Raw genomic sequence first — 144179 nt, forward strand, 5'->3', positions numbered from 1 at the left:
ATACTGTCGGGGAAAGCTATCAAAGAGGCCGTAGCGAAGAGCAGTGCGGCTTTCGACAGGTAGAGGGCTCCGGTCAGATGTGGCTTCCTTGGGAATGCCCTTCCGACTCCAAGTTAGCCCATAACCTTCTGTGCTGCTCATCTGGGTACCACAAACTTGACCTTAACGCCCAGAAAGACCCGGGCAAATCTGTTGAGGCCGTCAAGGCATCCCTACACCTAGGCCCTCGGACAGACGACACACCCAACCGAGAAACATTGCCTAACTGAAGCAGTGAATGAGAAAAGTCTCAGAAGAGGTGTGGTGCGTTTCGTTGGCCTAGTGGTCTAAGGCAGCCCCTCCCGCATCCCCGGGTGACAATAGACCTCTTCCCTCTACCCTAGACTCACTCATCCCCATCCATCCCCACCCATTCCCACTCCCACTCCCGCCCCAGTCCCAGTTTGGGGCCAAGCAAACTCTAGGGCTTTAAAAGCCGTCAGAAGCCGAGGAGGACGATGATTGGAGGTTTATTCTAACGGGATGAGCTCATCCGTAGCCAATGGCCAGCAGGCACCCGCCTAGACGCCCCACCCCCTCCCCAGGCACCTGCAGAAGGGTGGTAGGCACGGATCCTTGCGGAGGTGAAGGGACAGCATTAGCCCAGAGGCCCGGAGCTGGCACGCGGACAGGTATAGTGTTTGCTCTGCTCTTCAGTCGTCCTCCCAGGCGAGGAGGAGCCTTCCCCTCCCTGCCTCAGCCCGACCTCCTTGGACGTTCCCCGGATTGATGCACCTTGTGCGCCCCGGGACGTGCTAGCTTGTAATCTTAGGCATGCGGCTCGGAGAGCTGGCTGGACCCGAAAACCTGCAGCCCTGCGCAGCAGGCGTTAGTCACCCCGGGCTCAGGCCTCGAAGATACCTGTCCCGCTAGCCTGGCAGAGCAGGAAGGCCGCCTTTCTCCATCCTTGGCCTCATCCTGGCCAAGGCACAGGTTCAGGCTCCTTGAAGATGTGTTTGCGCCCCACCTCCCCCTTTATCCCGTATGATAAAAACTCCCCCTAGTCATTCTCCAGGTACCCGAGACAGCAGAGTTGGCTGCCGGGATGCTGTGAGGGACAGAGATCATGCTGCTGGCTGCTTTTTCTCTGCCCCTTCCAGTCCGGCAGCTGCTTGGGCCACTGGTGTCACACGCTGCTTAGGGAGGGGTTGGTGTCAGGTCCTTGGGAGGGCGCGCTGGCCCCCTGGTCCTCCGAGAGTCAGGAGAAAAAAGCCAGCGACTCACCCTGGCAGTCACTGAATTCCACGTTAACTGTCACTCAGTCATCTTATCTGCTCATGGGCTTTGAGCTCTGTACTCCCTGCTCGGTGCTTGAAGGATGAGGGGACTCCTCACTAACCCACTCCTGACCTCCGGGGCAAGGCTAACAAAAAGCCTAGACATGTGTTTTGTCTAGGGGAAAGATCCCACTGAGCCGAAGCCCAAGGCTGGATGAAATTCCACATGGAAAGCAGGGAGGGGTGGGGGAGAAGTGAAGTGGGGGACCAGTGGGAGAAGAAGTTTTGCGCCAGTGTTTGCCTTCGGTATGCTTCCTGTGTGCCAGACACTGAGTTTGCTCTGCGGCTGCCCCTTGAAGGCGGGTGTGGACCACAGGCATCCCCAGCTCTCAGGGCTCCACACAGCATCCCGGGGAAGGACTTGAGGAACTGAATCTGAATGGAAAGGAAAAGAAAGGGCCCAGCTTTGTTATTCTATCATGGCCACCCCTGAGGTAGGACTCGACTCAAGGAAGGGACCTGGAAGCTCGACTCCCTCCAGCCTCTGTATGCGGATACCAGGCTCTCCGATGTTTAGTGGAGTACGCTGGAATCCAGGTAGGGGTGTGACTCCCAGCAAGTGCCTCCCTAATGCATTTGCTTCTTGCAGGTCACAGCTGCAGGGCCGCTATGAGCCTGGTAGCCTGTGAATGTCCACATGGCCCAGGTCCGGAGCCAGAGCCCTGTTCGCGAGCTCGTTCCCAGGCCTGCCTGTATCTGGAACAGATCCGTAACCGGGTAGCTGCGGGGTCGCCTGACGTGACCAAGCGGGACTACCTGGTAGATGCAGCCACTCAGATCCACCTGGCCCTGGAGCGAGATGTCAGCGAGGATTACGAGGCTGCCTTCAACCACTACCAGAACGGTGTGGACGTGCTGCTCCGCGGCGTACACGGTGAGGTCGGGGATGCGCCGGGACAGAGGTGGGCAGGGAAGGACCAGTGAAGGGTCCTTTGTCTGTCCATACTTGGGGTGTGGGGCACTGTACTAACCCTGCCAGGCCTCCATGAAGGGCAATAATGAGGACTTGAATTTATTAAGGCATTCTACATAGCAGGCACCACTAGGCTTTACCTATAGTAACTCATTTGAGTTTCACGTTAATAGACTTTTTAATTGCATGTAGTTACAAATATACAGGAAATATTATTACCATCATTATCTGAGATAGGTCTTTCACTATTACCCAGGCTGATTTTCCTATCTCAGCCTCCTGACTGCTCAGACTACAAGTGTGTGCGACTCTGGGCAAGAACTAATTTTCATACTGAATTTTCCAGATGAAGAAATTGAGACACGGAGTGGTCAAAGAGCTTGCCCAAGGGTCCGCACAGGCTCCACAGCTACCAAGGGGTACATGGGGAGTTGGATTGTTTCAGCTCCTGTGGCTGTGTCCTTGGCCCGCTGCACTTGGCTGGCCATGGAGCTGGGCTGGGCAGTGGCCCTCTGGAAGCTTGCACTCCAGATGACAGGAGAGGGCTCACAGTCAAGTGCATATGTGATGATAGTCCTGGGTGAGGACAGTGTGGAGGGGAAGAGGAAAACTGAGGTCAGTTGGGCCTAGCATGAGACATTTTCTAGACGTGAGGACCAATGGGGCTGTTGAGGGACCGTATGTGTGCTGTCCAGTGGAGGGGATGGCAAGTGTTCCGAAGAGGGGGAGGGGGTCCAGGCTTATGAGGGAGAGGGGAGGGCTGATCAGGGCAGATTGAGACTTTTCCATACTGAGGCCAGTGTGAGATGCTAGGGCCTTGTGGCCAGGCTATGGTAACCAGGGTCACTCCAACTCTCCGTTGAGGAGACCCTACCATGCCTGGGCTGCAGGAGTGCCTGGCGAATGCCTCTGCCATCTGGTCTTGTCTCCATCCTGGCCTTTTCCACGACGGGCAGAGATAGAGGAAGCACTGTATTCTGGAAGCTTCTCTCTCCTATTCTGAAGGGAAAGGACATGCAAATCTCCACCTCGTTCCTTCCCAGGATATGAGAACAGCTAGTGAGGCGGTGGATAGCGGCTATAAAGAGCAGTTGGCAGCCGCTGCTCTTGCCCCAGAGCAGGAGCCAGGGGATGAACCAGCTAAAAGTGTCTAGGAAATAGGAGCCATTGGCTGTGATAGGCAGAGACAGTTAACAGGAGCTGGCATCTCAGCCCAGCAGTAAAGCCCAGGACACAGGGCAGGGGTGTAGTCCTGGTGACCATAGATGGTGACCCCACCCCCCACAGTTGACCCTAACAAAGAGAGACGTGAAGCTGTAAAGTTGAAAATTGCCAAGTACCTACGGAGGGCAGAGGAGATTTTCAACTGCCACCTGCAGCGGACACTGGGCAGCGGAGCCAGCCCCGACACGGTGAGGAGGCCCTCCCTGGATCCCTAGGGAAGAGAAGGAGGATTGGGGGAGAGACAGCTGCTTCCCACCCCTGTTCCCTTCCTGCTTCAGGGAGGAGTGGGTAGTGGAGGGTGTGAGTTCAAGTGTGAGCCAAGGGTGCCCTCCCATCCTTCCTCTCTCTCCCACACCCTCGCACCTCATCCAGCCTCACAGAGCACTTGGCATGCGTGACACAGATGCCCACCCCAGTTTGTGTGTGACTCTATGCCACTCCCACATGTACACTCAGTGCCTCTGGATTCGATTTCTGTTGAGTAGGCACACCATAAGTATTAGGAATGCACGTGTGCGCACACACATGCACACACACACGAATAACTATTCATTTGGTGCTCTTTCTGCTATTAACTCATTGACCAAACGCATTCTCCAGGCCACAGACCTGCACACTCCTCGGCTCACTGCGTCCTGAAGCTTTTCCTTTCACAAAAGTTGTCCAAACTTTGAGGTTGAGACCCGGATGTTCCCACCCCAAACCCTGAGAGCATCTGCCTTTTATAGACCAGGCTTTTGAAAAGGGGCTTCTATGTCCCCAAGAAATACTCATAGCATGACCGGATAGGGGCTGAGAAAAAAGTCATCCTGAGTGCCTTGAGCCAGTGTGCCCTTGAGTCAAGAGCACTCCTCTGCTCAGTCTGTCCCTGGGAGGCAGGCTCTTCCTGGGTTCCAAGTCCTACCCAATGAAGTGCTCTCCTGGCATCCAGATGCATCAGCCCACAGCCAAAGCTGAGGCATCTACAGCTGAGGCCTTATCTCCTTCCTCCGCAGGGCTTCAGCAGCCTGAGGCTCCGGCCCATCCGCACACTCAGCTCTGCTCTGGAGCAGCTGAGAGGATGCAGGGTGGTTGGGATCATTGAGAAGGTGAGCAATCACTGAGTGTGGGAAGGAAAGATGTGTGCAATCAGGAGTGGAGGGGGAGGGAGAGGCAGGATGGATGGAGGGTGGGGTAGGAGGGAGGGTGGGGTAGGAGGGAGGATGGGGTAGGATGTAAGATAGGGTAGGGTGGAAAGTGTAGCAAGTTTTGTTGGACTATCTTTGGATTACCCACCCCCAAATAATGACACAGGCTTATTAATTAGGAAAGCTTGGCTTTAGCTTAGGCTCATTCCCAACTAGCTCTTATCACATTCTGCCGTGTGTGTGTGTGTGTGTGTGTGTGTGTGTGTGTGTGTGTGTGTGAACCTCTCTTCCATTCTGTATGTTCAGCTTGCTCTGCATCTTGCCATTGTCTCATGCATGCCTAGATTCATCTCCTGAGTTCCTCTCTGCCTGGAAGTCCCGCCTATTCTCTTCTGCATAGCTATTGGCCAGTCAGGTCTTTATTAAACCAATCGCTGCAGCACATCTGCACAGAGCGTAAACAAAAATTCTGCAATGGGAAGGCATCTGCAGCAACTGTCTGCATCCTGAGGGTGGTATGCGGGGCTCAGAGGGGACGACAGCCGAATCCAGTGGTTCCTCCTTTCTCCCAAAATACACCGGCCAGGTTCTAGAGAGGAAACCGAGGCTGAGAAGAGGCAGCAGTCTGCTTCTCTCTACCTTTCAGCTAGAGACCATGGGAGGGGCTATGCCCAGGGCCTCTTCAGTGCTCACCGCCCTGATCACCCCCATTTCCCAGAATCCTCCACGTTACATTCACTCTGCTGGGGGGGAGGACTGTAGCCCCCGAGTATCCCTGACACCCGCCGCCGCTGAGCACTTGCTGTGCCGACAGGTCCCTCTCCCAGCCTGTCCAGTGGGCACATTCACCTCTGAAGTGCGAGGTAGCTTGTATTGTCCAGGGCCTCGGCAGCCCCACTCTTTCTCCTCTGCTTGGGGCTCCTGCCCTCACCCGATCCCATCTTGCACCACTTTCCTTTTCCTTAATTCAGGGTGGATGAGAAGACAAGCCAGGATGGCCCAACCCCTGCTAAAATGGAGAAATCTGAGGGACAAGGAGGTCCTCTCGGGGCTGAGCCTGTATCAGATTGCCCTCTGCCTCTAGCCTAGGGCTCTCTAAATAGTTCTTTCCCAAACTGGCCATTTATGGGAGCCATCTGGTGAGTTTCTCAAATATGTAGATGTCAGGACTCCATCCCAAACCTATGGAATCAGAATGTCTAGGGTTGAACCCAAGAATGGATAGTTTAAAACACTGGGCAAGTTTGGGGGCTCTGGGAGCCCACAGAGAAGGGAGCAGCGCTGTGTGATGCTCTGCCTAACAGGGGGGCAGCGTGCTGCCCTGGGGGGGGAGGGCCTGGGTTTGGCCAGTGAGCAGGAGACAAGCCCTCTCGCAGCTCTGAGAACTGCTTTCCTCATTAGTAAAGTAGGGTGGGGATTTCTACCCCAAAGGGGTGATCTGGGAAGGAAATGAAACCATTTTTGGGAAAGGCCTGGCACCTACTAAGACATTTATGCGGGGTTGATGGCTGTGAGTGCAAGCCACAAGAGTGGGAGGTCCTAGTTCCCATCTCTAGGCCCTTGCTCCAGATGCTTCTCCCGGGTCCCTGGAACAGGCCCCAGGCCCAGTGAGGTCCAGCCGCTTTCCCATCTGTCCAAGTCTCCCCTCCCATTGAACTGCCCAGTGGCCACAGCCTGACCTTGGCTAAGCACAGCTGCTCTCACAGACAGACCTACACCATTTCTCTGAGTGAGATGCCAGTTATGAAGACAGGGTCCAAACTAAGTAAGTTTTGGAAACAGTGAATTGAAGTTACACCACTTGGACTTCAATTTTAGGCATTCGCAGAGCCTTCGGGGTGCACATGGATAGGAGTCCCCAAGGGAATCTGTGCCTCAGAATGCTCTGATTTGCTCAACCCTGGGACATCGCGTGTGCAAAGCGTTTTAAACATCAGTGCCAAGGCCTGTGCAGGGGAAGTATGCATTCAGATCTTTAGGTTGCTTCTTTCAGATACTCAAGTGGTGAATGCCAGCTCCCTCCTGGGGTCTTTCTTCCTCACCTGGGCTATGCCCACACCAAGGACAGTTATTTCCCCCAAATTAGGGAAGATGTGAGGGCCATTGATCCAGTTCCACAGCTCTTCCCAGACAGATGCAGGGGGCAGAGCCTGGCCAGTGCCTGCCAGTGGCAGCCCTCGGGCTCAGGAAGAGAGCCAAGGACAATCCCGCATCTCTTAAAGGTGTTGGCTGTGAAAGGGAGGGAAGCAATTTGGGAGTGGTGAAGTGAGCACATCAGGGACTAGGTGGGCAGCCAGGATGCTCAGGAGCTGCAGCAGGGATTGTCCCCTCCTCTGGACCTCCTCAGAGAGCCATGCTCTGAACCGGGCATGGGGAAGAAAAGTCTCCTGAGGTGTTTTTTTATTTGGCTCAGATACATATGTTTTTTGTTTATTTGTTTGTTTTTTGGTTTCTTTGAGATAGGGTTTGTCTGTGTGACAACCCTGGCTGTCCCGGAACTCCCTTTGTAGACCAGGCTGGCCTTGAACTCACAGAGATCTGCCTGCCTCTGAGTGTTGGGATTAAAGGCGTGCACCCCATGCCCAGCATGTTTTTTGTTTTTTAATTGTTATCAATATTTTCAAATGTGTAGATTGCATATAAACGTCCACATTTCAAGCTTCTCCTGGAGAAAAAGATCAGATCGGAGATGTGGGGCTCACACTCCCGTGTAGTACTAGGGAGCCAGGGAGGAGCTGCCCACGTCAGGGCCCTGGCCTTGTCCACTCTCTGTTCTAGCTTTGCTTGAGCATCTTTGAGTTTAAGAATCTGTCTGAGATGGGCATGATATCTTTAATCCTAGCACTGGGAGAGGCAGAAGCAGGTGGACCTCTGTGACTTCAAGGCCAGCCTGGTCTACATAACAAGTTCTAGGTCAGTCAGGGCTTATAATAAAAAGACCTTGTCTCAGGGCTGGAGAGATGGCTCATCAGGTAAGAGCACTGGCTGCTCTTCCAGAGGTCCAGGTTCAATTACCACATGGCAACAAGCAAAATACACATGCAATGCAAATTTAAAAAAGAATAAATAAATTATATTAAAACGACCTCTGCCTCAAAAGAAAACAAGAGCACCTTTGAAGCTTTGGGGCCTGTTAGCTTCATGAGAGGTTCCACCGAAGATTTAGATCCCTTGTGTGTCTTTAAAGAAAGGCCTCACTGTGTTCCAGCAACGCTGTATCACCATGCCCCCAGAATTCCATCTGCCTTCCTTCTTTTCTTCCTGCGTGTGGTGTATATGCATGTGTGCTCATACGTGTGTCCATGAACACACACAGGATAGTCTGCTGTCCTCTCTCCTATATTCCCCTGGGGCCTCGCACTGAACGGGCTGGTGGCCAGCATGCCCCAGTGACCTTTAGTCTATGCCCCCCCTAACAGTGCTGCTTCTTGCATGGCTGCTGAAGACCTGAACCCAGGTTTCATACCTTCACAGTAAACACTCTTGCTCACTTAGCCATTTCTCTAGCCCCTTGGGAGTGTGTGTGTGTGTGTGTGTGTGTGTGTGTGTAGTGACCACAACTGCCTTCCTCCTTCCCAGTTATAAGGCTAGCATCCCATTTGTGGATTAGTTAAAATCCAGTCTCTGTGTCTCAGCTCTATGGCTCCAGCGCACAGAAAGCTCTGCTTGGCAGTGCTGTATTTTAGTAATTGTCCCCACTTTTGAGAAAGAGTCTCATGTAGCCCAGTATGGCCTCAAACTTGCTATGTTGCCAAGGATGACCTTGAACTGATTTTCCTGCCTCCGCATCCTAAGTACTGGGATGGCAGGTGTATCCCAGTTTATATGACACTGAGGATCAAACCCAGGGTTTCATGTTTGCTGGACAAGCACTCTACCAACCAAACAACACCCCCAGTCATTAATAATTATCTTAAGGAAACAAAGCGAAGTTTGTCGGGTGCTGGGTATTCTGTCCCCCGAGCTGCTTATCAGAGGAAGGGGATTTTTTTTTTTCATTTGTTTGGTTTTATCGATGGGGAAATGCCTGCTCTGCTGGGAAGACACAGAAAGAGAAGGGGCTCAAAACAAGAAAGAAAGTAGGTAGAGGAAAGAAAAGAAATTAATTCACCACCATACCTAACTTCAAGATAATTGCTGTTAACTTTTAAGTCTAATTCCTTCTGTAAAATGGGCTTAAGGTGTTTTAAATACGGAAGTTTATGGCTCCCATCCTTGGCTGGGTTTCAGGCTGTAAATCAGAGGACTTGACTAAGAAGGAGGTGGCGGGGAATCCCACTTGGGGAATCATTAGGGGTGCCAGTACTTGTGGGAAACTTTTCTTAAATGACCCCAGCGTTTACTGCCTCTCCAAATATTGCACAAGTTTGGTCAGGGAGCCAAGGCCCGCCTGAGTTATAACGGTCTCTAGGCACGAGAGGGAGACCTCTTGTGGTCCAAAGCGATACTGCTGCCCTGATGTGGGAAGGAGGTGGTGCTGTTCACACAGCCCCTGCTTTCTCTTTACTAATGATGAGTAACAAAGGCCCAGCGTGGCAGGCACTTATTCATTTTAGGATCAGCTGTTTGTATTCAAATTCTGATGCTACCACTTCTTAGCAGGAGGGTTGTGAGTCATTTCACTTCTCAGAACCCCAATTTCATCAATAAAGTGGCTCACCCCCAGCTGGTCAGGAGAACACAATTAAATAAGCACAGAATAAACGCATTATAGCCAATGCTTCTTTCTTCTACAATGACATGGATAATGACCATGAATTTATACTTGGATTCTCTGCTTTTATCGACAAACAGAATGATGCTAAAGTATGAACTGCCGTGATCCCATTTTTAGGGCACTTAGGGAAATGGCTCAATTGATGGAATAATTCCTGTGAAAACATACGGACCTGAGTTTGATTCCCAGAAATCACATCAAAAAAGCTGGGCATGGTGGGGCACTTGTCTGTAACCCCAACGCAGAGGAGGTAGACAGGCAGATCCCTGGAGCTTGCTAGTTAGCCAAGCTAGCTGAATAGGTGAGCTCCAAGCTCAGTGAGAGGCTCTGCCTCAAAAGATAAGAGAGAGAGGGGCTGGAGAGATGATGCAGAGGTTAAGAGCACTGCCTGTTCTTTCAGAGATCCTGAGTTCAATTCCCAGCAACCACATTGTGGTCCACAACCATCTGTAATGAGATTTGGTGTCCTCTTCTGGCATGTAGGCACACATGCAGATAGAACACTGTATACATAATAATAATAATAATAAAAACCCAAGATGGGGCCTGGAGAGATGACTCAGTGATTAAGAGCTCTTCCAGAGGACCTAAGTTCAAGTCCTACCACCCACATGGCAGCTCATAACTGTCTGTAACGCCAGTTCCAGGGAACCCGACACCCATGGCAAAACATCAATGCACATAAAATAAAATCTAAACAAAATTAAGAGAAAAAAAAACCAAGATGGAGAACAATTAAGTAACACACCCAGAATCATCAACTCTGGCCTACACACACACACACACACACACACACACACCACAAGAACAAGGTGTGGCTTGGCAGGTGTATCATATTCTCATAGCTTTCATTGACCAGGGTTAATAAACCAGTGATATAGCAAAGGTGGGTTTATAGTTCCTCTTTGATCAGTTTATTTGAAAGTCAGTTAGTTTATTTGCCCAAGCTCTAAAACTGGGGCCCTGGGCCAGGGGATCTAAGAGCTCTCGACTAGCATGGATGAGGTTCTAGGTTCAACCCCCTAGTACAGTAAAGAAACAATCCAGGGTTCTTTCCCCTCCTCCATCCCTAGGCTACAGCTTCCACCACTGTCTAGCAGTGTGGGCCCAGCTTCCCTCTCTGGCCAGCTTGTCTGGTCAAGTAGTCACATCAGAGTGCTGTCTGGCTGTCCTCGTCCTGGCAGAATCTGCCTTCTTGCTCTACCACAGCCATTGGCCACTCCCTCCCTCTCCTGCAGCTGGGTCCACCCTTGCCGGCCCAGGAGATGATTCAAGGGCACAACTCCAAACAAGGCTCAGTGCTGAGTGGACCACTGCCTGTCCACAGAACCACCCTGAGGAGACAGCTACTGCTAAAGGGCAGCCTCAGGTGGCTGGTGCACAGTCACGCTTGATTTATTTAAAGGAAGTGAAGCAAGGCAGAGAGGTTCCTGGTCTGTAGAGCCTGCTTCCTTCAGTCTACCCGATCTGGAACCGCGTTCTCAAGAGCCTCAGCTCCTTCGCTTGCTTGGGGTTTTGTTTGTTTGTTTTTCAAAACAGGGTTTCTCTGTGTAGCCCTAGCTGTCCCCAGAATTCTCTCTGTAGACTAGACTGATCTCAAACTTAACAGAGATCCTCCGGCCTCTGCCTCCAAGTGTTGGGATTAAAGGTGGGTGCCACCGCCACCCGACTGGTTTGGGTTTGAGACAAGGGCTCACTGTGTAGCCTTGGCTGGCCTTGGATTCACAGAGATCTGCACATTGCTGCCTTTTTCAGTCTCTGCTAGGGTTAAAGGTATGGACCACCATGCCTAGCCTAGCTTCACTTGTAAGCAAAGCTCGGGAGAACTGACTAGCCATTAGGTCCTTCAGCCTTGCCACCTTTAATCCCTGCCAGGATGCTGGACTCTGGCCAAAGCCTACAGTGGAGGATTGACTTGGTCTGAACTTGGGCCACACAGGGCCTATAGTGTGGGTAGTTGGGGTTGAGTGTCCTAATGAGGGTTCTGGCCCACACAACAGAGGGTGGTACTTATACCACTTGCCGTCATACATGAAGTACCTACTTCATCCTTCCATTTTGCAGAACTGTGGGGTCCTTGAGTTGGACAGGATGGTCCTTGCCCTTGTGGAGCTCACAACCAGGGGGGCCAGGGGGCTAATGTGAGAAAGCTCCCCTGAGGATAAGCCCAGAAATCACTCAAGATAGGGTAGGCATCCCAGACGCTGAAGGAAAAATCACCAGAGATCTAAGAAACTTTGGGCATAGCAAGGGTTGGTCACTAGGACAGAATGGATGTCAGCCTCAGGACATGGAAAGCCCAAGGATCAACAATGCCTTGACCAGTGCCTCCTTTGGCAGGTGCAGTTGGTCCAGGACCCAGCAACGGGAGGAACCTTCGTTCTGAAGGCAGGTGTTGCCCAGCTGCTGCCACGTGGCAACTCCTCTTGGAACTGTCGCAGAGCTCTTGAGACCACTGCCCACCCTTTCCCCAGAAGGCACAGATGAGGCCCATGGTCCCTCCAAAGCCAAGGCTGCTTGTTCTTCTGGGCACTGCCCAAGGCTTTGCCTCCATACTATCTCATCCTCAGACATCAGACTCCGTGGGGCTATGGGGGCCAGGGCTGGGCCAGGGACTGGGAGAAGCAGTTGTTGCTCTGCCTGGCTTCCGATCCAGATCCTAGTGTCCTGAAGTGGACGCACCCTGTCCCCTCCCCAGAGTCTTCCCAGATGCCACGTGGTGAGCCGGGAGAGGCTGACCATCATCCCACATGGCGTCCCCTACATGACGAAACTGCTGCGCTACTTTGTGAGCGAGGACTCTATCTTCTTGCACCTGGAGCATGTGCAAGGTGAGGGGACCTGTGGGCCCCGCCAATTCCCGAGCATTGGGGCATTCCTGCTTCCCACACCCCAGAAAAGGATGCTGAGCCCCGAGGAAGAGTGCCGCTTGCTCCGGATGTGTGGCACAGACAGGGAACCCAGTCTTTCTGAAGGCTGAGGGGAGGGCCAGGCTGTTGTGAACCTGTGTGTGGTGCTGAGAGAGCAGGGGACGTCCTGCGGAGGATGTCCCCACCCTAGGCAGGGGACGAGGGCATTTATTCAGCTGCCATGGTGTTACCATTTCCTTTAGTCTTGGCTCTTTGCACTTTCCCAGTCACTGCCCGTCCCCAGTGGCCACAGAGCGGCTGGGAACTAAAGCTGTCAAGACAGGAACTGAGCTGTGTGACTGCTATTTAGTGACTTTAAAATGTGCGGCACATCCTCGGGTCATGGTGCAGTTGCTGTAAATCCATGCTTGGCTCTTTACCCTTTGGTGACACCACTCTCCCTAAAGCGAAAGAGAAAGTCTAAACACTGGTGCTCAAGCTGGTGCTATACTCGGGCCAAGTTCACCAGCAATCGGGGTTGTGGGCTGTGAAACCGAGCCCCCTGGAAGTGGGTCACAGCAGGGGAGCGGGTGTCCTATGTCACAAGGTGGAAGAACAGGGAGATGAGAAACAGGAGCATGCTGACATGGGGGTGGTTGGGCCTGGACCTAGTGTCCACACTTCTCCCTCCCTGTTTGGCACAGGAGGCAGGCTGTGGTCACATCTACTTTCCCAGGCCCACTTTAAATATTCTGGGCTCAAGTCTGGCTCTGCTCAGGAGAAGTCTAAAGTCCAGCTCAACACCCGCCTCTGCCTCGTGACCCCAGCAAAGCTCCTACCAGACCACACTTCGGGGCAGGAAAGAATCCCAACAGAGCCTCCACGGACTTCTCAGAGCCTTCCCCCAGTCAAGGGGATCCCATCCCTCCAGCCTCATGAAGAGGCTGACAGTGAACCTTCGGCCAGGACCGGTCCTTTCTGCTTTTCGGACCTCACAGAAGCTCCATGTGGCCACTCACGCAGCCAAGTCAGGCGAGCTGGCCAGAGTTCGAACACTGCACCCAGCCGGAGGCTCCACTGGTTACGGGAAGGGGCTGACCGGGTGCTAGGGGTCTACGGCCGAGGCAGAGGCCAGAACCCCCCATTGGCAAACAGGGCCAGCCTAGGGTGTGGACGAGCGGTCTGGAGCTCGAGGGAGGAGAAGGTGAGGCAGTGGGCAGCCGAGATGCTCGTGGCCTTGGAGGCACTCCATGAGCAGGGGGTGCTGTGCCGGGACCTTAACCCACAGAACCTGCTTCTGGATCAGGCAGGTAGGAGCCCTAGCCCCCCTGCTCCAAGTTCACTCCTCGGGAGGGAGCCCAGAGTCAACAGGACCCCCAAGGTTTTAAGGGCTACATGTCGTCCCTCCCCATGCCCCTTCCTCATCTGGCCCCTTATGAGAACCCGAGCCTGGGGTTGCCATTCCAGAAACACTCCCCAGGCCCTTAGGGAGACTGCACTTGGGATGACCTTTAACCCCTAACATGACTGTATTGGGGGAAGCCTTGGGACCGCTTAGGGATTCCAGCTGCTCAGTGATGCTACTTTCAACCTTTGCCCCCCCCCCATTCCTCCCTACACACCCCGGACAAGGTCACATCCGACTCACGTATTTTGGCCAGTGGTCAGAAGTGGAGCCCCGGTGTAGCCAGGAGGCTGCAGATGGCCTGTACAGTGCTCCAGGCAAGAAGGGAGTTGGGGGAGGCTTCTAGATCTTGGGTGCTTTTGTGGGGGTTAAAGACAGGGGAAGGGCAGCGGGTACCAGAATGTCACCAGAAAGGGCCATCTTACGTGTTCTTGTTCTCGCAGAGGTCGGGGGGATTTCTGAGCTGACGGAAGCCTGTGACTGGTGGAGCTATGGGTCACTTCTGTATGAACTGCTCACGGGAACGGTGAGTAGCTGGGCAGGGTATAGAGCCCTGCTGGGGACCACAGATGAAAGGCCGAGCAAAGGCTTCTTAGCCAGCCAGGGTCTAAACAGAGGCCACCTGGTTCTCCGTGCCTGACTTTTGGGCTGGACGTCCTTCTACCCACCAGACCACTAATAGAGGGAGTCACTCTCACCAGGCCGACAGAGCACACGAGGGACTATTGTTAAGAAGACAGTCAATTTCTATGAATTACATGAGCTGGGATAGCCAGAGGTTTAGGGAAGAGCATGCCTGACTTGAGGGTTGGAGAAGCTGCAACCCCTCCCCGGAAGGTTTCTGGATCATGTCCTAAATCTCCTCCTATTGTTCACCCCACTCACCCTCCAAGGCTGTGATCCCTAGACCTGGAAGGTGGGAGAAGGTTCTCACATCCCAGCCAGCTTGGTCAAGCCAGCCCACTCGCAGGCTGGGGAGCTGGCTCAGTGGGAAAAGTGCCAGCCGCTCCAGGATGAAGGCTCGAGTTTAGTTCCCCAGCAACCTGTGAAAGTCAAGTAGAGTCCAGTGAGAGAGAGAGCAATAGAGGAAAGACTTCCATCTCCAGCCTCTCGTCTCCACATGCACACAGCAGAGAGAGAGAGAGAGAGAGAGCCCACTTGATAAGACTTTTTGCCCTCTTTACTTCTCTCAGATGGGCCCAGAACTCTATCTAGGGCCTGTTAGGTTGGGGACAAGCGAGAGGACAGACTACATTTGAGCAGGAAACAGTTTGCGTGACCCCAACAAACTACTGTGTGACCCAGAGCCCTGACCTGCTTGTTCCCCCTGCTCAGGGGCTCTGAGCACCCTTTAGACAAATACCCTAGGCCCCACGTGGCTCCCCCGCCTCTCTTCTTGATGCTCATCCTTACCTCGTGTACTTCTGCTTCTCTCCACATTACTGCCTTGCTTTCAGTGGCGCGAGCCAGGTCTGCCATCTCATGTGTGGCTCGTGGAACCTTTTTTTCTGTAAGGAAAGAAGTTCTAGGGCTGTTCCCAATAGTGTCCACCCTAAAGACAATGGAGAGAATGCTTCCAACAAGCTGCGGGTTCAAACCCCAATGCTAACCCAAGTCCCCTTTCCCGAACCAGTTTCTTGTCTTTAGTGTCAAGGGTCTAGCTCTGTGTCTGGATCATCAGTAGATTCTAGCAAAAGGCAACTATCAACATCATCTTAGCCCTGCAATGTGCCATGGGAGTGGGCTAAGTCCTGGCTGCCACTAGGGTGTAAGCTTCCCCAAAGTGGCCTCTTCAGTGCCTCTCCTTGTGTCCCCCTCCTCTCCAGGCCCTGTCCCAGAGCCACCCCTCAGGATTCCAGGCCCACACCCAACTTCAGCTGCCCGAGTGGCTCAGTCACCCAGCAGCCTCTCTGCTGACTGAGGTGAGGTATTGGCTGGCTCATTGGTATGTGGGCGGCGGCGGGGGGGTTGGGGGTATGGGAGGAATCACCTGTCTAATGTAAGCTGGAAAACACTAGGGCAATAGGGCAATAAATGCCCACACATGCCTGTGCCAGCTACCACCAGCATCATGGGAAGGAGAATGAGCACCCTGAGAGTTGATGATAGGAGTTCCAGGAGGTGGGTGCCTATCTCCACGATGGGGAAAGGAGGCAGAGCGCTGATTCTTTCCCCACAGCTGTTGCAGTTCGATCCCCAGCGGCGCCTAGGTGCTGGAGGTGGTGGTGCCAGCAAACTCAAGTCCCACCCCTTTTTCAGTACTATCCAATGGAGCCGACTAGTGGGGTAAGGAGTGGGTAAGTGGACAAAGACGATGGCCTAGTTCTTGATTGTCTGCCACCTGGCTGGCCCTTCATCAGTGGACCTCAGGGGATGAAGGTGGGGCAGTAGCTGCTTTACCTGCTCAGAACCTGCTTGGGCCTCAGACCGGTGACTGCTTCTGTCCTAAAGAAGTCAGCCCCTGTAACTGTTGGGAGAGGTGGTGAGGTGCACCCTGCTGAGCGACCTACACCCATCAGCAACAGATGCCTGTTGGACACACATCTTGCACCGTTGGCTGGGACCTCTCATGTTAAAGGCTGCCTTCCGTTGCTCTAGCTCCAAACGTCTCAACACCTGCCGAGCCGACTGACACACTTGGTGACACGGACATGTTGTACACCAACCACTTAAGACATCTCAGGACACTGATCCTATGGCTCAGTAGACCCAATCCAAGACTGTCCTGGGTCCATTTTCGCAGGCTGCTTCTACCAGATGTTTGTTCCCACAGGGGTTGGGGCACTCAGAAGTAGGTTATTCTGTAGGGTTAAGTGGGGAGAGGTGGGGAAGTATGACCCACTGACTTTAGAGAATCAACTAAGGGGAAGAGATGTCATGTCAGTACAAGTGGGTAAGAATGCACTTTTAGCACTCAGACTGAGTTTGCAAACAGAATAAAGAGCTTTATTCTCTGGCTGGCTCTCGTGTGTCAGAAGGGTCTGCCCCACAGGTCGTCGGCAGTCTTTTCTCAGGCTGGTTGTTTCCACTCTGCATTTTAGTATGAAGTTTATTCAATCCACTGTCCGCTTTTAGAACGAGACACCACAGAACATATGGACTGATTTTACCCAATGCTTTAAATCCAGTACTGCTGGTTTCTGAAGAACTAGGTAAGTGGGTATCTGCAGACAGTCCTTTCCCTAGGTTTGAGAACCCAGTCTCTGAGGTGTAGCAGATGCAACAAAATTTCACTTGACCAATCTCCAGATCCCTCCAGTGTTACAACACAGGTAGCATCTGGTATAGGTCACCCATCGGGTAACTCACCAAACACTTGTGTGTGTGTGTGTGGGGGGGGTGGCAACACAAGGAGTCACCCAATATTCCTGGTGCTGAGTCTGGAGCAGAGGACAAGGAAAGTGCAGCTGCTCCATGGCTGGAATCTCAGCAGCCCCTGGGGCTGGTCCACTCTAATAAAGCCTTCTCTTTTGCTGGCATCTTTGCCTCATTGCTGCAGTCAAAGTGGTCTGCACGGAAGCAGCCCCTGCTCTTCCAGAACTGGCTCAGGAAAGGGAAGAGATGCCCTAAAAGACCATGGTGCCTGAGGAAAACACTACCTTAATCTCCGCAGTGAACCCATGGAAGCTCCTCCTGAGAAAACAGAGGTTCTGGAGAGGTTAACTTAGCACCGACCACTAGAGCTGGCTCACAGGTGTAGGTTGCTGTGGGAGACCATGCAAACCAACTTCTGCCACTGCTTTATGAAGTACAAGCCACTTCGTTTGAACACCAAGGTCCCAGCTCTGACAGCAGCTACTCCAGAAGTTGCTGGAAACATCGCATCTGGTAGCATGTCTAGCGCTGCACCTGACACACCACAACTCACTGAACCACCTACCAGCTTCCTCTTCCTGCCACAGGAGGGCCTCACTGAAGGCAGGATCAACAGACCGGATTCTGTGTGAAGGCTGGGAGGGTTGAAGTCTACCCTCCATCATACCCATTATCCCTTGTGGACACCCTAAAGTGACCAACCCTGTCCTGTCCCTCACATACTACTGCTCCTAGGCGACCTCTCTGTTTATTCTAACCACAAACATCTTGGTACACATGTGACAACTAAGTTCAAGTGAAATTAGAAGTGTTCATGTCTCTCCACTCCATCTCAGAAATAACACAAGTCCCTCAAAGGGGCAACTGTTCCCCGGTGTTTTAAAGGGCTTCACATAGGTAGGAGCTACGACATCTCTTCAAGAGTTGGCTTGTCACAACTGTCGGGCTCCCCGAAAGGAACCCAGGGTACTAAGTGGTTTGTGGGTACCCCTGGCTGACAGTTAAATTAGCATAGCCCTAACATGTCTAAAGTATGGGATGGGGGCCTCACACACTGTGGCTGCCAAGCAGTGGCTGTACAACCTCAAGGACCAAAAGGAGCACAGATGCTGGAACCCTGTTTGAGAACATTTGCCCTTTAATTTTCATTCAAAATCAGCCTCTTTAAATATTTTAGTTACAAGTTCTGGATAGTGAAGATGTAGTAGCAGACGCCGCAGGCACTCAATACTGGCCTCTCCCCCTCCCCCCAGCTTGTCCTGGATGACAGAAAAAAGGGCATTTAACACTATGGCTCCGTGTCAACTGTCAGCAGCCTCAGGCCTCAGTGCAGAGGACACAAGGCCTAGGAGCTTCCTTCCATACCTAGTCACTTGCAGTTTCCCATGCTTCAAGAAATTTCAGTGATTGTGTCGGCACCCAAAGGGCAGTACCTTGGAGATGACATCAGCCCTTCCATCACTCTGGACTGACTCCTGAGGCTGGATCCCACCACAGTCCACCCTCCCCTGTATCTGTGTCCTGCTAGGGGTGCCAAGACCTTGCTCCCTGCAAGCCACACCCAGAAAGGGAGAGAACAGCCCCTTCCCATCACATGCTGATTCCTCCTTGAATTTGAGAACTCTAACCAACCTGATCTGGTCAGAGCCAGTCCCTTCACCAGGCTCTTCCCTCACTCACCGCCATGATGTACTAAAAAGCTGCTCTAAATGCGAAGTGTCCTAGAATGACCCCAGAACTCTGGGAAGGGTTGGTATGAGCATAATTGTATGTGATTACGCCAAAATGAATCTTCCCAGTGTGAGCTTACAATGAAGCCTGTGAGGCAAGTCAGGGTTCTACTCCCATCTGGGATTATAAAAGGTAACCTCAGGGGACTCCGCACCACGTTGCCTATCCCCAAAGCCCCCGGCCTGGGCTTCCTGGAGAGGTAGAGAGGCACCATGAAGCCACTGACAGCTCAGAACTGTGGTGCATTTAAGCAAAGCAGTGCCTTTGCCTATGTCCGATACCTCCACACAGGTGGCAGCAGCTGAGAATATGCACAGCTGGGACAGAGGCTCAGAGCCTGGGAGGCAGAGCACCCCCCTAGGCATTTCTGGAGCACTTTCCAAAGACAAACTTGGTCACATGGTCCCTGGTGGCATCCCTGTAGTATACTGTTCCTGGGGAGAGACAAAACCATCTTTGCGGAGGGCTGGAAGAAAGGCGGGATATCAATGGGCATCCATTAGGGCTCTCACTCTCTCTCAAAAGAACACAGAGAGGGAGAGAAAGAGTCTAGAAGGAACATGAAGAAAAGGCCTGTGAAAGCTGGTTATATAGTGCCCTGGCTTCCTTGCTTGAGGCCAACAGTATGGTGCCTGCCTGTCGTCAGGCGAACTCTGGGACTGATGAGGGGACAGGGAGAAGACTGTTTTCAGTTCCTGCATGATCGATAGGTAGGGGGCGTGGCTTCCTCCTAAAGGTCTAGGAGGAGGACTCTTGGATCTTCTACTGCTGCCTTGATTTTTCGGAGGAAGGTCACAGCCTCTCTGCCATCAATCAACCGGTGGTCATAGGTCAGGGCTACATACATCATAGGTCGCACTTCCACCTACAGAGAGGAGAGCAACAGGTTTGTATCCAGATCAGAGAAAGCTCCACTGAGGAAGGGGTGAGAGAACAAAGCCCATACTAGCATTTCCAGTTCCAAGTCTTCCCTACAGTGATGTCTGGGGTAATGTGGGTTTATTCTGAAGACCAAGCTAATCTTCAGTGCAAACCTCTGGAACTCGGAAGCAAGGTCCAAACAAGAAAGCAGGTCCTCAAACCACCTTAAAAGAAATATGCAACGCCACATTCTACCGGCTAATTTGGTCCCTAAAGAAAGGTTTTCCCTTCAGTTGTGACTGCCAAGAGAGATAGTCTGAAAATACAATCTTTTCTTTTTGTTTGTTGCTTTCTGTTTTTTGAGACAGAGTTTCTCAGTAGCCACGTAGTCCTCAAACTAGCTTTTGTAAGACCAGGCTTGGCCTCGAACTCAGAGATCCGCCTGCCTCTGCCTCATGAGTGCTGGGATTAAAGGGTGCATCCAGCGGTTACAATCTTTGTTATTGTTTTTCCAGACAAGGTTTCTCTGCACACATCTCCACCCCCACCACCATCCTTGAACTCCCTCAGTGACCTGGCTGGCCTTGAATTCAGAGACAGCCTCTGCCTCCTGAATGCTGGGATTTAAAGGCCGGCTGAAATTACAATCTTTATCACTATGATTTTTTTAGTGATGTGGAACCAGCGCTAGGCCCTGAGTACGCTAGGCAAGCGTCCCACTCCTGAGAAATATCCCCAACCTTTCGAAGTTACAATTTAAAGAGGAAAAATGTATGTATGCTATTTTTTGTTTGTTTGTTGGTGTTGTTTTTTGCAACTGGTCACATGTAACACAGGCTGTTCTCAAACTCACTGTAAAATTAAGGATGACACTCAATCTTGGGTCTCTGGCTCTACTTCCCGAATGCTGTAACTACAAGCATGTACTATCACACCTGGTGTATCAAACCAGGGGCTCTGAACACACTGGACAAACACTTACCACTAGTTTATACTCATAGTCTGAGGGGGAAAATTAACCTTCTGAGTTCAAATTTCCTGCTATCTGCCAGGTGTGGTGGCACATACCTTTAACCCCAGAACTCAGGAGGTAGAGGCAAGATCTCTCAATTCAAGGCCAGCCTGGTCTACACGGAGAGTTCCAGGACGGATAGGGTTACACAGAGAAACCCTGTCTTGAAAATCCATAAATAAAACAAGAATCTTTTATGTATAAAGTTAGGCGTGTAACTGTTTTGCAGAAAGAAGACCCATGGTTTTTGGACCCACACACGTTCCAGACACAGTAGTCTCAGAAATCTCTTTATTTTTAAACTAACTTATCTTCCAATGGCTAACTCAAGCTCTTTGGCCTCAATCCTTGACCTCCCAGAAAACTAAGTTTCTCACACAATTCTATAGCTCAGACTGCAGTGCACTGTGCTGTTTCCCAGGGTCTCCCAGTCTATCCACCCCTGACTCCCTGGGGGACTCTGGCAATGAAGCATGTCAACAAGTTCTAGAGGCCTGGGTGGAGAAGTTAGCTCAGTAGTTCTCAGGCTTTGACATCAGAACCGTCTACATGTCTGCTTCTGTAGTTAATTAGCTTTTCCAAAAAAATTTATTTTAATGTATATGAGCATTGTCTACATGCATGCATGTGTACCATGTGCATGTCTGGTACCTGAAGAGGACAGAAAAGAATGCCTGATCCCTCAGAACTGGAATAACTGATGGCTAACGCTGAAAACTGAACCCAGGTTATCTGCCAAGAGCAGCAAATTCTCTTAACTGCTGATTCATCTCTCTAGCCCAGCGCTTGCTTTTTTAACAAATTCCCAGATGACGCTGACATCCACAGATCAGATTGAGAAGTAGTGCCTTAGCTATCATTTAGTAATTAAAGAAATGGAACTTAAGCCTGAAATTACACTGAATGCTTTAAAATAAGGATTTGGTTAAAGAATTTTTAAAAAAATCGAAGATAATGGTTCTTACCTTGCCTCCCACAGCCACAGGTCTGTCAAAGATGCCATGCATGCCCAGAATGGCAGACTGAGGGGGGTTGATAATGGGCGTTCCAAACAGTGACCCAAAAACTCCTCCATTGCTAATGGTAAAAGTACCACCATCCATATCTTCAATGGCAAGTTCATTCTTTCTGGCCTAAAAACAAGTTTCATAATTGAAACATTAAGTCAGCCGGGCGGTGGTGGCGCACGCCTTTAATCCCAGCACTCGGGAGGCAGAGGCAGGCGGATCTCTGTGAGTTCGAGACCAGCCTGGTCTACAAGAGCTAGTTCCAGGACAGGCTTCAAAGCTACAGAGAAACCCTGTCTCGAAAAACCGAAAAAAAAAAAAAAAAAAAAAAAAAAAAAAAAAAAGAAACATTAAGTCAAACCAGATTTCTTCACTCCAAAAAAGTAAACTTAGAAAACTCTTATCTGAGCTCAGTAGTACAAACTCTAGCCAACAAGACAGGTATTCAGCTAAGGGGGCTATGAGAAGAAGCAGGATTCTACAGCCAACATTTCTTCCCAGCAGATCTGACTGCTGAAGTTTCTATCACCTGAGCATGGAAGGCTCTGGCAGGTGCCTCTCCTGCACTCACACGGCCACGGCTTTTCTAGGTGGCTCTGCATCCTTTGATCCCAGATGCCTGAGCAATGACGCCTGTGCAGGCTGTGCCCCCTCAACTGCCCAGCAGCACACCCACATACTCTGCCTACCGTACCTTGTCTCCTAGTTCACTGATGGTCCGTTCAATATCTGCATAGTTCATAGTTTCCACATTCCTAATGACAGGAACCACGAGACCCTGGAATGAAAAGTTGTTTTAGTTGCAAAATAACAATATTCTTTATAGTTATAATTTCCTTGGTTTAATCCACAGGTCTCCCTAACCATAATACCCTAAACTCACTAGAATTAAAAAGACTCACATGAAGATAAAGGAATGTGTTATGATGTAAAAAAAAAAATTACTTTTACTAATGATCCCTTATAGAATTGTAGAAATGACCCCTTCCATGTGTTCTGATATAAGTAAGGTGAGATCTGTAGTGGTTTGAGTGAGAATGGGCCCCATGGGACATATATCTGAATACTTGGTCTAAAGTTGGTGGAACTGTTTAGGAAGATTAAGAGGTGTGTCACTGTAGGCAGGCTTTGAGATTTCAAAAGTCGTGCTGTTCCCAGTTACCTAGCTCTCTCTGCTTTGCTGACTGTGTCTCAGCATGCTGAGCTCTCAGCTACTGCTCCAGCAGCATGTCTGCTGCTACACTCCCTGTCACGATGGCAGTGGACTCTGACCCCTTTGAAACTGAAGCCCACCCCAATGAACTCTTTCTTTTCTAAGTTGCCTTGGTCGTGCCATTATCATAGCAATAGAGAAATAACTAAGACACGATCTAAGCAAGCACTCCCAATTCTTACCCCAACATACCCTTGGAGTAGCAACAGCAACACTGATGTCAATATAATCTCTATACACCACTTCTTTGGTTGCATCATCAATCACTATGAAAGAGAAACACATGTTACATACAACCCTTTTGGCCAAGACTAATGAGTTAACAGAGTGAAAATTTTTAGTAGCCAACGCAGTGTGGATTGACGAATCAACAAGAAAATAACTACATTACAAGCAACTGGCACTGTCCTTGCTCCCATCCCAATTTATGACACTATTTCCCAAGCTCTGAATGAGCCTGCACTAGGAGCACAGCTCACAGAAGATTCCCACAGTGAATGCACATTTTCTATCTAGGCAAGCCTTCTCTGAGCAAAGAATAACTAGTTATTGAGTGCTCTGTAGAAAGGCAAAGGAAGGTAGAAGATGCTGCCCAATTCACTTCCTCAGCAAGACAAGGGAATCCTCTCTCTAGAGATCCAGGTAGATGTAGAGGTGGTCTGGCTTTTAAATACGCCATCTTGAAATAGCAAGCCACCTGCTGAAAATTGTAGCTACATAAGTGATAGATATAAAGTGATAGCTTTATAAGTGATAGCTAATAAAATCAGGGCTTGGAACTCTTCCAAAGAGTCTACACTGTATTGTCAGAGCGCATGGGAAATGGATGAGAATGCTGAGACGCCTGCAATCGAAGACAGCCTCTGACTTAGCTAGAGCACAGAACTCAAAGAGGGGAGACTAGGGATTTTATGCTGAAGACTCCAAAAGTGTCAATGTCCCCTTTCCTGTCTTCCAAGGAACACAGAAGTGCCTCAACAGGAAAGTACTGTGAGCTAGATCAACGCTTCAATGATGAGAGTGAAAGGGAAAGAAAAAGCACCAAGCCCACGCTTCCCAATGAGGCCCCTAACGCGAGATCAAAGGTCATCCTCCAGGGTGAGCCTATGCTAAATGTGGAAGTCAAGCCCCAAGTCAAGGGCCCACGTGGTGGTGAGAAGCAGCAGCCTGGAAAGCTAGGCTGACCCCGAGCCGCCTGCTGCCAGAGTGACTGCCAAGCAACGCAGTAGGGGGAACCTCTCTGCCCACTTGGCGGGGAGATAGTAATCATGAGAGTATTTGGAAAAAGAGAATGGGAAAATTCACTTAGGGAAGGCAGTTATGTTTCCACAGTTGTGAAACAAGAAGCCTTGATCAAGACCCCTAAATGTGACAGCAGGTTTGTATTCACAAACAGCTCTAAAGACCTCTGCCACACTGCTCTTAAGAAACTCACCTGCATTTACAACCGGCTGCTCCTGCAAGGCAAAGGCTGAGGCCTTTACAAATGCCGACATGAAGCCAAGTTTGAGGTTATGTTTCTTCAAGAAAGCATCTTTGTGCCGAGCTCTCATCTCTTGGATGTTACTGTAAATACATCATACAAAAAAAGCCCAATGCAGCTCTGGTGTGTGCGTCATGTGCACACATGTGCACACTGCCAGAGGCTGAGTCTAAGACCTCTGAGTCACGCTGGCAAGCGCTGTACTCCTGAGCTATGCCCCTCACCCTTTTAAAATTTGAAGACTGGTGTCATGAAATTGCACAGACTAGCCTTAAACATGCAATTCTCCTGAGTCAATCATCTGAGGAGCTGGCTATACTACCTACCAGGGTGGCTAAAGCCCAATTTTGGACTTTCTTAGGTTTTTTTTCCCATATGTACAACTGGATGAGCTTTTCCCTTAGTCTGTACTATCTAAGTTCAAGTTTTGAAACATTCACTAGCAGTCAATGTAATAACCTGCTCTATCACAAAAACATTGACCTAGAAGAATCAGTGCCAACCTATCTTTAAGGGGATCCTTTCTTGTTCTGGAAGTCACAGATTTCATGTCAGATACATGAACAAAAGAGCACAGCAAATATCAGTGTCCCTTCCCTGAATGAAAAAGTAGCTGGCTACACTAAAGTCAATTATCCACACTGGACACAATTAAGTTTATTAAAAAAAAAAAAAAAACTCTTAAAAAACAATATTACTTTTGTTAGAATTATATTAAATAAACAAAAAACTAAAGCTGCTTATTTTGTGATACTTCTACCTAATTGGCAGAAAAAGAAAAAAGCTACCCATGAAGTATGGGCTCCGTGCAAGTCCAAGCAATTTTAACTACACACGGAAGGGTAAACCCAATCCTCTTTCAGGCTGTGCATAGCCAGCAGACTATTTCCTGAGTTAGCAGTTCTAGTTACTTGTTCATGAAACGGTTACTAAGACCCATCACATGTGAGGGCTTGGCTGGGCACCAAGAAAGGCTCAGTGCCTGCCCCTAAGATTAGTTTGACTGACTGTGGTTTCCTTGGTATTTAGAAAGTGGCTCCGTGTGGGCTGTGGCCTGTCTTTCAGATTCAGTAGCAGGGCTTGTCTCTGAGAAGACTGCAATTTGAACATCCTCTGGTCTATCAAGCAGGGTTTTCCTTTTTTTCTTTTTCTTTTTATTAGTTTGTTTTCCACACAAGCACTACAGAGTTACTGAGAAACATCTCTCCTATCATTTCCCCAAAGGAACTGATTATAGGAATGATATTCTGTGATGGAAATTGAATTTAACTTTATCTCAGGCCCAAATGCTCAGTTCTCCCTTTCCCCCTGTAATGGCTTAATTCAACATTAACAGGAAAGAGAAGACGTGGTACAGTTTTAACTGCCCACTTCAGACCTTTCGTTTTTGAAAAAAAGAAAAATTTCCTGGGGGACTGATTGGGTTTAAATGTTTTTTTTTCCTGAGTCTAACCTCATTTAGTGCTAGGATTACCACCCTAAAGACATTACTGGTTCCCAAGACGCAAGGCAGCAAAAGCGGGAAAAGAGGAGTGATAAGTGTCTCTGCTCTCAGACCTGCCTGAATGCCATTTTCTGGTCATTAAGGAGTTTCTATTTCAGAGCTCTGTCCTTGGAGGCAGAGCTGGGACAATGGAGGAAGGAGCAAGTCTCAGAAAAGCCTCCTCTGGGTTAGCTGATAGGCACAAGACCCAAAGGGCACTCAATCTAAACCAGATTACTGGCCACAGGGAGGCCTCATGCCACTGCTAAGTGACACTAGATTAGCCACTGAAAGGAGATCCAGCTATTAAACTTACTTGTAATCACGGATGTTGGGCCAACTACATTTTTAGGGACATAAATATTTACATGCTTGTCTTAAGAAACTGGGTAAAATTTCAAAGTCCAATTTAATTTGTGTACAATTTGCCCCTAATGCAGGAAACATAAGCTGCAGCCTTGGTGATTCATTACTGAAAGTCCTTCTATACTGTGGATGGTCCAGAAAATGACATGCCGTATCCAGAAAGCTTCCTAGTAGAACAATGACTCTATTGAGATTAAGCAGACTCCGTCAATAAACCAAGAAAACAAATTTCCTCACCGAAAAGTACATGGGAGAGACTTAATACTCACAGAAAAGGAGATGGGTGCCTAGGAGATTTGATGATCTTTTGATTTAATGAATTCTTACACTGACATTCAAAACCTAGGGAAATATGGATCTAACCATCATTCTTCTTTATATACTGTTCATGGCGGTAATGCCCTTTCTGTTTCTTGTACTTTCCTGACTGTGTCAGGATTCAGACTGTTAAACTACCTGGAATGATTTTCTCTGTAACACTACTTAGCATTTTGGTTTTGGTTTTCTTTTTGTTTTTATTGAAACAGGGTCTCATATAGTATAGGTTGGTTTTGACCTCTATGTAGCTGAGAATAACCTCAAACTACTGATGCTCCTGCCTCCAACCCCCAAGCACCAGGATTACATAAGTGCACCACTATACCTGGTTTAAATGCTTGTCATTCTTGATAGCTCATCAAACTCCTTCCTCCTGCAAACCTTCCCTGACCCTACCTTTGCTAATGCTACCCTTATCAAGAACAAACCCACTCTCTTCTCCACTTCATACTCATTTTTATCTTTCTGATGCTTTTTTTCTATATTTTCTTTAGTGTTCACCAAAATGGAACAGTAAGCTTCAGAGAGCTTTTATACTCATCTGCAAATCCCCCTGAACTTCACACTTTACTCTGTATATGATAAACACTTAAAATGCTTGTAAAATAAAACTATTTTCTCTTCTCCACAAAATTTTGAACAAGTTTTGTATTGCACAAACAAGTAAATCACCAATTAGCTCATTACAGGAATGGGTGTAGTAAACTAAGGTTTATATTTTAGAAACATAATTATTTGGGGGCTGGGCAGGATACCTCAGTTCCCAGGCAAGCACAAGGAGTTTGAACTCCAAAACACACATGAAAACCAACCAACCAACCTGGGTGTAGTGACACACACTGGAAATCCCCTGGGGCCCGCTGGCCAACCAGCAGAGCCTATTTAACAGACTCTTAGCAAGTAGAAGCCCTGCCTCAATAAACAAGGCAGATTACTCTCTGGAACAACACTAAGCTGAGATTTGGCTTTTATATGCACACATGCATACCCACCCACATTCATATTCCCTCTCTCCCCAACTTAGTTCCAATTCCATGATCAAAACTGGGAAGAGTGAGAGGTGGTAGTAGCCGCCCTTTGGCCTGCTTGATTCTGAGTTGTTTGGGAAACATACAAGAAACAGTCTCCAACAGTCCCCGATAGAAAGAAGCAGAATGTGGTGTCCTGGCTCTGGGCATGATGTGAAGGGTTTCCCATTCCAGAGAGTAGTATGTCTGGAAGTGGGCCACCACAGCAGTAGGCCATGGTGAACCATGAACATCATCCTCAGCTACAAAGAGTGTAATCCTAGCCTGGGTAACATGAGAACCTGTCTCAAAAACAACCAAAAAATAAAAACAGGTTGGGCATGATGGCACACATCTTTAATCCCTATATTATGGAGGCCCAGGCAGGCAAATCTCCTGTGTGTTCAAGGTCAGCCTAGTCTACATAGTTATTTCTAGACCAGCCAGGGCTACAAAGTGAGACTTTGTCTCAAAAACAAAACAGGGTTGGAGCAATTATCAACAGTGCTGCTCTTCCAGAAGACCCAAGCTTAGTTTCTGGCACTCATGTCAAGGGGCTCCCAACCCCCTGTAGTTTAAGGGATCCAATGCTCTTTTCTGCCCTCTGTGGGCACTCCCACACACATACATACACAGAAGTAAAAATAAATATAAAAACCTAAATAAAAAAATAATTACTTTAGGCTCATTTATCAGAAATCATAATAGTTCAGGCATGAAAGTTCAAAAGGAGAAGCTTTTTACGTTGCAGAAGAGGGAGACATAGCATCAGAAAAGTAAATTAGCAAATGAAACTAGTAGGTCATGTTGCATAAGTCAACAATGAGCAAAGCTGAAAAATACCTCTCCCTGTCCAGGCTAGTTTTGGAATCAGCAGTGGGTAAGGAATGGGGTACGTCCAAGTACTCTAACAGAAACACAGACTAGAAGTCTAGAGATCCCACCTCATGTCAACCTCATTAAAGGTGGTCAGCATTGCACACGTATTCTGGGCTTCCTTCAGACGCTGAGCAATGCGCTGCCGCATCCGGTTCATTTTCTCCTGAAAGAATAAGTGGAACAAGTGTTGACAACCTGACTACAATCTCACCCCCCAGGCAGTGACAACTCAGCATGCCAGAGACGGATGGCAAGCACCACAGCTTTGTTTTGAGATGGGTCTCACTACTTAATCCTGGCTAGCTGGGAATTCTCTATGTAGACCAAGTGGCTAGAAACCCTCCTGCCTCTGCCACCCAAGTACTGAAGTACTGGGATTAATGGCATATGCCACAATGCTAGGCCCAATCATTACTGCTTAAACTACAGGCTTCCCTTTTCCTGAATGGTCTCAAATCAAGAACACAGAAACAGAGATCAAAGTATTCACTCAGATGAGCCTGAAATTTGACCAAGAACAGAGGCTCAGGAAATAGTGTGATTTAAAAACCAAAACCAATTTATAAAAGGAAGACTGTGGTGTAGACCAGCGAACTTAAGAGTCATTACAGAAAGGGCAACTTCTGTTGATAAAGGTTTGCGTGAGAATAGTTACTTGGGGAACGGAAACTCAAAAAACAACAAATTGTTGAGGCTATGGTATTTTTAGGAAGTATTCTCAAGCAAAAACCCCCACTTTTGACCATACTTCCTTGAGGTTTTGTCTGCTCTGACAGCTTACTGTTACAATGCAACAATCTGGCCCACTGCCCCCCACCCGGAAGTTTAAGAACACAGCTATCAGCAGACTGCCTCTGTGGAGTGCACATCACTGTGGGAAGGAGAAAGTATGCTCCAAAGCTGCTGTTCTCCACAGATAGTTTACTCATCGGAAGCTTTTCAGACAGCACAACACAGGAGAGAACCCACTTGACAAGTGTTCAGAAGACATTATGTTTTAGTCATGCCATCTGAGAACTTGAAAAGTAACTTTCCACACCCTCAAAGCTGAGGGAAGGAGGCACCAGCTCTTTAGAGACGAGCACCACACTCGCTCTCAGCAGCCCTCCGCCACTTCCCTGGAAGTCTTCAGAGGCTTACCCGATGTTCCGACCGCACACCTTTAGCAGCTCCTGGCTCAGCCAGGGGAGGGGCAGCAGTGGGTTTTATTGCAGAAACTGAAAATGAAGAGAGGGTACAGCTACCTTAGACATGGAAAGCAATACTCTCACGGCATATTATCACGACCGTCAAGATACTGAGGGTTATCAGCATCATCCCAAACTCACAGATAAACAATCTGCTCATAGAGGCATTGAGACTAATGTCAGATGGTTAGTAAATAGAAAGCTGGGAGGCAAACCCAGTTCTTAGAAATCTAGGCCTTTCTACAAAGCAGTCAACGTGTTTAGAGCATGGACAGCCTCAGACTGTACCTGCGAGGGAAGGTGGTACTAGAAGAAGCACTCTCCGGCCGGGCAGTGGTGGTGCACACCTTTAATCCCAGCACTCGGGAGGCAGAGACAGGCGGATCTCTGTGAGTTCGAGGCTAGCCTAGTCTACAAGAACTAGTTCTAGGGCAGCTCCAAAGCTACAGAGAAACCCTGTCTCAAAAAAAGAAAGAAAGAAAAAAAGAGGCACTCTCTCCTATAGAAACTATGAGGATTAATCTTGACTCAATTTGGCAGGACTTAGAACCACTCAGGAGATAAAACCCTGGGTGTGTCCACGCGGGTTTCCAGAGAAATCGACGTTCTCATTTTCAGAGTGGGAAGACTCACTCTGAATGTGGATAGCACTATAACTTGGGCTGGGGTCTGGGAGTGATTTTTTTTTTCAAAGAAGACATTTGGTAAGTGGATGGAGCAGTGTTCATCTTTCTTGCTTCCTGGCTGTAAAGACTTTGGGACCACCTCACACAGACACCATACCTTCCCTGACACGATGGACTCTCTCTCGTCCTCAAAACAAGCTCAAATCAATCAATCTTTCTTTTTTTTTTTTTTTTTTTTTAAAAGATTTATTTATTTATTATGTATACAACATTCCTTCCATGTATGCCTGCAGGTCAGAATAGGGCACCAGATCTCATTATAGATGGCTCTGAGCCACCATGTGGTTGCTGGGAATTGAACTCAGGACCTTTGGAAGAGCAGTCAGTGCTCTTAACCTCTGAGCCATCTCTCCAGCCCCTCAATCAATCTTTCTTAAGTCGTTTTTCATGAGGTGGTTGTTACAGCAATGAGATAATTAGCTAACATAGGGTCTTACCTGGTTTGCTAGAAGGAAGTTGTGAGGGTGGGGGCACCGGTGGCATCTGAGTGGGTATAGCTGCTACAGAGGGAGGGGAGACTGCCGGTGCTTGCGGCTCTGCTTTTGGGGCTGCAGCAGGAGCTTCCGCTGGTTTGGCCTTAGCAGGAGCAGCTGGATTAAAAAAAAGAGAGAGAGAGATGCCATTGGGACTGTCTGAAAGGGAAAGCAACTAAACTACAGATACTAAGGAGGATTTAGAGACAAAGGTCTGTTTCCAATCCTTTAGGTTTGCTACGGGCAAAACACCAAGAGATATACACACTAATATAAGCCCCTACTCTCTATTCTCAGGCTTCCCTAAATGTTCTACTGGATCAATTAAGCTGCCTTCCTGATTTCACAAATATTAATATCTATTTTCAAATCCTGTAAATACTTTCAAAACACCTACTTACTAAGTCCAAAGAAATAAAATTTTTAGTACAATGGGTTCTCAACCTTCCTAATGCTGTGACCCCTTAAGACAGTTCTTCCTGTCATGGTGACCCCAACCATAAAATTATTATTATTGTTGTTGTTTTTGGTTTTTCGAGACAGGGTTTCTCAATGTAGCTTTGGAGCCTGTCTTGGCATTAGCTCTTATAGACGAGGCTGGCCTCGAACTCACAAAGATCTGCATGCCTCTGCCTCCCGAGTGCTGGGATTAAAAGTGTGTGCCGCCACCACCACCTGGCTTAGAAAATTATTTTTGCTACTTCATCACTGTAGTTTTGCTAGTTTTATGAATCATAATGTAAATAACTGATATGCAAATGGTTTTAGGTGACCCTTGTGAAAAGGTCATGTGACCCCACCCCCCAAAAAAGGATTACAACCCACAGGTTGAAAACCACTGTTTTATGTCACAGTCTAGGCAACTGAAAAAATGTTAAAATGGACATATAAATGTGACATACTTCGAATTATAGCAATGCTGATATATTCATCTTGTTTTAACATAACACACAGAAGGAATACTCTTATTCATTGAAAATAAAAAAGGTTACAGAAACAGTGTTTTTCTATATGAGCTCTGGCTGTCCTGGAACTTGTTTTGTAGACCAGGCTAGACTCAAATTCACAGAGATTCACCTGCCTTCGCTTCCTGATTTCTGAGATTAAAGGCATGTGCCACCATCAGACCTAGACTTATTTTTTAACTGGGTGTATGCATGCATCGCATGAGGTATGTGCATGTAAAATGCAGGTGTCCAGAGAGGCTCACTGGAACCCACAGAGCTGGTGTTCCAGACATCTATGAGCAGCTATTTAAACACTGAGAAGTGAACTTGTGTCCTCTGTAAGAGCAGTATGTACTCTGAACTACTGAGTCAACCCTCTAGCCTCTGAACTCTTTAATCTTAAGTGAACATTTGATAAAAGTTTTATTTTGGGGCCTGGAGATATAGTTCAGGAGTTCATAGTACACACTGCTCTTGCAGAGGACCTGAATTCAGTTCCCAGCATGCATGTGGGATGGGTCATAACTGTGTGCAACTCTAGTTCCAGGGGATCAATGCCTATTCCTGAACTCTGAGGGTATCTGCACTTACATCTGCACATTCATTCACAGTCTCCCTCTCCATCTACACATGCACACGTGTGCGCGCACACACACACGCATGCACAAGTAAAAGATTAGACAGTTCAAAGCATTTCAACCAGAATAACTCTTAACAGGAAGCAATTAGATGCTCAAGTAATAAATCTACAATTTTAATATGGACATTATATTTAGTTTTGTAGTTAAATTAGAAGAAGTTTATTTTAAAACTAAAAATAAATGATAAAGCTGGGTTTGGCAGCAAACACCTGTTATCCCAGCACTTGGGAGACAAAGACAGGCAGATCTCTGTGAAACTGAGGGCACCCTGATCTAGCCAGACAGGGCTACAGAGTAAGATCTCGTCTCATCCCCGCCCCCCCCAAACAACAACAACAACAACAACAAAAAAAAAACACGACACAGTTCAGACTGGAGAGCTGGCTCAGTGGTAAAGCACTCGCTCTATTAACTAAGTGAGGATCTGAGCTCAGTTCCCCAAAAACCAACGTAAAGCTGGGTGCAGTGGGTACATCTTCAATCCCCGTCCTCCTATGGCAGGACAACAGGTGGATAAGTCTTGGAAACTCTCCAGCCAGAAAACCTGGCCTGTGAGGAAGAGAACAAGAGACTTTGTCTCAAACAAGTCGGAAAGCAAGGACCAACACCCAAGACTTGTCCTCTGACCCCACTAACACATACACACATACCTGCATTCACACACATGAGCACACACACAGAGGGGAGGATGGCTTAATCCAACAGACTCATTCTTCCTAACTACTTTACATTTTTTCCTCACTTTGCACTTAATCCTGGCCTTACCAACCTCAATAGTCCAATTCGTCATCTTTCTGTTTGACTATTTTAGCAGCTAAATGCTACAACTACAAAAATCTATACCACACCTGTTACCAAGTCTGAGGACCTGAGTTTGATTCCTAGTGCCCACATGGCAGGAAGAGAAAACTGACTCTTAAGTTATCCTCCAACCTGCACACGCATGCCTTTGCATGTACACTCCCAGTCACAGATACAAACATACAAACACACACAAGCCTTTGGGCCCAGCACTTGGGAGGCAGAGACAGGTTGATCTCTGTGAATTAGCCTGGTCTACAGAGCTAGTTCTAGGACAACCAAGGCTACATAAAGCAACCCTGTCTCAAAAAAAAAAAAAAAATTAAAAGAGGAAAATTACACTGAATAGTCTATAACAGACAACATAAAACAGTAATTCTCAATTTTTTGTTTGTTTGGTTTTTCAAGACAGGGTTTCTCTGTGTAACAGCCTTAGCTGTCCTAGAACTCACTCTGTAGACCACACTGGCCACAGAGATCTGCTGCCTCCCGAGAGTTGGGGATAAAGGTGAGTACCACCACTGCCTAGCTGTAATTTTTCACTTTTAAATAGAGGTTCTCAGGGTTGACTATACATTAAAATCACTTGGGAAAACACTAAAAGCAAAAACAAACAAACAAACAAAAAAACCAATGTATTATATCTGGCACTCAAAGCCTTTCCATTTGTATTTTTCAGGTCAGTGTGGAGAAAATCACTATCTTTATACTCTTCACTTCTATTAGTTAAGAAAGGGTTCAATCTGAGAAATAAGAGCAGAGTATTATGGGCTATTGTTTTATATTACCCTTGTTCTAAAACTTGACAATTTAAGTTCACCACATAGCAACAGGATATCTCCTATCTCTCAATTAAAAGTGGAACCAGAATGCCAGTGTGGGCCACAATGAAGTTGCTACCACGGGAAAATACTGGAGACCTTGACCACCAGGAGAACTTCTTTACCACCAGTTTTCCTGAGTGTGAAAAGAGGAGTTCCTCCTTCAACTTTGCCCCCATCAGGTACTAAAAGAGCTTCAATGATGCCATTTGCTGGTGATGGAACCTGCACAGAAGTCTGGAAAAGAGAGACAGGTTCTACATTTGTATCAGCATTAATCAATTGTGTAATCACTAACAGGATGAGTCATAAGAGTTGCAACATGTTACATCTGGATGTTACATCTCCTCTGCACACGGAAACACCTAAGGCCACATTTTCAGAGTTAGAGAATGACAAGTCATTGCTACTGTGACAATTCACCCCTCTGACCTTTCTTAGAAACATTAAAACAAATGTTAGTTAGTATGTTTCCAAGTGATACAAGGAAAAACACTGAAAGCAGGCCAGGAACCACAAAGAAAACAATGAAATCTATCAAATGATGAATACTATACATAGTACATACAGAATAATCAAAGCTAAACTTTAATAAATCTTTTTTTCCATGATTCCCTCAAGAAATTTTTACAAGTGAGGTTAGAGCTACTTAAAATTGATCTTTGAACAGTAAGTTCCTATCTCTTTCCTTAGACTACCATGAAAACGTCACTGATTTAGAATAAGCCCACCTTGTCAGTTTCAATCTCACAAACCACTTCATCTTCTGCAACTGTATCTCCAACAGCTGAAAGACAATCAAAGGGTATCTCCTCTTAGCCAGGAGCCTCTGTACTCTTTCAACCTAATGTGTTAAAGGCCTTTCCTACAAGACTGGGAGGAAGTAGGCACGTAGGTAAAGAAAGGGTGGAGTCACAGGTCCCACAGGCTGTGGTTCAGGTAAGAGAGACCTTAGAAGTTTTTAACTCACAACAGAAGGAACGAAATCGTACCTTTCTCCCACCTGACATCTCCCTCTGTAACTGATTCTGCAAAAGCTGGGGTTTGAACTGTAATCACATCATTCTCTAGGAAAAAAACAAATTGGGAAAATCATGAGTGTTCCATTTTGTCTTTTTAATGATTTTCTTTAATAAGCTCAGTCAGTCGTTGCTCTTTCCAGTAAAAGTCCATTCACAAGAAACCAGGTACTTACTGCACACAGCCGTGGTTTGGAAGAAGCGAAAACTGAAGACACTACTGCTGTTAATGCTACAAGAGAAACACAAATGTTAGCTCATTCAGACTGTGAACCACTAGTATCTTGTCCAGTCCAGGCTCCACAGATCACCTCTTTAAACTGATGAATCTTGACCAGATTCCCACGCAGGGGAGCTTGTCAAAGCACACACGCCAGGTCAGACCTGGAGAGACTCTGACTTACCAGGTAGGACCCCAAAGACATGACCTAGGTGCCATAAGAGTACTCTGTACTGTAACGAAATGTCACTTTTCAAAAAAAAATCTTGGTTCTTTACAAACTAACCAAATGATTTACCTTCCTGACTAGATTCCTTTATCCAAATCTAAGACACATGGCACGTCCTCAGCAGTGCCAGGTGTGCCAAATACAAAGGTGTTTCTATCCTCAGGGTCACAGATTTAGATCAGATTAGGCAGCAAGATGATAATAAACCCAGAAACAAGCAAAGTTTTTAGGCAACCACCAACTCCCCCACAAAAAATAACCTAAAAAAAAAAAAAAAAGAGAAAGGAAGGAAGGAAAAAACAAAAGCAAAAGTCCACCTACATGGCATTTCCTTTAGCATGCTCTTGCTAAGAGGCAGCACACCTGCCCATCCTGGACTCACTGCAAAGAACTTCCAACCAGGCCTCTTTAGACTTGGGGTAGTACAAGCTGGAAAGAGCTATCACCTGTGTGCACACTCATTAACAGTTACTTCTGGGGGGTGAAAGATACACAGATACACATGGCTACTAAGGTTATCTGACAGCCAGCAGTTATTTCTACATTTTGAGAGAATGAGTAAACTGATGGGAACTTCTGCTTTTTACACAAGGATTTTAAAGGACAGTCTCAACAGGTATCTTTTTTTCCCCCTCTTTTTCTGAGATAGGGCCTCACTATGTAGCCTGGATGTTCTGTAACTCATTCTGTAAACCAAGCTGGTCTCAAATCAGAGATCCACCTGCCTCTGCCTCCAGAGTGATGTGGGAGTGTCATATATCAATCTGTTGATTTTATTGGTTAAGTAATAAAGAAACTGCTTGGCCCTCATAGGTTAAAACATAGGTGGGTGGAGTAAACAGAACAGAATGCTGGGAGGAAGAGGAAGTGAGCTCAAACTCAACAGCTCTGCTCTTTGGAGCAGACGCCATGCTTGCCTCTCCTCAGCAGATGCGATGAAGCTCCGACCCAGGATGGATGTAGGCTAGAATCTTCCCGGTAAGCACACCTTGGGGTGCTACACAAATGAATAGAAATGGGTCAAGCAGTGTTTAAAAGAATACAGTTTGTGTGTCGTTATTTTGGGGCATAAGCTAGCTAGACAGCCATGAGCCGGGCTGTGGGAAGAGGCCCACAGCCCCTACTACACCAGAGTGCTGGAATTAAAGGTGTGTGCCACTACACCTCAACAGGTATCTTTACAATACGTAAGTAAAATGGACTTAATTGCCGTTTGGCCTTTTTACTTTGATGTCGAGATGACTTTATAAAGTACATATGTAGCACCAAGGGGAACAACACAAAAACTGTAATGTACAGAACACGGAGTGCCGTGTATAAAGTTTGTACAGATACATAACTGTGTAACAAAAGCACATGTTCATGGGCAAAGACTAACAGCTAACGTGGACAGGCAGGGACTGCTCTGGCAGACACCTAGGACACTGGTACTCTGGCTACCTCTTGGAAGAGGTGTTCAATGTGCTAGAGGACAAGGATAAAAAATACCTGACAGCTTTTTTCCTTTTTTTTTTTTTTTGCCTTTTGAAACACGTAATAACCTATTAGATAAAAATAAAGTAAAAAGTTGTACGTTAAATGATCTTTCAAGGAGGTGAGGTTGCTCAGGGGAAAAGATTCCGTCAGGCCTGATGGTTGAGTTTGGTCCCCCTGGGACCTGCATAGTAGAAAGAGAGAACCAATGTCTGCAAGCTGGTCCCTGACCTCCACATCAGTGCCATGGTGTGCTCCCTTCACCCCGCCACACGAATGAGTGTAATAAAGAAAAGCAGATAAGCATAGAAGAAAGACAATATGCAACACAAAGGTATTATTGGGGGACATAATTAAGAGTGTCTCAACTGGAAGTTTAGATATTTTTCACAAGTAACATTCAAATAGCTATGTGATATATTCATTACATAAATCACGATTACTCCTGATTACCCCAATTTTATTTAAACCACACAAGTAATACATTTCAACTTCCTCTAAGTCACTTTCTTAAATTATGAAAGCATTACTTACTCACTGCAGAATATTAGAAACAGGAAAAAGAGCTCTATAATGGAATTACACAACAATCAAAAAATGGAATTCTGTAAATCTCTCTTATTTAACATGTCATTGTTGGAACATGTTAAAATACTAAGCATAACCCCTGGTTGTTTCTCATTTTTGAGAGGTATTTGAGTATGTAAATTTTTCAGTATAGATTCCTAGAAATGCAATTTCAGAGCCAGGCATGGTGGGGCATTTCTTTAACCCCAGCACTTGGAGGATCTGAGTTTGAGGTTAGTCTGGCCCACAAAACTATTCAAGATAGCCAGAGACACAAAGAAACCCTGGCTGCAAAACACAAGTTTCAGGAGTTTTATACTTATAATAGCACGTTAATGAAGCAGTTTTGGAATAATTTGTGATGCATAATAAGAAAGTTCTCAGGTCAGCTCTTCATGCACCCTGTAAACAAGGCAGCTCCACAGTTCTTCAATAGGTTACTAGAAAGTAGCCTCCCAGCACCCTAAAACAACTTGGAATGCAAAGTAACTCAAAACAACATTCACAAGTACAAGTTAATCTTGACCACACGTGGTGGCCCTCCTCCAAACTCTCCATTATGCAACAATAGCATTCCTACAAACCAGTCAAAAGTCCTAGGCTTAACTGGTCTTTTGCATTTAAATAAGTAACTATGCTACCAACAAAATGCTCTCAATTTTTACAACTGTGACCTCCAGCCCCTCAGCTGAATTTATATCCAACTAGAATCTTTTAGTTCTCTTTGACACCCATTCCCATTAAAAAAAAAAAAAAGTTCCAAGTTAACACTCATTATATTTAATTATCCAAGAAGTTCCGGGATACTCTTGGTCTAACACCTAACCACTGAACTGATGACAAATGTAGATTATAATAAAAATGACCATGACCATCAAGGCTGGGTCTAAGGGTTCAATATAATGACCTCAATTATAGGACTGGAGGTCTGTAAAGACATGTTTAAATTCAGAATCCGTGTCTAAGTAAATCAATCATGGCCACATATCTATAGTACCCAGTGATACTTACACCATCTTCCTGCTTTCAGGGTAACCTGGTCCCTGACATAAGGAGACCCCTGCAAAGAAAAACAAAACAAAAAAAAAACCCTCTTAATCAAGAACTCTTACTATACATAGTATATTAAATGGAGCTATTCATCCCACATACCCTAGACGGAGTGGACCAACTTCAGGCAACGACATAATCTTTATCATATGGAATCATGCTTATTAAACATTCTATCTGTCTGCCTGGCAGAGAATAGGTGTGGAAGATTAAGAGCAGGTATGCATCTGAAGAGGAAGACAGCCCTAGAAGTTGTATAATCGACCTGCCTTTGTCTCTAGCCCCCAGGTTGTCAAAGACAATTAAAACTTGAAAGTAAGACACACAATGGCTTACCCCGCGACTTCACAGGACCTAATATGAGGTGGGGAGCTGCTCTGGGATTTATGGATTAGGCTAGAATGTTTGCTGACTGACCCCTAGCAGCAAAGACTAGGCAGCTTTAGGCCTAGGGTCTCCAGCTTGTCTCTAACTGAGCAAATCATCTCTCTCCTTGTCAGCTCTTTCCTCCTAAGTCTTCCAGCCTGGTCACTCTAACAAAAGATGAGTCTTGAGTTCTAATTCAAAAAGAATAACTTCCCCTTTCTTTTCTGGACAGTGGTCAATGACCCAAGCTTGCTTTCCTTGGCACTCTGGGTTCCCACTGTCTCTGTGAAGACTGTGCTGTCTATAGTTGCTGCCCACAACGTCCACTGCTGAACACGCCTGCTTTCCTAGACCCTAAATCAAAAGGTCTAGGTATTTCCTCCTCATGGCAGTTGCCAGATCTACAGCTTACTGACCTGCTGCTTTTCTCTCAAATTCTAACAATTCTGAGGGAGGGAGGGAGGGAGGGAGGGAGGGAGGGAGGGAGGGAGGGAGGGAGGGAGGGAGGGAGGGAGGGAGGGAGGGAGGTGTCTACCTACCAAACCAACTGTCCTTATCATAAATTCATTTCCCCAATATCTACTAAGCACAGTTATTTCTTCTGAAGATATTATTTCTCATGTTTTCTTTGCTGCTATTTGTGTCTATTAACAACCCTTTCTACACTGTGGGTGCAGAAGGTGTGAACTGCGAGACAGCTGGTCCTTATGCACACTCCCTAGCAAACATTCCCAGAGTCAGGTCAGTCGGTCATCTCTGCAGTACACATTCTAAACAGTGTCTGTCTTGGAGCTAGAGCACAGCTGGCCACACAGATGCTTGGAAACTGGAGTTCAGTGCTAAGCTTATCCTATAATAAGTTTATAAAGAAGTTTCATACAATGACCTCTTCATACTCACAGCAACACCCTGAAGCAGAATGGCCATCGGCCATTATTCTTATTTTGTATGCAGCTAGGTTGGTGACTAGCCTAACCAGAATGCCTGAGTCAAGATGCCAACCCCTAAGCACAAGGCTTTTCCTTTTCCTGACAGATTAAAAAAGGAGAAAATACTTGTGACGTCTCTCAGCACTCCCAGTTGAAAAGGAAGGCTATTACTGTGAATGCACTATGAACTGTGCTAATGCCTTATGTCTTCCTGACATGGGCTTAAAGTCCAAGCACCTTACCGTCCACCTAGCCTGCTCTGTATTTCCAGCTTACCACTTCTATACCAAGGCAAAACTCTTCCTGCTTGGAAACCTTTGCACAAGTAACTCCCTACCTGGAACACCATTTCCCTAGCTAACTCATGCATTCTTTAAGTCTCATCTTAAATGACAATTCTCTGGAGAGGCCTTCACCAACACTCCCTTCTCCTAACTTCCCAAGCTGGATTGTATCATGCTATCCTCATACAACATCCTGTATTTCTTAGTAACCACAGTGCTATTTTGTCCTAATGTGTACATAAATGTGTATTCGCTCCATCTATCCAGTTAGCCCATGAAATTCTTGCAGACAGAGACCATCCGTATCCCTATCACCTAGCACAGCAGCTGGCAGAGTAAGCACTCTAGTCTGCTGACAAGGCAGTTTGGTAAGAGTTTTGCCCGGCATGCACAAAGAAAGCCTCGGTTCTGTGTAAAATCAGGCATGGTGGAGCAATCCTGTGATTCCAGCACTTGGAAAGTTAAATGTCATCCTGAGACTGTTTACCCAGTTTGAGTTGAGCCTGGCCTACACAGATCCTGTCATTCAGACTGACAGACAGACAGTCATACTCTGTTGAGTACACCAGTAAATAAGAACAACTCTTATTCATTCAGTAAAGTAGTTTGGACTGAGGGGGGGGGGTGACCTTGGCCTAAAACTCTAACCCCTTGAAAAATGCTTTTGTAAAATAAAGACACTAAATCTCATTTGGTTATGATTAACCCAAAGTTGCACAGAAGGCATTCAGAACAATGTTTGGCACAGGAAAGCCTACAGTAAGACTGAATCTTTCAACGAATAATTTGTCAGAGTCAGATGTGGTAGGCACAAGATTGTAGTCCCAGCTCTCAGGGTCAGATTCCAAGAGGAAGCTCAAAGTCAGCCTGGTATACATAGTGAGCTCTAAGTCAGCCAGTGCTAGACAGCAAGACCTTGTCTCTCAAAGGGGGGGAGGGAGAGAAAGAGGGAAAAATAAATGTTTGCCAGGCATATGACAAAAAGTCAGCTACGTAAGATTGTTAGTAACGTTCTCTCTCACTCCCCTCTACCAACAACAAAACCATCCTCAACAAGAACCTGCACACAGCTGTGAGAATGAAAATCAAACTTTGTGGGGCCGGAGAGATGGTTTAGAGGTTAAGAACCTGGACTGCTCTTGCAGAGAACCCAGGTTCGGTTCCCAGTACCCCCACCAGGCATTTCACAACCACCTGTGACTCCAATTACACCAGGTAAGACACCTCTTGGGGCCTCCATGGGCACACACACACACAAACACACACGCACACACATACACATATAAAGAAAATAAATTTAAGCGGCGGGGGCAAGGAGTGGGGAATCTAAACCTCCAACAGCCTCTCCACCATCATCTACCTTAGGATACTGTTGTCTTTGACTAAAGTCTTCTAGCAAGTCACTTTGTTTCCAATTTCAAAAGACTACCACACCTGCTTCCTTCTCCGTGGACTTCATGCATACTATCCCGTTCTCCCTCTTCTGCTGGTCACTTCACCAGCTCTGTCACATCCTCCGAGTCACAGCTTTAATGTCGCCTACTTAAAGAACACTGTTCTGTTCCCTCTCGCGTTTCCAAGCACTTAAACAATTTGGTCACTTGGTTAGCAATTTACGCTTGGCCTTTCTAACTTCAGCCTTAAGCTCCAGGGGGACCGGACTGTTTTAATCGCTGTGTCTCTAATGAGTGGCTAGCTCAGGGGCCTGGCAGTGAAAATCCAATAACCAAGGGCTGGTGGTGTTGCTCAGTGGTAAGGTGCCTCTCATGCCCTAGGTTCCATCCAGAAAGCACCAGAAAGAGCAGAACAAAACTTAGTCGCTACGTACCGAGTGGATAAAAGACAGCCGTTAGACTTAAGGAGCATTTTGCTTCGCATCTATCTAAACTCAGTCTTTAAATAGCATGAGAAGAAACACATTTCCTGACCTGCTGCTCTGCCCACGAGAAGAGCATTTTAGGTGACCACAAGGGCAGAACTTACCAGGCAAGGAACGTCTCCCTAGAGGGCAGTTCCCCTGTGGAGAAAGAAGACATTATCGACGTCACCCAAAATAAAAAGAGGCAAGAAACATTTATTTTAAGTGCACGTTTAACGAGCTGCTGACAGGTGAATCTCGTAACTCAGAAGGTAAATGCAAAACACCGAGTCGGCCAACCATGTCAACCTCCCCACGAGACTGACACGCGCCGGTTTTGAGGAAGACAGGCCGCGGAATCCGGTGGGGGCCGTGCCCCCTCGCCAACTCTGAGTCAATGTCGCGGCGGGCGCGGACCCCAGCCTCGGAGCTAAGGGTCCCGGACAGCAGGAAACGGCCAGCGCAGGCTGCCTGGGAGACGCCAAGGGTGGCAGGACTCGGCACACGCGGCGGGGCGGCTCCGAGGGCGTCGGCTGCCTCCGCGTCCCGGTGCCCTTGGTGCCCGGCCTGGCCAGCGCTCCTGCCCTTCAGCCCGCCCGTCCGCCCACAGCCGGCTTCCGAACCCGCCGGTGCCCCAGCCCCGCCAGACAGTACCTTCTGGAAGGCAGAAAGCGAGCGGCTGAACGCCCGGGACACGCAGCGAGACCGGGACAGCATCGCGGAGGGAGCGGGATGGAGGGCGGGCGGACACCGGATATAGGGCCCGGCAACAACCGGAAGTGAGGCAGGCCGCGGCACCCGCCGTGTAGCGAGGGGTGTTCGGAGCGAACCACTAGCAGGTTGAGGTGGAACGAGAGTGTCAGCCAGGCCGTTAGCTGCCCCGGTGCTGGGGATGTGGTACTGTCAAGAGGCCGCCAACTTGGACAACCACCCGGCCACCGGAGCGCCCCGAGTTCAAGCCTCCCCTCCTTTTTCTCAGAGCTAGTTCTGTTTGGCGCCCTTGGCTGCCCCGGGCTATTGCTCTGCACTCTAGGAAGAGAACGGCTTCAGGACGAAGGCTAATGAACTCGGATCTCAACCTGATGTGAGACTTAGGCGGACTTGGGCCGGTGGCACTGCCTCTCTGAGCCTGGAGCGCCTCAAGCATATGCATGCACTTTTTATTGCCCCGTCTCCTCGGTCCCCCGAACAGGCTAGAGTACCAAGGCACCTGTAAAGGGCGCTCTCGTTTATTCTTTTATAACCTCGGTTCTCAATCTATGGGTCGCGACTCCTGGGTGGGGCGGGGGGGGGGGAGGGTCGCGTATCAGTAATCTCCATCTGAGATATTTACATTACATTCATAACAGTAACAAAATTACAGTTATGACGTAGCAACGGAAATCACTGTGTGGCTGAGGATCAGCACTACGTGAGGAACTATATTAAAGGGTGCAGCATTAGGAAAGCCGGGAACCACTGTTTTAGGAGCTGGAAGGCATCGACTGGCCTCACTGCGTTTTATCTCCTGACCTTTTCCGGTCCCTAAGCAAACTCTCCAGTCAAGCTAACTTCCCCACCCATCCTGTAAGCCATTTGTTACCCAACTCTGGGCGTGTAATCTCTGGGGGCTTATTTTGTTTAGTTCAATGATGTATCCCACTGGCATAAGTTATACAAGATAAACATTTGTAGGCTTCCCACTCCCCAGCTTTGGGTATACCATTCTGCCCACTGCCTTACAATGAAAGCCCATGGCATCTCTTCCCCCTCCTTCTCTGCTTGCTCTCAAATCCTGTAAGCCTGACTTCCTAACAGAAGAGGTATCCCATGAGGTGCAGCTGAATAAATAAACTAATGAATGGACGGATGAACGAACCACCTATTGCCTGTTGTTTGCTTGTTTTACTTGCGTTATCTTGCCCAATTCTCAAAGCCTTCACATAACCTTCACTTGCCAAACCTTGGAAACACTGCCACGTCAGTCTTGGAGCACTGGACAGAATCGCTCCCTAGAAATAGAGAAGTCGCCCGTTCCCAGCTGCTGCTCATAACTGGGTCTGTAAGGGCCTTCATCTGGTAGGTTCCAAAGCTTCCTAAACAGGTTTAAGTCTCCACTTTCATTTTCTCCACCCTGCCTCCACACCGCTGTCAAAAGATCCTTCTAAAGTACAGGGAAGTTAATCCTGCCACTCCCCTGCTTAAAGTCTTCCAGTTGCTTCTGCCTTCCTATAAATCCGAACTCCTCAGCTAACCAGAACTCCTGCTAATCTGCCTTCTGGGCTCTGGGCTCCACCCTCGCTTTCACAGACACCAGGCATTCATTAGTCATAATGCCCTGCTGGCCATCACCCCAGACACTATATCACGCCACATCTTTGTGTAGGCTGCTCCTTCCTTTTTATCCCTTTTAATTCCCCTTTAAACCTCTTCCGGAATCCTTCCCTTTTCCCCTCTTGCAGAGGGAGCAGGTACTTCATCTTCCAAAGTTGTGTGTCTGTGTCACTACAGTGCTTTATGCCATGATAACGTATTTAAAACTGTCTGTCTTGGGGCCAGAGAGACGGCTCAGGGTTAAGAAACCCAGAGTTCTGTTCCTGCACCCACATCAAGCGGCTCACAAGCACTTTTGTCTCCGACTCCAGGGGATCCAACACCTCAGGCTTCATGGACACTTGCATAGTCCCAGAACAGACACAAATGATCAAAAATAATAAAATTTAAAAAATACCAACAAACTTATCATCTATTGCCTAAGCAAAGGGAAACAGAAACCATTCCCTTTTCTGAATCGTCTGCTCACAACATAGTGAGTAGCTAACTAAAAAGTAACTGAGAAATGACCAAATCCTTCTTTGCTCACAACACTGAGAGGAATACAAGACCAATAGCCGGATGTGTTGATCTCTAGCTGCTGAGGTTGCTGCTAACGTTTCTTAGATAGCTGCTTGATACTTTGTGGTGTTGTGCTGAGGGTTGAATCCAGCTCTTCATGTGTGCTAAGTGCTCTGTCACTGAGCTACGCCCCAGCCTCCCCACCCATAGTTACATAAGTTTTTCATGGTTTTTATGATTAATTTTTGACATCCTTCTCTAAGTTTTAGATGTGGCAAGCATATATCCTGGAATTTTAGTGATCACCCAAATTCATCTTTAATTTTATAGTCTTCAGCTGGGCATGTTCACGCGTATTTATAATCCAAGTATTAAGAAGGTCGAGCAGGCATTGGTGGCGCATGCCTTTAATTCCAGCCCTTTTAAAGCAGAGACAGGAGAATCTCTGTGAGTTCAAGGCCAGCTAGGGCTGTTACACACAGAAACCCTGTCTTGAAAAACCAAAAAAAAAAAAAACAGAGAGAGAGGAGGGTTATGAATTCAAGGCCAGCTGGGAAATGTAGCATGATCCTCTTTCAAAACAAAAGAGTAGACTGGGAATATAGCTCAATGGTAGACTGTTTTCCAAATCCTAGCATGAATAATACCTTAGGTTTAATCTCCAGCACTTCCAAAAATGCTTTTAATGTAATGTATATGAATACATTTGTACACAATCGTATGCAAAGCTTTTCCCAGAGAATAAGGGTTGAAATTGTCTTCTGTGGTATACAAGCTACGATCCTACAAGCTAGAACATTTTTTCTGGTAAAGTCTCTCTAGAAACAGCGCTGCCTAGGCCAGTGGTTCTCAACCCTCCTAATGCTGGGGCCCTCATGTTGTGCTGACCCCAACCATAAAACTATTTTTGATGCTACTTTATAACTATAATTTGGCTACTTCCATGAATCATAATGTAACTATCTGTGTTTTCTGATGGCCCTAGGCAACCTGTGAGAGAGTTGTTCGAGCCCCAAAGGCCAATCCCCAGTTGAGAACCATTGGACTATAGGGACATGTGCTCATAAAAGCAAGTAGCAGCACTTGTTAGGAAAATGCACACGTTCAAAGTCCATAAAGATTCTGTGGTTTTAGAAAGGATCACCTGGTTCCATGAATGGAAAACTCCACTCGGTGGTCAGTTCACCTTGAGTAACACAACAATGTTCTTTCCCCTAACCTCAAATCCTCTAGTACTTGTGTATGTGGTCTGAGCCATGCTTTTTCCTCTTTGTGTGTGTGTGTGTGTGTGTCTATACATGTGTGTCCATATGAATATTACTGGATGGTACTATCCAGCCTATCCTTCCATCTATGGACTAAAGCCATAGAGGGTCACTCTGTATTACCAATGGCACCCAGATTTCATCGACTGATATATGCAGCTATAATGTAAAATAATGAATAGATTTATCTATAGTGAAAATCCAGCCCCTTTGGGGTGCTGTTTTTGAACTTGATGGAAATGGAATCGCAGTCCTTGTACCACTCTGCGCTGTACCACACTGACCTTTTCCCCTCCACATTATGTTTTGATGATTGATTCACGCTGATAAGATGAGCTATCCTGTGCTGATTTTCTCTCTTTTAAGACTTTTTTTTTTTTTTTTTTTTTTTTTTGGTTTTTCGAGACAGGGTTTCTCTGTGGTTTTGGAGCCTGTCCTGGAACTAGCTCTTGTAGACCAGGCTGGTCTCGAACTCACAGAGATCCGCCTGCCAAGACTTTTAAATTTTATATAGGACTGGAACCCGGGACTTCTGGAAGAGCAGCAAATGCTCTTAACCGCAGAGTCATCTCTCCAGCCTGGTGCACTGATTTTCATTGCTGCATTTTACACATCATTAATTTCACTTCCCAGGGTGAAGTGGAGAAAAATGCAAAATTCTGGGTGATGATTTGGGTAAAAGCAGGTTCTCAACTCTGTCAGAAAATGGGCTTCCGTATCAGCATCCAGCCTTCCTAACCGTGTTCCAGCCTCTCCTGCCCCGGGCAGGCCTCTCACTCAGTTCTTCCTGAGATCTGAGGTGCGAGATTTTGATGCTAGGTAGAATTCAGACTCCTGAGGTTGCTGGAAGGGTCCGAAGAAATGATCACTTTGGAGGTGTCTCACCACGGAACTCGGAGGCAGAGGTCAGGAGCTGAGGCAAGAGCAGTGGGAAACTGAGCAGTCCACGCTCCAAATCTTCAAAGAGGTCTGCAAATTCTTAGCAATGATGGAAAAGATGGCATTTCAAGAAACCCTCTGAGCTGACTTTCAGAGAATCCGATTTGCAATGGGGGTGGGAAATGACAGGGGTCAGCCAACCAGCTCAGGGGCTCCAATTTGCATATTCATAAGCCCCCATGCTGGTTGGCTGGGCTAAGCAGCCTACTATCCCCAGTAGGGTTGGATCTGACAGTGTCTTGCATTGAGAAGTGGGCAGAAGGCTCCCCCAACCCAACCACAGCACCTGGCAGACAGAAGACAGAAAACCAAAAATCACTTCCTGACCCTGGCTTTCTCTGCCCAAAGCTGGTGAAGACCTGGTAGCTGCGCTAGTGGGGATCAGACCTCCATGAGGGCTTCTTTTCAGTAAGTGATGCCCACCTTTCCTCTTGCCTCACGAGAATCCATTGTTGTTATTATTATTGTTGTTGTTGTTAAATGCTTGTATTGAGTTTTCAGATATTAACTTACCGTTATTACATTGTCACATTTGCTTCGTTTGTTTATTTTATTTTATTTTTTGCTGAAATATTTTCAAGTGAATTCCAGGTACGGAGACAGTTTATTCCCTCAGACAACTCCATGTCCAATATCTGGGACAAATGGAAGCTCTTCTTAGCTAGGGTTTCACAGCATTTCTCCGTGAGTAGGGGATTGCCGTATCCCCATTTTAGAAAAATGCACTCATCAGAAACTGCGACTCTGGGGTCAATTCATGAGGACAGAGCCCAGATCCCTCTTTCTATCCCAGACTCCTGTGCAGCCGCACAAGAGCTACACCATCTTGTCGCACGCACAACACCATCTCTGAGGTCCGGAGCTATTTTCCTAAGTCTGTACCGTGGGCATGGCGTGGGCACGATGCTCCACCTCTCTGGACTCCTGTAAAGCTGAGGGCATGCCAGGATGAGCCAAGTTCTGGGATGTTCTCATCAGTTTCCAGGGAAACAACAAAAGGCAGGACAAACATTTTCCCCCAAGCTACGTTTATCTGTAGGTAGTGTCCTCCTCCTTCCTTATGACAGGATGGTTAAGATTTTCCTTTATGGAAACTAGATGATAAAAGATTACAATATTTTAAATGCTTACTTTTGTGCCCTTACCTCCGAAATAAAATGTCAGCAATTCTCCCAGGGGTCCCATTTCTTTTCCTTTTTTCATTTTGTTAATGGTCAATGTTTATAAGTCTTGGAAATCACTCTATCAGTTGCTCCTTAAGACCATGTAAGGCATCACATTTTGTGCTATAGGAACCAGCACAGGAAGAAAAGCAACTGCAATGGGAGAGGCGCCTGTTCCCAGCCGTGCCCTAGGTGTGAATGACTACATGGTATCCTTACCTTAGGAGGCTGACTGCTGTCAGCCCTGTTTTATAGACAGAAATCCTAAGCCGGAAGGCAGGACTTGCATAAGGTCACTAGAGAGTTAACCATTCTGATGTAAGCCCAGGATCCTTGATGGCTTGGTGACTGAGAGCCAACAATGCCTCAGGTTGCCAGACTTCTCACCCAGTTGGGTCCATGCCTGCCAAAGGATAGGGCTATGCAGAAATGGCCTGGAAGTATGATCCCCTTTCCCATGTCTGCCACCAGCAAGTGCAGTTCAGAGTGGGGACAATGCAAGGGGCTCCTTGTTATGGAGGATGACAGAGATAAGATTATGCACGGAAACACTTCGGTATGACGGAAAGCACGGCAGGACTTTGGGATGTGCCCCCGAACGGGTCTTCAGTTGGCAGCTTCAGTTAGTTGTGCCTGGTATTTGGGTATTTAGGTGAGAGGCGTAGTAGGTATACAATGAGAGAAGGAAAAGGGCATTCACATAAATGCATTGAATGATTGTTAAGAACTAATCACCAATGGAGGGTCCTTAGGTCTTCTGCATAGGGAAAGACACTTTGCTCCCTATCTCTCTGAATGGAATTGTGGCTGACAACTACCAAGACACTAGGCTAGTCTGGTTGGAATATAAAAGAGTCAAGGGAAGGAATGGGCCAAGTAAAATCCTGAAGGCAAATCCTAAATTGTCCTTAGAGGAAGCCCGCAGGAGCTTTATCAAGGAAACCAGAATAAATTGTCTTGTATGAATTAGGATTTAGCTTCGGCGACAGTGCTGGAACAAGTTAATATCTCTCGGACTTCCCAAGGGGCCCTTTACCCGAAGAATCCCCAGAACCCATCTGCTTTCTCAGCTGGTTCCCCTGCCCTGGTTGGAGTATGCCGTGGCATAAATACGCACTCACCAGAGAAGGGAGATATAGCCTGAGAGGAGCTGCTCGCTCCTGAGCTGGCCCCAGGGGCAGCTGTCTCTTCCCCTTCGCTCCACTTGGGCAAAGCTTTGGGAGATTGCCAGGGATATCTGAGAGGAGGGCACAGACTCACGGGAGAAGGGCCACAGCGCTGGGGTATAGGGGAGCAGCTGGGGAAGCCAGGGCTCCAGATGTTCCTTTTCGCAGCTTGTCCATGGGCTCCAGCAGCCAGCTGCAGGAGAGTGCAACCACCTCTCCTTGTCTGTCATTTACTTGACATTCAACCTCAGTTTCATTTTATACTTTTTAACTACAGAAAAATCATATGCAAATGTCCCATTATTTTGCCAGTTCTGTTTCACATTTAAGCATGTAAACCAACTTTGCTTCTCTGTTTTTTTTGTTTTGTTTTGTTTTTTTTAACTATGTGATACAAGAGAAAAATGAAGGCAGTTTTTGTGCTTGAGACAAGGTCCCATTTGGCACAGTTGCCCTTGAACTTGCTAAATAGTGAGAATGACCTTGAACTTCTTTTTTGTTTTTTTAGACAGGGTTTCTCTGTGTAGTCCTGGCAGAACTCCCTCTGTAGACCAGGTTGGCCTCAAACTCACACAGATCCTTTTGCTTCTGCCTCCCCAAGTGCTGGGATTAAAGGCATGAACCACCACCAGCCTGTGATCTTGAGCATCTGATCCTCCTTCCTTCACCTTCTGGGTGCTGGGATTACAGATGTGTGCCATCACGCCTCGGTTTCATGGAACCCATGGCTTATGCAGGTTAGACGGGCATTCTACCAGCCCAGCCTTGAAAGTTGTTAATACACACATACACACACACACACACATACACATACACATACACACGTTAGTTGTGTGGATGTGTGTACACATGTGTGCAGGGTGCTTGCCCATGAGGACATGTGTGGGGCCAGAGATATTTTCTCTCTCTTCCTTTTCTCACAGAACAGCAAACACTTTATCCACTTAGCCATCTCCCCAACCCCTATTTAATTTATTCCTTAAATGATTATTTATTGTGTGTGCATTGGTGCTTTGCCTGTATATATGTCTCTGTGAGGATGCCAGATCCCGTGGAACTGGAGTTAGATACTTGTGAGCTGGGAATTGAACCTGGGTTCTCTGGAAGAGCAGCTGTGCTGTCCTCTGAGCCATCTCTTAGAACAGTTGTATGTTCACAACGAGACTGAATGAATAATATTGTCTTCCCCTATAAGACCCTGTTCCCAACTAGTATAGCTTCCCATACAAATCTTACTTTTTTTGTTTGTTTGTTTGTTTGCTTGTTTTTTTGCGACAGGGTCTCACTATGTAGTCTTTAGCCTGGTACTTACTAGATAAACCAGGCTGGCCTCTTACTCACTGAGACCCGCCTGCCTCTGCCTCTGTCTCTGTCTCTGCCTCTGGGGTGCCGGAATTAAAGCCATTCACCACCATGCCTGTGGCAAACTCAAATGTTAAATAAGAGCAAAAAGTTTCCAATTTTATTATTTATCAGTATTTATTCTTACTATATTTTAGTTAGCAAGCAAAATACTGGCTTCATTGTGAGATTCCTTCCATTTCACTCTGTGCGTGCTCACCTCCTCACCACCCTCTCACACCCTTCCCTCTCTAGTCCCGGGTCGTCTTTTTCTTTTAAAATTTTATTCATTTATTTATTTTACTCTCTGTCTCTGTCTCTCTCTTTCTGTTTCCGTGTGTGTCTGTGTGTGTCTGTGTCCGTGTGTGTGTGCGCGCGCGTGCGTCTGTGTGAATGTATGCACACCTGGAGGTCAGAAGAGGGCTCATTCTCCATTTCTTCATTTCAAGGCAGAGGCCATCCTCTAAACTTGTATCTCCTATTTTCTCGGCAAACCAGAAGCCTCACCCATCCTCCTGTTTCTGCCCCCTCAGAACTGAGCTTACAGGAGTTCTCAGGGAACACCTGGCTCATCACACGGGTGCTAGGTTCCAAACTCCTGTCCTCATGGTTGCTGAGCCATCTCTCTAGTCCCCTAGGTTGTCTTTTTAAAAGATTTATTTATGTGTAAGTTGTATGTATGGGTGTTTTGCATGCACTTGTGTTTTGTCTGTGCACCCTGAACCCAGTACCTGTAAAAGCCTGAAGAGGGCGTCAGATCCCCTGGAACTGGGGTTACAGATGGCTTTGAATCACCTTGTAGAAGCTGGGGCTTGAACCTGTGTCTACAGAGTTCCCACAACTAATTAAATGGCTTGGGGGCCCATGCTTTTAACACTTATATTGCATTGATACCACAATACACACTATACTACAATACTATAAAAAGACAGGAAGGAGTTTAGTTATCAAAAGAAATCCTTTTTGGTTTTTGATTTTGTTTTATTTCAAGACAGTGTCTCATTATGTAGCTCTGGTTGTCTTGGAACTCACTATGTAGACCAGGTTGTCCTTGAACTCACAGAGATTCACTTGTCTCTGCCTCCCAAGTTCTGGGATTAAAAGCAGGTGCCATTTTGCCTGGCTAAGAAAGAACTTTAAAATAAATTATATTAACATATTATTAATATATAATTAATATTATTATATATAATTACTGTCAACTTCCATGGTATTGTTGAAATTGGTGTTAATTAGCATGAAAGGGGAAAACCGAGGATACGGAATCAGGTCTATAATACCATTTTAATTTTAAAATGACACTATTATAGGAGAGTTATGCACATTTCTCTGTACACAGGGAAGATAGTTCGGGGGAAAATGCTGCAGACCAGAACGGTCCTGGTGATTGTTCTCTGAGAGACAGCATTATAAGTCTTGCCTTTTTCCTTCCCGATGCTTTTCCTTATTTGGGGAGTAAGATGCTCTCCCATTTTTCACAACCTCAGGAGAGCAATGAAGCTGTTTCTGAGGTCGTGCTAACCACACCTGCTGCAGAGCCTTTGCACACGGGAGCACTGCTAGTTCATCTTCAAACAAAGCGCGTCAGTGCTTCGGCTGTGCTTAGCCGGACAGGGGCTCTGGGTGGCATGCTGGACCCAGCAGGAGGCCGCTAGTTACCCAGCACACACAGATGTTCTATTTCCATGACTGCCTTGCAGACATGGCTGTAAACATCTCTAGCTATTGACCATATAGAGCCTAGCTGGATTTCTGGCTTTTGGCCTCAAAGTATCTCTGTTCCTGTTGCTTCATTAAACACACTCTGGCCTTGGGCCGACGAGATGGTAAGGTGCTTGCTGCCAAGCCTGGTGATCGGAGTTCAATCCCCAAGAGCCACGAGGTGGAAGGGGAGAATGGACTCCTGCAAGCTGTCCTCTGACTTCCGTATGTGTGGCATTGCCTGCTCCTCCTTTCCCACCCCAGTAAACGAACGGATGTTTAAGAAGACCCTGTGGCCCGTTGTGGTGTGCGCTACTTTAATCCCAGCATGGGAGGTATGAGCGGGTGGACGCCTGTGACTTCAAGGCCAGCCTGGTCTACACAGCACATTCCAGGCCAGCTGGGGTAACACAGCAAAATTCTGTCTCAAAACAAACAAAAGATAAAAAGCAAAACAAAACACATAGGCACACAAAACAAACCAACCCCCAGCCTCCGTGTTCCTCAGTACTGCCTTTTGGAGCACATGGACTCCTGGAACCTCAGGAGCAATACAATAATCTAAGTAGCCCAGAGAGACCTGGCAAAGGCATCTTTCTGCTAATTTTCCAAGTCATCTATTTTTATTTTTTTAATTAAAAATTTCTTTAAAGCTGAGCAGTGGTAGTACACATATTTAATCCCAGCACTTGGGAGACAGAGGCAGGTGGATCTTTGTGAGTTTGAGGCCAGTCTAATCTACAGAGCGAGTTCCAGGACAGCTAGGGCTACACAGAAAAACCCTGTCTTGAGAAACAAGGGGAAAAAAAAATTTTTTTTTTTTTTGAGACAGGGTCTGACATATAACTCTGGCTAGCCTGGAACTCACTATGTAGACCAGGATGGCCTGCCTCTGCATCCCATATGCTAGGAATAAAGATACTTTATGTCATCAACAGGGCTCTGTGACAGATGCTGAAATAAAGGACAGTTATCCTTTGCTGGCTAAGAGGGACTGATTCTAAGCCTCCCACTGGCGGGTACCAGAATCCCTAGATCCTCACACCCCCATGTCCAATGCTTAGAACACACACACACTACATCCAGGTCCTCACACACCCATGTCCTACGCAGAACACACACACTACACCTAGATCCTCACATCCCCATGTCATACGCAGAACACACACACACTACACCCAGGTCCTCACACCCCCATGTCCTACGCTTAGAACACACACACACTACACCTCGAGCCTTACATTCCCATGTCTTATGCTTAGAACACACACACACTACACCTCGATCCTCACGCCCCCATGTCCTACACAGAACACACACACACTACACCTCGATCCTCACACCCCCATGTCCTACGCAGAACATACACACACTACACCTCGATCCTCACACCCCCATGTCCTACACAGAACACACACACACTATGCCATCAACTTTAAATCCTCTCTACATTGTTTACAGTTCCTAAAACAATATGCACACAATGTGGACAGTTGTTACATTGTATTGTTTAGGGAATAATGACAAGAAAAAACTTTACATATTAAATACAGATGGAACTTGTTTTTGAGACAGTCTCATGTAAGTAGCCCAGGCTGCCCTCAAACTCACTAGGTACCTGAGGCTGGACTTTAACTCTTTAGTCTCCTGCCTCCACATTCAAGTGATTGGATTGCTGGTATGAACCTCCTCTTCTGGCCCCAGATGCTTTTACAATTTTTACTATTTTTAATTGTGTGTGTGTGTATTTGTGGTTATGTGTACATGAGTGTAGGTGCCCATGGAGACCAGAGGCAATAAATCTCCTTGGAGTTGAAGTTATAGGTGTTGTGAGCCAGCTGATGTGGGTGCTGGGAACCAAACTCAGCTCCTTGGCAAGAGCACTGCATGCTCTCAATGGCTGAGTCATCTCCCCAACCCCCTCAGATACCTTTTTTTTTTAAAGGAATATTTTCAATCCAGGCGATTGAATCTATGAATGTGGAACATGAAGATTTGCGGGACCACAACCAAGAAGATGAAAAGATTGGTAAAATCAAGTATCTACAGAACACTGGGCTCCACTGAGTACCGAACATCTATTTGATGAAACTTGGCAATCAGGCCCTCCTGGAGGTCACAGAGAGGGAGCCTGAAACCTATAACAGAGTTGATGTGTTCAGAGATGAGATGAGCTATCTGTTGCATTTTCTGAAAGGCTGGGAAAATGACAGAAGTGGGAGGAACCACTCATGCAGAGACACAGAGGGTGGAGGAAGGTGGCTGCCCAAAAATACAAAGGCCAGCATTCTGTCAGGACCATGTTCACAAGGATCCAAGACAACCTGCCAGCTGGCGGGTAGTCAGGGAAGACTTTGATTCCATGGACAGACATAAGCAGATCCACATTTTAGAAAATTAATGCCATGGCTGTGTCACTGAGAAAGCAGCATCAACCAAAAGGGAGATTATAGCACCGCATAGATAGGAGATCTCACCCCTCCTCATCGCTTGAGAAGGTATTCACAAATTTAAAATACAAATTACTATTTTAGGAGCTGGAGAGATGACTCAGTGACTTGATGCTCTCGTAAAGAACCAGAGTTCAGTTCTTAGCACCTCTATAAGGCAGCTCACAACTGCCTGTAACTCTAGCTCCAGGGGATCTAAAGCCCTCTTCTGGTCTGTGCATCTACATGCACACACACAGAGGAGCACATGCCTTCACACACACACACACACACAAAGAAGATAAATGTTAAAAAGATTTTTCATATATACATTACAGTACTCATGGTCAAATTGTCAAATTATCACAGGAAGTTAAGGAACATTTCTCTCTTCAACAGGGACAAGTTGTAATGGTCTGTCCTGTCCCTTTAAGAGACAAGTCCCTCCCTCTTCCCCCCCTCTGCCTCTCCCTGCTCGTCTCCCTTCTCCCATCTCCCCTCTCCCCTTCCATAACCCACTAAATAAATATCCAACCTCACTCTGCACGGCGTGCCTACCCGTCTGTCTCTCACCTGCCATGGCTACAGCTCATGGGACTGGTTGCCTGGCCGAGGTCTCTCACCTGCTACCATGCTCCCTGACTAGGACCCTCTGGCCCTCATGGCCTGCAGGCCACCTGGGGGCTCCCTGCCTGGGACTGGCTGCCTTTGTGGCCCACTGTGGCCTCGGGCCCTGCTGCCCACTGCAGCCACTCGGGGAACAGTGTGGTTTTATTTTTACATTACACAAACTGTTATTATTATAAATGTAACAATAATGAAGTTTTCAGTCTGCACTAATTTTCCAATTTTCCTTTTTAATTAAAAATATATTTTGAGACAAGGTCTCACTATGTAGCCTCTGGCTAACCTAGATCTCAGTATAGAGATCAGGATGGCCTGAAACTCAAAGAGATCCACCTGCTTCTGTCTCTCACATGCTAGGATTAAAGGCTTCAGCTACGGCACCCAGATCTTTATTTTAATAATTTACAAATGTCTTATTCAAACTCTCCCAATTAATCTGACCGAAGATCCTGACTTTGTTAGCAGTGTATTCCCCCATGATATCACTGCACGTACCACTGCCCTCTGCTCCTTGACATGGGGAGCTGGAGTGTCTCTACCTGACATCTGGCAGCCTGGTAGAGACTAAAGCCAAGGGTACATATCACCAGCAGGCCTACAAACCAACAAAAGAGGCGGCCTCAGATAACAGTGGGCAGAAGTAAGACAGCTCTCCACTGCCAGGAGTATGTGTATGCTTGGGCACGCGAGTGCATGTGTGCACGCATGTGTGTGTGTGATTGAACCTGGAGTTGACTGGTTCAGCTAGACTGACGGGCCAGCCAGGTCCTCCAAATCTTCCTGCCTCTGCCTCCCCAGCGGTGGGATTATAGATCCACATCGCCATAGATGGTTTTTCTGTGGGTGCTGGGGGTCCCCCATGCTTGTGTGGTGAGAGCTTCACCGCTGAGGCAATCAATCTCTTCAGCCCCTTCCGCCGGTATTTGGTTGAAGAGGGGCAAACAGGAATGGATGTTTCTGGAAGAGAAATTCATTTATCTCCTGTAGAAAACAGTGAGTCTGCTTAAGGGAGGGAGAAACCAACCTCTCAAATCAGACGACTTGGGATTTTAGCAACTAGGAGCTGCTCATGGCGTCACAAAGCCCGAGGGTACTCATCTGCTCTCCCTTGTCTGTTAGAAGCCTCTAAGTAGACTCCGGGTGGACAGAACATTTCTGGGTGGCTCTCCCGAAAGTGGCTCCCTTGTTATCTCTTCTCCCAGTTCCTGCTTTCAGTGCTTTCTTCATGGCAGGGTTCACACCCAGAAACAGCCTTCTGCATCCCCTCCTAGACCAACAGGATCCCGGGAGCAGACCGCCAGTTGTAGGAATTTAGCACTCATTTTATCTGGTTTTTTTTTTGTTTGTTTTGTTTTGTTTTTAAGAAGTCCTTTGACCTTGAAGAATCCTTGTGGGATACAAGGATTCTTTGTTTTCTGTGATTTGTAGAATTGTTTTGTTGAAGGGGTATTGTAGCCATCCCACAACATTGGTCACAAGACACCTCAGGCACACCTGAGGTTCTTGCATTACTGTGTGTTGCAAATGTTACATAATAAGGACTAAAGTCTTGAGGGCGAGTGATGTTGTCCTTTAGTAAGCCGGGTAAATTAGCTTAGGGACCTTGGTATGAGGAAGTACTTTGTGTAACAATCAATAAATAGGCCTTTGTGAGGCTGTTCGGGGGTTCAGTCCAGCAGAAGAGGCTGGACCTTCCTGATACCACATAGATCTTAAAAGTTCATCTTGGAGTGCCTTCTTCCTTCAGCCGCCCGGCCCCACACGGTGCGCCCCAGTGCGCGCCCCGACAGTCTGTCTTCAGCCCTTCCACTGCAAGGAGGCCTGATCTGAGCAGGGGCTCCATAGTAGTTGTGGAATAGATAGTTAAGTTAAAAATGCACCTTCTGGGGCTGGAGAGATGGCTCAGCGGTTAAGAGCACTGGCTGCTCTTCCAGAGGTCCTGAGTTCAATTCCCAGCAACCACATGGTGGCTCACAGCCATCTATAATGAGATCTGGTGCCCTCTTCTGGCATGCAGGCACACATGGAAGGAATGTTGTATACATAATAAGTAAATAAATAAGTCTTTTAAAAAATGCACCTTCTGGTCTCAAGGATGCAGGATAGCATTTTGGTCAAGTAGCATAATGACTCAAACTTGTTTCAGATAAGAATCTTGGGTTCAGGTGCAGTAGCTCCCAATACTTCGGCACAAGAAGCAGCAGGATTTCAGGGTCAAGGGCAGCATATAGTGAGACACTGTCTCATACAAAACCAAACAAATCTAGGGATGTGGCTCAATTGGTAATAATCCCAGCACTGAGGAGGTAGAGGCAAGAGGATCCGAAGTTCAGCATCACTCTCAGCTACACAGTAAGTTCAAGGCTAGCCTGGGCTACCGAAGACCCACCACCAGGGTCCTGTTTATTCCAACTGGACCAATGGACATTGCTGTTTTAAATGAGAACCCAGGTGACACTGTTGCTCTCGCTCCTTTTGGATGTGACCAGACTTGTTTTGACATCAACCTGCCACTTCCTAGTTGTACCAGAGCCCAGAGAAGCTGGATAAGCTATTCAGTTGGCCACCACCATCAGCTGTTGCTTTGACACAGTCTCACTAATGTGGCTCTGGCATCCTGGAACTCATTAGGTAGACCAGACTGGGCTCTAGTTCACAGAGATCCATCTGCCTCTCTCTCATGAGAGCTGGGATTAAAGGTGTGCACCGCCACATCCTACTGTCGTTATTATTTATTATTCTGCCCCGACAGATATTCCCCACCCCCAAGAGGTTCACTTTTGGTAGTTTCTCAAAGTGGTGCCCCAATGAATACGGCCTGGGAGCTCATTGGAAATGCATCTCTTCCCGGTTGCAGATTGGCTGCACTGAAATCTGGGCTTTATCAAGCTCTCAAGGCGATTCCTTTGTATATTCAAGTTTGAAAAGCATCGCTCCACGTTGTTTTCTTCCTGTCTTTCTTTCAGGAGTCTGTCCCAAGGTTCCGTGGCCCTGGCCTTCCTGAACTCCCGAGGCAGCTGATTCCCACCCCTCTGAGTGTGAGGCAGTCACTTCAGCGGGTCCGTGCACCTCTGGCTGCTCAATTCAGCAGAGCTCTCAAAGGCCCTGAGCTCCTTCAGGGCGCTCTGCACAAGCGTCCGGGGGGCAGGCAATGGATGTACCTCCTGTTTTGCTTTCTCCTCAGTCCCAGACCTGCTCCCACCTGGCAGAAACCTGCATGGAAGGCGAGAGAAGCCCACCCACAGTAGAGCTGGGCAGAGACTCCTCTTTTCTCAGTGGTCAGCTGCCCAGCTCCAGCCTAACTGACTCAGATTGGTTTTGGAATGAGCACATCCAGGCAAAGAGGGCCAGAGTAGAGACTATTGTCCGCGGCATGTGTCTCTCTCCTAGTCCCTTGGTGTCGGGCAGTGCGCCAGCCAGGGAGCGCTCATGCTATCCAGAAAAAGTCCGGGGGCGGAAAAGAAAGCAGAGCCTTCCGATGCATCAGGGTCCTCTGAAATCAGGTCCTGTCTGGGATCAAGCATCCAAGAAGGGGGGGACCCGGGTAAAAGAGCAGCTCCATCTACTGAAACAACAGCTAAGACATCTCCAGGAGCATGTCCTACAGGTCGCTGAGCCCAGAGCACCTGCGCAGGGCCCAGGAGGAACTGAGCAAAGAAGCCCCACGAGGGCAAAGCCGAGGAACAGCTCCCTGTCTAGCTCCCGGAGCATGGAGAGCAAACCCCAGCCGAGTTCTAACAAGGACATCTGTGGAGCAGTAAAGCCCAGAATGGTTGAGATACAACAGCAGGCAGAGGAGGCCATGCTCCGTCCTTCCGGACCACGGGCTTTAGTGGAGACGCTGAGGAAGGAACTAAGCAGGGCCATGTCCCAGGCTGTGGACTCGGTATTACAACAGGTGCTACTGGATCCACCAGGCCACCTCTCCCAGCAGGAACCCAGCTGCCTGGGGCTAGCATCAGAGGGCAGAAGCCAACCTTCACCTCCAGGGAGGAGTGCCTATCAGCCCCCACTTGCTATTGCCACCCTGCCTAGGAGGGTCCAGCCACAAGCTGGGGTGTCCCTGGGTAATTCATCACTGGCTACGCCTCTAGATTCTCCTATGTGTCCTGCCTCTCCGAGAGCAGTTCCCAAACCGTATCAGAGTCCCCTGTCAAACTGTCCCTTGACAGCTCTGCCTTCCCACATCTGGGAAAACCAGATTCTTAGCCAGCTTCTGGGTCGTGGGCCCGACGGCCATTGGAGTGGCAGCCCTCCCCGGGACTCGTCGCCGGCCCAAAGCTGTGCCTCCCCGGAGTCTGCCCAGCAGCCTTGGGGTTTGAGCCAGCAGCAGCTCCCCCTGCCGTTCACCCCTGTCCACCTGGAAAACCGGTCTCTCCTACCCTCTGTGAAGATGGAGCCTGGTGGGCTGCGGGGCATGGCTGACAGGATTCCTTTCTCGTCCATCCATATATCCTTTACTGCTCATGGGTGCATCATGGCCACCGCCCAGAGAAACAGGAAAACCACAATTTGAGGAGGAAGTGGGGACAGATATCTATGTTATACAGGAAATAGCTCTGTTTACCCAGTGTCTTTAAAAAACAAAAAACAAAACGAAACGGAGCCTCACTCTTTAGACCAGGCTGGCCTGGAACTCACTATGTACTCCATCCAGCTGGCCTTGAGAGTCTTGGCAGTTCTCCGGCTACTGCCTCTAAACTGGCAGGATTTTAAGTATGAGCTTCCATGCCTGGCTTCTCAGGGTTTACTTAATATGCTTTTGGCCTTTCTTCCTCATGCCTCAAAGCCTATTAGTTTCATAAGCAAGTGGAAGCCATATTCCAGGATTTAAATATGATAGGGAGGTTCATTTGCTTTATGACCCAGCAGATTCTGCTGTAACTGACTTGTTCCTTTGGGTCTGAAATGGTTTTGTTTGCTGGCTTATGAACTCAAATGGGCTTCCAAATATAAGAGAAATGCCCCCACGGAGGAAAGAACTCGATATAATTGGGCTACCAGCTGCCATTCTCCCAGGCAGAAAGGGTTAAAGGAATAGGAGGCATGACCTCCGTTGACAAACCTCATAGTCCCTAACATAGAAGGTCTGCAGAGTCCAGAGTCATGATAAACACATAAGGGACCAAGAACTAAGGCGTGAAAGGGTAGCTTCCCTCAAAGAATTGACCCCTCAGAAGCAGCTGGAGGATGAGAAGCCTTCAGTTTAAGAGATGGCTTTCCACTGGGTGGTGGGGGCACACACCTTTAATCTCAGCACTCGGGGCACAGGGGCAGACTGATTGGCTGATCCCTGAGTGTGAGGCCAGCCAGATCTACAGAGCGAATTCTAGGACAGCCAGGGCTACACAGAGAAACCCTGTCTTGGAGAGAAGAGGCGTGGGGGGCGATTGCAGCTATCTGAGATGGAAGACTGAGCATATGAGATAAGACTCCTACTCCTTGGGGAAGCCCAGGCCATCCACGCTGGCCTGCAGCAATCTGAATCTTAGTCTACTATAGACATAATTGTTAGGCAGAGCCTCCCTTCTTTTCTTTTCTTTATTTTTCTTTTTTTATTTTTTTGAAGACACTCTTTCTCAGTGTTGTTCTAGCTGTTCTGGAACTCACTCTGTAGACCAGGCTTGCCTAGAAATCAGAGCTTCCCCTGCTTCTGTCTCCAGAGTGCTGAGATTAAAGGTGTAAGCCACTACTGCCCAAAGGGAAATTGTTAAAATTAGAAGAAAATGTAGCTTGAGTAACTATTTGGTCCAAATTCTTAGGGCTGAAGAACCCCTTTCCCAGCAAGCATCCTGTAGAATTAGTGTGCCAGAGGGCGTATTTTGGATGTCGCTTTTCTTAGCAAGCTGTGGGCGGGGAGCCTCTCACTGATTGCATGGAGCCCCACCTTCAGGTTATTGTGTCTGCGGCCCTATGAATAGTCCTGTTTGCCTGGTGGCTTCAAGGCTTTAAACCCTGGGGACCTGCACCAGCCCTGTTCCTTAAGAGCTATGAGCGCCCCCTGCTGGGATGTAGCGGTAGAAATACCCTAGAGCCCAGGCTTTCCTGGAAGGCAATGAAACATTTTATTTTCCACCACTCCCTCTGTGGGCAGTAAGAATATCCTTATCCAGACTGGAAATAGGAAATTCTACCTGTCTGAACCTTTGATAGCACTGGCTTAGACTCCCTATTAAAGACCGTCCTTTTAAAAATTTTTTAAAAAATTATTTTTGTTTTTTTTGAGACAGGGTTTCTTCGTGTAGCCTTGGCTGTCCTGGAACTAGCTCTGTAGACCATCTGACCTCAAATTCAGAGAGATTTGCCTGCCTCTGTCTCCTAAGTTCTGGCACTAAAGGTATGTGCCACCACCACCTGGCCCAAGGCCCTCCTTAAGAAGACTCATTTGGGACCGAGTAGATGGCTCAGTGGGTAAGAGTGGTCACTTCTCAAGCATGAGGGCTTGCGCTGGGATTTCCAGTATCCACATGAAAAAGCCAGGCATGGCTGCACATGCCTGGAACCCGATGGCAGAGACAGGTGGGGCCTGCTTGAGAGCTTCTTAGTCAGCTAGCCTAGCTGAAATGGTGGGCTTCTGCTTCAATGAGAGATCTTCTCCCCCACAGAAGACAGCCCTCAATTCGCTAGTAAGTTTAGGCTTGCCCCTGCCTGGTGCAAAGAGGGTGAGATTTAGGTTTAGGGGCCTATCCTAAGACAGCCCTAGCCCAATCCGGGTTCCAGTGTCAGAGTACAGGAGATGTGTTTGCAATGACCCGAGACTCCCAGGGAGCATCCTGCCACCTTTTCCTCCAATTTCCTCCCCTTGCTGCCTCTGTGGACCATGAAAGCCACACAGAGAAGACTTCTTTAAAAGGGAGAAGTGTGCATTACACCATGCTGGGCAGGGTAAGAATGATTGGCAGTGCTTGAGGGTTTCCTCTGTGGCAGGTGGGCCACACAAACATGCTTCCCAACACACCGTGCCACTCTAAAAGCTCTATGATCGGTTCAAATATTTTTGGTGGCACAACCAACTGGAGGCTATTTATACACTTTCTCCCACTCAGCCCCTGCTCCACGTTAGCCCTGTTTATCTATTTATATTTCATGTGTTTTCTCGTGCACGTATGTCTATATGAGGGTGCTAAATCCCCTGCAACTGGAGTTACAGTTGTGAGCTGCCATGTGGGAAGTGGGAATTGAACTCAGCACCTCTGGAAGAGCAGCCAGGGCTGTTTAAGCACTGAGCCATCCCCCCAGACCCACATTAATCTTTTATAAAAATAACTGAAATTCTGAACTCAGAACTCCATTTGGCCCAGTGACTCACATTAGGGCTATGGCTGAGGAACAGGTATCTAAGAGGAGAGGCAGGAGCAAGGAGCAAACTAACTTGTCCAAGGTCACAAAATAGGCAAACGAGGATGCAGGATTCACACCCAGTATCTAATGAATGGCCAAACACAAGTTTTAACCACTGTACATTTTAGAAAGAAGCCACCAGAGAAGTCAGGTGACTTCCCCAGATCATACAGCTATAATAAGTGACCAAATCAGTAAACCAACTTAGGGTTTTGCGTTCCCAAATCCAGAATTATTTTCACAGCTTTTATGAACCAATGGGGCAGGGGGTGGGGTTTCCCACACAGCAGACTAGCTGCCTGGCCCATCTACATTCAGTGATTTGGTTTCTTTGGGTTAACTCGAGTTTTCTTACTGGGATTGCTGTCATACAGTTACAATTAAATGGAAGTGATACCCAAGGTTACTCATGGAATGCTCCTTAGTAGCCTCAGGACTGTCCCTGCTAACTCTAGACATTCACGTGTGCTTAGGGCAGCACCACAGAACCTCTCTGATTGTTAGAGAAGCACATTCATCTTCAGGGGGAGGGGTGGCTTGAAGTGTCATTTTCCATACGTGTATCTGACTTAGTGCTGGCCATCCCCTCACCCCTTTAACATGCTTTCATTGAACAGCTACTGGGATGGGTGTGTGGAACCGAGGTAAGATCAAGCCCTTGCCCGCAGGGAGCTCACAGCCTCAGTGGGGAAGACAGCACTTGTAGTGAAAGTTCCAGTGAGTCTAAAATCGTAATAGAGGTTTGTGCAGGGCCCGTGAGTCCTGGCTGAGCAAGGCCTAATTCTGTAAGGGAAGCTACCATAGGACACCGAGCTTCTGAGCTGCAGTTGAGCAATGGGAAGTTCTGCCAGGTGCCAGGAGGGGCACAGATGTAGCTCAGGACAAGACTTCTCTGCAGAGCAAGAGCTTTGTGTGATACTCTGCCTGGCTAGTCAGGAGACCACTGAGGCGACCCCTCTCTTACTCTATGGGAAACTGAGGTAGAATGAAAGGGAGTCCCTACCAGAGGCTCCCAAGGGCTCTGTCTGTGGCAGAGCTGTCTCTCCCACCCTGTTCTGAAAAAGCACACAGGATACAGGATGCTGTACTGGTGCCAGACAAGCCATAAGGTGTGACTTTCACACACCAAGATGCTTGAATATTGCGCAACTTAACGATGCAGACAGCTCCCAGCTTATCTGATTCATTTCCAGAAAAGAAAAATATGGCAAAATCCCCATTCGGTCAAAATAAATAAATAAAACTAAAGCAGAAACCACAAAGAACAGGCAATCATTTCTCAGAAAATCTGACACAATTATTTGATAAACTGGTTTAATATTATTATTTATTTTTAATTTGGAGTCAGGCTGGGTGACCTTGAACTTCTGGTCCTCCTGCCTCCACCTCCCAATTTCTGGGATTCCAATCGCGCACCTATAACTTCATGATTTTGTAGTAACAAAATCCACTTAGACTGGGTCACTTGCCCTTTGTCACCTCTCCATCCAAAATAATGCTGTCGTCTCTTAGAGGCCAGCACTGGCTTGGCTCTGCAGGTAGGTTCAGGACAACCTTCTGGTAGTTTTAGCGGAAGGGCTCAGGCTGCCCCCACATCACCACTCTGCTTTCTGCCACAAAGGCTGTTTTCCCTGGGTAGATGGAGAATCCCTGCTTCCACAGCCCCGTGTCACTCTGTAGGGCTGGCGCTTCCCACATGACTTAGAGAAAGTCTGATGAGTTTTACAAGTGTCCTCATGCTTGTGGAAGTGCCATCAGCCTAGAGTGTAAGCTGGTGCTTTAAGATGTTCTTTTCCTTGACACCAAAGCACATCCAAGAAGGCCTGAGCCCTGGTCACTTGAAGAAGGCCAAACTCATGTTTTTCTTCACACGGTACCCCAGTTCCAGCCTCCTGAAAGCGTATTTCCCTGATGTCCAGGTAAAGTCACACATTGTTCCAGCCGCTGTGTTTTGCCCAGTGTGAGGCAGGTCCTAGGTCTTCACTGCCCTTCCTTCATGTGATTGATGGAACTGGTGCAATTTCCAGTTCTGAGACTGTCTGGAGAAAATCATGGATCTCCTTATACTACGAAAAGGTGGGTTTCAGAATGTTTAGGCCTTTGAGCAGTAGATAATCCCAGAAGTGCATGGGAAGTTTAAGTATGGGAGGAAAATAATAGTATTGGGTGGACTCTTTGGTCTAGTAATTACTCTTTGGTGGGGACCTTATCAAAAATAATAAATGGGGCTGAAGGCATGGTTCAGTGGTTAAGACCACTTGCTGCCCCTGGAGTGGATCCAGATTTGGTCCCTGGCACCCACATGGCAGCTCACTGTCATCTCTAATTCCATTCTAATTCATGGGATCTGATGCCCTCTTCTGGCCTCTGCAGGCACTACAAGCATAGGGTGCATATACATATATGTAGTCAAAACACTCATACACATAAATATTTTTTTTAATGGGGGTTGAACCCAGGGCTTTGGGCATGGCAGGTAAGAGCTCTACCACTGGGCTATAGCCCAAGTCGAAATCTTTTTTTTTCTTTTAAAGAAAAAGATGTAGTTTAAGAAACCGAGAAAGGGAACTGCTGACATTAGAATCAACTCTGTGCTAAAATGTTCTGTGGTGTGAGAGGCCCGGGGTGCAATCTGCCAGGCTCTGTTTTCACCAATCAGTTCTAAGAATGAAGTGCAGTTCAGTTTCCACTGGTGGTGCTGGCTGCCTCTCTACACAAGTTAAGATCCCTGGACCTCAATAAACCAGGCCTCCATACCCCTCAAACCAACAGAGAACCACCTTTGGAAAGCCGAGTACAAACAAACCTACAACAGAAAGAAAAGTCTCAATATTTGGTAAAAGGACTAGCAGACACGGGTCCAGGATCGTCGACTTGGTATATTTTCCAGTTCTGGAAAAAAAAATTAAGAATCCAAGACTACTTAATGGTAAAGCATCATTCAGAAATGTATTTGACAGCTGAGTTTCTTAGAGAAAATGGATATATATATATATATATATATATATATATATATAACGTATCCATGAAATCTCTACAAGCCTTATCAATGAAAGGTCTCCTAAAGATCTTTGCCTTTCTTTATGGCTTCCTGTGTCCACCATATGGACTTCCTGATACAAAATTTGAAGAGGTCCCAAGAATTTTTAAAGACCTTGGGTATCCCTTTGCACTGTCCAAAAGCTTCATGTATACAGTGGGAGCCCCTCACACCTGGCCTCACACTGTGGCAGTCTTGGTGTGGCTGACAGACCGCATCAAGACTCATATTGCCATGAAAGGAAGCGCACCTTTATTTGATGACAGGCAGCCTCGGGAGAAGAAACTGAAGATGGAATTCTACATAATGAGTTGGTTTTGGACTACACCCTAAGATGCTCTGAGGGTTTCATGATCAGTGCTGAGGGATTTGAAGAGATGAATGCAGAGCTGCAGTCGAAGCTGAAGAATTCAGTTAAGGTAGATGCATCCAAGATGGAGTCATTAGCGCGGAAAACAAAGCACTAAATGAGCAGATCACAAGACTGGAGCAAGGAAGAGAAAAAGAACTGAATCACCTGATATCATTGAAGAAACTGAAAACTTCCTTGCAAGCATAATGTTCAAAAGCATAAAGCATACATGAGCAGTTTGGAATTACATTCATTCATTCCAGACCAGAAATTGAGTGGTCTTGATGAAGAAACTGAGAGTATAACTAGAATGTAAAACAATAAGACAGATACAGAATAAGCTCACCTACAGAATATTATTGATAACCAGAAGTACTCAGTTGCAGACACTGAGAGAATAAATCATGAAAAAAAAATGAATTGCTGCAGACTATGAGATTGCAGTAACCAGAGACCTGGAGGCTGAACAACAAATGTGGACGGAGGTGAAAGGGTGACTGGAGCACAGCTGGCAGAGTACCACAAGTCGGCTACAACAGGAAAGCTTATTCCCATAGGTGCTGACAATTTCAAAGGTTATGACTTCAAAATTACGCTTAATCCCGAAGTTGGTGGCAAATGCCTTGTCAAATACAGGGCTCAGTGTATGTACCTCTCAAAGAGCTCCTGAATGAAAGAGAGGAAGAAGTGAACAGAGCTCTAATTAAAAAGATCGGCCTGGAGGATGCTTTAGAACAACCAAACACCATGAAGACAGAGCACAAGTGTGAAGTGCAAAGGCTGGACGACCTTTACCAGCAAAAAGCTCAGGAGCTGAGGAAGAAGATGAGAAGTGTGCCAGCGAGCTTGAATTCCTGGAGAAACATCAGTGAGTGAGGGCCTCGGGGAAGCCACGGATGCGTTACGGGCTGTCCAGGTGGAATACCAAGTTGTACTACCCTCAACTGAAGAAAGGAGAAAAGTAAGAAAGAACTTACAGCGTCTTTTAGAGATGATTGCTACACATGTAGGGTCCTTGAAAAAACATCTTGAAGAACAGATTGCTAAGATGACGGAGAATATGAAAAATGCATGCCTGAAGATTTCTTGGAAAATATCAGAGATCACAGAGAAGTTTAAGAGTAACGCTGCTCTACTTAAGGCTCCTGGTGAATGAGGATAAACTAATGGTGGCTGTCTTGTACCTATCATAGACATAACATTAGCTGAAAATACTTATATCCCAAAATTATGGTAACTTGGTAGATTAACTTTTTAGGTATAACAGACCAGTTAATAAAGTACATTAGTAAAGAATGAAGCACAGTAAAGAAATGGATAAAATGTAAGGAGCTTGGGATGTAGCTCAGTGGTACAGGACATGCCTAGGATGCATAAAGACATGGGGTTGACCCCCACTCAAAATACATATACAACACCAAACTTACAACCAGACGGCTGTGTCTCAAACCCAAGTGGAAGCACATACAGATCAAGTGTGCCGGTGAGGTAAATCAAACTGCATGTTGGAACCAACCCCTGCCTGTGCCCACAGGGGGTTTCTGAGATCCACTACTCTAAGTTGTGGGGTAAGGGCTCTTATCTCAGTCATGAAATCCCTGCAGTAGACACTGACTCACATCCGTTCTGCAGCTCCAGGAGTCAGGAAACTGCTCCCTGAGCCATACCCTTACCATCCCCCTTGGTCCCTTCCTCCTCCTGTTTCTGTGGCCCAACCCAAAGTCTTGCTTAGACATATGAACAAAAGCCTAAAGGTCTAGCACATAAACTCTATTTTCTAGTGAGGGTAGGAGTTTTGAGACTAACTGCACAGGGTTGGCCAGCACCTGTGGCTCCTTTTCCTGAAGTAAAATGGTTGGTGGTTGAAGCCATTCACATTGATCCCAGGTTGAACTGGACACTGACAGTTGTGACTGCGAGCACCCCGTGGCAAATGTCTGACTTGATGAACCCCTTGTCCACACAGTTCAACCGCTGCATCACCTCCCAGATGATCAAGTGGTTCAGCAACTTCCGTGAGTTTTATTACATCCAAATGGAAAAGTACGCCCGGCAAGCAATCTCAGACGGTGTCACAAACCCCAAAATGCTGGTGGTTCTCCGTGATTCAGAGATTTTTCGAGTTCTCAATACACACTATAACAAGGGAAATGACTTTGAGGTAAGTCGATGCACTGGGTCCCCTGAGATCTGAGATGTGTTTTCTCTGAATGGTTGGCTCTCTAAGAACGTCCCTTCTGGGTCAAATGCTGGGCTCTCTTGTAGCATCTACTTCTTGCCTAGCTTTTCTGACAATTTCTGCTCTTACTAACACATGGTTGTTGTATTTTCTCAGTTCTGTATGTGTGTCAAATTCAAATTCCTTCTGGATGTAACAGGGCTGAAGAACTCTGAAACTCTTGGGCCTCCGTGAAGGTGCACAGTGGTGCCGTAGAGCCTAAGTGGAGAGTACCATGGGTAGCTGTTCGGCTGCTCTCTTCCTCTCCAGGTGCCCAGAGTGTCTGGTCACAGGCTGCATTGCTTTCTTCTTGCTTTCTGTGATCACAGGAGTTTATTGATTCCTTCAAGAGTGTAAAGTCTGCTGGGTTCCACAGCCAGAACAGGTTGGAAACTGAAGGCTATCTATAGAAGAGGAAAGGGTTAGACAGCGTGAGGTGGGCAGCACGGTTCTACCCTGCCGTGTGGAGATGGTCATTTGGTAGGCATTGGCAGCAATTTCCTAACCAAGTTGCATCTGAAAGGCCTGTGGGACATCCTGTCACCTATGGTGCTGGTTTGGGTGAAGGTCCTGGACCAGCCCCTTCCAATGGCTTTGGAAACAGGGATTTAAGTCCTTGGTATCTGAGCCCTACAGGATGGAGGGTGAGGCATGACAATCATAAGCTTGAGGGCCTACCTTCTCACAACAGGTCTAGAGAAAAGAATGCTACTACCTCTCATTTCCCTTCACGTCATTTCCCACTTAGTTACGAAAACATGCCTTATCGGTGGAACCAGTAACTCCAAGTCTCTGATACTTGCTCCCAAGACTGCTTCCCTGGATGGTCATCTAAGGTCTGGGTTTCACTAGGGAACAGGGCAGTCCTGGGCTGCAGAGCAGGAACACTCTAAGCCAGCAACAGGCATCACTGCCAGAGGGCTCGCCATGGTGCCAGCTCTTCCAGCCTCAATTCTTCCTTTTCTTGGGGGTGTCTTTGGGGATGCAGGTCCCAGACTGCTTCTTGGAAATTGCCACCTTGACATTACAGGAGTTCTTCAGGGCTGTCTCCACAGGGAAAGATTCAGATCCTTCCTGGAAGAAACCCATTTACAAAATTATTTCAAAACTGGACAGTGACATCCCAGAGATACTCAAGTCTTCCAACTATGCCCAGGAACTGTTTCGAAGTTAAGATTTAAAAAATGAGGTCAAATACAATGTCTTGTAAGGAAGGTGGAGGCAGGAGGATGGGGAATTGGACAGCCTTGGTTACACAGACAGATGATCAAACAAAATGAGAAGACTGGCCCAGGATGGCCCAAGGGTTGTCATAAATGCCAAGCTGTAGTCATGTAAGAGAGCACAAGAGGACCCCTCCCGTGGGTATAATTGCCATTTTGAATACTTGTTTCCTTGTCCAGAATCATCCAAGACTTAACCTTAACCACAGTGTATCTATCCACTGAGACTATCAGTGTATTGGTCAGTGCCACTGTCATCAAGTGCTGGGACACGGGTCATCCTGGTATTTCTGCAGCTCTACAAAGAGATTCAGAGCCAGGCGGCGGTGACACACACCTTTAATCTCAATACTCGGGAGGCAGAGGCAGGTGGATCTCTGAGTTTGGGGAGAGCCTGGTCTACAGAGGGAGTTCCAGGATAGCCAGGGTTACTCAGAAAAGCCCTATTCAAAAAAAAAAAAAAAAAAAAAAAAAGATCCTTATGCCAGGAAACTGTATGGAGGAATCAATGCTATGTAAACTGGACTTGCGCTGGGCAATTCATGTTGTCTCTCAGGATCTCAAACAGGAAGAAGCCATCCCAACAGGGCACGTGCAGAGTGGCATTTTCATCTGACAACTTTGGCACTCAGGAGTGCTTGCTTCATCATCCAAGACTTTCCCTGATGATATCAGCAAACCCAGCACAGGCTTCCTAAGGGACTGTGGCATTGCTGCTTTTTGTATCTGTCTGCTGGGAAAGTAGGTCCTCAGAAAATCCTAACAGTCCTACCTGACCTATGCAACAAGATCCCAGGCTGCCTATGCAGAGAAAAAAGCCGGAACTTCATGATGAGAAAGTCAGGAGATCATCTGGTACACCTGTTTAACTCATGGAGGAAACTGAGGCTAACACAGGCTGCACAGGGCCTCACAGGGCATAAATGGCATGGTTTGGACAAATGCAGAAGTGGAGATTTTCCTACTCCAAAATGGTTACAGTCCATGACAGAACTCGCACACATGAACAAATGACATCCATTTTTTCCCTCAGGCACCTGTAAAGCTGAACAACTGTGTCATCTAGTCAGAATCAAGCTCATACGCACTGCTGGAGGTGGGCATGCTTCAGCTTTCATAGTGCTGAATAAGGGGCAGCTGTGCCCACAGGGGCTCCCTTCCCTGCCATCAACACAGAACACACTCCTCATGTAGCTGCTCTGCCTTCAGGACTTTACAGGTGTTGTGCTGGCTATCGCTAGACATGTTAGAACGCACCAGCATCAACAATGGCTTTCCCCTGAATTTCCTGTTCAAATAGTGGAGAGAAGAAACAAAACACACTTAACCAAAATTAATCCTTATAGATTACTGGTGTTTTGGGTGTTTTACTGGGTATTGAACCTAAGGCCCCCTTCCCTCTTGCTAAGCATATGGTCTATCATTAAACTCCACTCTTTTGAGACAGGGTCTATGTAGTCCTAACTGTCCTTGACCTCCCAGAGATCTGCCTGCCTCTGCCTCCAATGTGCTGGGATTGACGGTGTGTACCTCCACAGGAGGCAAGTCTCATTTTAAACGCCCTTCAACACACCTAACTATACACAATCACTGCTCTAGTTTATTGCTGCTTTCGCAAGGCTCCCTTTGATCAAAATCAAGGAATTTTCCAAAGCTGTTTTGAACATCAGCAAGCACTGAGTAGTCTGTGCAAGGGCACCAGTTGTTTGGAAACAGAATAACTCTATCTAGAATGACTCTCTCTAGAATGATATTACATCTATTCAAACATTAATGGGAAATAATCCAAGTCTATATATTTGTCCCTTGTCTCAAACCTGAACTCCATTAGTCTGTTTTTAAAACTTGAGTCAAGCTATCTCCAGGGCAGTGAACTTTATCCTGAATACTAATTAGATGAAAACACGTCAGCTCAAATTGAAAACGTTTGTGTACTGCAGTCATGCCAGAAAGCACTCTAACCACTGAGTTCGACACAGAAGAATGTATAAACACGTGTGCTCTGCCAGCCGAGAAACTCTTACTCCAGTTTTCTGTTCCTATCAAGTATGTTTATGTCAGTGTTGGGAACTGAGGGTGAGTGTGAGCTGAGCCAGCTATTATGTTCTTTCATGAGTCAGAACACTGCCAAAGGTGTGGTCATCTTTTCCACTAAGGTGTATGTGGTTGCTTATCTCTCCCCAAGCAGACATACTCAGGATCTGGTCAAGTACTGCACAATGACAGAACCCTTCGATGGCAGACAACAGGCATGGGCTGTGGGATGTGCTCAATCATCTATCAAAAGCAGGTAGTTCAGTGACGTTCCACAGGGTAACGGTTACATTAGGAACTTAGTTTATGCTGAGCCAAGTCTATGTAGCCTTGGTTGGCCTAGAATAAGTCATATAGAACAAGCTGGCTTTAAATGAGCAAGTATTCTCCTGCCTCTCTGGGGCTTATAGGCATGCACCACCCTGCTCGACAGAAGAGCCTTTATTTCAAACATTTTTAAAAACAATCTTTTTTCTTTATTTTACATACCAATCCCTGTTCCCTCTCCCTCCCCTCCTCCGGCTCACGCCACCTTCCCTACACCCTACTCCCCGTCTGTTTCTTAGAGAGGGTGAGGCCTTCCATGGGGAGTCAATGAAGTCTGTCACATCCCTTCTCCATATCTAGGCTGAGCAAGGAATCCCTTCACAGAGAATGGACTCCAAAAAGCCAGTTCATACACTAGGGATACATACATGGCATTCCATGGACAGTGGCCCCACAAACTGCCCAAGCCACACCAACTGTCACCCACAAACATTTTCATATAAAAACTCCAGATTCAAACAGTAGGAAGCCAAAAACACCTCCTGGGCATATAAGTGCCTGAATCATATTTATTTTTCACCAAAGGAAGGCCAAAACATAAATGGCAGAGAAAAAACATATTTTTTTTTCTTTTTTTGGTTTTTCGAGACAGGGTTTCTCTGTGGCTTTGGAGCCTGTCCTGGAACTAGCTCTTGTAGACCAGGCTGGTCTCGAACTCACAGAGATCCGCCTGCCTCTGCCTCCCAAGTGCTGGGATTAAAGGCGTGCGCCACCACCGCCCGGCAAAAAAACATATTCTTTAATAAAGTTTTATACCCTGGCTTTAATATGGCCATGCTTTTTCAAGGGTCTTATTGTGTAGCCCTGGCTGGCCTGGAACTCACTATTTAGATTAGGATGCCTCCTGAGTGCTGCCCAGCTTGGAGGTTCATTTTCTAAACAGTCTCAGGGACAAAGATATAGTTCAGTTGAGGAGTGCTTGTCCAGTATGCACAAGGCCCTGGGTTTCAGCACTGCATAGACCTATGTATGTGTGGTCGCACATAGCTGAAAATCCCAGCACTTGCGAGCCAGGAGGATCATAAATTCAAGGCCACTCTTGGCTGCACAGCAAGTTGGAGGCCAGCCTGCTCCAGATCAGCTGAGCTATATAAGATCTTGCCTCCAGTCGGGCAGCAGTGTCACGCACCTTTATTTCCAGCACTCAAGAAGCAAAGGCAGGTGAATCTGTGAATTTGAGGTTAGCCTGGTCAATAGAACAAATTTCAGGACAGGCTCTAAAGTTACAGAGAAACCCTGTCTCAAAAAAAAAAAAAAAAAAAAAAAACCAAAAAATATCTTGTCTCCAAAATAAATAAAGTCCAACTAACTGCAATTTCAGTGGTTTCTTGAAAATAGTCTAATATAGTTTGAATTTTTATAAATACCCATTCTAGTCCCCATCCCCTTTGAGGTATGACTTCTTGTTCTATAAAGTTTGACAATATATAAATCACAAACAGAAATCAAAAATCTATTGATGTTCTCATACAAACTATTAAGCCTTGGCATACATTCCCCTTACTGCAGCACTATTTCTGACACTGAGAAGGTAAGAACCCTAAGACTTGCAGTGATGGTCAGAGATAACGAACACTTTCACGTAGGGCAGTGCTCTACCTGGCTGACTGGATGATGCACACCCACACTGAAAGATGCTCTTTAGTTCTTACCTCCTGCTCCCTTCCTCCGTTATTTTGAGGGGGGCTGAACCCAGGGCATCACATATGCTAAGCATACACCCCACCACTAAGCTATACCCCATACATATTCTCTGCAGTTCCTAACTGCTTTCAGATTTAATGCTTGGAAGAAAGCTTTCAACAGGCATGGCAAATATGGTATTTCTCACGAAAATGTAACATTATTCTCAATCAGATATACCATAAGTTCTAGGCTCCCGTGATCTCCATTAGTAAAACCTGCTATTGTCTGCCTTAGTTTCTCTTCCTGTTGCTGTAATAGAACAGCCTCACAAAAGCAGTGCAAGGGTAAAGGGTTTGTTCCGGCTCACAGTTCGATGGTATAGTCAGTGTAGCTGGCAAGTCAAGGTGACAGGGGCTTGAAGCAGAAGGTCACATCCATCCACACAGGAAGCATAGACCCATGAGTACTGGTTACTCAGCTCTGTCTCTCCATTCAGCCGTCTGGGATCCCTGCCCAGGGACTGGGACGGTCCAAATTAAGATGGATCTTCACAGACATTCACAGAGGCTAACCTTAATCTAGATAATCTCTCATGTGTCTGCCCAAAGAGCTGTCTCCTGGGTGATTCTGGAGTAATCCCTGCAGTAGATTCGGGCACCTGAACTTACATATATTTATAAAATGCTCACCTTCAGAAGTTGACTCATGGAAAGTATTTTCCAGGGTTAGATGGCACAAACCTGAATAAACAAGTGCTCAGAACAGCGGTTCTCTACTGTGGATAGCGACCCCTTTCACAGGCGTCACCCAAGACCATCCTGCATACCAGATATTTTACATTATGACTCACAACAGTAGCAAACAAAGTTTATGAAGTAGCAATGAAAATAATTTTACAGCTGGAGTCACTACAACACGAGGAACTATATTAAAGGGTTGTAGCATTAGGAAGGTTGAATGCTCAGTCATAAAATAACTACCACTACACAGAGATGTTGGCCTCTGAGGAAGGGAGTGTCCAAGGACAGCAGAAGGAAAGACAGTAGAGGAACAGAGTCCCCCAAACCTCACAGGCTCTTCAGGGCCATCTCTTATAGTCTCGTTTCTCTTAAACCACAAATTTCAGAGACCTTCTCCCACTATCCAGCTGCTTGATGCCCACAACTGCTTTGCCATGTACAAATGCTATGTTACTCTTAAATACATGTTCTTTGTCTTGGAAATAGGTATTTCCTGGCGTGTATGGCTCACTCTCCTCTGCCGTGGAACTTCTGTCTTATACAAAAACACTTCTCTCCCTTTGCCATCTACTTTCCTCCTCAGGGTCTGACTTAATGTTGTTCCTCTTCTCTCATCTTCTCCCTCACCCAGTATCCCCAGAAACTGTGCTCGGGTATCTACCAACCAGTCTTGCATAGGTTACCTACTGTCTTGGCATCAGCTTTGCCATTTATAAAAAGCACTGATCTTCTAGTATTGCCTGCCCTAGGTTCGGGGAGAACAATGCATGTGAAATGTTTAGCATCCCTAAAATGTAAAATGCAAGGTATATTCCCAGTAAATGTTAGCAGCTCTGCCATTCAGCTGTCAGATATGAGCAAAGTCATAAATTTGTACTGCTTTCCAGTGGCGAAGAATTGAGTGGCATAAGCATGTGGCATCACTGCTACAAAATCTATTTGAATCCCAGTTTTACTGTAACCATGATGTAGCATGTGCTAATGTGTACTATGTAGTGTAGAACTTGGTTTTGAAGAGATGTCAATACACTGTAAGGGTGAAGAAATGCTAAAACCATGCACTGTAAACTTTGTGAATGTTTCTGCTTTTCCTCATTATAATACTATGTTGTGCCTGTCATTTACTAGTTTATTTCTAAAACTTACCTTGCTTATCTTTTCTAGGACGATATAACTCATTGCATATCTGACATCCTTTTAATTATAGGCTTAGTGTATTTCTAAGATTATATATAGGGGCTGGGGAGTTAACAGCACTGACTGCTCTTTCAGAGGTCCTGAGTTCAATTCTCAGCACCCACATGATGGCTCACAACTGTCTGTACCTATTGTTCCAGGGGACCTGACACCCTTACATAGACAATACACCAATGCACATAAATAAAATTAAAAAATACAAATTTTCACCTTTAATAATGTCCATTAAGTAGACTTTTTTTTTGTTTTGTCTTTGTTGGTTTTTTCCAAGACAGGGTTTCTCTGTGTACCCCTGGCTGTCCTGGAACTCACTCTGGTATCAAACTCAAAGAGATCCGCCCGCCTCTCCATGGTCTGAGTAAACTGTTTCTAACTTGAATATTTTCCTGATTAACTTCTGTAGTTATCCAAAACAAGTGTACAGTCGTTTCATTTGTAAAAAGCTATCTCTTCTTAAAATTTCTTTTCTTTCTTTGAGACAGGGTCTCACCATGAAGGCCTTGCTGACTGGAAATGTTACAGTTTTGTTTTTTGAGACAGTCAGCCTATGTAGTCCCAACTGGCCTGGAACTTGTTAATTAGGGCAGGCTGTCTCCAAACTCAAGTGATCCACCTGCCTCTGCCTCCCAAGTACTGGCTAATGGACAGTATTTTTAAATCTAAGCCTGATTCTCCCTGTGTGCAAAACTCTTTTGTGGCATGGAGTATCTCTGGAAACTGACTCTTCGAGGCTAGGGGAACTTTAAATATTTCTAAATTTATTATTTTGGTTGAAACAAAATTTCATATAGCCCTCAAATTTACAGTGTAGCTGGGGTGGGCCTTGAACTCCCATCCTCCTACAGTGGTCCTCCAGTACTAAGATTATAGGTGTGCACCACCACACACATACGGTTTATCTTACAAATTTGGAATTTATCAGTGGTATTCTTCCAACAGAGATCTGGAACTTTGGCAATTGTTTTTAATGAACACATTTTAACTCACAGAGATTAAACAAAACAAAATTTAAAAAACCCTCCTTTGCAAGTGTCAAATTCGGCCACAGTTTAGAAACTACCTTGATCTTTAAAAATTGTTAATATGCTAGGCATGGTGGCTTAAGCCTATATTCCTAGTACTCGGGGGACTAAGATGGAATGATTGTGAATTTGAGGCCAGCCTGAACTACAAAGTGTAATTCTTAACCAAACCAAAAATAAATGAACAACAAAAACCCACATCCAAAAAAACTGAGGCTGGTGAATGGGTTAAGGTCAAAGATGTTTGCCACTTATCTTGATGACCTGTTGAGTTTGATCCTCGGAACTGACACGATAGAGCACCAACTGCTATAAATTGTTCCCTTACCTTACACACTCACTGTGGCATCTGTGTACCTACATATATACACATCCACAATAAATACCAAATTACTTTTAAAAATTACCAAAGCAGAGGCCACATGTGCAACACAAAGTCGTAATCCAAGCCCTTAGCAGACCTAAGTAGGAGAATCTTGCGTTTGAGGCCAGTACGGTCTATACATTGAGACTCTGTCTCAAAAAACAAACAAGTAAATGAAAATTACAAATATGTGGGTCCCACCCTAAATTATGATGTATATTCAATCTTGGGAGCTTTAAATATTCCCCAGAATCAATTTCTTTCACATGACATAAGTCTTTGTATTTTACCATCCTTCCAAATATGCACATACAGAGAAAGGGGTAATTTTGTATTTAGTTTACTGACTCTAAGAAAGTTTTCCACCATAACCTAATGGATACACAACCCTGGGTCTTCATTTATCAGAGACTTTCCAACCAACACACTAAGACTAGTAAAGAGAAAATTCTCAGCACATCTTTTTTTTTTTTTTTTTTTTTTTTTTTTTGAGACAGGGCTTCTCTTGTGTACTCTGTGTGTAACCCTGGCTACCCTGGAATTCACTTTGTAGACCAGGCTGCCCTTAAACTCACAGAGATTCACCTGCCTTCTGACTGCTGGGATTAAAAGCATATGGCACCACGGCACAGCACATGCTTTAATAAAAAGTTTAATGTCTAATAAGTGAACAGTCCCCATTAAAAGAGTTACAGAATTCACTACATGAGGTGGACCCAGAGTCTGACACTTGCAAAGAATATGCTCTACCAGTGGACTATATTATCATCAGCACTATTTAAAAGTCATATAAAAACTATAGTTTCCAATGTCAAACTAACACTGAAGAGGTATGATGTTACATTTTGATAGCACCTACAGTTCATCTGTGACTGAAGGAAAGAATGATCAGGAAAAGCTTTTGATTACGAGATTACCTTCTCAACTGGCATCTTGTTTTTTCCATAATTGGAGCATAACACCTATTTAAAAGCCTACTAATTTTGAATTATGGCTACTATTCTGAACCAATTTTATCTACCTATATCAATATATTTAAATATCATATATATGAATTAAATAAGGGCATCAAATAAATTTTTTTTTTTTTTTTCGAGACAGGGTTTCTCTGTGGCTTTGGAGCCTGTCCTGGAACTAGCTCTGTAGACCAGGCTGGTCTCGAACTCACAGAGATCCGCCTGCCTCTGCCTCCCGACAAAATTATTTTGAGACAAGGTCTTATTGCGTAGTCTTGGCTGGTCTGAAACTCAGGTACATCAGGTACACCTTTAACTCAGAGATTCACCTGCCTCTGCTTCCCAAGTGCTGGGACTAAAGGAGTGCATCACCATGCCCAGTTATATGTGTATTTGAGAGTGTGGGCTTATGTATGAGTGTGAAGAATTCTTAAGCTCCTTGGAGCTGGAGTTACAAGCAGATAAGAACTGCCTGATGTGGGTGCTGGGAACTCAACTCAGCTCCCCTGCAAGTGCACTGCACACTTGTATATGCTACGTCACAGCTTCAACCCAAAGCTGGTATTTTAAAGTATCAAGACAACTGAGATGGTGAGATATCTCAGCGGATAAAGGTACTGTTGCCAAGCTTGATAACTTCAGTTTGATTCCCAGGAATCATCCTAAGATGGAGAATAGATTCCCGCAGGTTATCTTCTGACCTACACACACACACACACATTCACTCACAAAAAAAAAAAAAAAAAAAAATGGAGAACAGATTCCTGCAGGTTGTCCTCTGACACCCCCCCCACCTCACACTATAAAATTTAAAAATTGTTAAAAGGACAGAAAAAGATGTTCTAAGCAAATGGGACCAGAAATAGGTGCCACCACTGTGTGTGTGTGGGGGGGGGGGAATTCTCAAACATTGTTAAGACTCTTTCTAAAACACAAATAATTCCAAGAAGTAAAAGAGAAATTACTTCCCTGTGACCCAGGACTTAGAGTCAACTATGTTTTCACTGGGAAAACTAGAACACATGCAGTACATGGTAAGCGCTTATCTGCAAAGATATGACTCACCAAAAGGTAAAAACTGCATGTGTGGAGAGAATGCACACATGAAAATAAAGAGGAACAAAGGCTGTGTATGATGTCACACCCCTTTACCTTTAATCCTGAGAGTCTGGTCTATACAGTGAGTTCTAAGACAGCCAGGGCTACAGTGAGTCTGTCTGTCTGTCTCTCTCAAAACAAAACAAACCAACCAACCAAAAACAAGCAAAACCAAAAAACAAAACCAAAAAACAACAACAACAACAAAAAAAGCCAAGCAAACAAAAAATGAAAACATACATAGGAATCCAAGTGTATCCAAGATGGTAGATGTACAGAAATGTGTTAAGGGCTATCACACATTTTTTAAAAAACACTGTATACTTAAGGTACATATACATTTGTACCTTAAAACATTTGGAAAATAAATCAACCTTCAAATGGCATCACTAATACTTCTAAGATTTAATTTGAGCTTAAGGAGGAGTGTGAGTATTGATAAATTTTGGCTGTAATACTTAACTTTAATAATGAAATAAATACATCCCTTACCCCACCCCTCAAAATAATGACCAAACACTTTAAGGAACAAACCATCAAATTATACCCACCTTAATGATGACAGGTGCTAACAAGCATCTTGATGACACTCACTCTTCCCCAGTGGAAACAGAAAGCAGTGTTTAGAGCAGATATCCTGATCAAATTCACCAGCTCATTACAGCCACTCAGACTCTCCACTGAGCCCAAGAGCATCTCGCTGGCTCCCCTCTCTGTGGTATACTAGAGAACATGCTAAGTGCTCCCCTCTATCTTCAGAAACTGGGCCCTGGGTAAAGGTTAGCCTGTTGCAAATTCACTATCAGTGTACTATATTGACTGGTTCTAGGAAAACAACTGTTTTTCCAAAATATCAGAAAAAAGCAATTATATATTTTTCTATGTAAGTTTATGACATAACCTTTCCTAATAGTGTGCTTGCCTTTCAGAATTGTCACCATCCTTTAGGATACCAGAAATCCCATGATTATGAAGGTAGTATATTACCTCCATATGAGTAATCTCTCTTGCTTCTAGCAGTTTCCCTATTATTCTGAGAAAAAAAACCTACTTCACATAAAAATCTAGATTTCTGCCAGGCAATGGTGGCACACACCTTTAATCCCAGCATTCAAGGAAGCAGAGGCAGACAGATCTCTGTGAGTTCAAGGTCAGCCTGGTCTTCAAATCGAGTTCCAGGACAGCCAGGGCTGTTACACAGAGAAACCTTATTTTGAAACACATACATGCACACAGATTTCCATTTATCTTTATCTGGTAATGCTGGTTCAACACGCACTCTGTAAGAGCCCAGTCCCCACCTCTCTGAGTCCCCACCTCTCTGATCCCAATAGGCTGAGGGTCAACTCCCTCAGGTGAGGCTTTTCCTCACAGCAGAACTAAGAGACAATACTTGTATTTATGTCTCTCCCTAAGTGAGAAAACTAAAGCAGTCTCTGCTGTTTCAAGGAGAAAAATCAGAGTGCATTTTCCCATGAGAATATTCCCATATGGCCAAGTGAAAACAGGTTTTTGTTGAAAGAATAAACTAAACACAGACTTTTGAACTTGCAGTGGCTACAGTTAACTGCACAAGATCAAACCACAAGACTGTCCAACACTGCAGCAAGCAGCATGGACTGGAGTTGGTGGATCACACAACAACAAAAACAGCAGCAACAGAGAGGACATGAAGGTAGGGTAGAGCGGCTGAGGGGGCTGGGAATACGGATGATTAAGGTACACTGTATACACGTAGGGAATTACAGAAAATTAAGGGTGTCTAGGTAGCTAGGGCTGGAGCTCTGGGCTCCTGTCTTCCTGACTCCATCTCCTAAGTGCTAAGGTTACTGTACTGGCGTGATTCACTTTCCTCCAGTCACAATTTTCACTGGTTGGAAAGTGCTGTCCCCTTCTGTCCACACCTACCATGATGTCCAGTGCACTCCGGTGTCGCCTGTCAATTTTACTGAGTTTGTGATCCCGCATGTACACAAGAAGCATCCCCTGCTCTGCTCTGCTACAGACTGAGCTAAATGCTGTCAAAGAAAAAATATGAGAGAACACCCAACCTATTTTAAGGAATAAAATGTTGCCCAACTCTAGCACATCAACTAAAAAACACTTATAAATCTTTCATGTGTGGCAATCTGGCAACAATTCTGGCAAGCACTTAGAGGGACCCAACATACTCTGCTGACTCTTACGCCTCTTGACGAAGTGAGAGGCGGCACTCATCCTTCTGAGGTTCCTTGTCTTTCTCATGAAGCCATTGGGTCCTAAGAAAAGGGAAAGAGGAAAAGAGGGAGAGGGAAAGGCAAGGAAGAGGGAAGGAGGGGCAGGGAAAATATTTCACAAGCATCATTCCTAGTCAGAAAGTAAAATCTCACCAACACCTGAGTGGGACTTTAAATGACAATGGGAGGGCCTGTTTCTCGATATTAAGATTTTTTTTATTACTATCTATGATTTACCATCAAAAACAAGAGTATGGATGGATATTTGGCAGGACATTCCAATTTCTTAAGTGGAAGACTCAAGGGTAAGCTTTACCTACATCAAAAAAGCATTACGTTGCCAGGTTCCCTGTGAAATCCCAAAAGCAAAGTATTGCTGGCATGCCGAGGGCCATCCGTCACTGCAGCAGGACCCCAGATGCTTGTGACTGTGGGTCAGCTGTGAAAGCAATGAACCACAAAACTGAGATCAGGTTCACCCCTTGAGGTAGGTGCATATACAGGTGCATGGCCCAAGGTCTTAACTCTCAAATCATGTATGGATCAGGCGTCTCTGGCCATTCTGGTCCCCCATGGTATACCCCTGTTGCTTTATCACAATTCAATCATGAAGGATTTCCTAGAAAAGAAAGTCTGCCGTAGTCACCTCATTATAATCATGACTTCTTGACAGCAGCCACCACTGTGCTGTGCTTGCATAAGTGCCGCCCTTTGAGGACGTCTGTGCACAGGTATCATCGATATTGTTCCTTCATTACTAGAAATTAGGTAGGTGCAGGAAGGCAGAGGGATCGAGTATATAGGAAATACATAATTTTTAACAGCAAAAGACAGCAGGAGTACCCAGTAATAGAGACCTGGTAAGTAAAATTTTCTAACGATGCAGCCACAAGAGAGAAAGGAATCTAATTCTAGTTAGCAACAAAAAGGAACAGCTAATATACACAACAATTTGAATGAGTCTCAAAGGAACTATGTCAAACGACAAAAGTTAAACATCAGTCCCAAAGGACTATATAATGTATATCACAAATATAACATCCTTTCAGTAACAATATTATACAAACAGAAAACAGAATGATGGTTGCTTAGAATTAGAATCAGAAATGCAGAAGGGGTCCATTTAAACCTACAAGTGATGAATCTGTGTAACAGCTGTACCATATGCTTAATGCCATGAAAAGAATACTAATATAGTTGAAATCATTTCAAAAGCTTTCAGAAAACACCCTTTATAATAAAATGTTAATAAAATGAAAATTAAAGAGAGACAACAGAGATATTTATGTATGAATTGAATGATCACTAAGGAAGATTGTAAAATGAATACAAGGTAGCACACAAAGGCCATCAGCAAAATCAATACTTAGAGCCAACCCATAAAATTTTATTTATTTTTTTTAAAAAATTATTTTTATTTTATGTACATTGGTGTTTTACCTGCATGTATGTCTATGTGAGGGTGTCAGATCTTAGGAGTTACAGACAGTTATGAGCTGCCAGTATGGGCATGAGAATTAAACCTAGGTACTTTGGAAGACCAGTCAGTGCTCTTTACAACTGAGTCATCTCTCCAGTCCACAAATTATTCTTAAAAAGAAAAAAACAAACAAACTTTTAATGCCAGTTACAGGTGGAGCAGTGGGAATCTGAGGACAGATGGCAGTAACTTTAATATAGACATTTTTTTACCTTTTTCAATTTTATACCATGTGAATGTAACAACATATTCACAAAAACACCATGGTTTTGTTTGAATATGTAACGCTTTGCTCGTGACTGTAGTCTGGCAATTCCATTCTGGCATGACTCCTGCCCTCGTTGGGGATCTAATCAACTTCTGCTCAAGCCTCTCAAGTTTCCATGTAGGTCCTGAAGACAGCAGCTACCACCTTCCACCTCCCCACGGCCTGGGCTACTTCATACAGCTCAGTTCCATCTCCAGCAGGTGACTGCACATAAGGTGGCAGCGCCACCTTCAGGACAGTTCCAAACCCTGAGGTTCAAAAGCGTGTGAGAATAAGTTAAGAAGGAATAGACTACTGATTTGTAACTTTTAGTATTTGGCAGGTACTATGATAGCAGCAGCGTGTACTATCCTGATTTAACCCTTAAACAACTCTGAGGTATGCTTTTACTATGATGGGGGTGTTTACTGTTTTAATTTCTACAGATGAGGAAACTGGCGCTCAGACAGGTTAGAGTCATTTGAGATCACAGATTCTCAGAGGGGAACTGTACTTTGGATTACAACCTGTCAATATAATAACAAGGAATCATTCTCCTTCTCTGGCCTGCCAGACACTTCAGTTAAAATTCTAAAATCCACCTGCAACAGCTATGTGGTCTATTTGTATCTGAGATTGTGTTGCTTTTACAGTCCTGGCAATTAAGCCAGGCTCCAGATGCCCATTAACAGGTATCTGTAACTTGCAGTTACCAGGGTGAAACAACACTCCAAACCAAGGACACCGAAGTGGGAAATTAAGTCAGTGCAATTAGAAATGTATAGCTCGGCTCTGGACGGGATAGTGTCTGCTTGACTTGCTCTTCCTGCCACAAGAGAAATAAATCCAGCCAGAAAATTTAATAACCTTTTCTAGATTATTCACTAATATCTGAACCAAAAGCAAATTTTAGAAACTGTATGGGTCTAAATTAAATTTTATGGGCTGAGAATATAGCTCGGTTGGTTAACCACTTGTCCATCACACATAAGGCTCTGGGACTGATCCCCAGCATTTCAGGGTAAGAGAAGGAAAGTAAAAAGACCAGCTGCTGTTTACTGCTAGTATTTTATGATTGCTTCAAGAATCCACTATAATATTTAAAATATTCCAATTTAACCTTAAATAAATGATTCTCAGATGAGAAATTCTATACCTCATTTACCAAGTTCCTTGTAGAGAAGTTTTCAAGTAGACCTGAATTCCTGAAATGAAAAATGTTACAGATGGCTTAAAATACCTGAAAGATTTTCTAACATGAGACTATTTTGTATTAAGATACAAGAAGCCACAATGCATTAAAATAAAACAAAATGCAAAAGCATACCCAATTGCTTTCTGAAATAAGAAAAACAGCATATTAATAAAGCTGAAAAGTACTAGCAAATGTAGGAATGCTAGGTTTGGTACTATAATTTGATTTATCTTACTAAAAAAATGTTTACCCATCCCAAATTTTCCCAAAATACCACTGGTGGAGTTTCTATTTGGTTGCTTCTGGTGGTAACAAAAGCGTAAAGATTTCTTAATAGTTTCCTATTGGCCTAGCAGAATCAAATATTAAGAGGTATCTCGGTTACTGCCTTCTGGCTCTTTATCTTTTCATGATTCTCTTTACATAGAAGTCATTTGTTATACCTGGTTCCTGAACCAGGCGGCTCCATGTTCCCCGATGGCTGCGCTAATTCTCCCTCCAGCTCCTGCTAGGACAAGACAGAATGCACTGCTTACAAGGTCCGTGATTCATGGACACATTCATTTCACGGGTGTTTCAAATGCTACAAAAAGGTTAAGAGTAACTGAAGAATAAAGAGGCTTGCTTTCTTCTCAAGCAGGGAACATACTTTACAAGTCTTGCTTTGGTGAGAAAAGACCAGGTGTAGGGGGAGGTGGGAAAGCACTCTGCTCTAAAAAGTGCTAAATAAGTCTGTACAAACAACAAATCTATTTGAGTATCTTGCCCACTATCTTTTTTCCAGTATAACAAAGGTAGCTGATACAGATCAGTATGTAGAAATGTTCTAGGTCTTAACCACCAAGATAGCTTATTAAACACTAAAAACAGTGGAAATCGTTTAATGAAGCAAATTATACATTCAGTATTAACTTGTTAATGAACCCGGTTCTTTAACACTTAGACATTCAGAATTTCAAGAAAGGTATTAAAGTACAGGAAGTTGTTGCGGTTTCCATTGGTGCCTTTAGTCTCATAAAACCATTACTGCCGGGAGATGGTGGCGCACGCCTTTAATCCCAGCACTCAGGAGGCAGAGGAAGGCGGATCTCTGTGAGTTCAAGACCAGCCTGGTCTACAGAGCTAGTTCCAGGACAGGCTCCAAAGCCACAGAGAAACCCTGTCTCAAAAAAAAAAAAAAAAAAAAAAAAAAAAAAACCATTACTGAACCCAAAGTGATACTTCTAAACCGTAATGAAATATTACCTCTAGGCACAGTATTTAATGTTGGTCAAAAAACAAGATTTCCAAACATGACACAATGCTGAGGTCTTCAGTGAACATATTCACAAGTTGTTGAACTGGCTTACAAACTAGAAGCGGTTTTTGAAGAAGAAAGTTCATCTCTATCTTCCTTCATGATAGAAATGACTTTTTAATTTTTAGACTAAACAAAGGAAAAAAGCCCCCTTTCTATATTTAAAGAAGAATGCTATCTGGGTTTTAGCTCTGCTTCTGGTTCTGGTGGGGATTATCCATAAGAGATGAAAGTCTATGTAGAAGACCAAGCTTTTTAATAATGAGCAATCTGGCAAGAACCTGAAAGGCTAGCAGGTTCAAAGGTTGCTTGCCAGAGAGCTGTGCACTTCCATGTATCCTCCTCGATCCTGACTTAAAAAGCAACAAATCAAGTTCAATGTAAGGCATCGGCTTGAGTTCTGTGGCACACAGCAGTTCTGTTCACCTGTATTCAAAATCAGCCAAAGAAAAACAAAACAAAAACAAAAAACAAATATAAAGTAGCACAAAGAGGAAAAATAAAGAGATACCAACTTATCACCCCTTCTCTCCCTATACAAAAATGTCATAGAAGAGACATGCCCCAGGGAACTGATGGATATTTAGACTTGATCTCTGCTAGTCTCTAAGACATGAAGAAAAACAAATCAGCTATAAAGCAAAGCTGAATATTTTGATTATTACTGAACCTCGAGTTTTACAATGCACTACAAACAGTTGTACTAATTACTCAATGGTAAAGAGGTTGGGGGTGTTCAGCAAGCAGGTAATCAGGACACTGCACTTAAATAGCAATAAAAACAAATTTACGAAAATAAGAGAAAAGGGCCCACGCTGTACAGCCCATGAATCTCATTGGCTTTATCGTGAAAGTTTATTGTTTTTAATCCTAGTACAATCAGCTACCAGTTACATACAGTAAAAAAACAAACCCAGCCACAAAGCACTGATGATAGTCTGTGACAGCGTACAGTGGAGGAATACTCTGCTGGGATCCGCTAGGGGATCCCCACCTGACTTCAACAGTTAAGCTAACCCTCCCTCCCCAAATTAGTTAAGAAAAATTCTTATCTTGCTTGGGTATAGCAAGATTCTAAAATTTCTTGGGGATACTGGATAACTTTTAAAAACGAAAAGCGGTGGAAACAAAACAAAATTGAAACGTGGAAACACAAGAAGCTTCATGAGGCCTTGGCTTCAGGTCACCTCAAAGCGAACCACCTGGAAAGAAAAGAAAACAGGGTTACTCCAGGAGTGGAGACACAGAAGATTCAGTAAACTTCACTATCCATTCTAGTACAACTTCACCTCCCCAAGAACAGAGGAGCCAAGTTTTTCTTAAGTATTTTACAAGGCTTACAAAAACCTGCTTTTTTTCTAACATTCTTTATTGCAAATGTTAGTGCTAGTACATACTTACTTGTTCAGAACTAGAAAATGACTTTTAGTAAAGCATGCTGTCCTCAATACTTTTGAGGTAACCACACAACAGGCTATTTATGTGGCTGGGTACCCTTACCTTAGAGGAATAATGCTCCAGTCAAAAACTAAGTCTCATATATATTTGGTTCGATTGAGGGCTTTTTCAGCCAGGTGACCACTTTCATCTGTGATCTTCTCCCAATCAGTCTGTCCGACCACAAAACCTATGGCCCTTTTCCTATCTGCATCCTTCTTTTCTTCTAGGTCTGCCCATCTCACCTAAAGAGAAAAAAGCATTAGTCTGGGTTGTTTGAAAGAAGTGAAGGAACCCCAAAGGTGCCCTCTTTGGATAATTTAGTGGATAGATTAACAGAATTAAAATTACAAGTAAAAAAAAAACCTCTGCCAAAATGATGTTCTTAAAATACCTCCTTGTGATGCTCACCTATTTCAAACCTTTCCCCAACTATACGACCAGTCCTATCACTAGAGTGCTCGTGTTCCGCCCTGTCAGCTCCATGGCATTTTGTATGAGCAGCACAGTGTTCTCGTTCTCACTTTACAGCTGAGCCTGTCTACCTAGCATCGGTCTAGGACATCCGTCCCCACTTTATCCTTTGATTAGCCATTGCTTCTCTAGGCTTGTCTGGAGCTTAACATATCTACTTTTAAATTTTCATACTGTAAGATGACTATTTATAGAAACATATACTATATATGAACTTTAAACAACTTAAACTTTAACTCTGTACAATAACTATTTCTTGAAATTTAATCAGGGAAAAAACCAGGGGGCTAGTAATGTCATTTTCATTCATAAGCTACCAGAGACTACTGCTTCAAATGTTATTATGGCAAGATTTCAACTTCAAGAATATTCCCTCTTGGTACTTTTTCAAAAAAGATAGATTTATAAGTTCTTAAAATACATGCACATATCTCATATTCTATTAAGAGCAAAAATATTTAAGAAAAGATTACGATACTGCTTTTACTGTACACAGAGAACCAAAGCATATACTATAGTTTGATATGCTATATTTCAAATATAGTTTGTGATTTCTTATGTCCCAAATATAGAGCACTGGAATTCTGTGTTCTTTACACTGGTCATGGAAATGCATTATTGCTTTACAATACACTGACTGACTAAGATGTCTAGGCTTCTAACATCTGGTCAGAGAGAAGATAAAGAGTAATAGCAGGGAAAAGTGGTTAACACTTGAGCCTTTTAAAAAAAATGATCTATGTATTTTTATCTTAAGTGCACTGATGTTTTGTCTGCCTGTATATCTGTGTAAGGATATTGGATCCCCTGGAGCTGGAGTTAAACAGACAATTGTGAGCTGCAATCTCAGTGCTGGGAATTGAGGCCAGGTCCTCTGGAAGAACAGTCAGTGCTCTTAACTGTTGAACCATCTCTCCAGCTCCCCAACACTTGATTCATCTTTATTTCCACTTTTGCTGTGTATATATACACAAGTGTGGTATATGTGCATGCATGTGCACTGGTGTACACATACCTGTGAGTGTGGAGGCTAGCAGTTGATCTCTGGTGTCTTCCTCTATTGCTCTTTTGCTCTCCACCTTATATATTGGGGTAGAATCTCAGATTTGTACCGAGACCTCTGGGAGTCTAACTCTGTTAGCAGTTAGCCAGCTTGCTCCGGGATTCCTTGTCTCCATATGCTGAGATTACAGGCAGACCATCCCCCTCACCTGACTTCTGATCTGAGGATCTAAGTTCTGGCCCTCACACTCGTATGGCAAGCACTTAATCTACTAAGCCATCTCTGTAGTCCCACACTTGATTTACAACTTAAACAGTTTATTCTTGAGTCAAATATGGGTGACCATGGCCTGGGAATACAGATTCATGGCTGCAACAAATAACCTGCCCCAATGTGGAAGCAATTGCATCAGGCTTTCTGAGGCATAGAACAAAAGTAAAGAATAGATTTTTCAGATATATTGGTGAAAATGAACAAATATGGCTTTCTACTCCTCCCTGGCAACTTCAAACACCCATCAAGATGTGTGTGTTACTGGAGATTAAATCTAGGACCCTGTACATGTTAGGTAAGTCTCTTACTATTGAGCTTTATGCCCCAAAAATATGTACTATGGGTAATTCATACATACTCTTAGTTCTATTTAGGATCAAGTGCACACATTTTTTTTTAATATTTATTTATTATGTGTACAATATTCTGTCTGTATGTCTGCAGGCCAGACCTCACTACAGATGGTTGTGAGCCACCATGTGGTTGCCGGGAATTGAACTCAGGACCTTTGGAAGAGCAGGCAATGCTCTTAACCTCTGAGCCATCTCTCCAGCCCCCAAGTGCACACATTTTATGATAATGTTACTAGTGTTAAGGATGGATGAGCAGACATTCAATGGCTACAGAATAAAGAAAAGGTTAACTCAGATCATAGAAAATTTAAATGCCCAAAGCATTCTCAGTAGTCAAGTATAAAGCAATTGTATCCAACTACTTAAAAAAAATTCTTTTAAAGATTTTCTAGGGGACTGGAGAGATGGCTCAGAGTTTAAGAGCATTGACTGCTCTTCAGAGGTCCTGAGTTCAATTCCCAGAAACCACAGGCTCACAGCCATCTGTGATGAGATCTGGTGCCCTCTTCTGGCCTGCAGGCATCCGTGCAGACAGGATGTTCTATACATAATAAATATTTTTTAAAAAAATTATCTTCTATCCTATGTATGAGTGTTTTGCCTATATATATGTATGTGTACCTTATGCGTGCAATATCCCTGGCGAGAAGAGGGCATCAGATTTCCTGGAACTGGAATTAAGACAGTTCTAAGTCATCATGTGGATGCTAAGAACCCAACCTGGGTCCTCTTCGAGAGCAGCAAGTGCTCTTAACTGTTGAGACTCTAAAACTTTAAAACTTAGATAAAATGTAATTTTCACTCATTAAAAAATTATATCTAGGGGAGGGCAGATGGGATGGAAAACTGCTGTTGTGGTGTAGTTATTTACTTATTATTATTTTTAAAGAAAACACTGATTTTAGTGGCCACTGAGATGGTTATGCTGGCTAGTTTTCTGTTGCCGTTTGTCATTTTGACACAACTAGAATCATTTGGAAAGAGAGACCTCAATTGAGAAAATGACCCCATCAGACTGGCCTATCAGCAAGTCTGTGAAGCATTCTCCTGATTGATATGACAGTGATGTAGCCTTGGGCAGGTCATCCTGAGACGTTTAAGAAAGCAGGCTGAGGGGCTGGAGAGATGGCTTAGAGGTTAAGAGCACCGGCTGCTCTTCCAGACAGAGGTCCTGAGTTCAATTCCCAGCAACCACATGGTGGCTCACAACCATCTGTAATGAGGTCTGGTACCCTCTTCTGGCCTTCAGGCACACACAGAAAAAGAATATTGTATACATAATAAATTAAATAAACAAATAAATAAATAAATTTAAAAAAAGAAACTGGGGGAAAAAAAGAAAAGAAAAGAAAAAGAAAGGGGCTGGAGAAATGGCTCAGCGGTTAAGAGCACTGACTGCTCTTCCAGAGGACCCGGGTTCAATTCCCAGCACCCACATGGCAGCTCACAACTCTCTCATAATCCAGTTCCTGGGGGATCTGACACCTTCACACCAATGCACATAAAATAAAGATAAATAAATAAAAAGAAAAAAAAAAAGAAAGAAAGCAGGCTGAGTAAGCCATGCTCCCCACACAGTTTTGCTCTCGTCTCCAGGGTTTCTGTCCTGACTTCCCTCAGTGATGGAGTGTGACCTGACTTCCCTCAGTGATGGAGTATGACCTGACTTCCCTCCGTGATGGAGTGTGACCTGAGAGTTTTAAGAGGAAAGTTCCTGCCCTTTCTTCCCTAAGCTGCATTTGTTGATGGTGTTTCATCACAACAGCAGAAATACTAAGATAGTGCATAAAAGAGTCTGCCACCAAGTCTACCCATCTGCACGTGGCCCTGGAGCCCATGGAAGAACAGAACCAAGTCACAAACTTGTTTTCTGATCTATACACACACACAAAGACATAAAATGAAAAATAAAACACTGATTTAGCATAAATGACTGATTTTTTTTTTATTTTTATTTTTTATTTTCTGTTTGTTTTTTGAGACAGGGTTTTACTGTAGTTTTAGAGCCTGTCCTGGAACGAGCTCTTGTAGACCAGGCTGGCCTCGAACTCACAGAGATCCGCCTGCCTTTGCCTCCTGAGTGCTGGGATTAAAGGCGTCCACCACCTCCCGACAAGAACTGATTTTTTAAAAAATCTTTTTATTGCTGGGTTTGAGGCCATTCTGGTCTACAGAGTGAGTCCCAGGACAGAGAGGGCCACACAGAGCAACCTTGTCTTGAAAAGTTGAAACCAACTGGACAGTGGTGGCGCAAGCTTTTAATCCCAGCGTTCGGGGGCAGAGGCAGGTGAATCTGTGAGTTTGAGGCCAGCCTAGTCTACAAAGCAAGTTCCAGGACAGCCACGGTAGTTAAACAGAGAAACCCTGTTTTGATAAAGTAAAAGAAAAAAAAAAAAAAAACCAAACCAAATCAAACCAAACCAACAAAAGAAAAGCCAAAAATACTTATCATTATTATTATGCTTGTGTGAAAGCACACATGCACGCACTGGCATGCACATGTCACAGCATGTATGTGGGGGTCAGGAGACAACTTTACACATTTTCTCATTCCACTTTTTTGGTGGATTCTAGGGATCAAACCCAGGTCATCAGGCTTGTCCACTGGGCAGCAGGCATCTTTACCTCTGAGCTGCCCTGCTGGCCAATGACTAGGGTTTTTTTTTTTTTGTTTCCCCGCTTTGATTTTTTGAGTTAGGGTTTCTCTGTGTAGCCCTGGCTGTTCTAGAACTCACTCTGTAGACCAGGCTGGTCTCGAAATCCGCTTGCCTCTGCCTCCTGAGTGCTGAGATTAAAGGCGTGCACAACCACGGCCTGGCAATACTACAATTTCTAAAGAAAATTTAATGCTTAAAAACTACTGTATTTCACGCCCATCTCTAATGAAACTTAATCTCTTAAAGTCGGTTATCTATTATTAGGCATTCACAGACCTTACACATTCAAGTATCAGAATGAATAAATGACTATGAAAATGCTAAAAATAAATTATAAGGCAGAAAAACAACTTCAGCCAGAAATAGTTTCTTAAATGTCCAACTTCCTTCTAATTTTCCTAAAGGTATTTTTGAGATTTATACCACCATGTCTTTTTTCTGGGAAGGAGGGGGCATTTAACTGTTAAAAAAAATTCTATCTAGGAAAGAGGAAAGGTGGAATGGGAGGAAGAGGGGGAGGAAACTGCAGTCGGGATGCACTGAAAACATAAAATTAGAAAAGAAAATCATACAGAAAACTCTTGACTAACACTCAAAGGTTTGAGGTGCATGTGCTTCATCCATTGCCATTCAAACATTTCTAAGAAAGTAAAATCACTTCAAGATCAATCAATTTCTCTTTAAAGTTGTACTAAATACTGCCTCTTTCTAGTTTATATGTGAGGAAATAGTTTCTTTTAAGAATAGAAATCATAAATAGTAATTTTTGAAATTTTATTCATCTATTTATTATACTGGGGATGGAACCTAGAACGTGATATATAAGGCAAGTGCTTAACCACTGAGTTACACCCCAGTAAAAATGGCAATTTAAAGCCTAGTCATTGGGGACCACCTTTTGAAGACAGTCATAGTTACGTGAGCAAAAATAGGGAAAAACAGTTCTCATTCATTGTCACCAGAACTGTAACTCACAAGTCCCATCCCAAGGAAAGCCACTTCTACTGTTCTTCGTGTTTTCTGAGACTGGGTCTCTGTAGCCCAGGCTGGCCTTAAATCATGGACAATCTTCCAGCCTTTATTCAGTTCAAGGTGATGAGACTGCAGGGATCCACCACCATGCTTAGCTTGAGCCAATTAAACTTTGGTTGCCTCACTCTTAAAGTTCTTCCATGTGGCCGGGCATAGGTGAAAGGCCATTAATGGGATTTCCCTTTCCCATCCCCTCAAACTACATAGACAAGAGTGGGTTTACTGTATGTCTGCAGTATTTGAACTTTTTTGGTTTCCCAAGACAGAGCTAACCTGGAACTCACTATGTAGACCAGGTTGCCTCAAGCTCACTTAAATTCACCTGTTTCTTTCTTTTTAGTGATGGGATTAAAGGTATATCATTATACCTTGCTTGTCTGCAGTGTATCAATGAGTTCTGAAATGGGGATTCTTTTTCTTTTTTTAAAGATATATTTATTTATTATGTATACAGTGTTCTGCCTGTCTGTATGCCTGCTGGCCAGATGAGGACACCAGATCTCATTACAGATGGCTGTGAGCCACCATGTGGTTGCTGGGAACTGAATTCAGGACCTCTGGAAGAGCAGTCAGTGCTCTTAACCTCTGAGCCATCTCTCCAGCCCTGAAATGGGGATTCTTTGAAATGAAAGACACCACGATGATAATCTACTAACATTTTTATTCTCTCATACTAAAATATTGTCTTAATATTCAAGCACTAAGAAAATTAATTTAAAAGAAATGCAAAGAGGGCTTAGAGAGAAACTCAGAAGTTCAGAGCACTTGCTGCCCTTGCAGAGGACCCAGATTTGATCTTGCAAGTATAAGGCAGCTTATACGTTATCTATAACTCCATTTCCAGGAGATCCAATATTCCTCCTAGTCTCTGCAGGTACCAGACATGCATATGATATATGTAACATACATGTAGGTTAACAATCATACCAATAAAATAAAAATAAATAAACTTTCAAAGTGTGCTTGTAATTGTAGCATTTTCTGTTTTTCCTGGGAGCTCGACACTGAACTTGGGTCCTTAGACTTGCATGACAAACACTTTATGGGCAGCCATTTTCCACCTCCAACTTTCTTCTAAAATCCAAATGCTATTTAGATGAGTCTTCAAGTTTCAGTAAGTCTCTTACCCTCTTCTTCCCGGGCTCGGAAGCACGAGTCTCATAGTCATCAGGGAGCTGCAGGTAATCTTCCATTCTGCTGGCAATCGCCTCCCAGTCACGTTTCCGTTTAGTGCCAGTCCTCAAGCCGTCCAACTTGTCTGAGGAACAAACACAGAGCCAAAGCATTAAGAGTGTGTGGATTTGCATTCAGCACACAAAGGAAAAGGAGGGCTAGATTGTTTCCAGAGGGCACATCCACATTTTTCAATGCAGCACCATTTTCAGATCCAAACTATCTTCTTGTCTAAGAAAATATCAAATTTTATGTGATTCCCACAGTCTGCTTGGTGTTTGTACTGGGTAATATTTATAATTTGATGGTTTTAGCAATAAATATGGGTAAGGCAAGAAAAGACTCTCCCACCCTCAGAAAAAAATCACACTTCAGCTCTCATGTTCTAAAAAGAACAAAACAAAACAAACAACAAAAACCAGGTCTCTTTAAAAACAATTATTGCTTTTTTCTTTTTCTTTTTTTTTTTTGAAGATTTATTTATTTATTAAGTATACAGTGGTCCGCCTGCATATGTCCCTGCAGGCCAGAAGAGGACAGAATATTTAATTACAGATGGTTGTGAGCCACCATGTGGTTGTTGGGAATTGAACTCAGGACCTTTGGAAGTGAAGTCAATTCTCTTAACCTCTGAGCCATCTCTCCAGCCCCTGCTTTTTTCTTTAACACAGTGTTAATACTGCTCAGTTGATCTACAAAGATGTGTGATATCGTATCATAAGAAAATCAGACAATAACAAGATCATGTGTAAGGATGTGTTTTTGATTATGATTTTGGATAAGAGCACTCATGAGTTAATATTTATGAGTAAGGCGACTATATGAGACCCCCTTTCTTTGAATATACTGTAAAGTACTGCTGACCACTTTGTATTTTGAGTATACTGTAAAGTACTGTTGACTCACCATGCTAAGGATTGATGTGAGTCAAAGTGATCAAATCTGGTATTTTGTTCTTAATCTTAAATTTGAAAAGAGTTGGCCTCCCAATACCTCATTATTATCAAATAAACAACACATTTAGAAATTATGAAATATCAGATTAGGTATCTTTAATAACACATAATGAAAATGTGTCTTTCTTATTTGTTGTTAATATTGATTTTGAATATAGATATGGAATATTATGAGTTATGTATATTTGAGCTACAGTGAAGCACTTGCATCCCCTGAAATTATCTAAACACACTATTGTTAAAGTGGGCTAATAAAGGAAAGTTTAACTGCTTCAGAAACACGTAACGAACATTCAACTCCAGAAAGAACACAGAATTTGTACACTAGAAATCTTTAAGGTACCGAGTTGGAAAAAATTTTATATGGAACGTATATTGGAAGCAGGCGCAAGGAGGGAGAAGTTATGCTTTCTAATGTACAAACTCCACACCCAAGTAACTGTATACAAACTTAAGAAGCCAAAAAGATTTTACATAATTGGGAAAAGGTTTAGTTCCCATACCCTTCCCTCACAAAAGCAATTATCATTGAAAATCAGTAATATGAATGACAATAGTTTACAAAACTCAAGAAAATTGTTTCATCTTGTTTCAACAAATTTTCCCTGAGATGGGCTGCACAGAACAATTTTCTACCTCTTCTGTTGATAAAATGCTGTACCAAATGGCTCTACAGACAGGTCATACTGAACAGAACCCTTGGCTACATAGGGACACAATACATGGTATCGGAAAACCCACGGCAATTCTTTAAGTAGTAAGACCAACCTTAGTTCAAGACCTTAGACATGCAGTGTCTTACTAGAGAGTAAGAAGCTCCAGTACACTCACTAAACAAACTTCCAAGGATTTCCAAACTTAGAACAACTGATTTGCATGAACATACTCTGAAGTGAAAGTTTCGCATTTCAATTCTAACAACAGAGCATGGTCAGGCAGCACTGCAGAAAGGCAGGTGGAAACTGCAAGAGTATTTCCTTGTCCACTAGGTAATGGCATCATGTATTTTGTATTTGCAACTTCAAGTCCCAAAGCCTACACTTCTAGTCAGAACACCCTTATTTGAAATCTTTGATTTGAAATTTTATTGTGCAAGCACATTTAAAGTTTCTTTTAAGTGCTGAAGAAAGTACCCATCCACACGAACACTGGAATTCCAAACACTCCGGTGGCATAAAGTAAGGGAAGAGGAATCTGGGTGTTGGTTATAGAAGAAAGACAGGTGTCCAATTCCCTCACACATTAGAAGCCTAGGTTGCAAGATGAAGTTTTAAGAGGATGAAGTTTTGATCCAACTTGGTTGGTCACAGAATTTACCACAACTTTAAAACACTGCATGTTACTATAGCACAAAGGAAAAATTCCATAGATACATCCATATATTCTCTAAATGTAAATGGTATTTGAAAATTTGTCCAAGGTGAACATACAAGAGTTATGTGCCTACACAAATAACAATTACACCTCAATTGTGAAAAGATGATTCAGTCTGTCTGATAAGGAGAAGGCTAAAATACAACTCTTAAGTATTGACAAGTGACATTAAGATGAATTACAGTAAGTCTAGAATATTCTAGTTTGTACAAGTGTGAGAAACTAAAAACCACATGACTGCAGTTGAAGTAGCTTCAGTACTGAATCCCAGCAGATGTGTGTAAAACCCAGCTCTTGCATTACCATATCTATCTCCCAGTCAGGAAAGAGCAGTCAGGTGTAACTAACACTGGTCAGGCAGCTGTCAATCACATGTAATACCATGCCAGGTATAGCTCAGGCCAGTAACTCTTTTAAATTGACGTTCCTTCCTATTTAACAGACACAGGCCAACTTATATATTAAGCACAAATCAAGATTCTACAATGAATTCTAGTCAGCTGCTTGGAAGAGTATAGAAGTATTTTCTTACTGGAAGACTCTTCTAAGAACCAAAACCCTCAGCTCCAGTTTCAGCTCCTTCAGCTCAATATGCAACACAGATAAAGCTTATTATGTTTCCACCTCAGCACAATCACGCTGCTAAGAGAAATTTAAGGATGCTGGTAGAGTATTCAGGGAAATAAAGTGCACCTGGTAAACAAACATTAAATTTGATGATATATGAAAGGCATGCAACACAAACAGGCTAATTCTCAGATGATCCTCATGAGTTAGGAAAGCATTTTCAATTGACCCAATGGGTCAATCTCAAAGGAGTAAACATTTTGATAAAGCTTACACTCAATTTTCCTTCCTTGAAGGCTGGATTAACTCTCAAGATAATCCGGTGGTACCAGATGCTAGATCCTTTATAAAACATCATTGTCACTACTTTTACAATCAAGTAAAAATTTCCCTTTCTAGATTCATTACTAAAGCCATTACTAAAAAGATTCATGAGAAATCCACTTTTTGCACACAGAAATTCACTGTGTAATGTCTTTAACACTAACAGACTGTATAAGATGCATTTCTGAGAAATAATAGACAAGTCATATTTCTCAGAAATCAATATAAACATTAATAACATTTGTCTTGAACACTCATCAAGGCTATGTTCATTTTCTAAACAGCACAATCCCAGATCATATGCTGCGTAACATCTCGGGAGAATATCTGCTAAAATATGTGTCACTTTTACAATCCCCTTATTTTTATGATCACACTTTGCCATTGAAGCTCATCACTAAAGCACCAGCAGAAACCAATGACCTTCTAATCTTACAGGGTATTTTAAAACTATAGCATGTCAAACAGGGTTAACCTAATTCAAAAGAAGCAACACTTAAGACATCAACCTTAAAAAAAAAAAGTTGTGGTTATTAATTTCTTTTTCTAAAAGAAGTATTTATTTATTATGTATACAGTGTTCCACCTGCATATATGCCTGCAGGCCAGAAGAGGACACCAGATCTCATTACAGATGGTTGTGAGCCACCATGTGGTTGCTGGGAGTTGAACTTGGTACCTCCAGAGTGCTTTTAACCTCTGAGCCACCTCTCCAGCCCCGGTTACTATTTTCTTAAATATTTAACTGCATTTAAGCAAAAAGGTGCTTATGGCATGTATGGGGAGACAGTCCATTACTGTTAAATTTCTCTGAGGAAAAATTTGCAGACGAATATTCCAATAAACCACAAACAATTTTTACTTGACACAAGCTAATTCTTTTTAAGAATTTTTTTTACAGCAAGTACCTATTCCCATAATGCACTACTACTAGTTTGTGAATTCATCTTTTAAGACAAAACCCACTCAAACCAACTGCTATCTCTAACCCAAGTGATCCATGCAAGTGTGTGTACCATGCACTCCCGTTACATGTAAAGGTCACATGACCTAAGTAGCCAAAGTGCTGAATGGACAAACTAAGTCTACAGACTTAGGATGCTGAGTTGGTTGCTTGGTTCTGGAGTAACAATACACGGAGAGAGAAACTGAGAGTCACCTTTCCTAATCAATCAGTAAGTACTGGCATGGTCCTTTAAGTTTCTACTGAGACACCTAAATTGACATATTAAATTGGCATTTTAAGTGAAGTAAAAAAGATTAAAAACAACAACAACAACAACCCTTTCAGAATCACACTAAAATATCTAAGGAATACATTTAGTACATACAATTTTTATGCAGGGAACTCTAAGGTTTGATATAAGCAATCATTTAAACCGGTTTATCTTGTAAATTGGTACTAAAAACAGTCTGAAGAAAAATTTAAATGGAGTCTCCTTGAATATTTCAATTATGCACTTACTTCCCAACACAGAAACTCAAGTACTCAGGTACCTTCTTTTTAATTACATTTAAAAACCCTAGTATTTATTAGAATTATTACTAAAGTACTCACAAACAAGCTCAACTTTGGGTTACAGATAAATATTCTTTTAAAAAAATGTTAGGAGCACATTTATGATTAATACTAAAAAAGGAATGTTAGAAGTAACAGTATGTTATTATGCTTATCAAATATTTCTAATTATCCTAAAAATTTCTAATGAATTTTTTTGTTAAAAAAAAAATCCTTTTTCCTCTGTCACAGATACAAGAAGATAAGGCAAGGCTAGTGAAATAACTGAAGGGTGAGCACAAGCTTCTGGCCCTTCACTCGTGCAGTGGAGAGCTCTATCACCATGATCATCAGGTATCACATATAAAAACAGGAAAAAGGAAATACCCACCTAGCTTTGCCTCAGAAGTGTCCATCTCCCATTTGCTTTTCGGAATGTAACCCTAAATCGTACACAGAGAGAAGCTCGAAGGGTTAGAAAGAGACACATACATGCATAACACGTTTGAATTGGAAAAGCATTAAAACTGGGAATGGGTTCAGTTTCCACTCGCTAGTTATAAATATATCCTTATGGAAAACACAACTTTATTATCCTTGAAGAAAGTTAGGTGACCAAATTCACCAAACCTCACTGCACTTTTAGAGCAGTCGTCAGGACAGGATCAGGAATGCACTCTGAGGCAGGTCCAGCTGAGGACTCAACTGCAGCCTCAACACCAGATGTATATCAATTATGGCAAGAGTGTACAGATAGTTACTGAGCCAGGATCAATAGCACTCAGAAAATTTATAAACTAGATAGGTTACTTTCTAAGAACAACTGCTATTCTCAAGTAATTGAAGCCATTATGTCCAAAAGTGTTCTTCAAGATATTCATTCCAGTGTCTTTTTTAGTACTTGGAAAAGAAAAACTGGTACTTGAACCCAACTACCCCATCATGAAGTTCACACTTATTTTAAAATGACTCAATCCATGTGCCAGTTAGACATTACAAAGGCTAATTTTATTGAATCAACTTCAGAGCAGTTCCCTTTCACCAGATGAAAATGAAACTATTTCTGATAGCTTCTAATATTACGTTTTCCTGTTATGTGATAAACCAGAAATTACCACAGGCAATTTACAGCTTACATAAGATAACTGAGTAATTCATTTTAAACAAGTACCCCAAACATCTTCCAATGTCCCAGGGTGTCTACAACTATGTAGTAATCCCTTCTGTTTAGTCTCCATGCCAGTTTATTCCATGTCATTTATCACAATTCTCCTTTTCCTTATTTGGACTATGATTTCAATTAGATCCTATTATGCAGAAATGTTAATATTAGGACCTAGTGAACCAGACAAATTCATTGAAGGTATTGTCTTTTACGAGTCATCTCTCTACTGTTGAGAATGTTCAAGGTCATGGAGCAGACTGCACACAGCTGCATTAAAAACACATTGGAGACATCGGAACAATCTCTACAGGAGAGTTCACTTGAGCATCGTATTCCAGGAAACCTTTGCTTTTATACATTGCTAGTCTTCATGCAGAACTAGGAATTACTAGGTAGTATTTCAGATTATAAATTACATCTTTTCCAGAAACACTTAGATCAAATCAAGAAAAAGCTGTGCTGAGGTGATGATTTTAAGAGTTAAATACTGAGGAAATTTGCACAAGTGTTATCTTAAAAACCACCTAGAAGCATAAGCATCACTGGAATAGTAGAATTATAGACTGTAAATCACATGTGCTAGGTTTGTGCAAGCACCAAAGGCAGGAATCTATCTCACCAATATCCCTAGGGATTCTTTTACCTAAGAAAAGACTGGACTTCATTCAGCACAAAACTGAAAACGCAAAGTTTACTGAGAAACTGTTAAAGCAATCTGGATGACACAAAACTTGCTTACACCACCTTGGTTAATATTCTCCAGGAATCTTTTACCCTTGGGATAGATTCCAAGAGCAAAAGAGCTGGATCTTGCTATGTGATTGGGCTAAAAGAAGTTAAGTGAAAAAGTGTATTCATGTCCCCCTGCTGGAACCATCCTGGTCATCCTCAAAACTTTCATTCTTTAGCAGGCCACATGGAAATAAAAGAGAGTTTAGCAGAGTAGAATTTTAATGCTTCCGTACCAGTTCTCTGATGGTGTAACTAGTGTTACAATGTGTTTCTCTTTTAAAAAGTAACTGTACATTTAATTAAAAGCTCCAAGTTGACTACATTTAAGCAAGTGAGATGAAGCATATCCTGAAATAAAATTGCCACAAAAGATGGAGCTTCCAAAAGCTAATAACATTGTGAATTCTCATAGTCACTGTCTAGTACAGGGTCCAAGTAGTTAGGGAGGTTAATAGTTACCCAGAACAGTGTGGCCGTTAAGTAAATTTCCTGCTCACATATTAGAGTATGTATGTCAAAATGCAACCTGATTAAGAAAAAACATACTGAGACTCAATTATCATTAACTTTAAAGCTTATTTTTTAATACACATTTTAAAAATCTAGGAATGAAGAGGTCGACACCAATGCTATATAAACACAGTTTCTATCAAGAGTCTTCTATGTCACACATGGTTTGAAGAGACCACTCCTTATAGACTATATTTTAAGGGACAGCAATCAGAAATCTCCATTTGTACATTTTCATTAAAAGAAATATGAGAAGCAACTTTAGCAAGAGCTGAAATGGCAAATAAAGCAAATAATACTGTGAATTTAAAAAGCAATACTATTCAAAGGCATTGTTAATCTCCGTACCTCATTAGCCAACACTAACACGTCAGTAATTTTATAGGTTTCATTTCTTGAGTGACAGGATAAGGAAAACATCTCCAGAGGCGTAATCAAAAGCATTTACAGGAGGTACACAGAACTTTACACTAACATTATTATTTTATCAGCCTTGGTAAAAATCCATTGCCTACACAGTCATTTTTGTCATCACTTAACAAGACAAAATAAGAACAACTCCAGCAGCCAGTGGGAGCCCTTTGCTTCTTCATTTAATAAGTTCTGCCTCAAGTGACAGAACTCAATTTTGAGGTCTTAAAGCAAAGAAGACACAAGTGTGCATATACTGGACAGGCTATACCACATACCCGCTGGAATGGAAAAAACGCCCTTTCATATGTAATTTACTTTTTTGAAAAGTATACTCTCTTATAACCACCCACAGCTAGATGAGTACAAAGATGAGTTTCTTAGTGCTCTGCTAAACTTTTCTTTTAAAAACACAAGAGCTTTTTTGGACTAGAAAAAAATAAAAAGAATCCAAAGCCTCCATGAAGATGATTATGGAAACTTTTACTGTAAAAAGTGTGTATCAACACTATTTAATCTAACTACAGATCTGAATAAAAACACTCCTTAAGAATAACAAAGAGACACTTTGCTCAAAGTGGTTGGTCTGTCTCCTACCAGTTCGCTTTCCTCTTCTTCTGCATCTTTCTTTTCGTCCTTCTGTTCTTCAATATTTGCATCGAAATCTTCCATCTCTACCTACAATATACCAATAATCATTGTTTAAAAAAAGGATTGCATTAGTATTTAAGGAAATGTTGACTCACTAGAATCTAGAATAAGCACAAGACAGCACAGGCTCTTCTCTGCCATATACCACGTAAATCTGAACACCTTGAACTTTGAATTGGGACTAAAAGACCACAGAAAGATATTCCTGGAATTTTTATCTTTATCCCTGTGAAGTTAGGCAAAATATTTTACTCTAAGTAGATGGGTCATCTGTTTTTAATGCTCAAAAGATACAGTTTTTAAAACTTCTAATGAGTATTTCTCCAAAATAAGAGAAATGGGGGCAGGGGCACAATAACAAATATGAGAGCACAGAGATGGGAAAGTACTTAGAAGGTAACACGAACTGGTAGGAAACCACCAAAGCTGGTATAAGGAAGAGAGATTGGTGTTTCCAACAGGGACAGAGAGTGCTAGAAGAAGAGCACAGTCAGGAATGCTGGCCACACTAACATGCCATGTTTCGGGGAGACTTCAGAAAACAATCGCAGAAAGAATTTAAAGGACTCCATTCAAAACTGTTAACTTTTTTGGACAGGATCTGGCTCTGTAAGACCAGGTCAGCCTCAAACTCACAGAGATCCACCTGCCTCTCCCTCCCAAGCACTGTGATTAAAAGCTTGTGTCATTAGATCTCATCAAAATTGTTACTTTTAAGGTAGTGATATGCCAGTCTTTATAAGTTACGTAAGAGGCAATCTAGCAAACTAGTATGGGCATAAAACTGGCAATCCCAGAAACAGGCTATTTATATGTGTGAAGTTTAAACCTGAGCCAAGGCAGGGAGTGGTAGCACACGCCTTTGATTCCAGCACGTGGGAGGCAGAGGCAGGTAGAGCTCTATGCGTTCAAGGTCAGCCTGGTCTACAGAATGAGTTCCAAGACAGCCAGGACAAGACAGAGAAACCTGTCTTAAAAAACAAAGCACAAACAAACAAAACAAAACAAACAACTGAGCTTAGGACAACGGTCTAAGTGATTTCTTAAGGTCTGGAAAGGCTAAGTTAGAAAAGGAGACTGTGTTGAGATGATACAGAGATAAATGGAAAGGCAGTGCATGAACTCATAAAAGCCAGGAAAAAAAGAGTATGTTTTTAAAAGGTGGCATGATCAACTCTACCACACGTGGCTATAAATTTGGGCTACAGGAGTGTCTGCTCCCAAGCCACAGAATCACACATTAAAAACAGCACCATTCAAAGAACAAGGTCAAACAAAACAGAAGTACACAAGTGACTGAGACAGAAATTCACTGTCTTTTCATGATACTTTCTTCCAAACTAATGACTACCATCAAGAGTTAGCAATGAGCAAAAGTGTGTTGGAGAAAAAGAAACTAATAGATACTTATAGATTACTTATTGCAAATTGAAAAAGTAAAAACCCAATAAATATGACGTGGGTGCCAAGGTTTAGACCAATGCCTAAATTGCAATGAGGTAAACTGGCATCTCAAATGATGTGAACCAAATGTGATGCACTGAGAACATATAATTCGTGCAGCATTTCTGCCAAACTTTTGTTTTACACATTTGTTCATTCATTCATTCATTCATTCACTCACTTGTGTGCGAGCACACACATGTGCCCATTGCTCTAGTGCACAGCAGGACAGCAGAGAGCCATTTGCAGGAGTTAGTTTCCCCACCATGCTGTTAGCCACTCAGTCACTCCAGAGCCCTGTCTGCTATTTAATTTAAATCTAAACTAACGGAAGCAGCCAACCCAAACTGATGAGCACTCAACAGAACAACTGGTCTATATGCATAAAAATTCTATTTTTTATGGTAGTCAGTCTGAGAAATTAATTTTTATAAGTCTGAGTCTGGGATTTTCTTTTAACCTTTATTTTTATTTTATGTGTATGGGTGATTTACCCGCATAGATGTCAGTGTACCACCTGTGTACAGTGACTGAGAAGACCAGAAGAGGATATAGGATCCCCTAGAGTTACAGATGGCTGGAAGCCACCAGATGTGTATTCAGAATTGAACTTGTGTCCTCTAGAAAATCAGCCAGTGTCTTAGCCACTGAGCCACCTCTCCAGGCCCTACAATATTGAAAAATAATAATAAATAAATAGATAGAAACAGTAAGCATACGTGGTATGCTTCAGTATGTGTGAGACTTTGGGTGTAGGCGTCTTCCTCAATTATTGTTCTTTTTCTTCCCAGATAGGGTTTCTGTGTAATCCTGGCAGTCGTGGAACATGATCTACAGGTCAGGCTGACCTCTGCCTCCAAAGTGCTAGAATTAAAGGTGTATATCATCTTATTTTCTGAGACAGGGCTTCTCAGTGAACCTGGAGCTCACCAATTTAGACTTGTTAACCACTGAGCCCCAGTGATTGATCGATCAATCCCCCCCCCCCCCCCCCCCGCACCCTGTGTCTTGACAGGGTTTCTCTTTGTAGTCCTGGCTGTCTGGAAACTTGCTCTGTAGACCAGGCTGGTCTTAAACTCACAGAGATCCCTTTGCCGCCTTTGCCTCTGGAGTACTGGGATTAAAAGCATGCACCACCACCACCTGGCCCCCAGGAATCTCTTATATGCCCCTTCCAAAGTACTTGGATTATAGGCAAGGGCCAACGTGTCCAGTGTTTATATGAGTGATGGGAGTCAAAATTCAGGTCACATGCTTTCATGGCAAGCACTTTACTGAGGGAGCCACTGTTCCAATTACAAAAAGTTATAAAGAGCCCAGCAGAGGTGCCACACACTTTTAAAACCTGCACTCGGGAGGCAGAGGCAGGTGGATCTCTGTGAGTTCGAGACCAGCCTGGTCTACAAAGAGTGTTCTAGGACAGCCAGGGCTGTTACATAGAGAAACCCTATCTTGAAACTGCTCCCCCACCCCCCACCCCCCAAAAAAACCAAGCTGGGCATGGTGATGCACGCCTTCTCTGTGAGCTCAAGGCCAGCCTGATCTACCAAAGGAGTTCCAGGTCAGTCAGGACCATACAGTGGCTGTTTCATCCTACCCAAAAAGGAGTTATAAAGTACACCATCACGGGCGGTGGTGGCGCACGCCTTTAATCCCAGCACTCGGGAGGCAGAGGTAGGCGGATCTCTGTGAGTTCGAGGCCAGCCTGGTCTACAAGAGCTAGTACCAGGATAGGCTCCAAAGCTACAGAGAAACCCTGTCTCGAAAAACTAAAAAAAAAAAAAAAAGCCGGGCGGTGGTGGCGCACGCCTTTAATCCCAGCACTTGGGAGGCAGAGGCAGGTGGATCTCTGTGAGTTCGAGGCCAGCCTGGTCTACAAGAGCTAGTTCCAGGACAGGCTCCAAAACCACAGAGAAACCCTGTCTCGAAAAACCAAAAAAAAAAAAAAAAAAAAAAAAAAAAAAAGTACACCATCAGGACAAGGTGATGAAAGCTAAATATAGACTAATTTTAAGCTAACTCAAGAAAATTCAAATGTCAAATTAAGGAACTGGCTATAGGGTATGAGCTAGGGGGAACATGGGGTTAAGTAAATCAAAAAAACAAAAATCAACACTTAAGAAATTTATTTTACTTAATATAGTTAAAGTTTTTTTGAGGCAGGATCTCTCTATGTAGCTCTGACTGTACTGGAACTCACTCTGTAGATCTGGCTAACCTTAAACTCACAGAGATCTGCCTGCCTCTGCCTTCCAAGTACTGAGATTAAACATGTGTGTCATCAGCCCAGCTAATGTTAACTTTTTTTTTTTTTTTTGCTTTTTTGAGATAGGGTTTCTTTCTGTATCTCTGGATGGCCTCAAACTCACAGAGATCTGCCTGCCTCTGCCTCCCTGAATGCTGGGATTAAAGGCATGTGTCACCACCGCCCAGCTAAATTTCTTAAATTTTATAATTAACTAAATTTATTAGGGAACATCCTTGTTCTTAGAAGATAGCCATCAATATATTTAGAGGTGATGAACTAATGTTATTCAACTTATCTCTCATATGATTCTACAGTAATGGTATAATAATGTCACTAAGCATTCATAAAGAAAAATGTGGGAAAATATCAGATTCAAGGTAAAAACATGCTCTTACATCGTTCGTGTAATTTTTCTGGAAGTTTAAGACATCCGTGTAAAGAAGGTAAAGTATGTGTTACTTAATCTTAACTGCATTTGAGGCAGATGCACACTTACTTCTTCAATTGCAGCATCTTGTAGTAAGGAACGAATGTCTAGACGCATCATGTGACGAGGTGCGGTTTCCCAATGATCAGCCATCTATAGAGATATTCAGGACAAGTTATCTCAGACAACTACTCCAATAAAGGCCAAATAAGCTGTCCAGGTATGCAATTAATGCTACAACTTGAATAGGCTAGTTCCAAGAAGAGCTAGGCAAGCCCCTCCAGTTAAAATACAGAAAGGAAAACATTTATTGAATCAGGTAGAAGACACTCAGAAAATGAAATGAGGAAAGTGAGTTTAAGACAACAGTGCTGACGCTGAAAGAATGATGCTTGGGGTACTCCAGCACCCTATGTTTCTGAAAAGTCACCTTGTTTATTTCTTTAAGCTTTCTTCCATGAATATTTCTCTTGCCACAAGTCTGGTTATCGGCACTCATTTCAGCCAAATACACCTAAACAAAAATAAGTAATGAGAAGACCAAGAAACAGAAAACTCAAACTAAAAGTGCTTCAAAAGTTCTTTAAGACCATACCTCAAAACCCTTGGTTTTTGCTGCACTCCAAAACTGGTCAAAATGTCTAACTCTGTCATTGATAGCATCCAGAATGATGAAAGGGAAAAACCCATCATCCAGAGTCTTTTTGAATGTTTTAAACATGCTGGTGCGGTAGGTCTCCTCCATCTCAGCTTCATATTCATATTCCATTACCTAAATCCCACAGAGACAGGGGTTAGCAGAAGGAAGGAGCAGGCTCAGCCTGGTTCACACCAAGACAGAATCATCCTTCACACCTAAGTACCAAAGCTGGTATTCAGAAGACAGGAAGTGGTCATCTTCAAAAAACCCCCGCATCTCACTCCAGGAGTGGTGGTGCACACCTTAAGCCCCAGGTGGTAAGACAGGCAGATCCTTTTGAGTTCAAGGCCAACTTGGTCTACCTGAAATTCCAGACCAGCCAGGGCTAGTAAGACCCTGCTTCAAAACAATAAACAAACCCTATCTCAAAAACAAAAGAAACAACCCCATCTCTTCCTGAATGCATTTTTCCTAAAACCCCACCAAAAGGTCACATCATACCTTCTTTTTCACTTTCTTTCCAGAATCCGGATCTTTTTCTTCTTTTTCTACTTCAGTGATGAAATAATCATCTAGACTTAAAACTCTGGGTGCAGGTCCTCCAAATTCTACTTCCTTATCCTAAGAATACAACAGCCAAGAAGATTTAAAAAAAAAAAAAAAGTGACCCAAATTGACAAACACACTAAAGTTCCCACTTGTGGCTAAATAAAATAAAAATTTCTGATGGTTTCAAATCAACCAGAGGCAAAGTTATTTGTCTAAGTAGATAAAATATCTACTAAGGATCTATGGCCTATGGCCTCTAATTGATCAAATGGGAGCTACCTGAATGAATAACATACTGCCTACTAACACAAGCAATTCTTTTCCTTTTCTTTTTTGTTTTCCCATACTCACCCGAATAAGTTTTGCAACATGTGTCTTTCCACTGCCAGGCAATCCTCTCATTATAACAACAATCTGAAATACAATGAGGATAGAGATTTTGTTTTGTGTGGGGTTGGGAGATATAGCTCATTTGGCTCAGTTTCTGTATGCTTGCCTAGCATTCAGAAAGTCCTGAGCGCCATCCCAGTATCATGGGAAATGACTGCAATCTCAGCACTCAGGTGGTAGAGGAAGAAGGTCAGAAGAACAAGGTCATTCTTGAACACACAGAGACTCTATGACTAACCTGCTATACCTGAGACCTTGTCTTAAGAGACAAAGCAAAAGCAGAACAAAGGAAATAAATATATATGTGGAACAAACTACTTAAAACCCAATGGTCCAAAGAAATCAGAAGATATTCTGACAGGAATGAAAAGAAAGACACATCATTACTCAGCTCATGGAATAAAACTAAACAAATGTTTGAAGGGAAGTTCTAGGTGCAGATGTCTATATCAAGGGAGATTCAGAGCCTGGCGAGATGGCTCAGCTGGAATTTTAGGACTGCTAGTACTCTCAGATAGTGCACAGTAAAAGATAAAACAAAAAAACAAAAAACTCTCTCTAAAACACATTTCTGCAATTTGAGAATGGCTCAGCAGTTGAGAAGAACACTGGTTTTGGTTCCCAGCACTCACATGGTGGCTGTAATTCAAGTTCCAGGGGATCCAACATCTTCTTCTGACTTCTGTGGGCACCAGGCACACAGGTGGTGTGCATACATACACGCAAACACACACAACTCATCACACAAAATCAAATAAAATCTTCTAAAACATTAAGAAAGAAGATCTAACATCAAAAACTTACTTTTCTACCTAAAACACTAGCAAAAGAGCAAGCTAAAACTAATGACACAGAAGGAAGGTAACAGAGACTAGAGCAGATACTAATGAAATGAGAAGAATGAGGAAAACATCAGGGTTTGGATCTGGTTAGTGTGTTCCTCAATAGTACAGGTGCTAGAAACTTTGTCTTCAGGGTCTGCTGGGTGGAAATAATGGAGTTTTTATCAGGTGGGGATTAGTGGGAGGTTAATTAGATCAGTTGGGGTTTTTCTTGAGGAACCCTGGACACCTTTCTTTCTTTTTTTTTGGATTTTTGAGACAGGGTTTCTCCGCAGCTTTTTGGTTCCTGTCCTGGAACTAGCTCTTGTAGACCAGGCTGGCCTCGAACTCACAGAGATCCGCCTGCCTCTGCCTCCCGAGTGCTGGGATTAAAGGCGTGCGCCACCACCGCCCGGCCATGGACACCTTTCTTGATAGTGGAATAGTATAAATTGTAGGTCTGATCCTTGAATCTCTCTGGCTTCCTGTCTCACATGTTCCCAACATAATACATCCTCCATGTTCTGATGCAACAAGAAAGTCCTCATCTCTTGCATCTCCTACACTGTGGTATAAATAAACATCTTTTCCTTATAAAGAACCTGTCATTATGTCATTAGAAATGTCAGTATCTAAATAACAAAAACCACACGCACACACATTGCTCAAATCTATAAAATCAAAAGCTGGTCCTCTGGAAAAAAATAATAAAATTGATAATCTTTTACCTAGGCTAAAAAAAAAAAAAGATTTTAAATTACTATAATAAAAAAATAGAGATATCACTACCAATATTACAAAAAGGTGAAGAGATTATAAGAAAGATACATATGAGCTGCATGCTAACAAAGAATATACCTTAGATAAAACAAATATCTAGAATGATGCATGCCCAAACTTGCCTAAGAAACAGCCAAAAAAAAAAGGGGGGTGGGGTGGTGATGAGAGAGTAAAACAAGAGAAAAAATGGTCAAGTGTGGTAATATACATCCTTAATCCAGCACAAGGGAGGCAGAGGCAGGTGCATCTCTGTGAAGTTAGCCTGGCCTATATAGTGAATTCTAGAACAACCAGAGATATATAGTAAGACCCCGACCAAAAACCAAAAAAGTGAATAAACCTGGCATAGGTGACACATACTTTGAATGCCAGCCTTTGAGAAGTGGGGAGGCAGAAAGATCAGAAGTTCAAGGTCATAAGGTCATTCTTGATTACTAGTAAGTTTGAGGCTAGCTTTTTATACTTTGAGACCCTATCTCAATGGAAGAAAAACAAAAGAAAAAAATAGATTATGAATAGGATCAGAAAAAGACAGTAAACTGGTAAACAGATAACAAAGAAGCACCAACAGGGCTGGAACAATGGCTCAGCTATTAAGGGCACTGGCTATTCTTCCAAAGGACCCAGGTTTGGTTCTCAGCACCAACACAGTACAGCCACCTGTAACTCAGTTGCAGGGGATCTGATGTTCTCTTTGAGCCTCATAGGTACTAGGTATGCAAGCGGCACAGATACACAGGCAAAATATCCATGAATATAATAATAATAAAGTACTCATAAAGAAAAGCCTAGAAGACTCCATCACTGAGTTCTACTAAATATTTAAAGAGTGCCAATTCTTCCAAAGACCAGAAGGAATAATTCCAAACTTATGAGGTCAACATCACTTTGTATCAAAACTAGTCAAAGACATGACAAGAAAACTAGCGTATCTATTATGAATGTAGGTGTAATAATGATCTTCAAACCAGATCCAGCAACAGAAAAAATTGTTCTAGTAGCACCAACTACCATGAAAATAAATTACTGTATTAAATTATGCCAATGTACTAAAACAAAAGTCATACAATCATCTTTATTAATGTTAAAAAAAGAAAAAAGCATGCAACAAAACCCAACAACCCTTTGTGAGTAATAATATTCAAGAAAATAGGAATAGAAGGAAACTTCCTCAACCCGATGAAGTGCATCTACAAAAACCCACAGCTGAGTCAAGCAAGAAGGCTCAGTGGGTAAAGGCATTGGCTTCCATAGCCACAAAATCTATGTTTGGTCCCTGGGATTTACAAGGTGAAGAGAACCAACTCCTGTAAGCTGTTCTGACTCTAACATTTATAAGTGTATTGTGGCACAGGACCTGGATTCGATCTTAGCACCCACTAGGCTGCACCAACCATTTGTAATTTCAGTTCCAGGGAAGCTGACTCCCTTTTCTGACCTCTGTGGGCACCAGGCACACGTATAGTGCACTACACACACACACAGGCAAAAACACTCATAAAAACAATGACTTATTAATCTATATACGTGGAATTCGGATATGTGGATGAAATCTTTATTAGAAGATTATTCAATATTAGACAATAATTTTAAAGCATATATATTAATATATACATACATATATATCTCAGAGAGAGAATACATCAGAAAATTAAACCTAAACAAGTCTCCTAATCTCCCTTTTTGTTCCATATATAAAAAAGTCAAGCCTACTTTTTCTTTCTTCAAAATGCAATTAATTAAGCTTTCACAAACTATTTTTAAAAGTTTCCAACATTATTTTTGCAAAGAAATCTGGCTCTAAAATTTTTTAAGATTTTTAAAGTGTAGGCAGTGTCTGAGATTGTTGGTTTCAGATGCTACGAGGCTTTGAAACCAATATTTTTAAGTTGCAGAAAAGTTGAGTAGAAAAATTCTACTCAAGATACTTCAAACTAACTAAGTTGATAATTAAATAAGCCGCCCTCTTACCATTTTTATATTCACAACAATTACTAGTCAGGTTCATGGCACTTACTCTTTCGGGCCTGCTCTCCCGACCTGGGGGTTTCAGAATGTCATCCACGTTCTTGGACTCAGGCTTCTTCTCAACCCGTGGTGCTGGAGGTGGCTGGTGGCCCAGGGAAGGAGCTGGCAGGGGCATTCGCTCCTCTGGGTAAGTTCTTCGTTCTCCTGGGTTCAAGCAGTAGAATAACATGATTTACACAGTAATCATTGTGAAAGGTAATAACTTTTTCTTCTCTTCCTAATTATAATTCAGGTCAGGCCTAATGAGTTAAGGGTCACTTTTAAATTTAATAAATACATAAATCTACTGCAATTGAGAAAATAAAAAGACTGGCATATTTGGGGAAAACATATTGTTCTGTAAAACACTAATTCATCATTATTCATATTAAATATGGGAAACTATTCAGCAAGAGGAAGAGTAAATATTCTGCGGGATAACCCAAGCATGACCGATCCTGTATAGGCTCTATTACTTTTTCACTTCACAGTTTAAGAGCTAGAGTCATCGATTAGGAAAGGCTATTCCTGTGACTAGGTGGGAGCTTCTAGTTTAAGTGCAACTCACGGTAACGCAGAGAGACAAGCAAATTCAATGTCTAACAGTAAGCACCTTGTACTTTATCAATTCCATGCAACATCATGGAGCCACTAGGAGGTTTGAATATGGGTAAATGTATAAGATGCAGTTATGAAACAGAAGAAATACAAGACAACTTTACTTATCGGTGGGGTTTCAACTTAGCACTGTAGCACTTGCCCAGCATGTGTGAGACTTTGGATTTGAGGCCTGGCACAGCAAAAAACAAAAACAAAACAAAACACCACACACACACAAGAAAACTCCTTGCTTTATTCGCAATTATAACTTCCTAAATAAGTATGAAGAGAGAATGCGGCTGGAGTGATGACTCTGCACTGTCAGAGGACCAAGGTGCAATTCCAGTACCCACATGATGGCTCACAACAATCTCTAACTCCACTTTCAGGGGTTCCCTGGGCACCAGGTATGCGTATGGTACACACACATACACTCAGGCAAAGTACCCATAGAAATAAAAAATAAAATAATTTTTAATTATTTTAAATAAAATGAGAGAAATAAATAAAATTGAAGTTGGTGTGTGGTGGGATTATAAGTGATTATGTTTTCAAAACTCCTTTAATAGTATAAAAATTAAATTTTATTTTATTAATTCCGTTACTATTTTTTAAATAATGTTACCATCTTATAAGAAATCAAGTATGGTTTACGATGTTTAAATCCATAGCTACAAGGGAACACCCTCTATTTGTTACCATTTTCAACACAGTTCTTGTTAAGGCATTACTCTACCTCCAAACATGGATGGGCCTTCATAAGGTGGTCTATCAGACTTCCGGTCATAGGATGGCCTATCAAATCCTCCTCTTCTGGATGAGGAATGGTCTTTTTTGTCTCGATATGACTGATTCCTACAGGGTGTTATAAGAGTTTTTGGTAAGTCTCTGCTTTATAACAATATCATTATCTGCCCATCGCCTTCTCTATGGCAGTTATTCCAGAGTCGATATTTAATTTTAAACTTGCCTTTTTCCCTTATATCTACCTAAAAATCTCAAGAATTGTAAAAATAAATTGCTTGCCTATAGGTTAAGTACTGGCTGCATTTTATCAATAACATCATGCTAGTACTGGTGGTGCACACCTTTAATCCCAGAACTCAAGAAGGCAGAGGCCGGCAAATCTCTGTGAATTCAAGGCCAGCCTGGTCTATAAACCAGTCCCAGGACAGCTAGGGCTACACAGAGAAATCCTATCTCGAAAAGCAAAACAAAAATAAAAACAATTTACTGTGTTTCCTTTTGTCTCTCCCCATTTCCCATTTAATTCTCTCTGGAATTCAAGCTAACAGAACTCAGGTATGCACTTGCCTAGTAACGGCTCTTTCTTTTCCAAATTCTACATGATGAGATTCACTAAATCTCTCTTTGATATGCTGACTTTTGGTCAGGCATGGTGGCATATGCCTTTAAGCCCAGCACTCAAGAGACAGAGGCAGGTGCATCTCTGTGATCTGGAAGTCAGTCTGGTCTCTATAGCAAGTTTCAGGGAAGTCAGAGCTATATAATAGATAGACCCTATGTCAAAAAGGGAAGGAAGGAAGGAAGGAAGGAAGGAAGGAAGGAAGGAAGGAAGGAAGGAAGGAAGGAAGGAAGGAAGGAAGGAAGGATCACACAACAACAAGAAACCAAAACCAAAAACCTGGCTTTTGCTGAATTTACACATGGTATTTTACATGCACAGCAAAGACACTGTTCACAGTGTACCTGTCATCTCGGGGTCTGCGCTCTCTGTCAAATCGATCCCGCTCATAGTCTAGAACACGATCCCTGTCTCTATCTCGATGTGGCTCTCGGTCCCTTTTAAAATCTCGATGATCTGCTATATTACTTTGACGGTCAAAATAAGGTTCACGGTCTCTGTCTCTATCACATCGATCACGCTGGCCAGCATGTTCTATAAAAACAATACAATGTAAGAACTCTAAGTGTTTTCAGAACTAAAATCAAGAAGTACAATTTAACTTCAGAAGTAGTATAAATCAATGTCTCAAATTTAAGAACCTTTTAGTGATGTTAAAGGAAAACCTAATCTTGCTAGGGAGGAAACTCTTGTAGCAATTAGGCCGCAAAGTTAAGCTTATAATTACTCTTCCCTCTGGAAACCCTACCTGCATCAAAAGTTGACCTTTCAGGCAATGGATCTGGGCGCAGAGTTATTCTTTCTCCATATGGTATCTGTTCAACTTTATTAGTAGGCATATCTGGCAAAGAAAACCAGGAATGAAATGTAAGAATGAAGCTTAAGAAAACCAAACCTCAGGTTAATATTTCCTGTAGAAATCTGGCATGGTAGTACATGCCTATAATCCTAGCACTCAGGAGGCTGAGGCAAGAGGAGCCAGAGCTTCTGGTGAGTCTGGACTATATATATATATAAGTTCCAGGACCAGCAAGATAGTGTCTCCCTTCACCACAAAACCAATTCCTGTCAGGTGCACTGGTATACACTATAATCCCAGAACTAGGAGGCTAGGAGCAGGAGTTTAAGGTCATTGTCCTGGGTAGTTTTACATCAACTTGACATAAACTAGAGTCATTTGATAGGAGGGATCCTCAAGTGAGAAAATGGCTCCAAAGGTCCAACAATAAGGCATTTTTTAAAAATTAGCGATTAATGGGAAAGAGCCCAGCCCATTGTGGATGGTGCCATCATTGGGTGGGTGGTCCTAGGTTCTGTAAGAAAGCAGGCTGAGCAAGCCATGAAAAGCATGCCAGTAAGCAGCACCCTTCCATAGCCTCTGCACCAGCTCCTAACTTTAGGTTCCTGCCCTGCCTGAGCTCCTATTCTGGCTTCCTTCAATAATGAACTACAATACGGAAGTGTCAGCCAAATAAACCCTTTCCTTTCCAAGTTGCTTTTTGGTCATGGTGTTTCATCACAGCAAGTAACACTAAGACAGAAATCCTCTGCTACACAGTTGAGTTTAAAACCAGTCTTGGCTAAGAGATCCTGTCTCACAAAACTAAAATCACTAATGAGCAAACAATTTCTGTAAAACCCCAACCAAACGTTCACCATCAATACTCACCTCGGCCATGGCCATAGTCAACTGTATGTTGCATTGGTGGTGGTTTGGACATTGGTGGCATACCCATGGGTACTGGGCCAGGAGGGGGGATGGAAGAATGAACAGGTGGAGGTGGTAATACCGGAGCAGACTGTATTGCTGCAGTGTCTGACTTAAATTCTGAATTCAGTCCTTGATCAACATTTGTATCCCAAAGCCCATAGAAAGAATCTTCGTCCCAGCGTTCTTGTTTCATAGGTTTTCGCTTAATAACTGGAGGAGGAGGCGGTGGTGGCGGAGGCGGAGGAGGCGGTGGTGGTATTGGCACAGGTGGCCTAGTCAGAGGAACAGATGTTCTTGCTGGTGGAGCAGAGGGTCTTACAACTGACCCTGGTGGCTTACCCATAGGAGGGCGTGGTCTATAGGATCCTGGAGGCTAGAGAAGAAAGTAAATGGTTTAGTAAGCTAGTCACCACATACACTGTCGCAGATGAGTGGAAATTAAAATCCAGTTCTCGATGAAAAAAATTAACATACAAGATATATTCAAAACGTAAAGCTTTTATGTTTTTAAAGACTCTAGGAGGCTCAGTGGTTAAGATCATGCACCGCTCTTGCAGAGGATACAAGCTCACTTCCTCATACCCATGCTGAGTGGACCATCTGCAACTCCAGCTCTAGGAGAACCCAAGAACTCTGGTCTCTGTAGGTACCTACATGCACATATCAACTCCACACATACATAATTCAAACGTGTGCACATGAGCACATGCACACACACACTCCTGGGGCATGGTGGTGTATACCTTTAATCCCAACACTTGGATTTAACAGAGTGAATTCAAGGCTGACCTAGTCTACATGGAAGGTTCCAGGCCAGCCAAGACTACATACTAAAACTCTGTCTCATTTTTTTTTTCTTTTTTTCTAGACAAGGTTTCTCTATTTAACAGTCCTGACTGTCCTGAAACTCACTCTGTAGACCAGGCTAGCCTTGAACTCACAGAGATCCACCTACCTCTGCCTCCAGAGTGCTGGGATTAAAGGTGTGTGCCACTACTGCCCGGTTTCAAAAAACTTTTTAAACAAAAAACATCAGGCTGGGTGGTGGCGGCGTATCTTTAATCCCAGCACTCAAGAGGCAGAGGCAGGCAGATCTCTGAGTTCAAGGCCAGCCTGGAATACAGAATGAGTTCCAGGACAGGCTCCAAAAGATACACAGAGAAATCCTGCTGAAAAACCGACAAAGAAAAAAAGAGGTACCACCATATGCAATAAATATGAGGACCTGAGTTCAAGTAACAGAACTCACATAAAAAACTTGGGGCATGGTTTGGAAAGATGGCTCAGTGGTTAAGAGCACTTGTTAACTGCAGAGGACCTGAGTTCAGTTCCCAGGACGCACACGGTAGCTTACTCTAGTTCTAGGAAACCTGATACCTTCTGACATTTTAGAGTATGCATTTGGTGCACAAACATACAAACAAAATACTTACAAACATAAAACAAAAATAAGTAAACTTTTTTTTAAAAAAAAAAAAATGGAAATGGTGGTACATGCTTGTATTCCTCCAGCTGGGGAAGCAGAGACAGTCAGACCCTGGGGCTTCCCTGACAAGAAGACCTAGCCTAAATGTGAGCCCCAAGTCTGTGAGATATCTACCATCTAAAAGATAAGTATACAGTTGTTTAAGGAACAATAACTGAGGCTGACCAGTGGTTTCCATATATATGTACATACGTTACCTATGAACACACACATACACAGAAACATCAGATGGAAAATGAAGACAGGCCACAGAAAAGGAAAGCCTAACTATAGAAATGGCATTCCTAACACAGTCATTGACTTCATAATATATAAAACTTTTATAACTCTAGCAGGGAGGTGGATGGAGATGGATGAATTTGAGGTCATAGTCAGTTACATAGCAAGTTTGAGACCAGCCTGGACTATGATACCTTGCTTCAAAGATAAAGAAAAACTTCAGCAAATGCTGTGCCACTGATAATCCCAGCACTCAGGGAGAAGAGGTACGTAGAGTTCTATGAGTTTAAGGCCAGCCTACCTGGCCAGGTGGTGGTGGTGGTATACACCTCTAGTCTCAGCACAGAGGCAGGTAGATCTCTGTGAGTTCAAGGTCAGCCAGGTCTACAAAGTGAGTTCTAGAACAGTTAATTACACAGAGAAACCCTGTCTTGAAAGACAAAATACAAAACATAAAAAGGGCAAGCCTACTCTAACCAGAGTAGCACATAAATATTCACAGCATAAGTCAACAATCCAGATGTCAGGCAACTGGTGAATGAATAAACAGTATGTGGTATATATATACATATATATGTGTGTGTATATATATATATATATATACACAGTGAATATTATCTAGAGTAAAAAGAAATGCAGTATCAACTCTTGCTATGACATGAACTCAAAAATGTTATATTAAGTGAAAACAGTCAGAAATACCGGACAATACGTTAGACAGATTCAATGTATATGAAATACTCAGAGAGGCAAAACTACAGAGACAGAAAGCGTACTGCTTGAGGTTAAGGAAGAACTTAAGATGGCACAAATATTTTACTGGAGTAAGATGTTTTAAAATTAGATGACAGTGAAATGTGCTCAGGGATTTAGTTTAAAAATTAGTGAGGCACTAAGGAGATTGCTCAGTCAGTAAAGTGCTCAAATAAAACACTTTCTTAGTCTACAGATTGTGGTCTATTTATTTTTCACTGACAGCTATTTTTGACCTTGAAAACCAACAGTATATATTACTTATGTATTTACTCATCTGTACGCTGTGTTTTAAAAATTAGACTTTTGGGGCCGGAGAGATGACTCAATGTTTAAAAAGCACTGGTTGCTCTTCCAGAGGACTCAGACACGGCAGCTCATAGCAGCCGTCTGTCTTCAGTTCCAGAGGATCTGCCATCCTTCCCTGGCCTCTGTGAGCATTACACTTAAGTGGTACACTACATAAATGCAGGCAAACGTTCATACTCATAAAATTAAAAATAAATAAATCTTATGAAAAGGCATATTTTAAAAATAAAATCGGGCTTTTGAGTAAAAATAGACTTTACTAATACTAATTAACATGGGAAAAAATTGCGGGGGGGGGGGATTTTTCAAAACAGGTTCTCTGTGTAACCCTGGCTTGCCTCAACTCTGAGATCCTCCTGCCTCTTGCTTCCCAAATGTTGGGATTAAGGCGTGCACCACCACCACCTAGCAGCATAGAAAAAACATTGTTAGTTACCAAATGTGTACAGAGAGGCTGTGGAGATTGCTAGGAAATTAAGAACATTCACTGCTCTTCCACAGGACCTGAATTTAGTTCTCAGCACCAGTACTAGGCAGCTCACAACTATCTATAACCCCAGTTTCAGAGGATCTTCTGTCCTAGAGCACCCACATAACTTATGACACATTCACACAGACATGCACATACACTTAAAAGAACTTTTAAAAAATATGTACTGGTTATGGTGTAGATGTTATACAACTATATAAGAGAGTTGTTTGTATTAAGATTAAGTTTTAGGCTGGGCGATGGTGGCGCATGAATTCCAGCACTCGGGAGGCAGAGACAGGCAAATCTCTGAGTTCGAGGCCAGTCTGGTCTACAGAGCTAGTTCCAGGTTAGGCTCCAAAGCTAAAGAGAAACTCTGTCTCAAAAAAAACAACAACAAAACAACAACAACAACAACAAATTAAAATAAAATAAAGTAAAAAGACTAAGTTTTAAACCGGGTGGTAGTGGCACATGCCTTTAACCCTAGCACTTGGAAGGCAGATGCAGGCAGATCTCTGTGAGTTCGAGGCCAGCCTGGTCTACTGATCTTGTTCCAGAACAGCCAGAACTGTTACACAGAGAAGCTCTGTCTCTACAAACAAAAAAGAGTAAGTTTTAAATGCTTTTATATTTATTTGTTAGGTCCAAGACTTAATTTTATTAACAAATATAAGACCAATTGTCTCTGGCTATGTCTGGCAGGTATAAATTTAAAAAGCAACATTATCTAAGCAGAGAAAATGTCTTTTTGTTTTGTTTTGTTTTGTTTGAGACAGGGTTTCCCTTTGTAGTATTGGCTGTCCTGGAATTTTGCTCTGTAGACCAGGCTGGCCTCGAACTCACAGAGATCCACCTGCCCCTGTCTCCTCAGTGTTGAAATTAAAGGCACCAAACATCTGAGAATGCCTTATTTTTGACTGAAGTTTCACACTTTAGGAATTTAAGATATCCAAAATAAAAACCTGATACATTGGACACTGAACCTTGGGCTTCATGCCTATTAGGCAGGCATTCTACCAACTGAGCTTCACCCTCAGCAGTTAGAAGCTAAGGAGCAGCATGGTAAGGCTGATGTTTTAAAAAATGTTTGGAAGGCCAGGCATGATGGCACACGCCTTTGATCCCAGTACTCTGGAGGAGAGGCAGGCGGATTTCCGTGAGTTTGAGGCCAGCCTAGTCTTACACGGTGAGTTCTGAACCTACCATGGCTACGGAGTGAAAGCTTGCTTAAATGGAAAAAAAAATGTTATGTCAAGCAGTGGTGGTGCACACCTTTAATGCTAGCACTTGGGAGGCAGAGACAGGTGAATCTCTTTGAGTTTGAGGTCAGCCTACCTCTACAGAGCTAGTTCCATTATAGCCAGGACTACACAAAGAAACCCTACCTGTAAATACAAAACAAAAATGTCATTTGGAGGCTGATCTGGTAGAGACACCTGCCTCCAAGCCTGAGGACCTGAGTTTAGTTCTAGAACCCACAAGGTATAAATGAAGAAAACTAACTCCTACAAGTTGTCCTCTGACCTCCATGTTCTCTCTCTCTCTCTCTCTCTCTCTCTCTCTCTCTCTCTCTCACACACACACACACACACACACACACACACACACACACTAAACAAACAAACAAATAAAATATTATTTAGAATGTGGGGCTGGAGAGATGGCTCTGCAGTTAGGACTAGAGTTTGGTCTACAGTACCCACCAACAGGCTCACAACTGCCTTCAACTCTAGTTCCCAAGTATCTGACATCATTTTCAGAGCTCTGAAGGCACCCACGGCATGCAATAAACTTCAACACACACAGACATACACTCACACACATAAAATAAATCTTTTAAATAAAATGTCTGTTTAGTTAAATACATAATTAGTACTGCCCAAAATACAAGAGTATGAGAGAACTTCTTCTGATGTGATAGGAATTTATTATTTCAATACAGTTGCTAAACAGTGGGGCTGGAGAGTTGGCTCAGTGGTTATGAGCACCTGTTACTCTTACAGTGGATAAGGTTTGATTCCCAGCACTCACAGGGAGGCTCACAACCATCTTTACCTCCAGTCCCAGGGTATCTGAAGCCCTTTTCTGACCTTCATGAGCACCAGGCAAGCTCATGATGCAAATGCACACACAGACAAACTATTCATACAAACACTAAACAAATCTAAAAACAATTTTAACTTAAAAAGTAATAAGGGCTGGGGATGTACCTCAGTGACAGCTCACTTGCCTACAGGGAGCAACACACTGGATTCAGTACTCAGTATTGTACTCTCTCCCAAATCCCCACGTTTAAATAAAAGACTTGGCAAGATGGGTACCTGCTGCCAAGCCTATAAGCTGAGTTTGATCCCTGGGGATCCACATGGTAGAAGGGAAGAACTGACTCTAAAACGCTATCTTCTGATTTTCCCATGGGCACTATGGTATGTCCCCCCACCCCCAAAACACACAAAACACACAAATGTAGTTCATCATCAAGTTAAAGGTAAAATCAAACAATGTAAGAAAAAAATCCAAAAAAAGCAACAGAACTTAATCACTCAACTTTTTTCTTTGAGACAGGCTTTTACACTATATAGTAGAGACTGGCCTGGAATTCACAGGTGTCCACCTGTCTCTGCCTCCCAAGTATCAGAATTAAAGGTGTGTACCACCATAACTGGCTCAACTCTTTCTTGCTACTGTTTGTTCAAACTATAATATTAAGAGACCTTCTCTCATCTAAATGGAAAAGGAGCACTATGACCTCAATCTAACCCTACCCAGATGGGACACAGATCTGTTTGAAATTAATAGATTAGATGGGGGAGGGGTGGGTAAAATACTTGCTGTGCAAGCAGTAGGCACTGAGTTCAGATTCTAGACCATTCAAGTAAAAAGTAGGCATAGCAGTATGAGAATATAATAACTACAGTCTGGAGAAGTGAAGCAGGTGGATTCTGAAGACTAGCTACCCAGACAATTTAGAAAAAAAATATAAAAGTTGGGTAAGAAAGAGGAAGATAACTCAAACTGATCTCTGCTCTCCACATGTGCACATACAGAGGAAGCATTAGCCTCACAAGCGTAGATACACACACATACACACACACACACACACGTATTAGGAAAATCCTACAGTCAAACTCAGCTTGGCAGAAAATACTATCGTGCCAGCAAATCCTTATACTTGAAAACTGTTGAGGTTTGTTTGGGAAGAGTGCAGCACTGAGGAGAATCCAGAGAACATGAAGCTACATAGCTCAGGGGTGCTTGGTCTATCTACCAAAGCCTAGGGAAAGGAGCGGTTCTTGTATACGTCTAACTACTTAGAAAGATGTTCAAATGCTTCCACTTTTTCAAAATTTATGTTTTTATAATGGAAATTTATGCTTATTGCAAGTTTTAAAATCCAACATTATATAAACATATGCAGTAAAAAGCCATTTCATTTTCTGAGCACACATTTTCCCATACCGGATATATCCCAGGTCTTGATGTATTCTGTAGTCTTGAATCCTGGGGTGGTGGATGGTCAGCCATCTGTGGCTCAGACCCAAAGTCTTTCAACTTTTGAAGCTGTTCTTTCTGTTCTCTGTAAACAAATGAAATTGCCATTGTACTTAAAGCATGTTTACACCATCCCTAAACAACTATGACTAAACCAATTTAAAAAAAAAAAATACAAGAAAAAAAACAGCAAAAAACTGTATCCTAAAACTCTGTGCAGAGCCCATATTGCACCTCTGTGGCAGCAACATTTTTGTGCTCTTACACAACTAACCCATCAGTTCTCTGAGATCTATAATCATAAATTATCAATGATCTTCAAAGACAGACTCTACAACCTGCCTCCATAGTACATTACCTACCCACTGTGTTTCTCCTTTAACCAGTCCCAAGTTTTCTCCTGCTATTTTTCTTCCAATTCTTCAAAAGTTACAAAACAGACTCTGAGTAAAGTACAGTCTAGAAAGGCTTTTGGAGGAAGCCTATTTTGTTTAGAAGATGGGGTGTGAAACAGCCTCATGTACTCCAGGCTGGGCTCAAACTGGTCAGATAACTTTGAACTCATAAGTCTCTTGCCTCCACGTCCCAAGCACTGGGATTACAGGTAGGTACCACCACACTTGCCTCTCATTATGTACATTATCGTCATTTACAAAGGAAATATGTTGCATACAAGTTGAGTTGTTAAAGTTTTGATTAATATTAGACCTACATGTTCCCATGTCAACAACTAGCTATGTTGTTGATCATGTTAGATGAAGCAGTTCATCAAAATCCTCACCAAATTCCAGCACTCTACTTGGTCGACTGCCATTCATTTTTGTTGCACATCTCTTAAACTGTTTTTTTACAATATTTATTTTTATTATGTGTCTGAATGTTTTGCCTACATGTGCATGCAGTGTCCATGGAGGCCAGAAGAGGGCGCTGGATCCCCTTGGAACTGGAGCAACAGTTGTTAGCTGCCACAAGGGGTGGGTGCCAGGAATCGAACCTTGCTCTTCTGGAAGGGAAGTCAGTACTCTTAACTACTAAACCATCTCTTCAGTCCCACCTGCCTGACTTTTAAGAGCATTTTAGTTTACTATCTGCTTTAGATGGTGAGAACACTTGCCAGTCTATATTCTTAGAAACAGTACTTTGTATTCCTAATGATTAATTTCTACTCTTTATTTTAATCCCTAAAGTTCCTTTACTTTTCCTTACAATCCCCACCTTCTACATTTACAATGTCTATTACAAGTTGTCCAGAATTTTTACAATCTCTCTTTATGTACAATATTGTCACTCAAATGGACACAAAGTGCATAAGGCTTGTTACTGGCTCATGTAAATATTGTTTATGGTATTCCTTGCTTTTATAAAGGCATAATATAACTTATGTATTCTCAACTACAACCACTATTATCCATTACTCCATATACTTAGATCAGGTTTTGTTGCCTAGGAGGAGGCGGAAAGGAAAAAGGATGAACGAGCAGCACTTTGCATCCGGCAATTCTATGCAAAGCAACAATGCATGGAAAAGTAATTTTAAGAATGGAAAGGAAAGAAATTGGAAGTTTAGTAATCAATCACCAATCAGTTTTTGTTCACCATAAAAGCATAGATTTTAGAGTCAGGGTCCAAATTCTAGGTCTGCATTTAATAAATAGTCAAGGGAATTTCAGCAAGTCTTAGTGTTACTTGTGAAATGAGAATGATATCATTTTCTCTGCAAGTCTTTAGACAGATAAGATTATTAAGATGGGAGGATCAGCGCAGTGCCCAGCACAGAGTACATGTAAATTAAAAGTGCCCACAATTTAGAAGCAAGTAGCTAATGTTCTAGAGCAAGCCTTACATCATGCTCATGAGTAACCTAGAGAAAAAGACCACCTCAGACTCTTCCACGGATAAAGAAGAAACCATCTGCCCCCTGGACACTGCCTTTCATTCTCACTACAGTTAGGTTTGTCGTCACATTTTTCTAGTACTAATGTAATGCTTCAGTTACAAATTCAATTAGCATACCCTGCAAATGTAGACCAAAATTGAAAGATGAAACAAACACATTAGAAGCTATCAAAACTTAACCATTTATTTTCTTGAAAACCTGTTTGGAAAAAAACCAAAACCAAAAATAACCTTACTATTACAACTATATGAGAAACATTATATAATACCCACAGAGCTGAATATAAGTTAAAACAATCCAACTTCACAATGAAAATACAGGAAGAAATACCTGCTTCCAGGTAAAAGGAAAGATGACCATCGCTAAAACAAGTATCAGTAGTCAGACAAATCTGAAGACACTCCCAGGTAAAGCATTCTTAATACCAGCAGAGAAAACTAAAGTGCCTTCCACCATTGCATCAAAGACTAGAGACTATGAAGCCTATCAGATCCAATGCCAAAGAACAACCTGCCTACTGAAGACAACGACAGCTCAATATGCGAGCCCCATGAAACCCAGAGACCTGAAAGGTTGAGATTTAACACTTAAAACATGCACACTCAAGATATGCCAGCAACATCCACAAAGGCCAAGAACAGCAATCAATTTGCACATCCTAGAGCATATTGCATCGTTAACAGTTTCCAAATACCCATCCTAATCCCAAACAGCAATGAATAACCAGAAATACAAATTCAAAGTATGTGATAAGAAATAAGGTTTAAAAGAGTACCATTAAAAACACTTAATGAAAAAAAAAAAGACAGTATGAAAATCTGTTTGAACTAAAAGAAACGATCTTAAGGAGTGAACTTACCGAAGCATTTTCAATTCTTGTGCAGCTTTCAAAATGATTTCGTGCTGCCTCTGACTGAGAACCATTACCCCTCCAAGGCCTTGGTCAGAGTCTAAATTTGTATCAGACCCCATCATTTCAGAGGAATGATGTGAGGATGGCATATGTTCCACCACGGGGGAATGTCTATCCACATCAGATGGGTACCATCTGTCTGACAACCGTTCTCTTTCCCAGTCCATTCTGTCAGGAACATAATCTCTCTTTTCCCGCCATGAATCTCCTCTTTCTGGATATTCTCGAATCCTCAACTCACCCCTATCACGGAAATCTCGGTCATACCCATGGTCTCGATTTCTTTCTTCTCTCCATCTATCATCCCGGTATCTATCCAAAGGTGGAAGAGGTGGGAGGGGTGGCAAAGGTGGAAGAGATGGAATATCCCGTTCATGAAACTGTGATTCTTGTTCATCCAGCGGTCTCCCATAATCTCTGTCCCACTCATTATCCACACTTCTATCATACATATCCATGGGTCTTCTAATCCGATCCACATCTCTGTCTAAGTCCCTGTCCATTTCCCTACCATAACCCTCATCCATGTCCTGATCTCTTTCCCAATCATCCCACCAACCTCGCCTGTCTCCATCATGAGCCCGAGACTGTGGTGCTGAGAACCTGTCCTCTCTGCTGTATGGATCTAGTGTATCATCTTGATAGTCACGTTCGCACTCTCTCCAGTATTTCTCTCTATCCCAGTCATCGAGTCTTTCTCGCTCAAGTGGAGCATTTCTACCATCTAATGGGAACTCTTCATGTCCTCTCTCTTCTCCATGGTTCCACGGAGCCCTTGGAGGCTCATCTCGGTGATAAGAATACATTTTCTCCCCACCATCTCCCGGTTCTGGTCTGAATGGAACTCTATCATGACCAAAATCTGGCCTTCCTAGTCCCCTTTCTCGACTGCCTGGTCCCCGACTTGGTCCCCTCTCTCTGCTCCCAGCTCTTCGGGGCAGTACTCTCTCTCTACTTCCAGCCCTTCGAGGAGGTCCTCTCTCCTGACTGCCAGCCCTGAGAGGTGGCCCCCTTTCTTGGCTGCCATCTCTACTGTCCTGGCTGTCTTGTGGACCACCTGGCACTTTGTTCCGACTGTTTCCCGGCCTCACCAACACCCTGTCCCGACTGCCTTCTCCTCTGTTCATTTTCTCATGACTGTCTTCTCTTCTCCCCATCATCTTATCATGGAAGTCTTCTTCTTTGACCAGTCCTGGGCCTTGACTAATTGTCTGGCAATGGCCTCTGTTTACTAGTCCTTTATCCTGTGTACCTTCCACTCTGTTTTGCCCAGGATCTCTGTAAGATGAGCTGCTGCCTTTATTGCCTTCTAATATATTTTCTCTGCTATCTGGCTGAGACAGACCTTTTCCTTGGTTGTTTTCTGAGTGGGGCAAACCAACACCCAAAGGTTTGAAACCATTATCTACAGTCAATGCTGCTGCTGTTCCTCCCACCAAGTTCTCTAATTTGAAGGAAAAGGTAGCTGGAGTAGGTACAGGTTTACTTGCAAGGAATACAGGCCGGGTAACACTTTGGGCTTTGTCCATTCCAGTCTCCATAGTTTGAGAATTCTGGTTCCAATTAGAGGGCTCTCTGGGCCCTTCCGAGACTTGGCCTTTAGGTGGCTCTTGTTGAGAGTCGCTTAGATTCTCATTCGACTGAGCCGCCTTGGTGTCCTTGACATCTGCAGCAGTGGAAAATGCAGCTGATTGCATTTTAAAATTCTTCTGCAGGTTACTACTTGTGTCTGCTAATGGTTCTTTGTTTCCTGAAAGAGGCTCTGCTTGTGACTTAGGTTGCTGCTGATGCTGCTGTCCAACAGTTGCTTTGGGGCCTTTCCACTGTGGTCCACTCTGTCGAGGGCTTAGGGATGTACTGGGAGTTATATAAAATTGAGACGCTGGACCCCGGGGGATCGTTCCCCATTTGCTTTTAGTGCCCTCTGCTGGGTGACTTTCATATCTGGGTCTTGGCCCATCGGGGCGATTTCCTTCAAAACGAGGCCCTTTGGGTCTCGGTCCTTCACACCTTGACCCTAAATCCTCAAATCTTCGAGGACCATCAAATCTACAAGTAAAACAAAAGATATTACTCAAGACAGTAAAGCAGGAAAAGAAAATTCTCCATGTAAGATTACTGAAGGCACTCTTGCCTTAGACTTTGTTTATAACAGTGACTCAGTCATTAGCAAACCCCATGTCACCTCTCAGAAACCGGAAGGTTAAGGCAGCAGTGCCTGCAAGATTTTAGGTCTAGATTTAGAAAGCATGCCAGCATTATCTAATCCACTTCAACCAGTCTTCAGCCAGTCATGATCTACTGAAATGTTAAAAAGCAATTAAAAGTGTTGCGCCTTATTACATGGAATAGTCCACTCCTTTTTAACAGAAAAAAAACTCCATAACTATGAGTACTTTTAGGGTTAAATATTTTAACTAAAAACCAAGTATGGTACAATTAGTAGAAAAATATAATTATAAATACTGTTGGAACCGGAACTAAAATCTTGACTAACAAATGTCTCACATACACACACACACACACACACACACACACACACACACACACACACACCAGGCATATTTTAAAAGTGTTCTCTAAAGTTTTAGAAAGTCTTGTCAGAAATTTGATGGCTATGGACCACTCAATAATTAAAGAAATAATCTTTCCAACAGGCAGTATACAACACATAAGAGATAATGAAATGTGGGGCTGGAGAGATGGCTCAAGTAGTTAAGAGCACTGGCTGCTCTTTCAAAGGACCTGAGTTCAATTCCGAGCACCCACATGGCAGCTCACAACAGTAACTCCAGTTCCAGGGGATCTGACACCCTCATACAGACATGCTTGCAGGCAAAACCCCAACGTACATTAAATAAATCTTTAAAAAAAAAAAAAAAAAAAAGAAATAATATAATGTCATCCGGGCTCTCAGGATCTACAATCAAATTAAAAAAAATAGTATCAAATTAAAAAAAATAGTAAGTGTAGATAAAGTGTCAACAAATAAAAAGACAACAGGCTTCTAGAGAATGGTCAGTATTATCCAGGTGAGAGGAACCACCCTATAAATAGGGCAGACATGTTTCACTTGAGACTTGAAAGGCAACTTTTGACAAAATGGCAAGGGTACCTCAGGCTAAGAAAGCAATATAAGAAGGAAAGGGGCAGAGAAGCACATACCATGTTTGCAAATGGTTTAGTGTGGCTGAAGTGCTGGGGAGTTGGGAAAGGATGAGTAGAAAGACAGCACGCAAAGGAAAAAGGCAAAGAGGTGAGTGTCAGTCTCTAGAAGACCTTTTTGTTTGTCTTGTTACAGCAGGCACTACTGATGAGATCCAATACTCACTCCCCCTTCTCCAACTCTAATCCAGCCTTACTGTAATTTCAGTCTTACTGTAGACTCTTTCTTAACCTCTCTTGTAGCTAGAACTCACACCAAGCTCTAGCAAAAGAACTAAAAGTGACTGACACATCCTTCTGGGTGGCTCCTGTCTGCATTAGGCTTATCCTCCTCTTCACACTTCCTCTTTTTATGATGCTTCCCAACAACTATATGTATGTAAATAAGGGCAATACACAAAGGGATGATGAAGTGAACAATAAGGAACCCAAGTTTCTAAGCCATTGTATAAATCTTGAAAGAGAATAAATTTCTAATCTGTTAAAGACTTTTGTCTTTGGATTTCTGTAAGACTGATTAATTAATTCAACTGGTTAATACAGAGTTTAAAATAATTTTGCAACTGCTTTATAGTCACTAAATACAATCCGACGTATAAAAGATTCATTTCGTTTAAAAAAAGATAAAGAGGAAGAAAGTTTACAGAGTAATTGATCTTGTTTGTTTGTTTTGTTTGAGACAGGGCCTCGTTATATAGGCTCAGTTGGCCTAGAACTCATAATCAACAATTCAGATAAGGAAGGTGATACCAACAAACCTGCTAAGAAACTGTAAAAACAGAGATCAAGTGAGTGATGTAAAGTCAGAACTGACAGCATTTTGTAGCCAGCAGGAATTAAGTAAGCGTGAAAAAGGAAGCTAGGGAGATTTAGAGGAGCTAGAGAGATGGTTAGGGGGTTAGGAGTGCTTACTGCCCTTGCAGAGGGCCCAGGTTCAGTTCCCAGTACCCTCATGTTGGGTATCTGCAACTCCTCTTCTGCCCTCCAAGGGTTCCTACATACACACAGAACATCTACATATGCATAAGCACATAAATATTAAGAAAAGAAAATAATTCCAACAACATATAATTGTCAAATTGACAAATAGGATTATATGAGATTACACAAAAGGAATCATCAGCAGAATGAACAGACAGCCTAGCAGGGGTTCATCCCATGGTGACTGTCAGTGAAGCCCAGTACGTATGTGTACACACACACACACACACACACACACACACACACACACATTTAGGATGACTACAAAGTTTCTGATTTAGTTGACATTTTTTCCATGTTTTTTTAAATGAAGGGTTTTTGATTCTCTATGTGGGAAACCAATTAAGAGTAATAAAATTAATTTCAGCAAATATTTAGCTCCCAATCTCTGTCCCTTTGGGCTTTGCTAGTGTAAAAGTCTTAGTTTCAACAGGGGGAACTACTTCTACAGCAGGAAGCCAACACTAAATCTACAAAATGGAAGCTGAACCAACAAAAATGGAGGGTACTGTATTGGCTGGAAGTAACCAATCCTGTTTGTTTGTTTAAGATAGAGTCTTACCAAGCTGGCCTAGAAGCCATGACCCTCCTGCTTTGTGTAAATTCTGGGACTACAGATGTATACCACTTGTACCACTACATTCAGCTAATCCTACCTCTTGGGAGGATGCTGGGTCACGTGAGGTAAACAGTATAATCTGAACCGTGAGATTCAAGGACAGCTCTTAATATTTCGGTGCTCCAAGGTTAAAGTCGATGGAAGGGCTGTAGATATAACTCAGTGGATGAAATGCTTGTAGTGCAAGGAGTGAGGGCTGGAGTTTAGAGCTCCAGTATCCACATAAAAACTGGACGGGGGAGATGGAGCAATGGTTCCGTGGTTTAACACTTGCCCTTGCAGAGAACCTGGGTTCAAGTCCCAGCACCCACATGGTAGCTCACAATTACCTGTAACTCCAGTTCCAGGAGATCTCACATTTTCTTCTGACCTCTGCAGGTAACAAGCAAGCACATGGTCCACAAATATATGTAGGAAAACACTAATACACATAAAATATAAATAAACAAACAAGAGTGATGAGACAGTCTGTGCACAGGAGGCACTCAGGAATCTCTGGGACAAACTGGCTAGCTAACTTAGCCAGATTACCAGCTCTGGGTTCAGCAAGAGATTCTGTTTCATAAATATAGACTATGATAGGAAGACACCAACAACAATCTCTCTATACACATCGAAACATGTGCATCCACAAATATGTCACACACCATACAAAGGCACACCCACAAGATAAAACAGGCTGAGCAGTTACAGTTACGAGTGACAGCTGCTCTTTCAGAGGACCAGAGTTCAGTTCCCAGCATCCCTATCAGGTGACTCGTAGACACCCGTGATTCTAGTTCCAAGGAATCCTTTTCTGGCCTCCACAGGCACACACATACATACTAAAAAATAAAATAATAATAATAAAGGACAGAGGTCTTGACCCTCTCTGTGTGAGTCAACAAAGAGCCAGGATCACCCGAGGTATCTGCAGAGAATAAAGTGGATATGGAATGGCAGCCAAGAGGAGCTAGGTATAAGAATCACCTATGACCACATGATCAGTTGTAGAAATAAGAATTCTAGGGGCTGGAGAGATGGCTTAGCAGTTAAGGCATGTACTACTTTTTCAGAGGACCCGAGTTTAGTTTGCAGAACACATGTCCACAGCTACTCAATGCCTATAACCTAAACTGCAGGATATCCTTTAATCTAATGTGCACATAGCCAAACACATAATCAAAAGATAAAATACATTATTAAAAACTCTAAGAGAAAAAAAAATCTCTAAGAGTTATGAGTATTTCTTAGTTAAATAATACGTATTGGCATATATGCAAAGGTACTAACTGTGGGGGCCAACCATGATAATCTAAGTCTGGGCAGGTCACCCAAAGGAACTTCTTTACTTCCAACCATTATTATCATCTGGGATTCTGGCCTTCGATAAATTTAAATAAGAGGCCTGAGTTTCAGTAGTTTACCCTGAAGCAATACCTGGTAGCAGGAAAATACCACAAACTGAGATTACCCAACCCCACCCAAGAGCAGACCATTCAAAAGAAATGCCTGACATTCCAACCACTGTAGATAGGACTACCTGCCAGCGCACCCCAGCAGCAGGACACCCCTAGACAAATGTCAGCCAATCAGGGGTCCTGAACCTCAGAGACACCTCACCCCCACCTTTACTATAAAAACCCAATTCTAGCTCGGCTGCATCCCCTTGCCTATCGCCATGCCCGCCTACAAGCTGGTCCTCATCCGGCACAGCGATAGCGCCTGGAACCTGGAGAACCGCTTCAGCGGCTGGTACGACGCCGACCTGAGCTGGGCGGGCCACGAGGAAGTGAAGCCCGGCGGACAGGCTTTGCGAGATGCTGGCTATGAATTCGACATCTGCTTCACCTCAATGCAGAAGAGAGCAATCCGGACCCTCTGGACAGTCCTGGATTGCCATTGACCAGATGTGGCTGCCAGTGGTCAGGACCTGGCGCCTCAATGAGCGACACTATGGGGGTCTGACTGGTCTCAATAAAGCAGAAACTGCTGCTAAGCATGGTGAGGCACAGGTAAAGATCTGGAGGCGATCTTACGATGTCCCACCACCGCCAATGGAGCCTGACCATCCCTTCTACAGCAACATCAGTAAGGATCGCAGGTACGCAGACCTTACTGAGGACCAGCTACCGTCCTGTGAGAGCCTAAAGAACACTATTGCCAGAGCACTGCCCTTCTGGAATGAAGAGATTGTCCCCCAGATCAAAGAGAGGAAGAGAGTCCTGATTGCGGCCCATAGCAACAGCCTTCGGGGGGGATCATCAAGCATCTGGAGGGTCTCTCAGAAGAGGCCATCATGGAGCTGAACCTGCCAACTGGCATTCCCATTGTCTATGAATTGGACAAGAACTTGAAGCCCGTTAAACCCATGCTGTTCCTAGGAGATGAAGAGACCATGCGGAAAGCCATGGAAGCTGAGGCCACGCAAGGCCAAGAAGTGAAGGCGGGCAGACAGACTTCTGCCCCGAGACCCTCCTCCCTGCCTGTCTGCCTCCTGCGCCCTTCCCAGCACCTGTCAAGTCACTGACTCCATGTTTAGGATATTATGTTTAAGTTGTAGCTGCAGATGGGGACCCGTGGCTCCCATTTTGTTTTAGTATTTTATCCCCTGCACCCACTCCCTTCATAGAATCTAGTCAGAGTAACACCTCTAGGGTGCAGGTTCTTGGTCCACATCCAGGGACGGCTCCCTCCCAGGAGAATTGAGAGGTAATAATTACAGTTTTGTTAGTCCTTTGTTTACAAGGGTCTGCTTTAGGAGGTCAGGGAGGAACCATGCTGTGGCCTGACCAGGGTGAAGCCTGTCCTGCACTCTTCTGCAGTTAGGTAACTGGGGCTGTAGTCATTCCAGTGAAAGTAGCTTGGATTTAAAAGATGAACTGCCTTCCTCTCTGAGCCTAAAGGAGCGGCTGGCCCCCGAAGGTTGGGATCAATCCTGTCAAGTCTATGTATTACATTTACTTTTACAAAAACAAAAGTACATATATATTTATCAGCACACAAAAATCCCTCTGAGGTTTCTAGTGGTGATTGAAATAGTCTATGTGGTCACCAGAAAATAAGCCATTCCTCATATCAAGTGGGATAAACTCCTTGTCCTCAAGGGACAGGAGTGTCCTGACTGTGTGTTAGGACCCTGTCTTGTCTGGTAGAGGTGAAGTGCCCCTTGATCATGTCCAGGGTTTTGTCTTTCACTGTCTGAATCATGTTCCAGCTGCTTGACCCTACCGTGTGGGTCCAGAACTTGTTTTGGGCATACTAAATCTTCTTTTCCAGATCAGTATAATAAAGGAGTGATATGCAATGAAAAAAAAAATTCTAATTGAGCTCGGGACTCTCTGGATATTCCAATACATTGTTTGCAAACTTGATTAAAATAAAGGCTCTTTACTTTTACATGGGACTCGGTCTCCTTTGTTGGCTTTTGTGGCAACCCCACGGATTTGGGCATAACACTAACCAGGTATGCTTTTGCCACTGCCCATATACACGGAGCAGTATACAGACAAAGAGCACTGTTGACATCTGCAGAAAAAGACATAAAAAATAAAGAAGAAATTCTGAGCCTCCTCGAGGCCATACATTTGCCAAAGAAGGTAGCTGTCATACATTGTCCAGGACACCAAAAAGCTCGAGATGCTGTAGCTAAAGGAAATCAGAAGGCAGACCTAACTGCTAAACAGGCGGCTCAGGAAGCAATGATCCTGGCAGTCAAAGAGTCTAAAGATTATCATGATATCAGTGAAACCAACTTTAGATACACTCCCGAAGACTATCAAGTTATGGGCAAATTAGGACTGGTAAAGAAAACCCCATACGGGGCAATAGAGACAGAAGGAGGAAAACTAGTCCTTCCACACGAAGAAGGGCACAAGTATGTTACCAGCTTACATTACCTGACTCACTTGGGGTCACCTAACTGGGGATCAATTGGAAATTACATTGTGCTTTCCGACCCCAGAGCTCAGGTCAGGTAGAAAGGATGAATAAAACCCTAAAAGAGACACTGACAAAATTGGCTCTAGAGACCAGCGGAAATGACTAGACAGCCCTCCTTCCCTTTCCCCTGTTCCAGGTTCGAAACACCCCAGGGCGATTTAAACTCACCCCTTATGAGATCCTATGTAGGGGACCGCCACCACTTACTGAGGCAGGTGGGATACATAATCCTGATGCTGTTCTTCCTAGACCATTATCTGCTCACCTGAAGGCCCTTGAAGTAGTAAGGCGCCAGCTCTGGAAACAACTAAAAGAGGCATACGAGCCTGGGGACCCAAACGTGCCGCACCATTTCCAAGTGGGAGAAGCTGTACTAGTTCGGCGACACCGAGTCGGGAACCTAGAACCTCGCTGGAAGGGACCCTACTTAGTGCTCCTGACAACTACCATGGCAGTGAAAGTGGAAGGCATCTCAGCCTGGATTCATGCCTCCCACGTGAAACGAGCTCCTGCACCGGCCAAAGATAAATGGAAACTGGAAAAAACTATGGACCCTTTAAGCTGCATCTGTGTTGTGCACCTAAACCCAGTTCAGGTGAAGAACAATAACCCCCATGCGCCCCAAGGACTCAATCTCTTGGCAGGTCCTAACAGGAGGAGGGGATGTCATATGGGAACTCACAAGGGAGACTCCTCCAGGAACATGGTGGCCCACTCTCTACCCAGACTTATGTAAATTGACTATAGGGGTCCCCAAACCCTGGGACCTTGAAGGATACTTTGATACCTCTAGACCACCCACAGAGGCTTCCCCTCCGGGACGATGGGGTCTAGACCCATGGAGGAGATGTAGTACTCCGGGCAGAAGAGCCAGGTTAAGCTCCCTATCCTTCTATGTTTGTCCGGGGCTGCATCGAGATCGGAGCCTGAACCCTACCTATGGGGGAGTTATCATTTCTATTGTAAAAACTGGGGATGTGAAACCACTGGAGACACCTATTGGAACCCTCCTCTTCCTGGGGTTACATCTCAGCTGGGGCCAACTATTCACACTCAGATTTCTCCAAGTGGAAGGAGCTGAGCCAGGGAGCCTGCCAAGGCTGGTGCCACCCCTGCAGATAAATTTTACTGAATCAGGGAAGAAGGCTACGAGTTGGATATCAGGATATTATTGGGGGCTTAGGTTCTACAAAGAAAGGATAGATGACGGTATTATATTCAAGATCAGACAGAAGATTGAGAGTCTAACAAGATGGCCCATAGGGCCCAATCAGGTACTGACTAAACAGGGTCCCCCAGCCCTAGACCCCCCAAGAACGCAGGAGGGATCCACTAATAAGACCACAACTCCCAGCCCCTGGCCTGGGGCAAACATGACTTCTCTGACCCTTCCGTCCACGGGACAGAGATTGCTTAACCTCATACGAGGGGCATTCTTTATGCTGAATCAAACGAACCCCAATATGACAGAATCCTGCTGGCCTTGCTTAGCATCAGGACCTCCTTATTATGAAGGACTTGTAGTATCCAGGGCTTTTAACAACACCACCAGTCAGGAGGCTTGTGTTTGGGGGACTGATCATAGGCTGGCTCTTACTGAGGTTACAGGTGTAGGGGACATGTCTGGGAAATCCACCGGTTGCCTACAAACGTTTATGTAATGAGACTCTTAAGAGCCCTAAGACTCCTGACACCAGGTACTTGGTTCCCAGTTTAGGTAAATGGTGGGCTTGTAGTACAGGCCTTGCATGTTGACATCGGTTTTTAATGACATCAAAGATTACCGTGTGCTTGTACAATTGGTACCTAGGGTCTTTTATCATCCAGCTAACATGCTTGAAGATGAGTTTGACAAGCATCCAACTTGCTTTCGACGAGAACCTATTTCTCTGACACTAGCAGCAATCCTGGGCCTTGGGGTAGCTGCCGGTGTTGGGACAGGTACCGCTGCCCTAATACAGGCCCCTCAGTACTTCAATGAATTAAGAATAGCCATGGATGAAGATCTGAGGGCTCTAGAACAATCTATTTCCAAACTTGAAGAGTCACTGACTTCCCTCTCAGAAGTGGTCTTACAGAATAGAAGGGGATTAGATTTGTTATTCTTAAAAGACCGAGGATTATGTGCTACTCTCAGAGAAGAATGTTGCTTCTATGTGGACCATTCAGGAGTAATTAAAGACTCCATGAGTAAACTTAGAGAAAGGTTAGACAAAAGACAAAGAGACAGAAAAGCACATCAGGGATGGTTTGAGAGCTGGTTTAGTAGATCTCCTTGGATGACTACTCTGATATCCTCCCTTATGGGACCATTCCTAATTTTGCTTCTGCTACTGATTATAGGTCCATGTATATTAAATAAACTAATTACCTTCATTAGAGAAGGAATAAGTGCTGTTCAGATTTTGATGTTACGCCACCAATATAGCACTTTACGAGGTCAAGAAGATACTAAAATCTAGTTCTATGATTAGAACTAGGTACTAGAAGAAGCCCAGATAAATCCAGACTCCTCTAGCAGGAAAAAATAGAGCCAAAAATCTAACAGAAAGAGAAGAGCCAAAAATCTGGGTTAGCCAGTTCAGTGACTCTGTTTCAGTAATTAGCTGAAGATAAAGTTAGATTATAATCTTGAGAATAATCTTGAGAAACAGGGAGTTACCCCCTTGTGATGATCAGTGGTATTTTCGGAATTTTCCAATGATGCCGTCCCTATCCCCTTTGGATTACTGGGTTGTGGTTTCTCCCAGCTACTCTAGGTCCAACTCCTCCCCTGTGTGAGATATGAATCTCGGCCCCAGCGCTGGTCTCTCATGAGTTCCTGGGGAGGGGGTGTCGAGTTATCCCGAGACTTGAGCGAGAGTCTCCCCACACCGGGGGTCTTTCAAAACTATGGTTCAAATGACCCTTTACAGGGGTTGCATATCAGATATCCCACAAATCAGATATTTACATTATGATTCACAACAGTAGCAAAATTAGTTATAAAGAAGCAACAAATAATTTTATAGCTGAAGGCCACCACAACATGAGAACTATAGTAAAGGGTCGAGGAATTAGGAAGGTTGAGAACCACTGGCTAGAGATTAGACTTGGTGGTTAAAAGACTTGCTCTTGAAAAGGAGCCAGGATCAGTTCCCAAGACCCATATGGTGGCTCATGACCACCTATAATTCCAATTCCAGATCTGACACCATCTTCTAAACTCCAAGATCACCAGGCATAGAGTCTGGTGACACAAGCCTTTAATCCCAGTATTCAGGAGACAGAAGCATGTTGATCTCTGAGTTCAAGGCCAGCCTGGTCTATTAGAGTTCCAGGACAGCCAAGGCTACACAGGCAGACCTAGTCTCAACATCCCCTCACCTCACTCCCCAAAAGCACCAGACACCATGCAGTAAACATATATGCAGAAAATCATACATACATACAAGACAAAAAAAACACCCACCCCAAAGTCAAAGATATCAACTTTAATGCTCTACTTGTATACTCTGTACTAGCTAAAAAAATTTTAAAAATAGTTATAGCTAAAGATAAAAACATATTTCATAACAGCTTTCCTCCTAGTCCTACATATGAACAAACAGAAATTTTATGTTTTAAAATATAGAATAGGGTCAGCGGGAAAGCTCAGCAGGTCAATGTGCTGGCCACTAAGCCTGAGTGCTATCTTTGGGACTCACTGATGGGAGGAAAGACCTAATTTCAGCAAGTCCTCTAATCTCCACTCCCTCACATAGCCACAAATAAATGTTTAAAAAAAGTGTATATTATCTTGTAACTATCATTTGGGTTCATTGAATTCTTTCTTAAATTTATAAAAATTGAGATCTTGATGATTTTCCCCTATATCCTGAACTACTCCATAATTTATCATTGACTTGAATTCTCATCATAATGTCAATTTTTCTTAATTATGCTTAAAATTAAGAATAAGAATAAGGAGACAACTACAACAAAAGGAATGGTCTAAGACAATGAAACAAAGGTAAAATAAAATGTTATCACCTTAGAACTGCCCAAAATATTATACTCTGCTTTTGGGCTTCATTAAGCCAAATAAAAATTTAGATTTTCATTTTCCAATTATAGTAATGAAGAGAAGAAAACTAGCATATAAAGTTGTTTTAAAATTATTACAACTGGGGAGCTAAAGAGACAGTTCAGTGGTTAAGAGCACTGGCTACTCTTCTAGAGAACTTGTGTTAGATTCACAGCACCCACGCGGCTCACAAGCACCTGTAACTGCAGTTCCAGCGGATCTAACACCCTCTTCTGGACTCTACCAACACCAAGTGTGTACGTGGTTCACAGAGACACACTATAGATAAAACACTCAGACACATAAAATGTTTTTTTTTAATTATTGGAATAATTTTTTAATTATTAGAATCAAAAGATATGCGCTGAGAGAACAGCATTCCAGGCTCTAAAACGTATTCAATTTCTTATATAAGTGAATCTGTAAGTCTTCAGATGACACTACTGTAGATGAATTTTCTTAAGCTCAAGAACTGATAAGCAAACAATTCTATCTATATCTATCTATCTATCTATCTATCTATCTATCTATCTATCTATCTATCTATCTATCTATCTATCTATCTTTGTGTATGGGTGTTTTGCCTACATGCATGTCTAAAAGAGTGTCTGATCTTGGAACTGTGAGCTGCCATGAGGGTACTGAGAATCAAACCCAGAACCTCTGGGAGAGTAGTCAGTGCTCTTAACTATCTAACATCTCTCCAGCTCCACCCCCCCTTTAACAACAATACATTTTTTTTTTTGAGACAGGGTTTCTCTGTGGTTTTTTTCTTTTTTTTTTTTTTTTGGTTTTTTGAGACAGGGTTTCTCTGTGGTTTTGGAGTCTGTCCTGGAACTAGCTCTTTTTTTTTTTTTTTTTTTTTTTTTTTTTGGTTTTTCGAGACAGGGTTTCTCTGTGGTTTTGGAGCCTGTCCTGGAACTAGCTCTTGTAGACCAGGCTGGTCTCGAACTCACAGAGATCCGCCTGCCTCTGCCTCCCAAGTGCTGGGATTAAAGGCGTGCGCCACCACCGCCCGGCCTGGAACTAGCTCTTGTAGACCAGGCTGGTCTCGAACTCACAGAGATCCGCCTGTCTCTGCCTCCCGAGTGCTGGGATTAAAGGCGTGCGCCACCACCGCCCGGCCTTCTCTGTGGTTTTGAAGTCTGTCCTGGAACTAGCTCTTGTAGACCAAGCTGGTCTCGAACTCACGATACATTTTTTAAAAGATTTTATTCATTTATTATATATACATTGTTCTGCCTGCAGGCCAGAAGAGGGCACCAGATCTCATTACAGATGTTAGTGAGCAGGGAATTGAACTCAGGACCTCTGTAGCTATGTATGGAGCCAGTCCTGGAACTTGCTGTGTAGCCCAGGCTGACCTCAAACTCACAGAGATCTGCCTGACCCTGCCTCCTGAGTGCTGGGATTAAAGGCCTGCACCACCACCGCATGACCCAACAATACCTTCTTAAGGACAGAAGATATGCAGTACATTTAGTCATTAAACAGGAAAGACCTTTAACACATATTCTGTGGCAAGAATTTGGACCATCTTGATTTGCTAAAAGGTTACATGGCATTTATCTTTTATGATTTTATGTGTCAAACTATTTTATACAAAGTAAATTTACTCTTTTAAAATGCTTATTAAAATGTAAAAGCTGGTTTTTACCATCCTTTTCAATTTTTCTGTAAATCACCTTAAAATTTAAACTAAAAAGTGTTCACTAAACCTAGATGGTCAACAATGACACATTTTCTGCTATACGGGTAGTTAAAGTGTAGATTGAGAATCCTACAATAGTGGAACATGAACCGGTTCTAGAATATATTACAAACTTCTATAAATCAGTAAGAAATAAAGTACATATTCTAATGAAAAAAGCCTCGAATCAGCATCTCATACAGAGGAAATGTAGCCCACTAATAATCAAATGGAAAACAATATAACTCTACCACGTATCAAGAAGTGCAAAATTCCAACTATTACCACAATAATATTAACATCCACCAATGCAACTTAACATTTTAAGTTTAACAAAACTAAGAGTTGACAAGGAGGTTAAAAAATAATAACAAAACAACAAACTCTGAAATAATACTAGTGAAAAGATAAACTGAAACCACCTCTTATCTACCACTGTAGAGCATATTCAGACCAGAAGACCCTATGATCAAACAACTCCAATCCTTTAAGTAAATTGTAGTATATCCACACAATGAAAAACTGTATAGGAACAAGAATAAACTACATCAACACAAACAACGTGGATGAGTCTGACAGTAACATGTCAAGTGAAAATGACAAACTCAAAAAGTACATACAGCATGATTATAACCTACACATAAAAAATAGCTAAACAAAATCATACGCATGCATTCAGGCACATGTCAAGATTTATACAGCACCAAAAGACACATTTCAGGCCAGTGAGATGGCTCAGTGGGTAAAGGTACCTGCTGCCAAACCTCAAGACCTGAGTGCCACCCTGGGGCCCCTATAGTGGAAGGAGAACCAACTCCCACAGGTTGTCCTCTGACTTTCACACTTGGCTGCAGCAAGTACACATGCACACATAAATAAAACAGACTAATAAATGCAATAAGACAGGTTTCAGCATTTTTAATCATAACTGTATTAGAATAAACAGATTATGGTAAAATCATATTAATGGGCTATTCCCCAGAAAGGAGAATGTTACACATGACACAATCTTACAACAGAATATCAAATGAAAGACACCATAGTCAAAGGAGTACATAAAGTATGATCCCATTAACAATAAAGCTCAAAATAGGCAACCTGCGGTTTAAAAGACAGTACAGTGGTCATCTTTGGGCTGAGGGGAAAATGACTGAGAAGGAGGATGAGGAGGATTTTTTAAAAATTAGATTTATACCTTTTATGTGTGTTTTGTCTGTATGTATGTTGTGTACTATGTGCGTGCTTTGTGACCACAGAAGTCAGAAGTGGATCCCCTAGAATTAGAGTTAAGATGTTTATGAACCACCATGAGTTCAAAGCCAGGTCCTCCTCAAGAACAACAAAGGCTCTTGACTAGTGAACTATCTCTTTAGACCACTGAGGAGGACGACTTAAACACTAGTCATTTTTACTTCTTGATCTGAGTAGTGATGACATAAACATGTCTTTGTGAAGTTCACAGAGCTGTGTATAATAACCTGGTACTTTTCTACATTCACTTTCAATAGAAAGCATCATTATTGAAAAAACTGGCCAGGCGGTGGTGACACACACCTTTAATCCCAGTGCTCGGGAGGCAGAGGCAGGCGGATCTTTGTGAGTTTGAGACCAGCCTGGTCTATAAGAGCTAGTTCCAGGACAGGCTCCAAAGCCACATGGAAACCCTGTCTCAAAAAACCGAAAGAAAACAGGAAGAAGGGAGTTTCAGCATGTTGATACATGCCTATGACCTTAGCCCTCAGGAGACTGATGCAGGAGGATCAAGAGTTTGTAACTACTCTGGGCTATATAATGAATTCCACATCAGCCTGAGCTAAGTAGCAAGACCCTACATCTGTCTCGAGAGATGAAACCACATCAAACTAAACTAATCAAAAAAAGAAGTCAAGTTGCAGTTGATAAAACTATACATATGTATAGTAACACAAGCAGCACTGACCAAGACTTCAGCAGGCTAAAATGGTTGCTCAAACCCAAACAGATCAAATGCTAAGAGTTAAGTGTAAAGTCTTTGGAAAACAAAACTACACATATTCACGATGAGACACCGAACTTAATACAAATGTAAATACCTGCTAAGAAAAACTGATGTTTAGTTCAAAGCAAGTCAATACAACTGAGTAACCAAAAACCAGTCAAACAAACACAACAAAAACAATTAAAATAAGTAAGTAGGGGCTAAAGAGATAACTTCGTAGTTAAGAGCACTTGCTGCTCTGGTAAGAGGAACAGAATCTGATTCTCAGCACTCCTGTCAGGGGGCTAACAGCCACTTAGAACTCCAGCCTCAGGGGATCTAATGCCTTCTTCTGACATCCTTGGGTACTTGTATGCATGTAACATTCATATAAATATAAATAAAATACATTAAGTGCAAATAAATATTTTTAAAATGTATGTACACAATATATAGAATTAGGTTGTAAATAGGCACACAATCCTTCAGGCCCTAAGTGTTTATTCTGAAGGAGCCTAACTTATCACTGGTCCTTAAAAAAATATCAGGAAAAGGCTAAAACCAAAACCAATAATTGCGCAAATAATTTGAGTTTATATGTCTGCAAGAGCAGAACAGGTACGATAAGAAAGTCTTCAGTATCTGCAGAAATACACTATAGAAAAGGAGTAAGATAATCCGTTCTGTGTTGCTCCACAGAGGCAGATCTAGAACCAGCAGGTAGACATTATGGAAACATTTAAATTAAATGGCTAAAACCTTTCTAAAACACTCTCAAAGTTTTATATGTCAATGTCCCGTTATTAGCATGCCAATATTCAATTACAGTCCATCAACTTCTTGCCATAAAGAAAATACACTGGACTTAAAAGTGGATCAGAAGGCTGTGGATTCTAATCTCATCTCAATAGAGTAATGCTCTGGGACAATTTATTTACTCTTTAAATATTTTCATAGATCTTATCATTTATTTGTGCTGTGTATACCTGTGCAGGCACATGCAGTCACAGCATGTATGTGGAGGTCAAGACCAACCTGTGGAATCAGCTCTTTCTTATACTATGAAGGTTCTGGGGATTAAACTCTGTCATCAACGTTTGGTGGCAACCACACTGCACATTTACCACTGAACATCTTCTCACTGATCCTGGTAATCCACTTATAATGACCCCAAATCTCAGCATTTTCCACCTACTTACAGTCATGAAATCACTGAGAGATGATTAATATGATAGAGGTGATGTGTACAAGACCTATCACAACAAGTTAACTTACAACAATGAACATAATTTGCCAGCCAGAACTACAATAGAGAATTCCTAAATTTCTAACACTAAGATTATTAATTACATCTCTGAAGTATGAAAAATTAAAATAGGTCCTATTTGGTAGACAAGAAAGAAAACATGAGAGGAATCATGGGAGCTCGAAACACGAGGTGCCAAGAGAACGCTTTTCTGTCTGCTAAAAGGACCGTTCAACCCAGGAGACAGACATGAGTTCAAATCAACAAGATGAGTTATACTGCAAATAAACATAGTCATGAACAGTATGAGTCTGAATGGCAGCACTCAGCATAGTGCTTGGCTCTATTCTTCCAGTCATGCAATTCTCACTTAGGTTCTCACAACCTTCGCAGCTCCAGGTTGTAAAGGGTGATGTGAAATAACTCCCCTAGCATCACAGGTTATTTAGAAGAGTCCCTAAGATAAAAATGGATATATAAGTTTCTAACATGGCTTCATAGCACATAGAGGAATTCATGTTAATTATACGTAACTTTTTCTTAGTTTCAATTTTGGATGGAATTTTGTTCATGTTAGTTTCAGAATTTTAAATTGAGGAACAAACTAAAAAAACTCATTTTTTGTTTTCTTTTGAGACAAGGTCTCATGTAGCCCAGGTTGTCTTCAAACTTACTCTTTAGCCAAGGACTAGCTCTACTGTCTTAATCCTCCCACCTCCACCTCTCAAAGGCTGTGACAGCAAGTATGTACCACCATACTCAGAGTCAATATGCTGCTGGGGAACAAAGCTAGGGCTTTAAAAAGGCGAGGTAAGCATTCGCCAACTGAGCTACATACCCATAACGAGTATGGTATGCATTTCTACTATAACTTCTGTCTGGGGGAAAAAAACCTGATTAAAATATTTTTCCAGATGAATGTGGTGGAACACACCTTTAATCCCAGAACTTGGGAAAGAGAGGCAAGTGGATCTCTTGAGTTCAAAGTCAGACTGTTCAACATAAGAAGTTCCAGGCCAGTCAGGGTTACAAAGCAAGACCTTGCCTTAAAAAAATTTTCCATAGAAAACTTGTCATACATGTTACCTTGGGAAAAAACTAGATTCTCCTAAGCTTGGAAGCATAGATTTAACATGTTTGTTTTGAGAGAGACTTGAAATGCAGACCAAGCTTGCCTCACATATTGCCCAGGCATATGATCCCCCACCCCAGCTACCTCTTTTTTTTATAAAGTTACGCTCTGTATATATGTGGTGCTCAAATACCTCTGTCCATATGGAGGTCAGAGAACAACAATTCTGCAGCAGTCACTTCTCTCTGTCCACTATGTGAACCTTAGGGCTAGAACTCAGGTCATCAGACCTAGCAGCAGGAACCTTTAACAAGCTCACGGCTTAGCTCTTGAAGACCATGCCCTGCTGAATTTAATGCTTTTTAAGGAAAACAAAACAGCAACCATTTTTTTTCCTTGTCTAACTATGTATGTGGTCTAAAGAAAAGACAGACATCTCCCAATTAAGAAAATATAAAGGATGTAAGGTTCTACGTTTGGGGAAGGAGAGAGGGGTAGCAGGGATTTTGTAACTTTTGTTCTGTTAATTGCTGTGAGTACAAAGCAGGAAGTTGACAGGCAACACAAGCCCTTATCCCAGCACTGAGGACGCAGAGGCAGGTGAGCTCTTGAGTTCAAAGCCAGCCTGCTCTACAGAGTGAACTCCAGGACAGCCAGGACTACACAGAGAAACTCTATGTCAAAAATAAATAAATAAGTTTAAATTTTAAAAATAAAAAATCAGGAACTTAGCATTTGCAGAACAAATGGTTTTCTAAGAAGTGCTATTTACCCTTACACTAATCTAGCAAATGGTATTTACTAATTCAATTATTTGTCAAGTAGACAAAAAACAAAACTCATTCTTTATCTTTCTGTCTTTTCCTTTCTGTTTTATGAGGCAGTGTGTCATAGAGGGTCTGGGCTTGACTTATTATATAGTTCAGGATAGCCCTCAACTCCTAATTCTCCTGCCCCTACTTCCCAGGTGCTGGTGGGATTAGAGTACACCACTATACCTAGCTTACAATATATTTCCAAAGCTGAAAGTCAGTAAGAAGTGATCAGCATTATGCTTAAAATATAGTCATTCTTAACTGTTCTAGCCACAGCTAAGATAAAAGTAGTTACACATCAAAGAATCAGGGACATAAAATCTTTTCTAAATTACATCACGCTAAATTAGCAAATACTAA

General features: G+C 43.6%; 4 protein-coding genes and 1 pseudogene across 9 annotated transcripts in view; 3 read left to right on the plus strand and 2 right to left on the minus strand.

Annotated features, from left to right (window-relative positions):
• The first annotated feature begins 569 nt into the window (after window positions 1–569).
• Rps6kl1 (ribosomal protein S6 kinase like 1) lies at window positions 570–16505 on the plus strand. 4 transcript variants are annotated; one of them, XM_057783363.1, is made up of 12 exons: window positions 570–671; window positions 1906–2190; window positions 3517–3641; window positions 4449–4541; window positions 11638–11685; window positions 11996–12128; window positions 12851–13456; window positions 13779–13868; window positions 13995–14077; window positions 15378–15473; window positions 15731–15848; window positions 16003–16505. In XM_057783363.1, the coding sequence occupies exons 2-11, from the start codon at window positions 1926–1928 to the stop codon at window positions 15839–15841; spliced, it is 1650 nt and encodes a 549-aa protein (XP_057639346.1). In that variant the 5' UTR covers window positions 570–671; window positions 1906–1925; the 3' UTR covers window positions 15842–15848; window positions 16003–16505. The 4 variants fall into 4 exon arrangements, with proteins under 4 accessions (XP_057639346.1, XP_057639347.1, XP_057639345.1 ...); XM_057783364.1 differs by having other exon boundaries at window positions 16071–16505; XM_057783362.1 differs by having other exon boundaries at window positions 15731–15837.
• An 87-nt stretch (window positions 16506–16592) lies between these two features.
• Dlst (dihydrolipoamide S-succinyltransferase) lies at window positions 16593–42566 on the minus strand. Its single transcript, XM_057783365.1, has 15 exons — window positions 42432–42566; window positions 41903–41936; window positions 38302–38350; window positions 34978–35033; window positions 34775–34849; window positions 34514–34569; window positions 33908–34019; window positions 30537–30689; window positions 29367–29443; window positions 28292–28389; window positions 24126–24256; window positions 22883–22956; window positions 22172–22255; window positions 21436–21603; window positions 16593–19462 (listed from the first exon to the last, which is right to left on the minus strand). Exons 1-15 carry the CDS (start codon window positions 42492–42494, stop codon window positions 19328–19330), a joined length of 1365 nt encoding a protein of 454 aa, XP_057639348.1. The 5' UTR covers window positions 42495–42566; the 3' UTR covers window positions 16593–19327.
• Window positions 42567–58373: 15807 nt separating this feature from the next.
• Window positions 58374–71803, plus strand: Prox2 (prospero homeobox 2). 2 transcript variants are annotated; one of them, XM_057783315.1, is made up of 4 exons: window positions 58374–59672; window positions 64375–64482; window positions 67922–68116; window positions 69162–71803. In XM_057783315.1, the coding sequence occupies exons 1-4, from the start codon at window positions 58374–58376 to the stop codon at window positions 69345–69347; spliced, it is 1788 nt and encodes a 595-aa protein (XP_057639298.1). In that variant the 3' UTR covers window positions 69348–71803. The 2 variants fall into 2 exon arrangements, with proteins under 2 accessions (XP_057639298.1, XP_057639299.1); XM_057783316.1 differs by lacking the exon at window positions 64375–64482 and having other exon boundaries at window positions 58374–59120.
• LOC130883103 (kinetochore protein NDC80 homolog) lies at window positions 65231–68321 on the plus strand (annotated as a pseudogene).
• A 14210-nt stretch (window positions 71804–86013) lies between the features above and the next one.
• Ylpm1 (YLP motif containing 1) overlaps window positions 86014–144179 on the minus strand; it is a 75717-nt gene continuing 17551 nt past the window's right edge. Inside the window, exons 5-21 of one of the 2 annotated variants that reach the window (XM_057782133.1) lie at window positions 124255–126357; window positions 121466–121583; window positions 114726–115140; window positions 113805–113897; window positions 113401–113590; window positions 112427–112545; window positions 111101–111255; window positions 107444–107506; window positions 107045–107164; window positions 106499–106675; window positions 106334–106417; window positions 105973–106056; window positions 101732–101812; window positions 98708–98759; window positions 93552–93682; window positions 86696–86877; window positions 86014–86397 (exon numbers count right to left, since the gene is read on the minus strand). In XM_057782133.1, the coding sequence (XP_057638116.1) occupies window positions 86731–86877; window positions 93552–93682; window positions 98708–98759; window positions 101732–101812; window positions 105973–106056; window positions 106334–106417; window positions 106499–106675; window positions 107045–107164; window positions 107444–107506; window positions 111101–111255; window positions 112427–112545; window positions 113401–113590; window positions 113805–113897; window positions 114726–115140; window positions 121466–121583; window positions 124255–126357 (4132 nt within the window). In that variant the 3' untranslated portion in view covers window positions 86014–86397; window positions 86696–86730. Of the gene's footprint in view, window positions 86398–86695; window positions 86878–93551; window positions 93683–98707; window positions 98760–101731; window positions 101813–105972; window positions 106057–106333; window positions 106418–106498; window positions 106676–107044; window positions 107165–107443; window positions 107507–111100; window positions 111256–112426; window positions 112546–113400; window positions 113591–113804; window positions 113898–114725; window positions 115141–121465; window positions 121584–124254; window positions 126358–144179 lie in introns of those variants that run through there. The other variant, XR_009057818.1, reaches the window with a different exon arrangement.

This window comes from Chionomys nivalis, chromosome 10, assembly GCF_950005125.1.
Source record: "Chionomys nivalis chromosome 10, mChiNiv1.1, whole genome shotgun sequence".
Classification (NCBI taxonomy): Eukaryota; Metazoa; Chordata; class Mammalia; order Rodentia; family Cricetidae; genus Chionomys; species Chionomys nivalis.

What these genes read in the sequence shown, in the direction of transcription:
- Rps6kl1 (XM_057783361.1), top strand. Translation starts at nt 1,926, where the DNA reads ATGAGCCTGGTAGCCTGTGAATGTCCACATGGCCCAGGTCCGGAGCCA. An exon ending in GCTGCTCCGCGGCGTACACG is followed by an intron (nt 2,191 to 3,516) that starts GTGAGGTCGGGG and finishes CACCCCCCACAG; the next exon opens with TTGACCCTAACAAAGAGAGA. An exon ending in GCGGAGCCAGCCCCGACACG is followed by an intron (nt 3,642 to 4,448) that starts GTGAGGAGGCCC and finishes CTTCCTCCGCAG; the next exon opens with GGCTTCAGCAGCCTGAGGCT.
- Dlst (XM_057783365.1), bottom strand. Translation starts at nt 42,494, where the DNA reads ATGCTGTCCCGGTCTCGCTGCGTGTCCCGGGCGTTCAGCCGCTCGCTT. An exon ending in TTTAATGAGGTTGACATGAG is followed by an intron (nt 24,257 to 28,291) that starts GTGGGATCTCTA and finishes ATGTATTTACAG; the next exon opens with TAACATCCAAGAGATGAGAG. An exon ending in GCAGCCGGTTGTAAATGCAG is followed by an intron (nt 22,957 to 24,125) that starts GTGAGTTTCTTA and finishes TCTCTTTCATAG; the next exon opens with TGATTGATGATGCAACCAAA.
- Prox2 (XM_057783315.1), top strand. Translation starts at nt 58,374, where the DNA reads ATGGATGTACCTCCTGTTTTGCTTTCTCCTCAGTCCCAGACCTGCTCC. An exon ending in TTCCTTTCTCGTCCATCCAT is followed by an intron (nt 59,673 to 64,374) that starts ATATCCTTTACT and finishes ACACCAAAGCAC; the next exon opens with ATCCAAGAAGGCCTGAGCCC. An exon ending in CGTATTTCCCTGATGTCCAG is followed by an intron (nt 64,483 to 67,921) that starts GTAAAGTCACAC and finishes TTGTCCACACAG; the next exon opens with TTCAACCGCTGCATCACCTC.